Raw genomic sequence first — 144,179 nt, 5'->3', positions numbered from 1 at the left:
ATTAACTAAGCAATCAATAATAATAAACATATTCAAAACAAGAGATTGAAATAAAAATACTTGAAATAAAAACCTGAAATTATTCGGAACACGAGCCTTCGAATCAAAGTTTCGAAGGTTTAAGTCTTCAAATAAAACTAAGGACTAAAACGAAATTGACCTAAGATAAATTGTTTGTAGAATAGAAAATAATGAAAAACTAGATGAATTACATAATCTTAAGATGTCTTTATATAGTGGAGGAGTCCTTGAAGTATTGCAAGAGTTGTAATCGAAATCGAGTCCAAAACCGCAAAGGAAAAGGAAAATCAGCTTTTTTATCTCGTAGTGCAAAAGTGCCGGATTCCTCAATAGAGTCGGGTTTGGGAATCCGGCACTTCCTTGGAACTCGGCAGGGTTGCAGTTCAGTATGCAATCCTGCCGAGTTCTCCAATGTTGCTGAGTTCCATGGAACTCGGAAATAATGGGGAATTCGGAGTCCCCTGCTGAATTCTTCAAAACTTCTGAAACTTCGGCAATTTCGCTCTGCGATGCTCCGCTTTACTCCAAATGCATATATCTGCAAAACAAACATCTTTCCAAGCATAATATCCTTAAATATATGCATTTATACTCTCTTAATTACTTGGAAAAACCTATAAATAATACAGTATCATAATGTTCGTTATTTTTTTTGACATTAACCCATATTTTATTCATGCTTAAATACCTCAAATGAAAAAGTGTTTTTTATATAAATTATATTAAACATCCATATTTTTCCAATGCATCAAGAAACAAATTATTAATTCGAAGGTGTCTAACTCAATTTATTATGTTGTAAATACTGGCTCAGCGCATCACACTTGCTTAATTACAGATTCGCTCTTTTCATTAAGTGAATTTATTGGAATAATTAGACTTTTGATGAATTTATTTGCTTGTATGGTATTATCCAAGTTTATGTGTTTGTTGATTTCTATTCAATTGGATCGAAAGCCGGGGTCTAGTACAGAAGTCTAATGATTTTTGATTTCAAAGATAATGATCATCTTTCACAACCGAGGTTTTTTTAGAATCTGAGTTCAGGATTACAATATGGAATCTTTTGCTAAGTGAGACCAGTTTCAAACTTGTAATTTCCCAAATACCTGATAACCTATTTTTGTGATCAATCAATTTCTAGCTAGAGAGTTTCTCCTTTTGCAAGAATGATATAATGGCAATCAACGCATGCTGACGTATCGATATTTTTTTATCAATCTTTTATTTTGGTAATTTCATGAGGTGTTCTGAACAGATTTCAACTATTAAATGACAATTTTAAACTTTTCACATTTAGAATAATTCCCACTCGAGCCGGATAAGTCTATTGCGGGAGAAAAAAGTTATCATGACCCAATTTCATGGATCACGATCGGCGCTAAGGTATGGGTATGGTTGTACAGAAACCCGTAGCTAGCCTCGCAGATAAACATACAACATATAAACCTGCAAAGAAAACCACTGCTTGGGGGCAACTGAGATTCCAACCTAATTTTAGCAGTTTATATAACAACTTAAATATCTGAAATGCTCGGCTAAATCTTGAGACTCAACAGCATGCCATATATATAACAATATATACCATAGTATAACATGTCAAAGTTAATAATTAAACAATCGGACCAATCCGACAAACTAACATAAGATATCTGATATAAATAAACTAGCTCTACTGCTGTCTAAGAGTATAAAATAGGTGACTAGTTTATAATGAAACAAGAACCTCTGAGGAATTAAAGAATCAGAGATTGCCCAATGCTCTCAAATCATAAACTTGAAAATTTTGGAAAAACAACGGGGTCATATATACTGAGATGTGTTCATGATGCTATTTACATTTATTAAGTTAAAAACTCTTAAAACCTGAAATCCTTTCATACTAACATATATTCGATTATGGAAATACGGCATTGAAATGAAATCCAAAGTATAATTCAAAGTAGATGAGAACATATCCTCATCAATTCCTAAAATAGGCCAGACATTGGTCAACCAATCCCAAAGGACTTACCGGTGCACACAGTCTCGATACAAGCCTATCGAGTAGCTCATTCCAATCAAGATCCATAAACGCTTAAAACAGTTCGAAAAAATTTATAATCCTAAAATATAATACATTACTTAATTAAGCGGTAAATAGCACTACAAACTCACTACTTGCGAATCCACGTGATAACAACTAAATCTGGTTCGACTCTGAATCATGAGCAGTCAACGGGTCTAAAAAAATAAAGCATAAGTTAAAATCAATTTAAACTCCTAACTCTACGAATACTAGACACTACATAGGACTAGCATCTCAAACCACAACAAAAAACAAGCCAAAGTATTCATACAATCAACATTAAACAAATAAGGCAAGTTAAGTTTAGATGAGTTCTCACTTGAAATCAAATCCGAAATTCTTAAATAATTAAATAGCCTATTCAAAACAATTGAAGTTCCCAAAGTAGTGTGTTGGCCTAAACAGTTTATAGCTCAACACAACATGTCGGAGACATAAGTCTAATCCAACCCAAAGTATGCCAAAGCAAAACCCAAAATAATAATCCTTCAATTCAAAACAAAAGTTTATTTGAAAACGGGAATTCAACTTAAAGCTTAACAAAAACCAAAGTACCAACAACAATAATCCAAATGATTTTCAACACATAGCAACCTCACCCCAAAGTATATACAACAATATGGATCGCTTATAAAGAAATCAACCACTAAACAAGGTAACATCTTACATAGCTTATATACCAAATACCCAAGTGGTTACCAAGCAACCTAAAATAACCAACACCTTTTATATGCCAAACACAATATTATATAACTCATTTCCAGCCCTTAATCCATTAAAAGAAATCACCCAAAGTAAGTCGTAACACTTAGGCAAAACAACCATGAAATCATCGATTAAACCATCAAATCAATTAAGCACCAAAGTACTCATTTAGATCATTTAAAACAGCCTTTTAATAATATTTTTCAGCCACTTAAAAAAACCTTTAAAACAACGATTTCTCTTTTATAAAAGCCTCCATTAACACCATTTTTTAAATATAACCAAAGATTAACAAACTACCCAAAGTATTTACAAGATTTTAAAGCCAAAGTCAATGCAAGAGATTATTTCCAGATTTTACTTTTGATCAAAACATAATTTTAAAATAAAAGGACATCACCATTCGATAAACCTTTCAATTAAACCAATAAATCCAATCCACCCAAAGTATAAACGACATACACAAGCCAATTACAAAACCAATTAACTATTTCCAGATTCTTAAATCAATCAAAACAGTAAATACAAGTCAATCACCCAAGGTATTGAATTAAACCAATATCTAACAATCTTTGCAAAGCAAAACAAAGGATTGGAGCCACTAATCTCTTGATAAGCTAACATAATCAAAAACCCGGAAAAACAATAGATCCAAATCAGCCTACAAACAATCAATACGATGGCTAAAGAATCTACAATTGCTAGAAAACCTAATATAATGATTAACTAAAGGAAAGAATGATTAAAAGACTTACATGTGATCAAAATATGATGAGGAATCAATAGAAGATGATATTCAAAGAGTGGTAGTCGAATTAGGGTTTTTAGAAAAGTGTAAAAGTGATTAGGGTCGAGTTAAGGTGGTATTTATAGAAAATCAGCGAGCTGAACAGTTATGAGTCGCGCCCGCGACACAAGAAGATCGCGCCTGCGAAATCCTTCAGCTTCCGAAAAATAATTAAATTTTTGAAATCAAAATCGAGACCGCTCCAAACCCCGAGGCCACACCCAAGACATCTTAAAACATATACTGAGAGGTTTGGAACTCAAAAATCACAGTTCTAAGAAGTCGAGCTACTCAAATGAACCTTAAAGTGAACGGTAAGTTTAACGGAACTAGTCGGAAAAATACGGGGTGTTACAGAAAGCACTGACTCCAAATTTTAAACTGTTGTATAAATAAATACGGTTCGAACCTGCAACCTCACTTGTCAGGAAAGCGCCTTACCAACTCACCTGCGTGTTAGGGTTATTTGTTATCAATTTTAATGTTTGAGGGATATGGGTTGTAGAGAATTCGCGGAAAGAAATATGGGTTGTAGAGAATTTGTCAAATTTAAAATGTTTGAGGGATATGGGTTGTAGATCATGACCAGCTTTTCAAATTATAAATCAGAGAAATTTTTAGATAGACTTAGTCCACCACGTCATCCGTGGAACAAGCCAATCATATCATAACACCTCATTAAAATGAGGATATTCTTATAATATCATTATTTAAAAATGTATGCAAATAACAAACAAAATTACAAGAATACCCTCATTTTAATGAGGTGTTATGATATGATTGGCTTGGTCCACGGATAACGTGGTGGACTGAGTCTACCTAAGAATTTCTCTATAAATCAACTAAAAACATATATTTTTGTTAATAATACGCACTCCATTTTGATACAATTTTCTATTTTGTCGTCTCTTATACTTATCCATATCTAAATAAATCAAACTTTTTAAAATTAACTATTCTATTATTTTATTTAAAGTCCACTATTAATTACCATAATTATACAACAATGAATTAGTTATAGTATAAAATAGAGAAAAGTACTATGAGTTCTCATTTATAATATAAAGACTAAATCCATCTAGAGACTCTTATACTATACTATTTTTATTCAAGAAGTTCTTGTACTATTTTTTTCTTCCGATATCTCTACTTACATAATTTTTGATTTTCAGGTTTTTTTTTAGTTTTTCCAGTCCCTCTATTTATAATATTTTTGTTTCTACAGTCCCTCAAAAGGACCTGAAAATCAGAATTTTGTCAAGTACAAAGACCCAAACGAAAACAATTTTGGGGTAGGGGCCTCTCGAATAAAACTAGTAAAATAAAAGGGCCTCCGTATGAATTTTGCCTAATATAAATTCATACTTTATCATCTTTTATTGGAAAATCAAACGCTAAATTCTTCCACTTTCATTTTCGTTAGACATTTTGTGTTTTGATTAATTCTTTTATTTTTAATATTAGTCAACCAAATCAAATAACTATTTTAATAAATATTTAAATTCATTTAGTCCTTAAGCCTATATTATAACATGTATAAGTAAATATTATATGATAATGACATTTAATGACTTCCATTAAATATTTTAATATTTTTTAATATTTTAATTCTTGAAAAAATTATTTATTTTTATGTTTCAGTCTTAAAAAGTAATTTCATAGATGGTCCACACAAATGGTCCTATCTATTTGTCCAACAACTAACTCTGAATCACAGTGGATCTTTAAATTCTCGGTTCTTAATTCAACCGCTAATGCCACCCAGCTATTAGTGCTTCGTGTTCCGCTACGTTATTTGTTGCTATTAAATTTAGGTGGACTCCATACTCAATCCGCACTTTATGTGGGTCTTTGAATATGACTCCCGCCCTTCTTGTTACTTGCCCCGTCAATGTAGAATTCCCATTATTTCTTTACTTCTGGCTCTATTGCGGAACATCTAGTCAGTTATACTACAAAGTCAGCTAACGCTTGAGCTTTCATTATTTGCCTGGGTTCATAGCTGATGTTGTGTTCTCCTACCTGTATCGACAATTTGACCATTCATCCCGAGAGCTCTCGCTTATATAGCGCTTGTTTTAGGAGTTGATCGGTTCGTACCACTATCGGATGTGCTTAGAAATATGGTCGCAACTTTTTTGCCGTTGTTGTCAATGCTAGCGCCATCTTTTCGATTTCCGGAGACTTATGCTCCGCATCCTTTAGGGTTCGGCTTACATAGTACACCGGTAGTTGTTGGTCTGCCTCCTCTCTCACCAGTTTCGTTGCAGTTGCGTCTTTGCATATCGAAACTTACATATAAAGAATTTATGCGTCTTTGGACCGGTTTAACAGCGACAGTTTCATTAGGAACGTTTTTAGTTCGTCAAAGGCTTGGTCGCACTCTTCTCCCCTATTTGAATGTCTTTGTTTTCAGCGTGTTGTAGAACGGGAGGCATCTTTTTGCTGATGACGAGATAAATCGTCCCAAGGCCGTTACTCTTCCGTTGAGGATCTGTACTTCCTGTTGGTTTTTTGGTCAGGTCATTTTCAAGATAGCCTTGGTTTTTGCTGGGTTTTCTTCCACTCCTCTCTGTGACACCATATATCCTAGAAACTTCCCTCCTTCCACTCCAAACGTGCATTTTTCCGGATTCATCTTCATGTTGAATTTTTCGAGTATCTCCATCATCGTTCGTAGGTCCTTGGGATGACCTTCTTCGCTTTTGCTTTTTCACGATCACATCGTCAACATACACTTCCATTGTATTTCCGATATGCTCCTTGAATATATGTTTCATCAGTCACTGGTATGTTGCCCATGCGTTTTTCAGTCCGAATGGCATCATTGTGTAGCAGTAGGTTCCTTCGTCTATGACAAAGCTTGTTTTTGTTTGGTCTTTTTCCTTCATCAGGATTTGGTTGTATCCTTGCGCCATATCCTCCAGGCTATACATCACATATCCCGCGGTAGAGTTGACTAGTTGATCAATATTGGGTAGGGAAAACAGTCCTTCGGGCATGCTTTGTTCAGGTCCGTGAAGTCGACGCAAATGCGATTCCTCCTGTTTGTCTTCTTCACCAGTAACACGTTGCTTAACTAATCTGGGTATTTGACCTCCTTAATAAACCCTGCCCTTGGTAGCTTCTCTACCTCTTCTGCTATTATTTTTTGTCACTCTTTTGAGTGTCGTCTATTCTTCTGTCGTGGCGAATGTTCCTTCAAACTCGTTGAGTAATTTCCGGATCTCCATTTATGTCGATTCTTTCATACCGGTGCCCATTATCACGCTTTTCCCGGCGTGGATTCCCCAAGGCTTCGTCTCTTCCACTGGTTCGGCGGTTGATCCCTCGCACGACAATTCTAGTATTTCGTCTATATGGAGCAGCTCAGCCATGGTTAGGAAGTGACAGGCTTCCCCTTCTTCTTGACTCCCTTCAATTATCATTGTTACTTCTTCGGTGGGAATCATCATCCTCATGTTTCTCGTGTCAATAGTTGCTCCTGATTCATAGAGGAACGGTCGCCCTAATATGAGGTCGTATGGGAGGTTCCTCGTACGATTTGGGAAGGAGAACTGATCGTCGTCCTTCGTCCTCCCAGATCTTCGACAATCACCCGTATCTCCTCTACTCCGATAGTCGGGAGTCGTCCGCCTCCTACTCCTTGTACATATCCAGATTTCTTCATTATCCAGATCTGACTTCCTCCCGTGGCTCGGTAGGCTTTCTCCGTGCTGACATTTGTGTGCGCTCCGGGATCTATCAATATACTCCGGAGAGTGTGGCCTCCCACCTTCGCAAACACCACCAACGGTTCCTCCGAATTTCTCTGTTGATGGTTCGGAACCACATCACATTCGACTATAGTGTTCCGTTTGTAGCCTCTTAGTGGGTCCTTGTTGTTCGTGGCTCTCTTTCTCTTGGCAGATGGATTTCTTTCGGTTGTGTCCATCTTAGCTTGGCTATACGCGATGTTGTGGGTATGTGTGGCTCTTAATGCTTCCCGCTTCTATCACTAGATTTTTGTTTGAGAAAAAGTTCTCAGAAACGGTGACAAATGATAAATTAGGGATATAAGATTAGACTTCTATAGATTCGGATTTAAAGGGACACATTTGGTTTTACAATATATGAGTGTACAGTCAGGATAATCCGATCCTTGTGAGAGTTTAGGATCGATCTATGTATAGACGAGCGTGTATTCTTTGTTTTTCTTATTTGTGGGATTTGTGTGGACCATCTGTTTTATGGGTTATTCCATCAGTAATTAAATTAAGAAATTTAAAAAATTTTAAATATTAAAAAATTAAATAAATTTCTTCATCCATAAAATATCATAAAACTATAATTTGTGTTTATATTTGTGTTAAAAATAAACTAAAATTGAATTTTATTTATTTGAGTCATTTAATTTAATTAACACTAAAATTAAAATGTTAATAAAAATAAAAATGAAGGTTTTCACCATTTAAATTTAGTCATTTTAGTCCATGATAAATAATATAAATCTGATTTAATGAGTAATAAATAATTTAATTTAACAAAAGTGATAGATAAAAGTGAAAACCCATATAAATAAATATTTGATGATTGATAAATTAATTAATTTTAACACGTCATAAATAAAAATGGCCATATAGTTTTACTATTTTAGACATTTATTCATTACTAGTTTTACATTACGTGCTATGCACGTGGCTCGTAACGTAACTCGTCAATGAACATATTAGTAAATTTATTATAATTATATCAATTTTTTATTTATAATTAATATTAAATTAGTTAAGAATTTTAATAAAAGTAAATATAATGTATTCGGCTATTAAATTTTTTTCCATACTGAATTTATTCTTCTTTTGGTTTTATAATAACCATTATTAAATAATTAACTTAATTTTATTACTAATATCTTTAAAAATAATAAGATAGAAATTTAAATAATATTATATTGACCAAATCCAGTATTTTAATTTTATAGTTCAATCAAACTAAAAGATAGGTATTCCTACTAATTTGGAGACAATTTAGTTATTTTTTATATACTAAAACTAAATTGGAGATAATTTAACTACCTATTTTAATTAGGACTTTAATGACAATAGTGATTAATTAAATAACTAATTAGTTAATGACTATAAAACCTTTATTTAGTAGTAAACTGAAAAGGATTATTCAGTAAATTTACTTGTCCCCCCATCCGTGCTTTTATATATAGTATAGATTTATCTACATTTATTCTTTGTCAATAAAATTGCCAACATTTATGGAAGTTGGATAATAAACATACTTTTGTGAAATAAATATTTAAAATCTCCTAATTATAACAAAGTAAATCATATTTCTCGTTGACTTTATTCTAATCCACTTATCATCGAAAACATTTGCCCAAAAATTTGAGGTTACAAATTAAATTCCTTATGTAGTGCAACACTTGAATGTATAAATAGGTATAAGTCTGGAAAATGTATTTTCACAAACGAAATTTGAAGAAGAAATAAAAAAATGGCTCATTTTTTTAGGTCAGTTTTTTTAATTACCATTTTTACGGCGTTATTTTTCATTCTAACACAAGCTGATGATGATTTAATCATCAAAATCTGCGAAAGAACTGAAGATAAAAATTTCTGCATTGTATTTCTTAGCCAGCCAAGAGGAGACGTGGAGAAAAATCTTTATGGATTATTATTTCGACCATTTGAAGCATGTTGGAAAATAGCAAAAAGTACAAGGCTTCAAATGAATGAGCTAATGCGAGATGCTGGAAAAAATCCTATAGCACTAATGGTAGTTGAACGCTGCAAATCTATGTATACGGAAGCAGAACAATCGTTTTATACGGCGAAGGAACTTGTAAAATCTCATGAGTCTAACAATGGGATGGCTACCCTCCAGGGTGCGCTCTTCAAAATTGATGAATGCGATCAAATTCAAAATACTACTCTTTTGTTTCGTAGTAACGAAGAAATACTTAAATTCGCATATATTTCTTTTAAAGTTTTTGAGTTCATCCCACAAAAATAGATTTGCATATTCATATCCTATGCTTTTTTATTGTTGTTGTTGTTATTATTACTATTATTATTGTTAATGTTTCTTTGACAACTTTAAGTGTTATACATGCCATTTAATTTCAGCGGAATCAGTAGGGATATTAACTAAATTTTGAAAAGAAAATTACATCATATGTAACAAAAAAATGAAAACTTTATATGTTAACAATCTATAGTTTTTTTTTTGGTTGCAATAGTCACTTATTTTTTTAAAACTTCTTTGCATGTGCACCTAAGAAATTATTGTATTCTTTTTATAGCTCCATTTTAGGATTAGAGATAAATGTGAGATTAGTTTGGTCAGTTTGTTATGGTCGGGCAATTGAGTTCGGACGGCTGGTGGTCAGTGGTGTTGGTATACGAAAAAAAATTTGGTTCCCAAAGCCAACAAATTGGGGGTCACTGATGCGGATGTGAGAAGAAATGCCAAGGGTGAACATAGATCGCCGCCTCTGCCAGATAATCATCACTTCTACTGCCGAGAAACTCGTCACTGTTGGTGGCCAGTGGAATTCGCACCAGCGTCATTACTGTTGATAGAGAAGTTGTAGAAAATAAATAATAAAAAAGAAAAGATTGGGAAAGGCTTTTTAGGTCCGATAAATTCTGTATTATTTATTTTCAAATAAATAATATAGTTTCACATCATATAATTTCATTTTCCGACAATTTATTTTGACAATTTTGCAAAGATACTCAGTTTCAATTTCAGCCAAAATGCATTTTTTCACTTTTTCATCCAAATTTTATTTTAATAATTACCGACATCCGATTTATCGATATTATTTTTATAAATACTAATTCCCGTCAATAATATATTTAAATTATATTTTTCGAGATTTAAAAACTTATTTTTCAATATTGGGCGTGTACTTTCAGCTATTTTCTCATATTTTTCCTTTTTAAATCAAATTCCATTTCCTTTTATGGAATATTGATATTGAAATTTTTGGGTCCTCTTTTATTTGATTATTCCGTTTAATTTCTATTTTTTTCATTTGAACAATTTAAAATAAAATACACCGCTTATTTTTAAAATACTCAAATTTCAGAGTATTACACATTCAGACCTGGGAATTTCTATTCTCAATCGTATATGAAAGTCTTGTTCACCTCTAAGATGTCAGTTTTTTGCTTGGCTACCCTTTCAAGATAGGATTGCATCAAATTGGTTTCTTCATCAACAAAATATCTTATCTGAATCTGCCTTGTTTTCCCTAGCTTGTTCGGCAGAAATACAGACAAGGGTACACATTATTATACATTGCAAATCATCTTGGATTTTCTAGTGTACGTTTCTTCAAAGGATAAAATTGAAGGCTTGGATTTTTGCATTCGATATCAGGAGTTTCTATATCCAATGGGTATTACTAGAAAAATGCTAATATATGAAGTTTTGGAAAATAATATGGTTCATTAGCGTATGGGAGATCTCGGAAGCGAGAAATAAAAGGATTTGCAACAACAAATTAATGGACTACTCGAGTAAGTTTTTCTTTGTATTAGAAGTGTGGACGGGAACAAATTCTCGTCATATATATATATACCAGCGTAAGCAAGACTTTAGTCTGCCGTTTCCCAGAGTACTTACCGGTGCACACAGTCTCGATACAAGCCTATCGAGTAGCTCGTTTCAATCCAAATCCACAATCGCTTAAAACAGTTCAAAAACATTTATAATATTAAAATAAATTGCGGTACTTAATAAAGCGGTAAATAGCACTACAAACTCACTGCTTACTTATCCACGTGAAACTTCGGCAAACAACTAACCCTGGTTCGACTCCGGAGCGCGAGTAGTCGAAGAGTCTAAAAATAAATCATACGTTAAAATCGCTCCAACCTCTAACTCTAAGAATACTAGGCACCACGTAGGACTAGCACATATAATAAGCCAGATAAAATCGCTAAGAAATACAATCTCAATTAAATTATAATGTCGTAATTAATTCAAGACTATTGAGTTCGCACTTAAATCCAATCCGAAAATATTATTAAAATAATATTTAAATGATAAATAAAATTAATTCCTCAAATAATGGGTTAGCCGAATTTTTTTAAAACTACCAAGCTAAACCCACATGTCGGTGACCCAAGTCCAAACCGACCCAACTAGTATTCCAGAATTATAAACCACAGTTTATAATTTAATATTTAATAAAAATATTAATCAATATCAAAATAGAACTCAATAGCTTGAAACTCAAGTAATTAAATATTACCGGCAAATATCTCAAATAATTAAATAACAAAATAAAGCAAAAATATAGCTTTAATCACAAAGACATTCTAAGCCAAAAATATCAAATTATCAATTAAATAAAAAAAAATAAAAAAAATAAAAAAAATTATTAACTTAATTTTTAAATACTCAAATATTATTTTTAGGTCTTAAAAATAATACAATGAATTTGATAAATTTTTCAAATTAAATAAAATTCCCAATTCTTATTTAATATAGTCAATATATAAAATCTCATATAACCATAATAAAATTAATATTAATTTAAATTTAAAATATTAGTACCCAAAGCAATTTTAAAATCATAATTAATAATTAAATCTCCGATTAATAGTCGAGACAAATTTTAAAAATTAAAATTCAAAATCAATTATAAAACAGTTAATAATTAAGTTAAGGAATCAATATGTTTTAAGCATAAATAATCAATGACCTAAAAGAATCTTTAACTAATAAGAATTCCAAAACAGCAAATGAACACAAGACACATCATTGTCTTCTACCTATTCAATGCAATCTCAAAACTCAAGTTACAACAACATTACGAACTCAACTTCTAGCCAAGAACAAAACCAAATCATCAAGTCTTTACATTTACAAATCCTTATAACTTCTTAACAAATCAATTAATACAATTAACTAACTTCACCAAACAAGAAAAGAATCATAAACAAAGGAATTAAGTAACACGGCAGTAAACTCAATAATAAACAGAAAACCATAACTCTAACACGCGAAGAAACGACGGCAGCGATACGAGGTGAATTACATGCCGATTGGTGAGAGACGAAAAGCAAAGTTGTAGAGTAATGAGTCTACTTCCACGGGAACTAAACGAAACTGATTTCGATCGAGAAACGGCTACGAACGAATCAAAATACGGAGAGATCGATTTAGAAATCAAAACAGAAAATTATACAAACGCGGTAAAACGGCGGCGATTGATACGGAAAAGATAACGTACCGTTTCACAAAAACGAAGCTCGGTCTCGAAGATTAATGAGTCATCTATCACGGGAAATAAACGAAACTGATTTTGATCTCTGAACGATTGCAAAACGGATTGAAAAACAAAAATATCGTTTTATAGCCAAAACAGAAAATAACTTAAAAATGATAAAACGGCGGCGACTGATGCCGGATATATAACGTACCGTTCTTCGAGAATAATATGTCAGATCATAGAGGACTGAGTCTACAATCTCAGGGATCAAACGGAAGTGAATTTGGTTTTGAAACGAGTGAGATATCAGTTATAAACGGAAGTGCCGTTTATAAACGTCAAAACAGAATTCAAAAGCTTGAAGTTGAAGAACTCCACAGAAAAAATGGCGATGATTATCAGGAGGATTTTGAGAAGAAAAAGGAGCGGCTAAGGTTTGTGAATATCAGGAACAATAGGGTTTGGATCGTTAGAGATTTTATGGTGAAGATTTGCGAGAAAAGGGGGGCTTCAGAATCGTGCCTCACCACGATTCTGAAGAGGTCTCGAACGAGACTTAGGTCTCGTTCGGGAATGAATATAACCAGGTCTCGTTTGAGACTTTTGGTTCAAACGAGACATGGTTCAACCCAAAACTGGTTGAACCACATTCAACCCAGACTTAAATCAAACCAAACTTCGAATCAAACCACCAAACGAATTTCAATTACGTAAATGACTCAATTATATTCTGAAACTCGCAAATGAAATTTCAAAATTTTACAGGTTATTACATTCTTCCCAACTTATTAAAAATTCGTCCTCGAATTTAACCTAATAAACACATAGCACCATAAATAACACAAAAACACAACTGAAACTCTAAAAAAAAAATCAAATAACAATCAATTTTCTTACCTCAAGGAAATAGAAAAGGATAGCGACTCCGCATATCCGACTCAGTCTCCCAAGTGCACTCCTCAACAGAATGGTTCCGCCAAAGAACATTGACCATCAGAATCTCCTTACTCCATAACTTACGAACCTGCGTATCAACTATCTCTACAGGCTGCTCCTCGTAAGATAGCTCATGGTCAATCTCAACACTTTGCGGTACTATCACGTGAGAAGGATCAGAAATACACTTCCGTAACATGAAAATGTGAAACACTGGGTGAACCAACGACATATCTGGTGGCAACGCTAATTTGTACGCCACTGCTCCAATACGCTCAATGATCTCATACGGACCAACATACCTCGGTGCTAATTTCCCCTTAACACCAAAACGCACAACGCCCTTCATATGCGAAACCCGAAGAAACACAAAATCTCCAACCCGGAACTCCATGTCTTTTCTCTTCGGATCAGCATAACTCTTGTGTCGACTAAAAGCTTCACCAATCTCCGCTTGATCAATGGTACCTTCTCTGAGGTAATTTGAATAATCTCTGCTCCCAAGAGCTTGCGCTCGCCAACCTCCTCCCAACAAATAGGAGATTGACACTTGCGCCCGTACAAAGCCTCATAAGGTGCCATCTCGTTACTAGCATGGTAACTGTTGTTGTAGGAAAACTCAATCAAAGGTAAATGAGTATCCCAGCTACCCTAAAAATCCAAAACACACATCCTGATCAGCATGTCCTCCAAAGTCTGAATAGTCCTCTCAGACTGACCATCAGTCTGAGGATGGAAAGCAGTACTGAAATCCAATCTCGTACCCAAAGATTCCTGCATTGCCTTCCAAAACCGAGAAGTTAAATTTGAACCTCTGTCCGAAACTATCGACACGGATACACCATGGAGACTCACAATCCGATCGATGTACAACTGTGTCAACTTCGAAGTCTGATAAGTAACCTTGATCGGTAAGAAGTGAGCTAACTTGGTCAAACAGTCAACTATCACCCAAATCGAATCATACCCCTGTCGGGTACGTGGAAAACCAACCACGAAATCCATAGCGATCCGCTCCCATTTCCACTCTGGAATAGGTAGCGGTTGCAGATATCCAAACGGTCTCTGATGCTCTAACTTTACCTGCTTGCAAGTCAAACGCTTAGACACAAAATCTGCAACATCCTTTTTCATTCCGCTCCACCAGTATGTACCCTTGAGATCATGATACATCTTGGTAGAACCCGGATGAACACTGTAAGCTGACTTGTGCGCTTCCTCCAGAATCTGGTCTCTCAAACCATCCGAATCCGGAACACACAGTCTAGAACCGTACCTGAGAACTCCATCCGCCAGAACAAACTCAGAATTCCCATCCAAATGGATCTCATCCATAATCCGTTTCAATTGTGGATCCTCAGCTTGTGATGCTTTGATCCTATCAACCAAAACTGGTTGCACCTTCAACTGTGCCAACAAACAACCTCTCTGTGAAACCTGAAATCTGTATCCCGAAGCTAACAAACTATGCCACTCACGAACCATGGGTCTCCGCCCAACCTCAGAAATATGGGCCGAACTGTCCGAAGACTTGCGACTCAACGCATCGGCTACCACATTAGCCTTACCCTGATGGTACTGAATAGTACAATCGTAGTCTTTCAGTAACTCCAACCATCTCCGCTGCCTCAGATTCAGCTCACGCTGATCAAAAATGTACTTCAGAGTCTTATGATCAGTGAAGATCTCGCAAGTCGCACCGTACAATTAGTGCCTCCAAATCTTGAGAGCAAAAACCACAGTTGCTAACTCCAGATCATGAGTAGGATAATTCACCTCATGCTTCTTCAGCTGGCGAGAAGCATAGGCAATCACCTTACCATGCTGCATCAGAACGCAATCCAAACCGATACGGGAAGCATCACAATACACAGTGAACCCCTCGATGCCAGATGGCAAAGCAACACAGGAGCTGTAGTCAAAATATCTTTGAGCTTCTCAAAGCTCGCCTCACAATTGTCAGTCCACTCAAACTTAACACCCTTCTGTGTCAGTTTAGTCATCGGTGCAGATATTCTGGAGAAATCCTGCACGAACAGACGAAAGTAGCCAGCTAACCCTAGAAAACTTCTGATCTCGGTAACTGACCTCAGCCTCTGCCAATCCATAACCGCCTCAATCTTCGTCGGATCAACCTTGATCCCATCCTTTGACACCACATGTCCTAAGAAAATAACTTGATCCAGCCAGAATTCGCACTTCGAGAACTTAGCATACAGCTGATGCTCACGCAAAGTCTGTAGTATCGTCCTCAAGTGGAAAGCATGTTCCTCCTTACTCCGGGAATCAATCAGTATATCTTCAATAAACACAATAACAAACTGATCCAGAAACAGCTTGAACACCCGGTTCATCATATCCATAAACGCTGCGGGTGCGTTAGTTAACCCAAAAGACATGACCAGAAACTCGAAATGCCCGTACCGCGTTCTGAAAGCAGTCTTAGGCACATCGACGTCTCGAATCTGAAGTTGATAATACCCGGATCTCAAGTCAATCTTCGAAAATCACTTAGCACCCTCCAACTGGTCGAACAAATCATCAATGCGAGGAAGAGGATACCGGTTCTTGATAGTCACCTTGTTCAGCTGTTTGTAATCAATACAAAGCCGAAATGACCCATCCTTCTTCTTGACAAACAACACAGGAGCACCTCACGGAGAAGTACTCGGTCTGATAAAACCACTATCAAGCAATTCCTGTAACTGTTCCTTCAACTCTTTCAGCTTTGCAAGAGCCATTCGATACGGAGGTAACGAAATAGGAGCTGTTCCAGGAGCAACATCGATACATAACTCAATGTCACGATCAGGTGGTAATCCAGGCAACTCCTCTAGAAACACATCAGTGAACTCATTCACTATCGGAACACTATGCACATCACCACTGTCACCCTCTAAATCGCGAACCATCGCTAAGAAAGCCTGACAACCCTTGCCCATCATACGCTAGGCATAAATCGCCGAAATTAGATTCTTAGGTGCTTCTGTCTTCTCCCCTTGAAAGGAAAAAGGCATATCACCAGGAATCCCAAACAATACCGACTTCCCTCGACAGTCGATAGAAGCAAAATGGTGTGAAAGCCAATCCATCCCCAAGATGACATCAAAAGATAACATGTCAAGAATAATCAAATCAGCACTAAGATCCCTACCATGTATAACCACAGAACAAGACGGATAGACCACGTCCACCACAATATAATCAGACAAAGGCGTAGATACAGATAAAGGCTCTAACAACCTAGATGGTGTCACACCCAACTTAGCAGCAAAACTCGAAGAAACAAAAGAGTGTGTTGCACCCGCATCAAATAAGACCAAGGCATCTACAAATGAAATGGGAATAGTACCCTGCACCACGACGTTTGATGCACGAGCATCCTGAGGAGTCAAAGCAAATACTCTGGTCTGACCCTGTCCCTGCTGCGGTGCCTGAGAAGAACTGTAACTACTGGAGCCTCTACCACCGTTCCCACGGCCACCAAAACCACGCCCTCCTGAACCACGGCCCCGCTGGCCACCAAACAAAGCGGCAGGTTGAGAATACCCTGCCGAAGGAGTAAAAACGGGTCTCTGCTGCTGAAAGAACGGCTGAGCAACACTAGCCGACGACATCTGCTGTCCAGATGCCGGACACTCCCTAGCAAAGTGACCCTGCTGGCCACAAGCATAGCAACTACCTGGTTCCACTATGCACTGTCCCGAATGTCTGCGCTTGCAGTTCTGACAAAAAGGAACACTAGAAGTACCACTGTAACCGCGACCAAATCCACAACTACTCCCGCTGTAACCAGAACTGTGAGAATATGGCTGATAACTTTTTTGAGCACCCCCTTTCTGACTCTTGTACTGGGAAGGCTTGAACTGATAGCTGCTGCTACCACCCTGCTGCCCACTACTCTGAACAACACTGCTCGCCTTCCTTGTCTCAGTCATTTTCCCAAAATGCAGTAAATTTGTCTCCATCCGACGGGCACTGTCCACTACAACAGAAAATTCCTTGCTCGTCTCAGTCAGAAGACTAATAAAGTCAGCACCTAGACCCTTCACGTACCTATCGTTCACCCTCTGTTGTTCAGTCTGCAGATCTGAGGCAAAGCGACTCAGTCTCACGAACTCAGTAGTATACTCATGTACCAGTTTGTGTCCTCTCTTCAGAATCAGCACTCTGTCTCTGAAATCCTCTATCACTGAAAAAGGTAGATAAAATTCCTTGAATTGAGTCATAAAATCCGCCCAAGTAATAGTAGCCATCACCGCGCGAATCTCTCTGCGAAACCAGTCACTTGCAGCACCCTTCAAGGACATCTCCACTAGCATAACGGTCTGTCTCTCAGAAGCCTGTAGTCTCTGAGCATTCCGCTTAACCTCCTGCAGAAAGTCTAGGGCGTCGCCGTCGCCCGCAAACTCAGCCGGCTTCAGCCTTGAATAAGCCAACACTAAGTCCCTGTCAGTGATTCCAGCACCACCAACCGCAACACCACCAGCATGTAGTACCTGTTGCTGCACAATTTGTCCCAGCATAGCATACTGGTTCTGCATGGCGATCTATCCCGCCTGCAGTTGCACTTGATTATTCTGAAGTGCAGTGATCCCAGCCAGAAACGTCGTGAAGTCAAATGGATCGATAGGAGCTTGTGGTACGCCTGGTGCCTGAACGCCTACACTACCACGTCCCCTACCCCTGCCTCCAGCAGCCTGACCTCTGCCACCCCGTCCTCTGCCAGCTCGGCCTCTACCAGCCGGAACTCCACCTGCACGTCCCCTGCCAACTTGAACCTCTAGTTCATGCTGGTCAACCTCAATCGACATAGCGTCATCAGCTTCAGCCTCAGCCTGAGCTGCAGCACGCCTACGAGTATTCATTCCTAAGAATGAAACAGATAAATCTCAAACAATGCCCCCATGGCAACACCCAGAGTAAATTTAAATAGCTCAAAAATTAACAGTTTAACCTAAGTAATAACAATAACATTCCAAAGTAAGCATAAACTTCGCAAAGTAAAACATTAGTAACACATATGATCGACTCAAACATCCCTAAAGGTGAAGGTAGAAAGTTTTGAAAACAAATGATGACGTTTCAAAGGACAAAACTTGTATCATAATTCCGCAGTAGATCCTATACAACAATAACACTTAACATGCCTTGAAGCAATAAACACATAACATGCAAAACAAATTTGGCCTTAGTTCGAAACTAAAGCTCTGATACCAACTTTGTCACGACCCAATTTCATGAATCATGACTGGCGCTAGGGTATGGGTATGGTCGTACCAAAACCCGTAGCAAGCCTTGCGGAAAACACTTAAACATTTAAACCTGCAGAAAACTGCTCGAGGGCAACCGAGACTCCAACCTAGGTCTAGCAATTTATATTACAGTTCTAATATAAATAACTTAAATATCTTAAATGTTCAACAGCATGCCTTATATATAACAATACCGTAATCCAGAGTAATCATGCAAAATATAAATAATCGAATATATCGACAATCCCAAAGTGTAATATCAAATGTAATAAATAAACTAGTTCTACCGCGGTCTAAGAGTTTGAAAACAGTAACTAGTTTAAATAACATAAAAACCTCCGAAGAATCAAAAGAATCGGAGTGGACCAGCTTTCAAATCATAAACCTGAAAATTTGGGAAAACAACGGGGTCAGATATACTGAGATGAGTTCGCAATACTATTTACATTCATTAAGTTTAAAACCCTTAAATCAAAACAGTTTATACTAATATAGTATGATTATGGAAAACAGTATTGAAATGATCCCAGCGTAAGTATGACATAGCATACTGATAAACCCAGAGTGGACGGGAACAAATCCTCGTTATATATATATATATATATATATACCAGCGTAAGCAAGACTTTAGTCTGCCGTTTCCCAGAGTACTTACCGGTGCACACAGTCTCGATACAAGCCTATCGAGTAGCTCGTTTCAATCCAGATCCATAATCGCTTAAAACAGTTCAAAAGCATTTATAATATTAAAATAAATTGCGGTACTTAATAAAGCGGTAAATAGCACTACAAACTCACTGCTTGCTTATCCACGTGAAACTTCGGCAAACAGCTAATCCTGGTTCGACTCCGGAGCGCGAGTAGTCGAAGAGTCTTAAAATAAATCATACGTTAAAATCGCTCCAACCCCTAACTCTAAGAATACTAGGCACCACGTAGGACTAGCACAAATAATAAGCCAGATAAAATCACTGAGAAATACAATCTCAATTAAATTATAATGCTGTAATTAATTCAAGACTATTGAGTTCGCACTTAAATCCAATCCTAAAATATTATTAAAATAATATTTAAATGATAAATAAAATCAATTCTTCAAATAATGGGTTAGCCGAATTTTTTTAAAACTACCAAGCTAAACCCACATGTCGGTGACCCAAGTCCAAACCGACCCAACTAATATTCCAGAATTATAAAGCACAGTTTATAATTTAATATTTAATGAAAATATTAATCAATATCAAAATAGAACTCAATAGCTTGAAACCCAAGTAATTAAATATTACCGGCAAATATCTCAAATAATTAAATAACAAAATAAAGCAAAAATATAACTTTAATCACAAAGACATTCTAAGCCAAAAATATCAAATTATCAATTAAATAAAATAAAATAAATAAAATAAAATAAAAATTATTAACTTTATTTTTAAATACTCAAATATTATTTTTTGGTCTTAAAAATAATATAATGAATTTGACAAATTTTTCAAATTAAGTAAAATTCCCAATTCTTATTTAATATAGTCAATATATAAAATCTCATATAACCATAATAAAATTAATATTAATTTAAATTTAAAATATTAGTACCCAAAGCAATTTTAAAATCATAATTAATAATTAAATCTCCGATTAATAGTCGAGACAAATTTTAAAAATTAAAATTTAAAATCAATTATAAAACAGTTAATAATTAAGTTAAGGAATCAATATGTTTTAAGCATAAATAATCAATGAACTAAAAGAACCTTTAACTAATAAGAATTCTAAAACAGCAAATGAACACAAGACACATCATTGTCTTCTATCTATTCAATGCAATCTCAAAACTCAAGTTACAGCAACATTACGAACTCAACTTCTAGCCAAGAACATAACCAAATCATCAAGTCTTTACATTTACAAATCCTTATAACTTCTTAACAAATCAATTAATACAATTAACTAACTTCACCAAACAAGAAAAGAATCATAAACAAAGGAATTAAGTAACACGGCAGTAAACTCAATAATAAACAGAAACCCATAACTCTAACATGTGAAGAAACGACGGCAGCGATACGAGGTGAATTACATACCGATTGGCGAGAGACGAAAAGCAAAGTTGTAGAGTAATGAGTCTACTTCCACGGGAACTAAACGGAACTGATTTCGATCGAGAAACGGCTATGAACGAATCAAAATATGGAGAGATCGATTTAGAACTCAAAACAGAAAATTATACAAACGCGGTAAAACGGCGGCGATTGATACGGAAAAGATAACGTACCGTTTCACAAAAACGAAGCTCGGTCTTGAAGATTAATGAATCTACTATCACGGAAAATAAACGAAACTGATTTTGATCTCTGAACGGCTGCGAAACGGATTGAAAAACAAAAATATCGTTTTATAGCCAAAACAGAAAATAACTGAAAAACGATAAAACGGCGGCGACTGATGCCGGATATATAACGTACCGTTCTTCGAGAATAATATGTCGGATCGTAGAGGACTGAGTCTACAATCTCAGGGATCAAACGGAAGTGAATTTGGTTCTGAAACGAGTGAGATATCAGTTACAAACGGAAGTGCCATTTATAAACGTCAAAATAGAATTCAAAAGCTTGAAGTTGAAGAACTCCACAGCAAAAATGGCGATGATTATCAGGAGGATTTTGAGAAGAAAAAGGAGCGGCTAGGGTTTGTGAATATCAGGAACAATAGCGTTTGGATCGTTAGAGATTTTATGGTGAAGATTTGCGAGAAAAGGGGGCTTCAGAATCGTGCCTCACCACGATTCTGAAGAGGTCTCGAACGAGACTTAGGTCTCGTTCGGGACTGAATATAACCAGGTCTCGTTTGAGACCTTTGGTTCAAACGAGACCTGATTCAACCCGAAACTGGTTGAACCATATTCAACCCAGACTTAAATCAAACCAAACTTCGAATCAAACCACCAAACGAATTTCAATTACGTAAATGACTCAATTAAATTCCGAAACTCGCAAATCAAATTTCAAAATTTTACGGGTTATTACAGGGATCCTAACATTTCGCCAATTTGCAAAAACTTCTTGTTGGACCAAGTCCTTTTTCATCTTTAATTTTGTCTTTGACAATCAATTTAAAGGTTCTAATATTGGTTTTAATATGTAAAAACCTATTAAAACCATCGTGGGGTGATTTAGAGTCCTCTAGTGAGAATCAAAGATTTGGAATTTCTAAAGTTCTAGAAGGATTTTTGCGCCCGTGACAAACATGTTTCGATGGCATGACACATGACTAGAGGGCGCGGCATACAGAGTAGAGGGCACGACATACACAGTAGAGGGCGCGACATATGGGTAGACCAAAACTTAGAAAATTTAACTTTGTGTAGAGGGTGTGACAGATAAGTAGAGGGCATGACAATTGTTACCGTTGGAGGTCCAACGACTATTTTTGAAAACCTCAATTAATGTGTGACACATGGCAATGTCTTACTTTTTTTTGCCAATGGCAATGTCTTACTGGCTAAATTAAAAAGGTGCAAATGTCGCAGGCGCGACATGCTTGTAGCGGGCGCGACACAACTAGTCTCAACAAAAGTTTCGTCTTCTTTTAGAAGACTTGAAGGAAGGTTGTTAGAGTTTTAAATTCCCCTCATCTACTACATTTATGTGGTTAGACAATCTAAGAACAAAAACAACTACAAGCAATTAAATTAAACTCTTACTTCATTTATTGTGCATCAATCATTTGATTGCTTTTTCTTTGTTGTTGATAATCAATCCTTTGATTTATCATTTAGTGTTTGTGGGTTTGTGATTAACTTTGAAAAATCACTCAGTGAATTTGTGTTTAACTCTAGAAAAACACTCTTTGCAATTAATTAGATGTTAACCTTAAAATACCCCCATTAGTGGATTAATTGCAAATCTCAATCTTCAATTGAGTAGAGGCGTAGAATCAGTGGGTGATTCGAATCACTCTAAATCTCTTGTGTTCTTTCTTCTCTCTCTCTCAAACACTTAATTAAACACTAATCAATTTTAAATCTCTAAAATAACCTTATTCATCCTCCCTCTAAGATAGTATTTGGAATTTCACTCCTGAGTTTAACCTCTATATGTAGTAAAAGAGCAAAGTTAGAGAAAGCCTATTATTGTCAAAAACTAAGTTGTTTCGATCGTTCAAAATAACCCATAAACTCGTTACAAATAGCTGAACTTCATCATTTCTAAACACGTTAAACTGATTCATTAACTAGTCCCGCATATTATGGCTGGACATGTTCTTTACTCTCATCTTCAATGGCGATATTAGCAAAAGGTCACGAGCTTCTGGGAAATCCCTAAGACAATGAATCAACGTTTCTTATTCAGACTGACAACGTGGGAAACAAGTTATCTGATTTCATTTGCAGGGGGAGCTGTGCCATGGCGGTTGAGACTATAAAAATATGTTGCGCTCTCAACAACGGAAGCAAAGTTTATTGCAGCAACTGAAGCTTGTAACAAGTTGCTATGGATGAAGAAGTTCATAAGTGAACTTGGTTTCCACCAGACGAAGTACGTGATAGTCGAAGTGCTATTCACCTCGGGAAGAATTTCTCATTTCCTTCAAGATCTAAACATATCGATGGGAGATATCACTGAATTCGAGATGTAGTATGGATGAAGCTGCTACAGCTGGAAAAGATCCATACTGATGATGGATCTGATATGTTAACCAAAGTTCTTCCGCGAGGAAAGTTTGACTATCAACAAGCAACTGGAATAGTGGTGTCTCCCATGTAGTTGGGAGGGGGAGATTTATTGGTGGTCCTTTGTTTATGTATGTATGTATGTATATATGTATGTATGTATGTATGATAAAAAAATACACAGGAAAATATTACATATGTTTATTAACCAAAAAAACCTTCGCAGCCTGTGCTAATATATGAGCTTCCCTGTTGAACTTTCTGCTAATATGACGGATAGAGAATTCTTGAAAGGTTGAATGAAACGCCAAATATCCTGACAGATTTCCCAAACTTGATGCGTTTGAATACAATGAGAATTAATAGTTTGCGAAACCTGCAGACCGTCACTTTTAAAAATTACTCGAACCCAATTTTGTGATACTGCCCATTCATAGTTTCTAGTAATGCTAAAAATTCCAAAATACCTGGATCCCAAATCCTACTAAAATATATTGAAAACCTACATTTATTGGTGGTCCCTTCACAATCCCAAATCCTACATTTATTCTTCGTGGAATTTGTATCTCTTCCTTCAAACTCCCCCACAAATACACCGATCTCAAAAGGTATTTATGCCCGTTTTTTGAATCATATCTTCGTTTTTCGTCTCTTGGGCCATTTTCGTTCTTCCTTTTATTGCGTTGATAGGGGTGAGCACTTCAGTTTCACGTCGTCCAGGTCGAGTTCTTCAGTTTTGATGTTCTTTAGTGTCTTGACTATATTTTCTTCCATAACTTCTTCCGCTATATATGTTGTTTTGCTCCGATGTGCAAATTCAGATAATTCGCCTTTGTCTTCCTAATTTTTCTTTTTGGATTGACTCTATGGGGCTCTTTTTACATTTGCTTTTTCCTGTCTTTTGCTTTTTTTTTTAAATTTGGTTCGCTCATGGTTTCGTTTTAGTTTTCACTGCTTCAGATGATATCTTTGTCTCCTCATGTTTTCCTCGCTTGCTTCGTTGTTTTTAGGGTATTACACTCTTCTTTATTTTTCCAGTGATGTTTCCTCTATTGATTTCCTGTTTTTTTTTTCCTACACCCTGTAAGTTTTTCGCTTCTCTTGCTTTGTTGATTAGATCTTGTTTGTCTTTATTTTTCTTGGCGAAGGTTTCTTGACTTTGCAATTTTTGCAATTTTTTCTCCTCTTTCGCTTTTGATCGGAACTCCTTCTTCATCAATATGTTTGATTTGCCTTCGTTTTTTTTTCTTTTGGATCATCCCTCTCTTTACTTTTTGGGCTACTTCGCTTTTCGCCTTTTAGGCGCTGCTCGTCTGGTTTTTGCTATTTTTTCCTTTTATTTTTCTTGGCGTTTCCTTTTAATTTATTTTTTTTCTCAACATCTTCGCTATTTTTTCTTCTAGGTCGCCATTCGTTGCGTATGTGATTTTGCTTCGGGATGGGGATTCGGGGGACTCTCCTTCTTCTTTATGATAGTTTTCTTTTGCTTCGGACCGGAACTTCTTCCTCATCTACATGTTTGTGTCGCTTTTAATTTTGATTTTTGCCTTTAGGGCGATTTCTTCCATCGCCTTCTGAGATATCTTGTCTTTTGGTCCTTGAGTCATTTTTGCGGTTTTTATTTTTGCCTTTAGGGCGGTTTGTTTTGTTGTCTTCTGGAACATCTCGTCTTTCAGTCCTTTGACCATTTCTCTCATTGTTTCTTCTGGGTGTGTTCGCTTAATTTTCGTATTTTTTATTCTCTCCTTACTTTGATTCTTTGGTCTTCGTCTCCTTGCCTTATAGGCTCTTTTCTCCTTAAATTATTATTGAGTAGTTTGTAGTTTATCGAGTCCAGTCTCTTCTTTTATTTCAGTTCGTCTAGATTTGGCTCTTTATTCTTTTTAACCGAGCCTTTCTAGGCCCAATTTCTTCTTAATTAGGCTATATTTAGCTTATTATATATTCTCTCTATATATAGAAGTGTATATATATAAATATATTCTAGCCAGAAAAACATCTTAGCATATAGTATATTTATTGAATTTTAATCAAAGACATAATATACTTGAAGTCATATAAAAGTGTGAGTTAAACAAAAATAATAGTTTATTATATATTTTTCTTTGATTTTAAAACCAAAATTAATAACCAAATTTTAATATATAGTATGCGAAATTTCAGGATATATGAAAGAGTTCATCATGCATTATTCCAACGAACATAAAAAGCATTGAACCTAATATAATATAAGATAAAGTATATGAAAACTTATCGTTATTTAACTCCCGTTGATAATAAGATAATATCTCCAATTCGTCATTCCCGGATGTGGTCTCGGTAATTCCAGAAGGTCATCTGCCGGAATATAGTGTTGTTTGTTGGAGCTTTTTTTCAATTTTTCGAATTTAGCAAGAGCTGCTTCCTTTAAAAATAATTTAATCTTTTCTCTATTTTTTTAATTTTGTGTCTTGAACGGAACTATAATATTGCTTCCGAAATAAATTGAATTAATTTAGCCAACATTTAATGAAACCAGGTGGTCATTGAAATAACCAAATCACCTGCTTCGCCAACAATTCAATATGCCTGCTTCTCTATCTCTTTTTGACCTGTTAGCTTCTTTATCTCTTTTTTAAATCCCTAAATAAACCGTGACCTGCTTTCTATGCTTAATCACCCTTTTTTTCTTTTTGAATTTGGCTAATAATTAGATAAAGAGACATGCCTTTTTTAGATTTATGAAATCCATTTATTCACCTGCTTAGATGATTCATGGCCCGCCAATTTACATGTCTGCTTTTTCTTTCCTTTTCTTTTTAACCTGCTCGATTATCTTGCCAACTAATTAATCAATAATGATGCTTGATCCTTTAAACTCTTTTAATTTGTTAGATCCGTTAAATATGTTTATTGTTTCTTTGGATTAGTTTCGTTGGATGCCATCCTTCAATGAGGTTTTATTTAGTTCGCAAAAAAGTTCCTTCAATTCGAAGTTGTTAAGTCTTTCCCACAGACGGCGCCAATTGATGGATTCCGACATCTCGACAGCGTTAATCCTGCAAAACAGTATAGATGGCTAATCAAACGGTTTGTCCAATTAGCTCTCCGATGCTTAAGTCAGTTTAGACTTAAGAGAGAATAATTGTATTTGTTATAAGTTGTGTGTTTAGGCATACCTCAAACTCCTTTTATAGTAGTCGAATGTATACCTTACAGAGTTGTAGTAGGAAAGTGATTCCTACTTTGTAGGGTTTGACCCTGATTAGGAGTAATTTTTCTTATTCAGACATGAGTCCTATTAGGAAGATATTCCTAAATAGTCTCGTCTTTCTAAGTTGGAGGTTATCTTTTTAAGTTGGAGTTTGTATTCAAATAGTACAGATACTCCGTAGATCTTGGTGATCTTATCTGAATCCCGGGATCGACGCGCTTTGTCCGAGTCCTCAGGGATTCCGTCTTTATGATGTCGAATGATGTATTTTAGTCAAGGCGGATCTGATGGATTCGGCCGCTGGTGTATCTTGATTCGGCCTTTTGGGCGGGAGTCTGGTGTCGTCTGAGAATAGATCTCATGCGACTCGGCTCCATTATAAGTAAAATAGGATTCGGTATCCATCAGTTAGAACTGTAAATACTATAAAACTTATATTATTGGCTATTCTTTTTCTTTCTTAATTGTTATATTTTGAGTGTCACAATTTAGACCAATTAATGTTAGTTTAGTTGTATTTCTCTTATTCCTTTATATGCTGCACATATAAAAAATATTATGTTTCAGAAAAGGATGGGGTCCATGGACCCCACCCTCCAAAGGGTGCATCCGCCTCTGAATGTAACCTAATATTAAGGGTGAAACACGTTAAGATTTTCGATGCCATTTATTACTTTATTTATACCGTCCTTCGACAAAATAATTCCGCTATATTGAACACGAAAAGTGCTTTACCACACGAAATGGTACAGCACGAATTACACGATTTGTGTTATTAATATCAGTTACATTTATATCAATGAATGTACATATATATTCTAATCTTCTTCTTTTTTACTCATTAATTATAAACGTCTATTTTAATTTTAATTTTTTTTATTTAAATCAAAATTCTAAATACTAAATTTTAAATTTTATACTTTAAATACTAAACTATAAAATAAAATCTAGTGCTTCTTACATAAATACTTTTTTCTTAACATCTGTTTGCCTTTATACGGCACACAAAAATTAATTGCAAATATACTCTTTTTTCCCTAAACTTTCGACACTTATACGCTCTATTGTCAAAGTAATAAACATGTGTTATAGTTTTTAGAAGTCAAACTCCATCTGTACACATAAGAGAAGATCATGTATTATTGTCTTTTTATATTGTTATTATTACAATGAAGATATTTAGTTTTTAAATTAAAATTTTAAAAAGTATACTTATATTATCAAGACATTTGTTTGTCTTTAAATATTCAATTTTTTTTATACGTTAACACTTGTCTTATACATAACACACTTTTATCAATTTTTTTAACATTTCTTTATTTAATTTTATATTATTATTTTACCAAGTCACTATATATTAATATTTTGACCCGATTTTGTCAAGTTCAGAACAAAAGTGATCCTTTTTTGCTAATTTTGACGTTTTTGATAGTTTGTGTCAAATTAAGATGGTAAAGTGATCTTTTGTTTGTTTGTTTTAATTATATTACTTTTATAATGTCATATATAAATTTTAATAAAAAAATATCAAAATATATATTTTTCCATTTTATAGAAATTTTTATGTTATCAAACATTATTTATAATAAAAATTATTAAGTATAAATGTAATTTTAAAGGTTTAAAATTTAGGATATCAAGATTTTAAATTTAGAATTTAGGATTTATAATTTAAAATTTAGGGTTTAGAGTTTTTTTTATAAATGAGTTTAGAGTTTAATGTTTAGGGTTTAGATTTTAGAGGAAATGACATGTTATACGCTTAAATCTATTATTTTTGCAATTATACGAGACCAAAAATCACAACTGCAAGCGTGCTCCTTCTTAACTTTTCATTTGCAAAATTATGCCCTTTTTTATATATGACTTTTGTTTTGCTTTTTTGACAGGTGCACTTATATACATATTTTTATCTGTATTGCTTGATAGACACAATGTTATACTATGTTTCCACTATGTAAATATATTGTCCTATTCATATTTTTATTTATTATATTTTTTTCCTTATTAATATTAATAATTTTGTTATTTTTTTATTCAATCCTATTTATTTGATACTCCTTTAGTTTATTGTTTATTTTATTTCATATTCAAATTTTTATAATTTAATTAATCTATTTTTTATTAAGATAATAAATATAAGAATAAATAATATTAGTAATTTTTATATGATTAATACCAGTAATTAAATTTTTTTATCATACACATGTTTTGTTTTTCAATTAAATATTTAATATGTTTTTATTTAGTTTTTGTTTACTTGAAAATTTATTATCTAATTTTAAACACTTATTTTTAATGATTAAACACTTATTTTTCAATTTTTCTTAATTTACACATTTATCTTCTATAATTAAAGTTGTTATCTTTTTCTTTTGATTGTTTTAAGCTTAGACATTTATCTTTTATATTTATAAACTTGATATTTTCTATAATTCCTATTCATATTTTTATTTATCATACTAATCTGTTCTTGTTTTATCTAGTGCTCTCGTTAATTGCTTTTTGTTGCTTGCTGGTTGCTATTTTGATGTTTGTTGGTTGCTCTTTGATTGTTTGTTGGTTGCTTTTTTGGTGCTCGGTTGTTGTTTTTTTGTGATTGTCGGTTGCCTATTGTATAACGTATTGTTTACTCTATCTTATTATTTGCTATTAACAACTAACTTAATAAATCCATTTGCATAATAGAAGATTTTTATAACTTCTCTACACCTAAATTAGATTAAAATGAAATAAGATGAATAACTATATAAAGTTGGGTTAGAAGTCACATTGGCACTCACCTGTCTTTTAATTATTATTATGCGATGCATTTTTATTTCATATAAAAAAGGCAATGCTAAATAAAATTATCACGGTCTAATATCAATATGTAAGGTGACTTCGTCATTATTGTTGACATCTTTAGTTGCAACAATCTGTAATATTTAATATCTTTAATTAAATTAGATTACAACTTATTTATTAGTTAAAAAAATGAGAATTATAAAGGGATATAAAAATAATTCTATACTCCAACTTAAAATGATTCTCATAATTAGAATTTTTTTCTTTTATGAACATAAATAAAAATGTGACTATTAGTCCATTTTGACTAATTAACTGAGGGGGTAAATTGTCAAAATGGAATAAATTGCCATAATCACCAAGTTCGTGTATTAATTTATCCCCTGGAAAGCGCATCACTCCTGTAACTAATCCTTTTGTAGGTGATGGGGCATATCGTACTCAGGTCTTTTTTCTTTTGTGAACATAAATAAAAATGTAACTATTAATCCATTTTGACAAATTAATTGACTATTAATTTACAAATTGAGGGAGTAAATTGCCGAAATACGATAAATTGTTCATAATCACCAAATTCATGTATTGATTGCCCACAAAATTAATTCATATGCCAATTATCCATTGTTTACAAATTGAGCGGCATATTGCCATTTAAATCCTTAAAAAATATATACACAATCACTTTTTTTTAAGTCATATTGTACATACACACAATCACTTAATATGTGAAGATTTGGCAAAAAAAAAAAAAACTTAATATGTGAAGCGACCGTGGTAAGAAATAATATTAATATTTGTAAAGAATTGAATAAGAAAATAAACATTGCTCCTAAGCTGAAGAGAATTGAATGTTTGTAAGGAATTCATTAACAAAGATAATCATTTATGATTTTGGTTGAAAAAGTTTAAATTAGTGTAATGGCTGGAGTAACAGATATCAATTCAGCAGCAACCCAATGTTTACAGGTAATTCTTTGTTTATTTAATGGAATTTTTGGTGATTGATGTTGAAATTCGCGTTCTTTATGCTTTGTTTTTTCATATGGTTTCTGGGTTCTAATTGTTTTTGAGTTTTGGTAATTGGGTTCTTATTATTTTGATTTTGGTTGCAGGGTTCATATGGGCAAGTTCTGTTTTTACAGAAAGATTCAATTTTTAATAGGCGAAATCAGTTACTATGGGGTACAGTCTAAGTTGATTGAATTGCCTGCTCAAAAGATTGTCCATTTTTATCGCTTGCCATTGATTCAAGAGAGTGCTACAGCTGAATTGCTCAAAGCAGTTCAGTCAAAAGTTTCTAGTGAGATTGTTGGGTTGCAGACAGAGCAGTGTTTTAATGTTGGGCTGCAATCTGAGATTTCCAGTGAGAAGCATGGAGTTCTTAGGTGGCTACTATCTGAAACTTATGAACCCGAGAATTTCGGAACAGAGAGCTTTCTTGTTAAGAAGAAGAAGGAAGGTTTGAATACTGTCATTGTTGAGGTTGGCCCTCGATTGTCTTTTACAACAGCTTGGTCTGCAAATGCTGTTTCCATTTGTCGCGCTTGTGGATTGACAGAAGTGATGTGAATGGAGCGTTCCCGGAGGTACTTGCTGTATACCAAGGGAGTTTTGCAAGAAGATCAGATCAATGCTTTTTCTGCCATGGTTCATGACCGGATGATTGAGTGTGCTTATACTCAGAAGCTGACGTCTTTTGAGACGAGTGTGGTTCCTGAGGAAGTATGGTTTGTGCCCGTTATGGAGAAGGGGAGGAAGGCTTTGGAAGAGATTAATCAAGAGATGGGATTGGCTTTTGATGAGCAAGATTTACAGTACTACACTAGGCTGTTTAAAGAAGATATCAAAAGGAATCCAACAACTGTGGAATTGTTTGACATTGCACAATCCAACAGTGAACACAGCAGGCACTGGTTTTTTTACTGGAAACATTGTCATTGATGGTCGGCCCATTGATAGAACACTTATGCAGATTGTGAAGAGCACTTTGCAGGCAAATCCAAACAATTCAGTTATTGGCTTTAATGATAACTCCAGTGCAATCAAGGGCTTCTCTGCTAAGCAGTTGCAGCCAGTTCAGCCCGGTTTGACATGTCCACTAGATGTCGCTACTCGTGACCTCGATATCTTATTTACGGCTGAGACACATAATTTCCCTTGTGCTGTGGCACCTTATCCTGGGGCTGAAACAGGTGCAGGAGGCAGAATTAGGGATACCCATGCAACAGGTAGGGGTTCATTTGTCGGTGGAGCAACAGCTGGTTATTGTGTTGGGAATTTGAATATAGAAGGATCTTATGCTCCATGGGAAGATTATTCTTTCACATATCCATCAAACTTGGCATCACCTCTGCAGATTCTTATTGATGCTAGCAACGGTGCATCAGATTATGGAAACAAATTTGGGGAGCCCTTGATTCAGGGTTATACTAGAACATTTGGAATGAGATTGGCGAGTGGGGAGAGGCGAGAATGGCTGAAGCCAATTATGTTCAGTGGGGGTATTGGGCAGATTGATCACACCCACATAACAAAAGGAGAGCCTGACATTGGTATGCTGGTTGTGAAGATTGGGGGTCCTGCATATCGTATTGGAATGGGAGGTGGGGCTGCCTCTAGTATGGTGAGTGGGCAGAATGATGCAGAACTTGATTTTAATGCTGTACAGCGTGGTGATGCAGAGATGGCTCAGAAACTTTATCGTGTTGTCCGTGCCTGCGTTGAGATGGGGGAGAATAATCCAATTATTAGCATCCATGATCAGGGAGCTGGTGGGAATTGTAATGTGGTCAAGGAAATTATTTATCCAAAGGGCGCTGTGATTGACATCCGAGCAATCGTGGTTCGTGATCATACCTTGTCTGTTCTAGAGATATGGGGTGCAGAATATCAGGAGCAAGATGCAATCTTGGTGAAACCTGAGAGTCGTGATCTTCTAAAATCAATTTGTGAAAGAGAAAGGTATCAATGGCCATTATTGGTATAATTAATGGCGAGGGATGTGCTGTCCTGGTTGACAGCTCAGCTATTGAGAAATGCAGTTCAAATGGACTGCCTCCTCCTCCTCCTGCTGTAGATCTTGAGCTTGAGAAAGTATAGCCAATTTCTTCTGTATTTTATAATGGTTGGATATCATGAAAAGGTATAGCCAATTTCTTCTCATGTCATTCCATTGATTTCAGTGACCTATAAGCCATAATTTTTGTGTTTAACAAGTGCGGTATGTGTAAATTCATGTGCACAGTCCATGGTTCATGTAAAACTTAGTCGGAGTTGTCAAAGGACTTCCGTCTACTGACTATTGAATACTTTTGATCTTCACAGAATAAGTGGAGATAATTTCACTAAATACAGTTGTCAGAATATTTACTTATTTGCAACGTTAACCCCTGTATTTTTCATGTTCATGTTCAAGTGATTTAGATTTTTCTAACTATAGCATATTATTGGAGACCTTTTTCTGAAGGTTTATGTTTAAAAGTTCCAGTTAGCAATTATAATTGGTGATATTATTATAACTGGAATAATATAAGAATTGCAAAGGTCTGTTAGTTCAATTTGTCACATCATGCATGCATTCAATCAGCATAGAATATGTTCCATTCCCAATTGTTTATATGTTTACCCTGCACATTAATGTTATAGGTTACTTTTATGGCTGTAAGATATAGTTATTATCTCTTCATACTCATTTTTTTTTCTACCTGTAGATAATCAAAATTCTATAGAACACTTCATCAAGTTACTTAACTGTTTGTCTATCGTGGCTATCCCATTAAGTTATATTTGGCCTTTGTAAAAGTTTTGTATTTTTGGATATGTGATCTGTGGTTTTAGTGCAGGTGCAACATGTAATATTTTTGAAGACAACAGAAGCTTATTTGGTGGTTCAAACTGGGCTGAGCCTGCACCCTTAACTTGAAATGGTATCTATATAGATAGAATTACAGATGTAAAAACAAAATTGCCCTCAGATGGAGCGAAAAAACATCTGCTGCACAAGCTACGGTAAAACTATGTTTCTTGGTTCTGGTTGGATTCATCAGGTTGTATTTTTTCCGCTGTCTAATGGTAAATAATATGGGAAGATCTCTTGGTCACTTGCTAGGAGGCTGTCTAAAGAATTTGGGCTGAAGTCACAGAAAGGGACTTGGTCTTCCAATTCATATAATGGAGGCAGTTCTATGTTCATTTGGTTGTCGAAAGCTTGATTTTCAGCTGTATATGCTGAAATATTATTCTGATAATATTCAGCGATCATGGCATCTTGAAGTGAAGAAACCTGTATGTCAGAATTGGAGTTCATAGCTGTTTGCGAACTTCCATGACTAGCAATACCGACTGTGAGATTAGCTATTTGGTGCCCGAGAAATTCTATCTCCTCTTGTAAGCCTGCTATCTGCAAGACAACTTACAAAAGTTAAAACAAGCGCTGAAACTGTTAAGAGAACTAAGATAGAGACCTGTTGTTGCAGCGCAAAAATATGAGCCACGCAACCGTATACAGGATCCCGCATCCGGGCTAGTGCTTCGTATGATATGGTGATAGCAGCGTCGCTTCGATTCTCCACTGGTATGTGCAATAATAGCTTTGAAACATTGCTGGCACCAAATACCTTGTGCACTGCTGCAAAATGTGTTGCAGCCTGGTCATAACAGAAGTAAGGTGCAAATACACATTCACTCAAGCACTTTCTTCGGAGGAACTTGCATGCTCCACATGAAGAGCTCAGTCCCGTCATTGTCCTCTGCTTCTTTTTTTTACTTATCTGCGTCGAGGTGATTTTGCCTGTGCTATGGCTTGTTGTTTGGAGCCAATGCTGATATTTTCTCTTTATAATCATCATATACAAGTGTCAGAAGCCTTTTTTTAGTTATGGCCAAGAGACATTCTTCACTTTTCCCAAAAGTAAATTCTTTTGGGGTCTCCCTTGTGGGCTACAAGTGTCATTCTCAAATTGGGTAAGCTTTCCTATTTTATGCCCTTCAATGGTTTTTTATATTGATTAATGTAGACCTAATCATCATTATCATTAGTTGGGCTCTAAAAATGAGATATAATTGCTTTAAATGGGAACTTTTTTGTCAATAGTGTCATTACTTAGGCTAGTATAGCAGTTATTAGACCCCTCTATTTGGCAATCATGATGATACAATTTCTGCTTACAACATGGACATAAAATTTAATCTATGTATAATTAGAATCCACAAGCTAACTTTGCCTTTATCTCTTTAGCTGGTTGTGTAGTTTCTGCAGACCATTTCATTTCTTTTCTGTTATGAAGTTCTATTTTCGGGAGGGGGAGTTTTTAGCGGTAGACCTTAGCGGAATGCTTCCCAGTGTTTATTTGAGCTCTTATATCAAGACTATTTCGACTGTTTACTTAGCAGAATTCAATGACTTTGGATGAACAAAAAGGAAAATTAAGCAAGTAGAATTTTTAATAGTTGCTAAATGGAATGATATGTTTGAAACTGTTTTAGCTTTTCAGTCAAAATCATGCTATAGCAGTTGGTATATTGCGGCTTTAAACATGTTGTTTTTATATGCTAAGTTCATAGCTTAGGCATTGGATATAGAGTCCATGAGTCATGACAGTTTTTTTGTCTGATTGCAGTACTTAATTCCCTTAATTATGCTGCTTCTATTCATGCATTATGCGTTATTTCTCCATTATTAATTTGGTCAGTTCGGTTAATAAGTTTTTTTGTTCGGTTACGGTTAAGAGTTTTACGAATTCGGTTAACAGAATTAACCGAATTTTGTTTATTTTGCTTTTGCTTTTTACTTTTTTACATAATCATTCCATAATTTTCTATTAGTTTAACCGTGTTAACTAAGTAATTTGATCGGTTCAGTTTCATATTTAGAAGATTTTGGTTAATTCGGTTGGTTTGCTTAAAGAGAGAATTATTCGGTTAATTTGGTTTTAGTTGAATCGTCGGTTTTTAACCGACGAATTCTGTCGGTTCGGTTTTATATTTATAAGATTGTGATCAAGTCAATTGGTTCGGTTAAAGAGATAAAGTAATTCTATTAATTTGGTATTGGTCAAATTGGTCGGTTTTTGACCGATCTGACCGTTTGCTCACCCTTAATTATTATGCTTATTTTGTTGCTTACACATTATCAGGTTTTGCTGTTGGCCACTTAATAATAATGGGTCGGTGGCTGGCTGAAGAGCTGAACAGTAGTCATCTGTTTTCAGCCCAAGCCAGTAGAGGAACTCACATGGTTATCAGCAACAGTAGCAACTTGTAAGCAGGGGCGGAACCACCCTTAAGGCTTGGGTACGCTCGATCCCGGGCTGCCGACGGGAAGGGAAAGGACCGGGGCAAGTTGTAAGTGCAGAAACTCTTTTCTTTTTCTTTTCTCTCTTGAATTGTTTTGATAATTGGGAAGGGGTAGTGCTTATAGGGATAGTTAAACCCACGATTTTAGCAGTTAGCGTTTTAGCGGTTATACCATTTGAGGTATATCTCGTTGGTTCTTTAATTTCTTCTTGTTATGCTTCAAAGCTCTAGAAATAAAGCAAATGAGAGTATGAAAAAGCTAGATGCATGGGGGACAAAATGCCATTTTCTGTGACCTTTCTTGTCTTTTCAAAACTGTGTAGTTTTTTTGGTTTTGCATGAAAATTTTAGTGAATGACAAATAGAGAAAGTTATTTAGAGTGGTGGAACGAGTGAGCATGGTTTGTTTTTGTTTAGTAGAATCTAATCATAAATGGTAGGGCTAATTGCAAAAAATAGTCTCACCTTTTATATTTTTAGCGATTTAAACTCGTCTTTTTAAATTTATCACTCCATCTCCCAATTTTTTATTTTCTTTTGCATTTTACAGTCCAAGGTCACATTTCATTGATTAAAAACAGCCAAAAGCACATCATTAGGAGAAAGAAAACTTCGTTTGGGCTAGAAATGTCACAAAATAATAAGTTGGGTTATGAGGCGCCAAAGTTTTAAAAGATGTGCTTAAATTGCTAACGAAAGTGCCAAAGGAAAGTCTTTTTTGCAAATTCTCTAATATGCGGAATCGATATTTAGATTTGTCTTATTTCGATCTATTTTTTGCTTATATCTTGGGTTGTTTGTTAGTATTTTAGATCAAATATTAAAACATCATATATTATTCTTGTTATATGACTTTCTATTTGTAAGTTACTCTTCATCAATTCTCCTTCTGAAAAAAAAAACACACTTTTCGATCGGTTTGTTTAACCATGGTAACAATTAAACCAAAATAAAAAATTGAACTTTGTAATTATTCATATCCAACCCAATCTTTTTAAACCATTTAAACCAAACTAAATATATTTTGGTATGATTTATATGAATAGTTTGGTTCGGTTTTTGCTCTTTCCTAGGTGGAAGGGAACTTTTCGACGTTGAGTTTAATGATGAAAGTGTCTTTCTCTATCATGGAAGAATGATCAAATTTTATCAATTTCAAAAATTGCTAGGCTTGCATGCTAGTTTTTGCCTTTTGCCAAGTTTCATCATTCCATATGCATAAATTTAAGGTTCATAGGATATTGGCAAAAAAGTTTAAATTCCTTTCTTAGTTAATTTTTCAGTATTTTCAGCTGTCATCAACTCCAAAACCATACAAGAATGTCGCACTTATTATGAACATGATTTTTTTTTTCTGTTTCTTTTGATCATTTTCCATCTGAAAATTGCATTATGAGTACTTATGAAAATCAGAACTGATATTTCAGTCTTTCTTCAAACTCCAGGATAAATATATTCTCCCTCCGTCCCAAATTGATAAACAGTTTAGGACAAATACAAGTATTAAGGAATTTAGTAAATCTATGTAAAATGAGTAATTTCATAAAAACATATTACACTTGCTCTTATTTAATGGGATGTTAACTTTATCTTTTAATGGTATTTGCTCTCTTTTTCATGTAATATAGTATAATTAATGAGGGTATTCATGCCCTTTGATCATTTAAGCAATAAATGACTTGCCTATAATTTGGAACAAAAAATCCAGAATAGTGTCTATCAATTTGGAACAGAGGGAGTATAGGTTTTTCAGGATGAAACTTCATCTAAGGATGTAGTTTTCAGATGCTTTACTAAGGCTGCTTGGCTTTTTAAGATTTGTAATAGGGGTTTTTGTTTTTTAGGAATGACTTCTTTAGAAATCTATTTTATATTTTATTTTCGGACCGTTAATTTTGTTTGTTATGTTGCACTTAACCTAAGTTTTTAGTGTGCCACTTTGAGTGAGTCACTTTTTGTGCAAAAGTTTAGTGTAGCTGTTTTTCCACTTCTTTTGGCTTTTAATACATATTTATTCATCATATATATATATATATATATATATATATATATATATATATATATATATATATATATATTTGAATTTTGCAATTTAAACAAATTTCCATTAAAAACTACTGATGTGGATGCCGAAATTTGTATATTCTGGTGTTTTTACCATCGTTTGTTTATCGGAAAATTGCTTGGTGTTCTCAAAAAAATGACAGTTTATGTTTTAAATTGCTAAAATGGAAAGTTAGTGTTTAAATTGTAAAACACATTAAAGTTCGTTATTTTTAAAGCAATAAAGCCTATATAAAATGCATTTTTATGAAAGAAAATTTGGTGTTTCAACTGGTTCTGATATAATAAATTATGATTTTTCCGTAGCTAATGTTATAGTGTAAGTTTTTGAAAATTATTGGTATGAAAGTGTTCGAGTTGTATGGTGGATAAAGGCAGCAGAAATAGCAAACAAGAAGAATAAGGGATAAAAAATTCTTAAATATTGCCATTGATAAACTAAACTATATTAACTTTTAAAGTTTAAGCAATAACATTGGAGACGATAAGAAAATTTTAAAAAAAATTGAATCTAAAACATAAAAGAAAAATCTCAATAAAATTAAATAAATAGCCCAAAAAAAGAATTTGAAGATGAAAATCAGCTGACTGTTGGTAACTTCAGTAATTCATGTAGATTTTTGAATCAATTTTGATTTTATTTTTTAGGTTAATTAATTTCGATTTGATATATTTTTATTTGAACAAAGGGTCAACGCTAGGGGTGAGCACGGTTCGGGGGAGTCTGGGGATTGACAAATCTCCGGAACCAAACCAAAAGTCGGGGATATCAAAAATCGGATATCCGGATCCGTACCAATAATCGGTTCGGTTCGGAGATTTTATTTTTCGGTACGGTTCGGTACGGGGATTCGGTCCTAATGGTTCGGTACGGTTCGGTACGAATATCACTAAAACCACGGATATTATTTTATTAAAAATGTGATCTCTACTATATTATAATATATTATTTTGACTTTTAAAATTAACTAGTTTCGCATTACGTGCTATGCACGTGGCTCGTAACGTAACTCGTCAATGTACATATTAGTAAATTTATTATAATTATATTAATTTTTTATTTATAATTAATATTAGATTAGTTAAGAATTTTTGTAAAAGTAAATATAATATATTCGGCTATGAAATTTTTTTTCATGTTGAATTTATTCTTCTTTTGGTTTTATAATAACCATAATTAAATAATTAATTTAATTATATTAATAATATCTTTAAAAATAATAAGATAGAAATTTAAATAATAATTTATTAACCAAATATAGTATTTTAATTTTGTAGTTAAATCAAACTAAAAGATAGGTATTGCTACTAATTTGGAGACAATTTAGTTATTTTTTACATACTAAAAGGTAAATTTAGTATAATTATATCAATTTTTTATTTACAATTAATATTAAATTAGTTAAGAATTTTTGTAAAAGTAAATATAATATATTCGGTTATAAAAAAATTTTCCATACTGAATTTATTCTTCATTTGGTTTTATAATAACCATAATTAAATAATGGGTTAATGTTAAAAAAAATTACGAACTTTACATGTTTTCTCATTTTAATCACGTAGGTCATTTTACACCAATGAATGAGTGGCACCTCAGCATCGTGGATGAATTTGAGAAAAAGTGGTAGTTCGTGTATGAAAATGAGAAAATTTAAACTGTGTGATTAAAATGAGAAAACGTATAAAAGTTGTGAATTTTTATGACATTAACCCTTAAATAATTAACTTAATTTTATTAATTTCTATTTTATTAATTTTTATCTTTAAAAATAATAAAATAGAAATTTAAATAATAATATATTGACCAAATACAACATTTTAATTTTATAGTACAATCAAATTAAAAGATAGGTATTCCTACTAATTTGGAGACAATTTAGTTATTTTTTACATACTAAAAATTAAATTGGAGATAATATAGCTACCTATTCTAATTAGGATTTTAATTATAATAGTGATTAATTAAATAACTAATTAGTTAATGACTATAAAACCTTTATTTAGTAGTAAACTGAAAAGGATAATACAGTAAATTTTCCTGTCCCCCCCCATCCGTGCTTTTATATATAGTATAGATTAGCTACTCATTCATTTATTTTTTTTATATTGTAAATAATCGTTAATAAAATAAAAAGGCACAACATGTATATTATCGTTCGATTTAATATTAATTTTTTGATTATTTGATAAGGGTACTTTTAAATATTCTCAAGTCTAAAATTATATCGTTTTTGTTAAAACTATGTAATTTGATAAATGATAGAAAATAATGAATATGTGTTGTTCATATTAATTTATAAAAAATACTTTTAATAATTATTAAATATTTGATAAATTCATATAAATTTCATTGAAATATATAAGTATTTTGTTTTTATGTAAATTAATAAATTGTTTTATATATATAGACTAATATTTTTAATATATATTATTTAATTTTATAAAACAATTTTAATTTTTAGTAATTCAAAGTTAATACAAATATAATAATCAAATGAAAATTAGAATAATATATATATATAATTTCGGTTTTTCGGGTATAAGTTCGGTACTTCGGTTCGGTACGGTTCGGTGCGGTTCTCGGTACGGTTATTTATAGAAGATCCAGAACCGTACCAATAAAATTTTTGGTACGGTTCGGTTCGGGAAAAGTCAATGGTCAACAGATATTCGGTCCTGGATATTTTCGGTCCAGTTTTTGGTTCGGTTTTGAAGATATCCAGAATCCGTGCTCACCCCTAGTCAACGCGCCCCCTGAACTTGTAACACGGGGTCATCCAACCCATACTTTTTTGAACAACTAATCCCAAAACTCTTCATTTTTGGGTCAAGTAACCCCATAATTTATATTTTTATTTTAAAAAATAGATTTAGAATAATTATATCGCAACAATTAGGGAAATATCTAATTACCTTTTTGCATCTATCGTCTCCGATTTATATTTTACACATTTTAAAAAATATAATTATGGGTTATTTGATCCGAAATTGAAGAGTTTTGGGGTTAGTTGCTCAAAAAAGTATAAATTGGGTTAGATGATCCCGTGTTATAAGTTTAGGGGGCGTGTTGACCCTCTGTTCATTTTTATTTTCATAATGTATGAAGTAATTATGAAAACCTAGAAAGTAAAATCGAAGGTACTAGTGTAGGTTCCTCTGTTTATGCATTGAGCACTGAGATCGGAACAAAGTAACCAAATAAGGTAAACAATTTTAGGTTTGTGTGTTTTTGGATAAATAGTGTCTGGGTTGTGTGTTTTTGTAAAGTATCATCTGATTTTTATTTTACCTAGATTGGATATATACGGAGCAACAAAACGAAGGGGCAGGATGGACGGATGATTTGTTGTCGACACCGCCCACATCTTCCGCCAATCGACTTCTCTAAGAAATATGGTTGGTGGATAAGCAGTTAGCGACTGTCACGCGCCGCCACCAGTTTAGAAACAAGAAGACATTCTTATGTCAGAGGAAGTATGTGTTTGACTTACTATATGAACCATTGCTCCAATAATGTATACTCTACAGCTTATAAATAATGGTGAATTGTTTGAAGATCACAAGAAAATATAGACATATGGTCGGAAAGTGAATTTACTCGAAACATTGCCATCTTTAACTACTATTGATCTCTGGTTATCACCAGAGCATACGTTTTACTATTTAGAAGGAGCACCAAGACGTGGAATCTTGTATGTTATCGTGGTCATAACTAAATTAAGCTCTTTTTATTTGTTGATTACATATGATCTGAATAAAATCAAAGATCCGCTATATGATATAGTTATTCTTTCGGAGGTAATTTAATTATTTGAAAAAGCAAAAGACAATACGTAATCTCAAAATGCGGACATCCAGTTTTTAGTGAAATGGTAAGCCAGCTAAGTTATGGTGTGACAATCATGTTGCGCTTCAAATTGCTTGTAATGCAATGTTCTATGAGCGATTAAACATATTTGGATTAATTGTCACTTTATTCAAGGAAAAATTCAATAAGTTTTGATCGCTATAGAATATGTTAAGAACAGAGAACAGTTGATAGAAATCCTTACAACAACTTTGGATGCAATTCCGGTTGGCTATTTTTGTAACAAGTTAGGCATATGATTAATATTTATGCTCCAACTTAACGGAGGTATTAATGTCTATTATAAATAGTATTAATCAATCGATCAATTAATAGCTAAACTGTTGACTAATTAATTTTAAATTTACAGTGATTAATTTGAACGTGTACATAATATGTTATTTTCATTCATTTCGTATCACTTTTATTAATATTCAAGAAAAAACATAATTGAAAAAAAATTGAAAATTGTAAAAAGTTCTTTTGAAGTGTTAAGCCCTAAATATGATTAATTGTTTTTGGATATATTTGATTAATCATTTCTAAATCTCTTTGAAAAGAAATTAAACCATGAATCTCCATGAATAAATATATCTAATATGAGGGCAACATAACAATCCGATCACTACACAAGAAAGAATTATTCAATCCAATCATTATGACATGTCATTCGTGTAACAAAACAATTGTGCGTTAGTTATGTGGAACTTTTAATGATAAAAAAATAAACAATAATTAATTTTTTTATCGCAAATACTCATCGACTTGTTGTAAATATGACATGACACAACCATTGTATGAATAAATACTCTTTCACAAGCTTCCATTTGATTAAAACCATAAAAATTATGAAAGCTTCCATTTGATTAAAACCATAAAAATTATGAATCTGGCTTCTTAAAGTTACAATAAGAAACAAGTAAGAACAGAATACAGAATGAAAACCCACCTCTAATAATGTACTAAAAGGGACAAAAATCTGAAAACAATTGCTTATCACAAACATTTCAATCTCCTTTTTGTTTTAAATTTTCTTTTTTTGTTTCCATAATTTTAAATATATATATATATATATATTAGACATATCTAATTTAATGGTAAGAATAATATAATAAAGAGATTTCATATTAAACTAAATATAAAAATTAAAAACAATTTTTTTACAATAATAAAATTTATGAATTAGTTTTAATTTTTGCCACATCATGCACGACATATCGTTTTCTGAAATTTCATGCATTATCATTCAATTTTTCATGCATTATCATTCATATGATCAAATTATCTAGAGTTCATGCAGTTTCAGATGACCATTTCGAATGAAATTATAAAAACTTAAAAGGTCATATAAAACATTGTAAAATTTAGAAACTATAATTAAATTATATAAATTTTGATAAAGATCATATATATTTTTAATAGTTATCCCTAATTTTATTAGTTTCTATCAAAAATCTATCCATTTAGCAAGGTCCTGATTACGACGAGATTTATATTCCAATTTTCTTTCATATAAATATATTATATATTTTATATATATACAAAAGAAATTTCTAGACATAGCAACAAAACAAAAACTATTTAGCTTACAATTCTTTGTGTGGCAATAACAGTATGAGAAGAACAGATAATTTTAGTGGTAAAGACTAAAGAAACCACATAAAATGCATACCTCCAAACACGCCACGTGTCAATCAAGTAATCTTGATTGTGTGGCCGTTAAGAATTTAAAAGCCAATCCCCCAAAAATGAATTTGTGTTCACTCAAAATATTTTAGCTATAACTATAAGTCTCACACACTTCACTCTACACTTCAGAAAAATTCTCTTTAAAATCTTTAAAATCTTTTGTTATTTTTCTCTGCTTGATCATCAGCTATGGCTGCTACCATCTCCACCGTCGGAGTTGTCAACAGAGCTCCGGTACACTTTTACGTCCTTCCCGCCATTTTCTTGATTATAAATCTTTAATTTATTTTGTTTTTTTAGTTTCGAGTTTTCTTTAGATAGTGTGGAAAACAGTTTTTTTGACGTTTTACTATGTGTTGATAATGTATGCTTATTCATTGAATTGGACTATTGATTGATTGAAATTGGATTTGATTTGAATTCGACTATATTTATGTGTTATACGAAATATTCTTATTTAGATCGTGCTCATGTTTTATACATGAATTCAAACTAATTAGATGTTAGGAAATGATATATTATAAAAGAATATATGTATAGTTTCAGAGGGTTATTTTTGCAGTTACAGAACTATATAGCCTTTTTATATACTAGTTATCAAATTATAATACAATTACGAAATTATATTATTTTTGCTATTGACTTACTGTCTTACTTAGTAACCATTTTATAAAAAATTATAGTTATTGTTAGTAACCTTTTATAACTCCGTACCGCATTTTATCTCTTACTGGCTATGGTAACTAAAAATAGTCAATTGTTTGTTTTATTGAGTCTAAAATAGTTGAATATTTGATGATGTAGCTGGCCTTGAATGGCTCCGGAGCTGGATCCTCTGTCCCAACTTCAGCTTTCTTCGGCAACAGCCTGAAGAAAGTGAACTCAGCAAGGTTCTCCAAGATTTCAGGAAGCAGCTTTAAGGTTGTTGCGGAGGCCGATGAGGAAAAACAAACTTCTAAAGACAGATGGGGCGGTCTTGTCACCGACATGTCCGATGATCAGCAAGATATCACCAGAGGAAAGGGTATGGTTGACTCTCTCTTCCAAGCTCCCCAAGATGCTGGAACTCACTATGCTGTCATGAGTTCTTACGAATACATGAGTACCGGTCAACGCAAGTAAGTGGTTATTTCGAATTCGAATTTTCAAAGTGGAATGTTTGTTAACTATTACTATGTTATACGGAAACTGAAACAGAAACGGAAACAAAACCTGCGACGGAAACAAAGACGAAAACTATTAAACGGCTTTTTCTGAAGTATAGGAAAGAAATGTAGGGAAACATACAAATAATAAAAATAAATTTATAAAAAATTAAAAATAAAAATTATAGTTTTTTTATATATTAAAAAAAATATTTTTATAAAAATAAATAACCATTGTAATGAATGAAATATGGCATTTGAATATAAGTCTAATTATAATTTTTCAAAAAGAAGAGTTTTTGTTTGTATATCGCGAGTAATTTTTTTTATTTGTAGGCAACTCTATAAGAATGGTTTTCAGGAAACGGATATCTAATTATTTATAATTACGAAAACGGCCTTGAAGTGTTTGCTAAAAGTTTTCAAGAGTTTTGAAAACTTAAATGTTTTCGAAACAGCTTCTTTAAAGTTTTCGTGCGTCATAAACTACATATATGGATTTTGATGAATGTTTCTTATAGTTACTTGGACAACAACATGGATGGTTTCTACATTGCTCCTGCTTTTATGGACAAGCTTGTTGTTCACATCACCAAGAACTTCATGACCCTGCCTAACATCAAGGTACGATTCAAACGCGGAGTTCTCTTTTGGTTCTGAACTATGTTGTATGAAAACTTTTCGAGATTTATGTATTGACATTTCGTTAATGTTTCTAGAAACATATCCGAAAACATTTATGAAACTTCAAAACTATATATTTATACTATTTTTATTAAAGTCCATTATTTTGCCGTTTTCTATTTTGACATTTATCGTTTGTGTATTTCTGTTTCCGTGCTACATAAATAGTCTACAAAACTCTGTTGAATCTTGTGCAATAACTTTTCAGGTTCCTCTTATTTTGGGTGTCTGGGGAGGCAAAGGACAAGGAAAATCCTTCCAATGTGAGCTTGTCTTTGCCAAGATGGGAATCAAGTGAGTTCCATGTTCTTATCAACTATATGGAAGAAAATAGAGAGACATGTCTACATTTCGACTTAAATAATAATTTGCCGCCTTAAGTTATATGCGATGAGCAATTTACATTAAAATCATTTTTTTATCGATTAGTCTTTTGAATTTGTTAATTTTATCAATTAGTTCAAATTTAGATCAACTAATCTAAGTATTTGGTCAATTAGTTCCCTACCTCTGTTTTCAAATCGATTAATTCAAAGGTTTAATTGACAAAAACGTATTTTTTTGGTGTTAATTGTCTATCGTGTGCAAGTTCAAGAGGCAAACTGATACTTAAGTCTCCGCGATTACCTAACTTTTGATTTGTATTGTACATTTCAGCCCAATCATGATGAGTGCCGGAGAATTAGAAAGTGGAAACGCTGGTGAACCCGCGAAGCTCATCAGGCAAAGGTACCGTGAGGCAGCGGATATTATCAAAAAGGGAAAAATGTGCTGCCTATTCATCAACGATCTCGATGCTGGAGCTGGTAGAATGGGAGGAACTACACAATATACTGTCAACAACCAGATGGTCAATGCTACACTCATGAACATTGCTGATAACCCGACCAATGTTCAACTTCCCGGTATGTACAACAAGGAAGAGAACCCTCGTGTTCCCATCATCGTTACCGGTAACGATTTCTCTACATTGTATGCTCCTCTTATCCGTGATGGTCGTATGGAGAAATTCTATTGGGCACCTACTAGGGATGACAGAATTGGTGTGTGCACTGGAATCTTCAAAACTGATAATGTTCCTCAAGAGGGCATTATCAAGGTTGTTGATACCTTCCCCGGTCAATCCATCGGTAAGTACTAGCTAGATTCGAGTTTTCTAGGATAGTTATATAGTAATCCCCGTACGAGAAAAAAATAATACTTTTTCTTTTAATAATTTTGATGTGATCAATCGACACTATAAGAGTTTATGCACTTTTATTCTCTTGTGGAGAACAAAGGAGTATTTATGTCGCACGGAAATTTTTTAAATCATATGTTTCGGCATTTCGTTTCCATTTCTGAAAATGCTTGTAAAATTTCAAAACTATATATTTAGGACTTATTTTTATGAAAAATAGTGGTTTGTAGTCGGACATTTTCCATTTCAGTATTTATGTTTTCGTGTCGTATAAAGTATTATATTTCTAGACTAGGATAAAACGTATATGAGTTTGTAACATTGATCAAAGAAAAAATTTGTGCACATGTGCAGATTTCTTCGGTGCGTTGAGGGCGAGAGTTTACGACGATGAGGTGAGGAAGTGGATCGGGGGAGTCGGAGTGGAGAAAATTGGAAAAAGCCTTGTGAACTCGAAGGAAGGACCGCCGACATTCGAGCAACCAAAGATTACCGTTGAGAAGCTCCTTGAGTATGGAAACATGCTTGTTCAAGAACAAGATAATGTGAAGAGAGTCCAATTGGCTGAAAAATACTTGAACGAGGCTGCTCTTGGTTCAGCCAACCAAGATGCCATTGATAGTGGAAATTTCTACGGTTAGACCTCTCAATCCTATTAAAGGCCTTGATGTGGAGGTTTGCATGCTAGCTTATTACATGATTATTTTTCGCTTACGTTTTATCTATGTTGCACGGAAATTTATTGAGCATTACATTTTCATCTCTGAAAAATCTTCCTTTAACTCCGAAATAAGAGTAAGCGAAAACTCAGCCTAAAGCTAATTAACAGAATTAACTGATCTATTTTGGTTAATTCGATTAAAGGTCTCAGTTAGTTTAAAATATTTTGATTAATAAGTTAATTCAGTCAATTCATTTAAAGAGAGATAGTAATTTGATTAATTCGGTTTTAGTCAAAGCTAGGTTTATATTTTTGTTAATTTGGTTGGTTCGGTTAAAGAGATAAAATAATTTGACTAATTCGGTTTTAGTTAAATAGGTCGGTTTGGTTTTCTACTTTTGGTTTATTCAATTAAATAGTTATTTGATCAGTTTGGTTAAAGATATAAAATAATTTATCTAACCGGGTCAGTTTTATATATGAAAGTTTTTATTTAATTTGGTAAATTCAGTAAAAGAGACAACGTAATTCGGTTTTGTTTAAATCGGGTTTTTTTAAAACCAAACCTACCATTTGCTCACCTCTATTCCGAAACTTTAAGTTTATGTTCTATTACATATATAAAAATAACGTATGTGTTTCGTTATTTTCCGTTCCAGTTATTTTCCGTTCAGCATTTTTCGTTTCCGTGCAATATAGTTTTGAATCAATCTCAACTACAGTTATTTTAAACATAGAGACTGTTGGTTTCTTGTAATGCAGGTAACGCTGCTCAGCAAGTACATATACCAGTTCCTGAAGGCTGTACCGACCCGAATGCTAAGAACTTTGACCCGACTGCTAGAAGTGATGATGGAAGCTGCAGTTATTCATTGTGAGGCCTTTTTATTAGGATTTCCAAAATATTTGTCTGTGGAAGGATAATTCCTTTCCAATTCGATGTGGGATAATCAACTTTATTTTTGTTTGCCCTGTGTCTTTTGCATGGATTAATGTTGTCCTCTAATTTTGTGTAATATTTACATTTTTCAATTTTAATTAAATGTGCTTTGTTTTCTGTTTTCACCTTTAAATTGTTATTTTCTCTATATATCATTACATTATGTCGAAAAATATGTGTTTATTTTCTTTCATAAAAGAAATTATGCTTAGAGAATGAGAACTAATTTCTCATTAGGATTGAGCATTGGATTTGAATCAAATCAAATTAAAATTTATTTTTTCTTTCTCAAAAACATATACCAGCCTAAAAACTTATAAGGATCTATAATTTTTTCGAACGAATAGAGATAAACAAGTCGTTTGATTATTTCGGTTCAGTTTATATAGTTCAACTTTTGTATGTTTGTATTTCTCATAAGATTGTATCTGTCGAAAATTACAATGCCCCAAAGCGTCATTTCTATTTGTAGAAGTATTTAATCATTAATTTTTTTTCTTGAGAAGCATCTTGAGCAATAACTGCCACCACTTCAAAGGAATGTTGTTTGAATGTTAAAACCTGCTACATTGGAGTCCATATAGAAATCAGGAGCCAATCTTGTAAGAGGAGTGTGATGAATATCAACTAGATCATGAACTTGCTGTAAAACATATTCATAATAAGCTTCTATTGCAAAAATTTCGTAAATTTAATTGACTTTTTGTATGGGTAATGTAAGAAAATAAATATTACTAGTGGAATAACTACCACTTGTATACATAATGGATCCAAGAATTTTGTGTATAAAGCACAAATTCAGCAATGAAATCATTTAATTGTATGGTTTCAAGAGTGGGTATAAAGTATCATAAGTAAATACATGTATGTTCTATGTCTAAAATCATGAAATTAAAGGCTTCATTCTAAGCTTTTTGTACATGCAATAGTTCTTATTTCATTTAGTTTTAGATAGGTATTTTACATTTATGTAGTCTATTATTAACTATTTATTTTGTACATATATAATAATTTTTTGCATGAAATTATGTCGTTTTGATAGACAAAAGACGACGGCGTTTTTTTGTAATTATGTCTACAAAAGTACCCCATGTGTAGAAAATAAATAATTAAAGAATGAATTAAATATAAAATATTTATTATATAAGAATCAAATGATATAGAGGAAATTTCCTAAAATACAATGTTTTACACTTTATTTATCTCCCTACCCAGTTTTTGATATGTTTACAACTTATACAATTTTTATTTACAAAAAATATCTTTTTAAATTTTTTAATTATAAAAATACCTTTTCTTACTTTGTACCTTTAACGTCTTCTTTTTATCGATTTTATTATATTTTTGGTGGTTTATTTTATATGGTGTTTTATAGTGTATTTAAGGAGTTTTAGTGTAAATACACTGGCACTTGCTTGGTGTATCTATGATACAATTTTTCTACGAAAATCATAAATCAATCCGTTGACTACAAAATCAATAGCATAAAAAAATTGAAATATTAGATAATAACATGAGATCTTAGATTTATATGAATAAGAGAATAATTATATGAATAAGATAACCAGAGATTTAAAATAATATGTGTATATAAAATAGATTATAATTTTTTTTTTAATAATTTGAAAAGGAGAACGTCTGTGGAAGGAATTGAACCACGATCTTGACAGTTTACAGTCCAATGCTTATAATTTGAAAAAAATAAGGAGACGGTAGTTGTGTTTGAAGAAAAAAATTATTTTTTAAATTACTTCATAAAAGCAGGTACCGGATATAATTAAAAAATCATGATAACAAGTCTTATAATTACTTTTTAGAACTAGGATAGTTTAGAAAACCACCCAATCATGATGGGTCTGACTTTAATCTTATTAGAATATAGCAAGACATGTTCAACACTTAAAAAGGTGGGATGAATAAGGAATATTAACATATTTTATCTAATATTCGATGTGAAAATAAATTCTTCTATTATATTCAAAATTTTATTTTTACATGTAATTTTAAAGCATGCACATATATTTTATATAAATTTTTGGATGAAATAAAGTATTATTCTTACAATCCTAAATATACATTTAAACTTATAATTTTATATATAAAAATCATAAACATAATACATAAAAATTTAACCAGTATTTTGACACAAAACAAAAAAGATTTAGCTGGTCTTACGCTAATCGTCTATTGGTTTTTGACCGGTTTTGACTGATGTTTTTTTTCTTACATTTTTTATTATTGATTTGATCTAAATAAATTTAAAATCAAAGAAAAAAACTATTGAAAGGTTCTTTTTGAGATCAACCCATGCACCCTATATATTGCTTGGTAAACGTATAAGTTTGTAATTTTTATAACTACTTGATTTTTTTAGTTTAGGCTTTGAGTTTAAAAAATCTATAATTTAGTGTTTTTCAAAAATGAAAAAATTGAATTAAAAAAATAAAAAACATAATTTCAATTATAAATATTTTAATTATTTTTAAAAGTAATTTCCAAAAAAGTTTCAAAACTAATTAATTTATAGATATATTTTCGTTTAATTTATAAAACCTGCCGTAACTGATTACGAGCATTGATTTGTACAAAATTTATAAATTCAAACACTTAAATGAACAAAATAAAAAAATAGATATTTAAATTATTTTAAAAAAAGAAGACGCCACCATTGTGGTGCTTTATTTGCTTAAAAGAACTTAACGAATCCAAATAAATAATGAGAAAACTTAATAAGTACCCTATATGACTATAATTAATTAGATTTTTACTGTTGACCAAAAAAAAGTTGATGACATACTTTTTAAATTTTCAAATTGCACAAATAACTTTATGATATTTGAGGATTACTGTCAACTATAAAAAAGGAAGAAAGTGGTTATAAGAATCAAAATCTCCTACAAAATCTCAAAGCATAAATATATAGCAATTAATATTCAAAAATCTTTAATAATCCTTAATTATAGCAACTGATAATTTGAATTATATGCCATAAACGGCAAAAGGGAAACCAAAAAAAATAAAATGATTAAAAAAATGAAAACAACAAGCATTTGAGAAACAAAAAAATCCAGTAAAACAAGAAATTCATCAACTCATCATAAACAATCAACAAATATGAATACATAATATAAATTCATTTCTTTGTAAAAAAAACTGATATACTAGTTTACATGTAGTTAACCATTAATAAATTAAATTTAATAAAAAAACTATTAACATCATAAAATCATTTTTAGATAAATCTAACAATAATATATCCTAAAATTAACAGTACACCAAATTAGTTAACTGTCAGTTAACCAGTAGTCACTTATTAGTTAACTTTAACTAATAAAAAAAATTAACATTATGTATTCATGTTTTTAGATAACCAACACAAGTATAGTTAACTAATAGTTAACTGTTAGGAAACATATAATTACCCCGTAGTTATTTTCAAAATTCTTCAAATATAACAAAAAAACAACTGAACATCAAATTTCAATTATTTTAAAAATAATCATACGTATAAAAATAACTGTTAGTTAACTGTTAGTCACATATTAGTTAACTGTAATTAAAAAAAAGTAATTAGCAATATATATTCATGTTTTATAAAAAATCATACAAAGTTAGTTAACTATTAATTAACTATTAGAAAACATATAGTTAACCTTAATTATTTTTACATCATTGCTAATATTCTAATTACAATAAAAAAAGACAACAGCTGTCAGCCACCGCGCCTTCGTTCATCGTTCGCCTATCTTCGTCCCACTCCAACGACTGATTTCTTCGTTCAACTCAAACCGCCTTCGTTTATCGTTTTTTCATCAGTTTGACAGAAAAAAACTGCAATAAAAAAAATAACAAAGACGATTCAAAAACTTTAGAAATGCTTGCAGAATTAAAGTTTCTGTTATAAGTTAACTAATAGTATACTAATAGTTACCTAATGGTTAACTAACATGGATACTGACAGTAATTATTTTTAAAAAATGCAGCAGTGACAACATTGAAGGTTGTTGTTTATTATAAGATCAAAGGAATTTTAATTAAAGACAATGCGGAATTCTGAACTCTAAAAGCAATAACATAAAAGGAATTTTTAGAACAATTACCTTGATATCAACGGGCGGAGAAGCAATCGGTTTGTTCTTTTTCATGACATTGACAGTGAAATTTTCGAAATTACTGTCACTCCCTTCTTCTTTTACATGAACTTCAATATAAAAAAATAAAGACGATCCAAAAACTTTAAAAATAAATTGTAGAAGAAGAAAAATAACCCACCACCGCCACGACCTCCCGCCGACCGCCACGACCGGCATCATCTTTGTCTTCATAGAGATTTCGTTGAGTTGGTTGGGCTCCAGCGGCGGCGGCTTCAGATGTGGTTGAGGTAGAAAAAGGAAAGAAAATGATAAATAAAAAGGACAAGCAAATTTAAATTCAAACAAAAATGGAAAAATATTTGGTTAATGAGAGAATAATTAAAGTCAGCAAGAATCTTGGTGAAATCTAAAAGAAATAGAAAAGTGTTTGATGATTGTGGGTGTTACCAAATTAATATGTTGTCAATTTCAAAAGTTTATTTGTGTAAAACATAAAGTTATAATTCAAAATTAAAAGTTTTCAACCGTATAAGTCAAATTTAATTTTTGTCACAGTAAAAATCTAAATATTTTAACCCAACACAGTATCTGAGCTAATTTTCTCATAAATAATTACTTAATATTCTGTAATTTTTAAAATTTTAATGTTTAAAAAAGATTAAACCATGATTGAACCCAAATGACACAATACCAATTGTAAAAAAGAAGGTCAACTACAAAACAATATAAATTGACCAAGGATACGAATTTTTGAGAACATCAATCCCCATTTTACTAGAATATCAAGAAACAAATCCCATCCCAAGTTTTAAGAATAAATTATTTCCTTCCATAAAAAAGTATGAATTATTTGAAAAAAACAGGATTTTTCTATGATTTAGCTGCATTCGTACCCAAAGAAAAGAGTTATACAATAAAATTTAGAATAAATTATTCTAAAACCCCTCATATTTGTCATAATTTACAGTTTGATACTCTTTATTTGTAAATCAAACAATTTGATGTTTCAGTTTTTATTCTGTAAACTATAAGACCCTTCTGTTAAATATAGGTATTAGATCGTTAACGGAATGATATATGAGTTACCAAATCGTTTACATAATTGAAAATGAGGTATCAAATCGTTTATATAATTAAAATTGAGGTACCAAATAGTTTGAAAGTAAATTCCAAATTACTAACAAGACTAATAGAAGGGTTTTATAATTTACAAAATCAAACCTGAGGTATCAAATTGTTTGATTTTCAAATAAAGGATACTAAACTGTAAAATATGATAAACGAGAAGAATTTAAAATAATTTGTTCTAAAATTTATGGTGGCCACGTTCGAATGCTTGACCATATACTCTACTTCATATATAAATATATGTAGTATACTTGTTATGTTATTAGAAGAGATAGACTTTGACCAAATAAATTAATTTAGTAAGCAAAATGTTATTGACCAAATCTTTTTCTTTTAGAAGCATATAGTTTCTAAAGGAGGCTATTATTTATTTAATATTTAGTTTAATATTTGATAGTATGTCATTTTAATTGTAGCATATATTATGTAATAAGTTGATCTATTAAAAAATCAAATAAATATTGGAAATTTCCATCCACAATGCGTAATGGTACAACCTGTGATGAATAATAAAAATTATTTATATACATATTATTCATACTATAAATATGTATTTCAATTTTCATCAGCCAGACTGAAAAAATAATTAAAATATATCCATGGATGCATAAAAAGTATTTCACTCGGTAGTTTTACTTAACCACATCTAGACTTGTTTATGAATCGGATTTGGACTTTAACTGGGCTTACCAAACTTTTTTTTTACTTTTTTACATAATCCGAACTTGGCCCGAATCTGGTCTAGTTTTTATTTTTGGAAAAAAATTAAAAACCATTGAATAAGAAAAAAATAATCACAAAAATACTAGAGTGGAAGCAAGGGTAGCTTGGTCATGAAGGATGGCCTTCAAATCATTATTAGCTGTCTTCAGAGACGTAATCTCCTCCCCTTTCCTATGAGAACACTCCCAAATTCTCTCCAGAACCTTAGACATCTCCTCAAGCTAGGCGTTAAGGTCTGAATGACCTTCAATCCACTGGGACAGCTAGGCACGCTCACCCTCCAACCGAAGGATACCATCTAGGACACGAAGGATCTGCATGCGCAAAGACGGAAGGGCCAACATCCCACCCCGGCATATTATCATAAGGCGACGCTCGACTTTGACCCCCGAGGAAGTGAACCAAGGAGGTACGCACAGGGCCAGCGTCCAAAGAAGACCCCTTAGGTAAAACGTATCCATATCCATAGCATTCCCCTTGAGAACCAAGAGGGTTCAGGAAGTGTCTCGTCTAGCACTTTGCTTAGGCGTTTCATCATCGGGAGAAAAAGTAGATGGGCGCTTTCTATTGGAAAGTAACGCCGAAGAAGTAGCAGTAGCGGCAGAAAAAACGATAGAAATGGCAACTGAATCAGTGACCACTGAGGGCAAAGCATAAGTGGGGAGCAAACAAGCATAATGGCAGGAAGAGAAGCAAAAGAAGCAGTATCGGTGGAGGAGGAAGTAACTACAGGAGGGGCAGTAAAAGCAGCAGCAGTGAAAGAGGAAGTAACCACCAGAGGAGCAGTATAGGGAGTAGAAAGGCGCTCCTCCAGCGGAAGAAACATTATGACAATGTCATCATCGCTGATCAAACCATCGTCCATAGCGTCAAATATATTCTTTGCCATTTTAATGAAAAGAAAATACAGAAAAGAGGAAAATAGAGAAGAAACAAGGAGAAAATAGTCAAGGTTTGTGAAAAGGAAAAACAAAATAACACTCAAGTGCTATTTATAAGAAGAGAGAAAAAGAAGGGGCAAATCAAAAGACAACAGTTCAAAAATCAAGAGTACAAAACAACAAAGTGAAGAGAGAAAGACAGAAGATGATAATATAAATAATTAAAATAGATGAAAGAGGAAGAAAGGTGAAAAAACACACTTTAATACGCCACAAAGAGAATCCTAGTAAACGAGGTGGCGTGAGAAAGTAACCGTCAAAACAAGGAAAGAGAAACATGTGCCCAATCTCCAAGAAAGCTGAAACACGATAAAAAGAAAACAGTTGTATAGCAATAAAAGACAGAGTTAAATACCACCATGAGAAAACCATATCAGAGAAATAACAACTAAAAAAAAAGAAGGGTTAATTACATATAAAATCATGACCTTTGCGCCAAGTTTCAAAAATAACATAACCTTTAAAACGTGTCAATTATAGACACCACCTTTCATTTTTTTTCAAAAATAACATCGGCGATTTTTAGTGGCATTTTTGCTGACGTGACATGACACGTGGCAGACCTATTGGCTGTCCAAGTCAGCAAAATTTCACCAAAAAATGTGCCCATGATGAAATTGAAAAAAATGAAAGGTGGTGTCTATAATTGACATGTTTTAAAAGTAATGTTATTTTTGAAACTTGGTGCAAAGGTCATGATTTTATATGTAATTAATCCAAAAAAGAAGCAGGAAAACACCCAAACATTAAGTTGAGTCAAAAAGAACGTTCCACACAAACGCACGAAAGAATCTGATTTATTTTCACTATTCTCAGAGATAACCAAGGAGCAGAATGAAACTTTGACAAATTTGTTACCTCTGAGAACAGTGAAAGTAACCTGATTCCTAACATACCAACGGTGCTCCAACGCCCAAGAATGTACCAAACAGTAGGCAAAAGGGGAAAGAAAAAGGAAGATAGCGCTTGAAACACTTACGGAAGCTCAACAATACTCAAGGAACGAGCATATATCCGGAAAAACAAACAATCGATGAAGCCAGGAAAGAACCATATGCTATGACCCCAAAAATTTGCAACAAGAAGAAATTTAGGCATAAATACCTAACAGATATGAAATCGAAAGGTGGTGGGGGGATTAATAATGGAACACCATGAAAACCAAACGTCCCACATCGCCAGAAAGAGAAAGGCCACGCGGAGAGGTCTACAAAAGGGTAATAGTTTATTAATTTACACACGCGTTAATTACTACTTAACCAATATTCAACTGATTTAGCATCAGAGTGGATTCGGGGCCCAAAGCCCAAGTTCAGCTCTTTACCATTTCTGTGTTTATTTTATATAAGAGGATCGACATAGTCTCAAGCCCAACACACAGATCCACCCACACCGATCTCACCTCATCTTCGGATTCATCATTTAGCATTCAATTTTACACATGGCTAACACACAATTGGTTTGTTGTACGAATGACATAGCGCAACAGTTGTGTTGTATAAATTTTCCTCATTTATGATATAATTAAAAATTAATGTCTACAACGTGGTAATCATCCAAAATTGAATTGCGATGAGTACCTAATTTATATTTTTTCTAGCAACCGCATTTGCCTAGAATTTTGATCGTTCCCTTTTAGGATTCCAAATAACCATTGAACACCATCAATTGTATGAATAAAATATGTGATCCATCACAAATAATACTTTCAATAATCTCTGTTGTTGAAACAGTATCTGTGATAACAACCGATGTAGTTTTAATAAGACTCAAATGCACCAAAATTCACAAACTTTTGTGTGTTTTTGGTATTTAACATAATTTTTTAATTTTAGTAAAAAAGTACATGAACTTTTAATTTTGCAATTAAAGACACCGACAACGTTTTGAATGTAAAACGACACCATTTTAGATTAAAACGGCGCCTTTTTGGATGTAAACTGACACTTATTTTCAAAGGAAACACACACGTGGTCTTAATTGTAAAAAATTGAAAAGTTCATATTAAATATACCAAAATTAAAAGATTATGTTAAATACGAAAAAATGCAAAAATTGGTGATTTGTGGTGCATTTAAGCCTTTTAATAATAGCAGCGTTGGAGAATTTTGATCAGTAACGGAGACGGAGCAACCAAAATCGAACCAAAATTTTATATCGTATGTGATTTAATTTTAGATAAAGACAACTATGTTTTTTTAAATAACTCCCTCAAATCCAAAATTTCCTCAATTTCTCTGAAGTCCACTTAGGTAAATGACACATAAGCAAAGTGATAAAAATATTATAACATTGAATTAAAATTTATTTATGTGTCATTCATCTAAATAGAGTTGAAAAAAATAGAGGGGGCACTCCCATTGTTTTTAGTCTAATTTAAGGACTATTATTTATAGTTCCCACAGACTCTAGTGAATGAACCCACATCCACAAAAATCAAAAACCTACTAGTTTACTTATGTTTTGAACCTATAAATTGCAGATGCTCATTTTTCTAATTTTTTTCATCGGCTTGTTCTTGTTTTTACTGTCTCAAATTTATACACCTTGTATACTAAACAAATGTTATTTAATTTGTTTTCTTTAAATCAACATAAATTTATATTAGCTAAAAATAAAGCCGGTACAAGCTTAATATTTCTAAAATTTAAAAATAGGTACTTAACTTAATATTACTACCCCTCTTACATTATCAAGTAAATGTTTAAATAAACATTTACTTGATAATTTATTTAAACATTTACTTGATAATGTAAGAGGGGTAGTAATATTAAGTTAAGTACCTATTTTTAAATTTTAGAAATATTAAGCTTGTACCGGCTAATAATACATAGTCAAGCTCCAATGGTATTACCAAAGTTATTGTACTTTTCCATTCTTTAACCTCAAATTAGAAAAATGGCAACTAATTTAGATCAAATGGTAAGTATGCGCCGCGCAAAATTCATTAAAATTATAAGATTAGTTTTTTCTACAAACGTTAATTTTTTTTTTTTGCAATCCAACAATAAAAAATAATAGTGCAACTAAAAATTAAAATACTGTTGTCAAATTTTCTAGTCAAGCTAAATGCTTCATTAAGCAGCCAACATATTAATATTGCATAGTTTATCGTCTTCTATGTTTCCGAAATGGTGGGGTGGGGTGTCTAAAATATGAATTTATAATGCATAGTTGCCTGCCTATTCATAATGTCACTATCTTCAAATCCCATGTGAAATAAATAAAACCTCAAGATCTTCTCTTTCACCATCCTAGAACCCACCTCACAATTTCCTCTTTCTTTTGAAAAATAAATTACCTTTATTAAAATTAATTTGCTATATTTTATGAATATATTGATATACTGGGAATTTAAATTATAATTATTAATTTTTTTATTTTTAATATTCATTCAATCATTTACTCACTGAAATAAATAAATAAATAATTAATTGATCACCAATTTATATTTTAAAAAACTAATTATTATTTGAAATAGACAAATCGCCGAATTACATATTCAAAAAGCTATAATAGTATAATCAAAAAATATACATATTTATTATTATTTAATTTTTTTTAAAGAATGAGTGTATCTTTTTATTTGAGTTTTTATTAACTTGTATTATCTTTTTATTTGAGTTTTTATTAACTTGTATTATTCATCATTATAAGTTGAAAAAAAGCTAATCTTCAACATTTTTTCTTTTAATTAACAGTAAAATATTTTGAACTTTCTATTGTATTTTACCATTGTAATACCAGAATTAAATAAGGCAAAATCAATCACAATTTTTTATTTAGCGATTTGAAGTACTAATTAATGTTTGTTTTGAAAGAATACTGCTGTCGTATACACATTTTCATGTCTATATTATAATATTTTTAAAAAATATTATTTAATATTCCGATTTATCAAAACATAAAAACTAATCACCAATTTTATAAAATTTTAAAGCTTTGTATTTATTTGTAAATTATATGATTGAATTTGTATTTATTAATCCAAGAAAATATGCTTGAATAATTAGATAAACAGAATTCCTCAAAAAAAAAAAAAAAAACGGAGCAGAGCATATCCTCTGTATCAAGAACCTCAATTCTCTCCTACAAAAATATTTCAATTTTCTTGGAAAAACACAAAAAACAATTTTCATTCCCACCCAATTTCACAAAATCCTCAAATTTCTCAGTCAGAAGCATCAAATTTTCACTATGATAATGCCCAAGAATAAATTTTATTTCTTGCTAATGATTTTTTCCCTTACAAACCCAGTTTTTTCCCAGCTAGAAGAGATTTTTTCAGAGGGATTCAATGAAGCCAAGAAGAACATGAGTGTTTATGATGGAGCTGAGGTTGAAGAGAATGGAATTCTGAAATTAACCAACAATACGGCGCGTTTAAAAGGGCATGCTTTTTACTCTAATAAGATCAAATTCAAGAACTCAAGCACCGGTAAAATGTTCTCATTTTCAACCAGTTTTGCATTTGCTATAGTTCCTGAGTATTTAAAGCTTGGTGGGCATGGGTTTGCTTTTACCATTTCACCCTCGAAGCAGCTGAGTGACTCTCTTCCGAGTCAGTTTCTTGGCCTACTGAATGCTACCGACAATGGTAATTTCTCAAATCATATAGTTGGTGTTGAGTTTGATACAGTTCAAGATTTTGAATTTGGTGATATAAATGATAATCATATTGGTGTTGATATAAACAGTTTGGTGTCAAATAAATCTGTTGCTGCTGCTTATTTTCTTGATAATTCTACTAGGGTTAATCTCACTCTTCAAAGTGGTAAGGTTATTCAAGCTTGGATTGACTATGATTCAGTGAAGAGTGTTTTACAAGTTAGGGTTTCACCTTTTTCAGTTAAACCAAGAATGCCCATTTTATCATTTGAGGTGGATCTGTCTCCTTTCTTGAAAGAGTTTATGTATGTTGGGTTTTCTTCATCTACTGGTTTGTTAGCAAGTACACATTATGTTCTTGGATGGAGTTTTAGTGTTAATGGAGTTGCAAAGTCTTTATCTTTATCTGCATTGCCTAATCTTCCTGGTCCGAAAAAGGATCGTACTTTGTTGATTGCGGTAGTCGCAGTTTCGTTAGTTGTTGTTGCGGTTTTGGTCGTGGTTGGATCGGTTTTCTTGATTAGAAAGATGAAAGATGGTGATGTGATTGAGGATTGGGAATTTGATGTTGGTCCTCATAGATTTTCTTATCAGGAACTGAAAAAAGCAACCCGGGGTTTCAGAGATAAGGAGCTTCTCGGATTTGGTGGGTTCGGCAAAGTTTATAAAGGAACTTTGGTCAATTCTACTGAAGTTGCTGTTAAGAGAATCTCTCATGAATCGAAGCAAGGCGTGAGAGAATTTGCTTCCGAAATTGCTAGCATTGGTCGTCTTAGACATAGAAACTTGGTTCAGTTGATGGGTTGGTGTCGCCGAAGAGTTGACTTACTACTCGTCTACGATTTCATGCCTAATGGTAGCTTAGATAAGTACTTGTTCGATGAGGCCGACACAATTCTCAGTTGGGAACATAGGTTCAATATTATCAAAGGTGTTGCGTCGGGTCTTCTCTATTTGCATGAAGAATGGGAACAGACTGTGATTCATAGAGACATAAAGGCGGGCAATGTATTATTAGATTCCGAGATGAATGGGAGACTTGGAGACTTCGGCCTCGCCAAGCTATACGAGCGTGGTAGTAATCCTAGCACCACTAGAGTCGTGGGAACATTAGGGTACTTAGCACCAGAGCTGACAAGAACAGGCAAACCTAGTACTAGTTCAGATGTGTTTGCCTTTGGTGCCCTTTTGCTAGAAGTTGTATGTGGAAGGAGACCTATTGAGCCCAAGGCATTGCCTGAAGAGCTCATTTTGGTGGATTGGGTATGGGATAAATGGCAAAATGGTGCAATTCTTGATGTAGTTGATTCAAGATTGCACGGCGAGTTCAACGAGCTTGAAGCTATTGTTGTGCTGAAACTCGGGTTGATTTGTTCTAATAATTCACCCAACGCGAGGCCTACAATGAGGCAGATTGTGAGCTATTTACAAGGAGAAGTAGCATTGCCTGACGTAGTTACACCCCCCGACGCATATGACGCCAGAAAAGGTGATAGTAGTAGTACTTATGTCGAGTTTGAAGATTATGTGCATTCTTATCCTTTATCATCAAATTTTGAGAAGGTTAGCACATGGTCATCAGGTGGTGATTTCGGAGACGACGTCGAAGCTAGTTTAACATCACCTCTTTCACATTCTGATAGAAATGATGGTAGATAATCCTGGTAAAAAAAGTTGATTGGTAACCTTTATTTTATTTTATTTTCCTGTCTAAAGATTAATTTTCTGTATAATTGTGATAACTGGGTTCAAAATGTATATGAATCTATCATTATATGGCTTGTAGTTGTAAATCACTCAGTAAGAATTGCTCATTTTTCATTGTTCATAAGAAATTAAGCAAAATGCGTATTTATGTCTATGCACTTGTTCACTTTTTAGTATTGATTATGAGTGCCTAGTTATACTTTAATTTGTCAATATTGAGTCTTTATAATATCTCATATTTTATAGACATTAGTTCACTCTGTCACGGTGCGAGAATTTCACACGCCATTAGTGTGATTGAGATTGGCATAGTTAACGGTTTTTATGACGAAGGGATTCGATGTTTATATAATTAAAAGCGTAAGTATTCATTCTTGACAAATAGAAGTGGAGGGACCTAATGCTAAAAATAAAACAAGTAAATGGACCCAAAAATGTGTGATGCCAAAAAATTAAGAATATTCATATACTAATGCCTGTATACTTATTGCTCTGTGACTATGACTGAAGATGACATATTCCAATAATAAAATCTGGCATGCTTACAACTTGCCGATTGACTAATCTTTTTCTTTCATTTATTTTTTCAATTGTTTTAAGGTTAGTTGAAACCGGCCAGCAATTATCTTAGTTTTATAATTCAGACAGCATAAAAAAAAAAGTTATGTTTATAGCTTTAGAGAAAAAAAAACACCATAAATTTTGCAGTTTTTTTAGGCTTAGTGGCAAAAATAATCCAAATCTTTACAACTTGATGCAATTTAAACTAAAACTTTTAATTTTTTACAATAATAGCCAAATTGCATTTTTTTTATAATAATAGCCAAATTGCACTTTTTATATGATTTTTTTTTTGAGTTTTTTGCCACTTCTTGTGACTTCTAATATATTATTATATATCAAAAAATAATTATAGTCTAATATCTTAATTTAAAACAATAAGTTTGACCATCATTTTGACTATTATCTATATATCTATATCTATATCTATATATATTATAATTGAGAGGACCAACGGAGAGCTTTCATTGATTCTCACCAAATAGAGCATTCTCATCAGTTCCCATTCTTTTAAAAACACTTATTTTTATTTAATTATTTTAATATTTATTTAATCTAATTAATCTAATTTAAATTTAGATAAGTATTTAGTTGTTGAGAAAGTGATAACTTTCAAGTAAAACACAATCTATTTCAATTTAATTTCTATTAATATAAATTGTACTTATATAATTGAGAGAATAAAAGGAGTCTTTTCGTTAGTTCCACTTTTTTAAAATATTTATTTTATTTTAATTAAATTATTATCAAATTTAAGTAATTCAGTTTTAATTTACGTTAACTGTCTAATTGATAGAATCAAACAACAAGATAATAGCCAATAGTTAAGCTTTCTAATTGAAACTAACTTCTTAAATTTAAAAGAAAACAGAACCTGGAATATTCTATTGTTTTGTTCAATTATGCAATTTATAAAACTGTGTACACTACTGTTTTTGTTCTATGATCTCTGCCAATTTATTTTGGCCGAGAAATAAAATCTAGAAAATAAAAACTCTCCAACAAATATTTAAAATTCTGAAATTAGAGAGTGGCTATACGTAATCTCTTGTGAAGAAGCAAAATTTTTCATTGTTGTTAAGGTATTAAATCAGAATTATGTTATTAAATCAATCGGCAAAAGCTTGATCAGTTTTGCTGCTTTTGCTATTGCTCTCCCTTGCTAGAAAGTATGCATATGTTAGTTAATTTTCCTGACCATTAGATTAGTAAATGTACGCGTGTATAATTATTAAAAACCTTCATTAATTAGTTGAACACAATTAAGATTAGGACTAAGAATAATTACTTTAAAATTGGTAGGTACAGGATCATACCTCCAGATATTGTGCTAAATCGTCACGCGTTTTTTTATTTCACTTAAGAGCTAATTAACGATCTATTAGATAATTTTTCTTTTACGACGAGACTCATAATTATAGCTAATTTAAAGTGTTATATTTTCCTGAATCTACATCACGAACTACAGTGAGTAAATCTTACTAATAAATTCATACTTCATAATAATAGCAAAAATATTATAAACTGTTAAATTGAAAGGAATAACCTACAGTTTGAGTTCCATTGTGTTTGAAGAATAGGCTTTCGATTTATTGAAAATTATCATTCCAATTAAATATTAATTAGATTTCGCGCAGATGCGCGAGTTTACGACTAGTATTATATAATTGAGAGGACCAACGGAGCCCTCTCATTGATTCTCACCAAATAAAGCATTCTCATAGTTTCCAATTTTTTAAAACTACTTATTTTAATTATATTTTTCTAATTAGCTTTTTAAGTTATATTTATCCAACTCCTAAATAATCTATTACTTAATTAAAAAAATTATATAATTGAGAGAACCAACGGAGCCCTCTCATAGATTCTCATCAAATAAAGCATTCTCATAGTTTCCAATTTTTTAAAACTACTTATTTTAATTATATTTTTCTAATTAGCTTTTTAAGTTATATTTATCCAACTCCTAAATAATCTATTACTTAACTAAAAAATTTACGGAAGTGAAAACTATAAAGTGACAGCTAACTAAATTTATCAAAATTACCAAATTCTATTACTATACAAACTCTCTCCTAAATAATCTATTACTTAACTAAAAAATTTACGAAAGTGAAAATTATAAAATGACAGCTAACTAAATTAATTAACATGTTTTCATTATTTGTAATTAAGAATCTCTTGGTGTCGTATGTAAAACACAAATTTTCCAATAGTCAAAATAATAAACAAGTCTTAAAATCAATTGAGTAAAGACATTTTACTATGGATAGACCACTAAACAAAATATCCAAATATATGAACAAAAATTATTTTAATACATAATCAAGTAATTAGTAAATAAATTGACAACTCATGACATATGTAGTGACATAACTTATTTCTACATATGAAAAAAAAACCATAAGAGCTTTTAAAATAGGTAAAAATAGAGTTTTAGAAACAATAATTTTCAAAATAGAAGCAAATAAATAAACAAAATTTAAATATATAGTTTATATAAATTGGGTCCTAATAAATACTTTTTGAATTTTTTTTTTGAATTTTTTTTTAAATTGTCAAATTTATTTCATTTTTCAGTTTCTAATTTAATTGTATCCTTTTTTCAGATGGGTGTTTTTCCACTTACAAAAAAATCAAATATGTTCATATTTGATATATAATTTCAATTTTTAGTACTTTTTAAAATAGTAAGGGCCTACTTAGACTACGTGTTAAATAAGAATAACATATTTGAACTTTTTTTAGAAATATAAAATTGTTATTTTAAAAAATAGGTGCAATTAACATTAAAAATTAGAAAATTAAATAAAATTAACAATTTTAAAAATTTGAAATATAAGTGAAAAAGCAAAAAAGTGATATCTTTTTGGATGATTATGCCATTGATATATATACTTATTAGAAATAAATGATAATAACTATAACAAGACATTTCATCATTCTTAAAATTTGTCTAAATAAATTTTTAGTATTAAAAATATATAGTTTGAAAATTGATTAATTAATCAATGAATTAGGGATTATATTCATTCAGAGTACATGCTCTCTCAAAATTATTAATGAAGAAAAAAGTTCACAAGCCAAACATTAAAAATGTATATAAATACAAAATGCAAAAAACAAAGATAGTAGATATTATATATTTTAAATCAATCAACTATTAAAACTAAATATTCATAAAAAAAGGCTTAATTGCACCACAAATCACCAACTTTCGCGTATTTTTGGTATTTAACATAATCTTTTTTCTTGGCATATTTAACATTAACTTTCAGTTTTTGACATATTTGTCCACGGTTACTTTTCCTTTGAAAAATTGTGCTGGTTTGGATCCAAAACGGCGTCGTTTTACATCCAAAACGACGTCGTTTTCATCCAAAATGGTCCTGTGGATAAATATGCCAAAAAATAAAATTAAGTTAATGTTAAATATGTCAAGAAATAAAGATTATGTTAATACCAACAACACGCGAAAGTTGGTGATTTTTGGCGCAATTAAACCTAAAAAAAACTATTAAAATTAAACTACTTCAGAATTAAATAGAATTAAAATTAATTTCAAAAATTTAAATTTGTCATTTGTTTAGATCACGGTACATATTATTTTCTTATGTATATCAAATTTTGTCTAATAATTTTTTTGTTAGTACTGTGTATCAAAACAATTAATATTATTTATATGAAAATTCAAATGTGTGTTGAATATAATATAATATAATTTTAATTTAAATATAACAATAATTATAATAAAAATAATATTATAGTATTTCTGCGCAATTGCGCGGGCATACGACTAGTACTTATATAATTGAGAGGAGCAACGGAGCTCTCTGTAATATCCCGTAAAATTTTAATTTATTTTTCGATAAATTCCGACATTTTTCCCGGTCGTTTTGAAGTAATTTCGATATTAGTGGCTTGGTTCGAGTTGTTTGGTTTGGGTGTGATTTATTGGTTTAACCAATTATTTTTTTAAATCAAAAATAAAAAAAAAATAGAATTCTTTCATTCCCGTTCGGGAATTGGAATTCCCGAACGGGAATCTCATTTTTTGGGCCTGGTCTCGTTCGAGACCAGGCATTCCCGAACGGGAATCATGGCCTGAAAGGCCATTCCCGTTCGGGAATCACATCAGCTTTTGGACCCATTTGTTTGGCCCTTTTCGACCTCGTTTACGGCCCGCTTCCACTCGTTATTTAAAAGCGACTTCTAAACAGAAAACCTAGATCACGCTGCAAGCTAGCCCTAGCCGTTTTCCGTTTGTCCATTCGCTGAGAAACGAAGCCGAAATCATCATCCAAACTCTGCTGTTCCGGTTAGTTTTATAATTCCTCAATCTCAGATTTCTGCCTTGAAACGGCATTACGTAATTTGATTCGTTCTTGCTCGTTTCTAGATCGAAATCAAAACCGTTTGATCTCAGACGTTCTAGACTCAATTCCCTACGTCTCCCTATCTCAGTTTCGCTGAACGGTACGCCGTCGATCTCGTTTCAATCACCACCGTTTCATTGTTTTTGAATGCTATTATACTCTGTTTTGATTTTAAGTTTCTGCCGATTATCCTTGCTCTTTTGTCCATGTCTTTTCATTGTTTAATGATTATCCCTTGGCATGATTGGTGGTTAATAGTTTAAGCTTTCGGATTGAGTTTATTCCATCGTTCCGCTCCTCGATTCGTTGTTGTCGTTCTGTATAATTGTTACTTTCAATTATGGTTTGGTAAATTCTTAAGTTTCTGTTTCCTTTTTCATGGCTTAAAAACTTATGATTATTGATGATTGAGGGATGAAGTCTTGGCATGCTCAGTTTCATGATTGGATTCATTGATATTGCATTGTTTTTCTTTGATTTTGAGCTTCTGTGAATGAATTTCAAATTTGAAATGTTAAGGTTGGCTTGGTATGGGGAAGATGATGTTGTGTCTTAATTTGGTTGGCTATTGTGAGTTTTGTTTGGTTAAGAGTTCCTCTAGGTTATCAAATTGTTTTGTTTAAAACTTTTTGATTCCTTAAGATAAATTTTACTTATTGATTAATTGTTTTGATTTCTAATTTGAGGATTTTATTTAAATTGAAAGGTTGTCAATTGGGAAATATTATTTTGATAAATCTAAAAATATTATTATTTGAGCTAATTAGATTAATAATAATTAATGTTTTAGAATTTTGGCTAAATTGCAATTTAGCCTTGAAACGTTTTTATAATGTATTTAAGTAAGTTTGTGATTAATAACTTCGTATTTTGTTTTAAATATTAAACAAAAGCAATTAATTTGATTTCGGATATCAAATTGACTAAAGTACAATTTAGTCCCTATTTGGCAAAAGTACAATTTAGCCCCTAATTGGTTAAAGTACAATTTAGTCCCTAAATTTTTATTAACTTAAAATGATTAAGTTTTTGATTTGTAACTTGGGTTACTTAGAATTGAAGTTATTGAGTTCCGCTTTTAAAATGGATTATTATTTTGTTAATTTATTTTATAAAAATAAACTTGGGTTTATATTGAAAATTGTTTTGAGTCGGGTTAGACTTGGGTCACCCGACCAGTGAGGTTAGCTTGGTAGTTATTGGTAACTCGGCTAACCCACTATTTGGAAATTATTTATTATTTATAGTTATTAAATAATATTTATAAATTGGATTTTAAGCGAGAACTCAATAGACTTATTTAAATTGGGCTTTATTACCTAATGGGTATTATTTGTGTGTGCTTTGGATTGTTTATTCCGACATGTTAATTGTGCTAGTCCTATGTGGTGTCTAGTACTCCCTAGAGTTAGGGTCTGTTTTTAATAATTATTTTATTTGTCTAGACCCGTCTATTGTCCGTGCTCCAGAGGCGAACAAGGATTAGTTGCTTGCCGGTATTCACGTGGATTAGCAAGCAGTGAGTTTGTACTTACTATTTACCGCTTTATTAAGTAAATCGTTATTTTAATATTAAATATATATACTGTACGTATATTTCGAATTGTTTTTATATTATGACTTCTAGTTGGAACATGCTACCTAATGGGCATCATTAGGACTGCGTGCGCACCGGTAAAGATCTGGAAAAGGTAATTATGGTAATGTGGTAACTCGGTGTGAGCATAGCTCTCGGGACCAAGTAGAGTAACTCGGTGTAGCTCGGCTCTCGGGACTCTGGTATAAGTGTGGTCAGTGGTAACTCGGTGTAGCTCAGCTCTCGGGACCAGACCTAATGGATTATGTTATTTATGTAGAATTGTGGATTAGGGTTCCAACTATTATTCGTAATATTGTTATTAAATGCTTTAAACGTTTTAAAGGTTTTTCACTTAATAAATGTAGATAGTGGTATGAACTCATCTCAGTATATCTGACCCCGTTGTTTTCCCAATTTTCCCCAGGGTTATGATCTGAGAGAGTCTGGTGATCTCCGCATTTACTTTCCTCGGAGGTTCCATTTATTTTAGTAGAACTGTAGAACTGTTTTTACTCTTAGACCGCAGTAGTAACTAGACGTCTTTATTATTATTATTTATTTTGTCGGATTGGTTCGACTGGTTATATTGCTCTGGCATGCTGTATTATTTACATTAATTCATGATGAATCTATTTTAAACTCGGAGTTGATTAAGCATGTTATTTTAACTGTTGATTATTATAACTGCTAGTTTAGGCTGAAGTCTCGGTTGCCCCCGAGCATTGGTTTTCTGCAGGTTTATGTGTTTATGAATTAAATGAAAGGCTAGCTATGGGTTTCGGTACTACATTACCCATACCCTAGCGCCGGTCGCGATTCATGAAAATGGGTCGTGACAAACTTGGTATCAGAGCTTTGGTTTCAAACCAAGGCCATTTGCGTGCTATGTGTTTACTCTGTTAAGTATGGTTGTGTCTTAGGAACTACTGCGGAATTAGGATTCGTGTCTTGTCTTTTAAACGTCATCATTTGTTTTTCAAACCTTCAGCCTACATCCTATAGGTGATGTCTGTCAGTCCTTAATTGGTATTGATGCTTTGATTGACAATTTATTTCACTTGGATGTTAATTGCTGTGTTTTATCATGTTGAGATTATTTTACTTGGGTGATTATAATTGCTTTTGATTTCTCGGGAAATCATAGGTTGGTAAATTTTCCTAAAGACTCATACTTGGGTATGATGTTTGCTAAAATTTATGGTAATGTTACAGTTATTTTACGTGATGCGTTGAACTGCTTTTGCTTTGTTAATAAAGTACGTCTTGGCTTTGGCCTCAATTGTTGATGTTAAATGTGATCGTATGTTGGACGTTAGCCTTATTTTTCAATTAAAGAGATTTTGGGTTAAACCTTAAAACGTGTTTGATGGTCATGCATTGTTTGACCACATGTTGATTTGAAGATTTTTATCGAGAATATTGTTTTATCCGATTTGTATTTCGACATAGATTTATAAGAGAAGTTTAATTTTAAATTCTTATAAGATGGTTTTGGTTGAGTTGCTAGTAAATATTTCGAAATATTATGTTTGGTCTGGTGTTAACAAGCGATGGTTTCAAATGATGTTTTATGAGATAAGTCATTGTTTTAAGAATTTAACGTTGAAGTTATTTTATCATGCTGTAGTATGCCAGCATTTTGAATTTTTGGGATTTACAGAATAGATGTTTGAAATCAAAGATTTCTCACTTGAGTTTTAAATTACCGTTTAGCGGTTGGTTTAAATTGAGCTCCCAAAAATTTGAAGGGATGAAAATTTTATTAAAATACTTTTCCGGATTTATAAATATTTTAAATACGTTTTATAAACGATTGTTTTGGGTTCGACTTGGGTCACCCAATTTTAGGAGTTGAGCTTGGTAGTTGTAATGACTCGGCTAGCTCGATAATTTTATTGTCTGAGATACTTGGGTATCCATTTTAAAGCAACTGATTAATAAGAAGAGATTTTTACAAAATGTGATTTTGTTTTAACCTTGGGGCTCAGCAAAATTTGAAAATTTTCGTATTTAATTTTTAATTTTAAAACGAATTTTGAAGCGTACTATTAAAGGACGATATAATTACATGGTAAATTTGAAATGAGATTTCAAGGAAATGTTGTGGCATATCCTGATTTGTTTTAAGTATGCTTGAGTTAATTGTGTTCAATGGCATGGTTACGTGGTTTGCGATTTACAGATTTGTTATCTTGTGAACAGAATTTGTGTTTTATAACTCGCTTGTCTGTTGGACTAAGTTGATTGTGTTAGTTTTGTCTCTTCGTGCAGTATAGCACGTGAGATGATCTAATCATGTGGTTATGGTTGGCTTACCTTGATGTATAGTTTTGACCTTTGAGTAAGATTTTTTTTAATCTTGTTTCCCTTTTGTTTCGGTTTTGGGTTGCGCGGGGCTTCACTATTTCTGTTTTGTGGATCGAAACCCTTGGGTTTCGATATCAAGGAATACAAGGGAGGTACTTCCTTTGGATTGGTTGATGATTTCTGATTATCCTAGGATGGGTATTGCGAACTCTGAACCGAAAAGATAGATCGATGTACTAATACACTGGTGTTTCCATCAAGTCTGATGATGCGATGCGGGAGCTGGCGGTAAATTTTATAAGAACATATTTTATGTGCTATTTTCTTTGGTTATATGCTCAGTCTGGATTGAGGTTAGTTAGTTACTTTTTATAATAGAGTTGTAATGAAGTTATTATGAGGAATTGTTGTATAGCATCGAATGTTGCTAGGTGCAAGTAAGGAAATTTTGAGAAATATTTTGAGGTCATCGAGTGCATCTCGCAGAGTGTAACGTCTAACAAGTGTTTATTGAGAAATGGATTTCAAAGATTGATTTGCTGAAATATTTGAAATATTTTCAACACGTAATTGTGCCCAGACATATCATGAACATGCATTTTGAATGTCACGAATAGGTTTGCATTGAACACAGAGTATGTTCACTAAATATAAGATAAAATAATAATTGATACATGCATAATAGTACATGCATCACGTGCATAGAAATTATTAGGGTTGGATGCAACTCTTTGGGGATGAGAGATGCCATCACCCTGGCGCACAATTATGTAAAATAAATTTTATCGACAAAGTGTTTTTAGAAAGATGTCTTAGAACAAACTCGCGAGCCCCTTTGGGGTAAATGTATTTATAAAGTTGTGGAATTTCAAATGATTTTGAAACTGTTACCGGAAGGTAGCTAGACAAATACTCTGTGATGATGATGATGGTTATTAGATATTTTTGCTGTGAGATTATGGTCTGTAGAATCAGAATCTTGTGGTGGTGAGTAAGAATGATTTTGAGGTTGCGCTCGAGATATAGTTGTGCTAAGTGCGGTATAGTGTATTTTAGAATAGTAAGCTTCATGATAATTAAGGATTTGTGGATTAAGAATGTTGGTTATGCTCCATGTGTGTTTATACACTATATTTTTGTTTTAAACGAAACTTTATCTTTTCAGATTTGAAATTGTCCAAAGAATTTTGGTGTATTGATATAAGGAATGTTTATAAACAAGAAATTTACATTGCTGATTTTATCTTTCTGAGGAAATGGAGAATTTTTGTCAAAATTGATTCAAAAGGGATAATAAATTTTTCGCTTGAGCGATTTCTTCAATTTTGTTTTGTTTGAAAAAAAAATTTAGAAGCGACTTAAAAATTTTGGGATGCTTGAAACATCAATGTGTATTTTGAATACGGAAAATTCGGCCACAGTTGTTTTTTTTTTTTTAAGTATAAATTATTAAAAAGTGTATTAGCAAGTTTGAATTAAAAAGAACATAAATCTTTGTCAATTGAACTGTTTTATAGATTTGCAAAATGTATTGGAAAGTAAGAGAAAATTTCGGATTTACATGTGGAGGTCTTGAAATTTTTCAAGGGTTTGCAAAACCGATGGTTTTTTCAACGGTAAGGGTATTTTGATTTCGAATGAAAAGGAGGTGTAAGACGTAGAGTCTTTTAATCAAAGTGGAAATTCTTTTGTGTGTAAAATATTTGATATTAAAAGATTTTATACCCACAGGAGTTGGTTTTGAGCATAACTAACAATCTGATCGTATTGATCTCTCGTTGTATACGAGGCTGTAGTCAATTGATTGAATAATTTTGAGAATTTGAATTCGATTTTGTTATATGAGGTAGTTGATTTAAAAATCGAAAACGCGGTTAATAGGTTTCGACAACTAAAATAGGTTGATTGATTCTGTTAGAGGGTATTATCGTAATAATGGATATCGTTGGGTCATTTGTTGAACCCTTGGTAAGGGTGACAAATTTTATGTTGTCAGATACAGTCAATGTGCAGAGTAGTCATGGCGTTATGTTTCTGAGTGATTGGAAGAATCATTATGATGGATATTATTATAATTGATATAGAAATTTATTTTGTATTCATGAGAGATGTTCGCTTTTCTTTGAATTGCGTTATGAGTTTTTGTGTTGTGGATTCACAAGTTAACAGTATTATCGAGCTGGTACCAATCGTTAGGATTAGATGATTATTATCATGTTTGTTTTGGAACCGAAATATTTTCTGAAGTTATTGGGTTTGTTATCGGTCATTTTGAAGTAGAGATGCTAAGTAAAAGGAAGTAAGGGTTTAGGAATGATAAATTTTATCAACTATATTGCAAGGTTATTGTTTTGTTTAAGGCAAAAGAGTTTGGAGTTGTAGAGCTATAGTTGAGCTTAACGCTTAACCATGTATTGATATGGAGGATTTTGTAATAGATGAGTTTCGAGCTGGCTTTGGAAACCACTCCGGTATAGGAAAATGGTGACTCTCAGTTGAATAAATTGTGTTATTATGAGTTGGAGCATCTACTGCTAGAAACAGGATTTGGTGCATAAGTGTGTTGTGATCGCTTATATTGCGAGCCAGTGTCGGTTATGCGATTGGAGATTGGATCTTAATTATCCTAGTATATTAGCCGAGTGTTGGGTAGTAGATCTTGTTGTATCTTAGTTGAACTGCCCTAGAGTTATGTTATCGTTATGCCTAGTGGAAGTTGTGTTAGTACTTTGGTGACCTTTGAGTGTGTTCAGTTTTTGCAACTGAAGGTTTTGAAGTGTTTGAGGGACAACCTGTTAAATTTTGCTTACGCGCGTGCGTATGCCGTTGGACATGGAATACCATCAACGACAGTGGGTTGGTTTCTTGGTTTTGATCTGTTATTTAATGACAGAGGTCGTGTGCAGTTTCGTTATATTTTGTTGTCCTAATTTACGATAGGTATCTTGTGGATATGTTTTCTTATCGGCTTTGTACATTTTGTTTAACTGGATGTGTAACTTTATATTATGTGGTATGTCGATAGTTTTATTTAAATTCGAGGACGAATTTTTAATTAGTTGGGGAGAATGTAATATCCCGTAAAATTTTAATTTATTTTTCGATAAATTCCGACATTTTTCCCGGTCGTTTTGAAGTAATTTCGATATTAGTGGCTTGGTTCGAGTTGTTTGGTTTGGGTGTGATTTATTGGTTTAACCAATTATTTTTTTAAATCAAAAATAAAAAAAAATAGAATTCTTTCATTCCCGTTCGGGAATTGGAATTCCCGAACGGGAATCTCATTTTTTGGGCCTGGTCTCGTTCGAGACCAGGCATTCCCGAACGGGAATCATGGCCTGAAAGGCCATTCCCGTTCGGGAATCACATCAGCTTTTGGACCCATTTGTTTGGCCCTTTTCGACCTCGTTTACGGCCCGCTTCCACTCGTTATTTAAAAGCGACTTCTAAACAGAAAACCTAGATCACGCTGCAAGCTAGCCCTAGCCGTTTTCCGTTTGTCCATTCGCTGAGAAACGAAGCCGAAATCATCATCCAAACTCTGCTGTTCCGGTTAGTTTTATAATTTCTCAATCTCAGATTTCTGCCTTGAAACGGCATTACGTAATTTGATTCGTTCTTGCTCGTTTCTAGATCGAAATCAAAACCGTTTGATCTCAGACGTTCTAGACTCAATTCCCTACGTCTCCCTATCTCAGTTTCGCTGAACGGTACGCCGTCGATCTCGTTTCAATCACCACCGTTTCATTGTTTTTGAATGCTATTATACTCTGTTTTGATTTTAAGTTTCTGCCGATTATCCTTGCTCTTTTGTCCATGTCTTTTCATTGTTTAATGATTATGAATCCCTTGGCATGATTGGTGGTTAATAGTTTAAGCTTTCGGATTGAGTTTATTCCATCGTTCCGCTCCTCGATTCGTTGTTGTCGTTCTGTATAATTGTTACTTTCAATTATGGTTTGGTAAATTCTTAAGTTTCTGTTTCCTTTTTCATGGCTTAAAAACTTATGATTATTGATGATTGAGGGATGAAGTCTTGGCATGCTCAGTTTCATGATTGGATTCATTGATATTGCATTGTTTTTCTTTGATTTTGAGCTTCTGTGAATGAATTTCAAATTTGAAATGTTAAGGTTGGCTTGGTATGGGGAAGATGATGTTGTGTCTTAATTTGGTTGGCTATTGTGAGTTTTGTTTGGTTAAGAGTTCCTCTAGGTTATCAAATTGTTTTGTTTAAAACTTTTTGATTCCTTAAGATAAATTTTACTTATTGATTAATTGTTTTGATTTCTAATTTGAGGATTTTATTTAAATTGAAAGGTTGTCAATTGGGAAATATTATTTTGGTAAATCTAAAAATATTATTATTTGAGCTAATTAGATTAATAATAATTGCTATTAATAATAATTAATGTTTTAGAATTTTGGCTAAATTGCAATTTAGCCTTGAAACGTTTTTATAATGTATTTAAGTAAGTTTGTGATTAATAACTTCGTATTTTGTTTTAAATATTAAACAAAAGCAATTAATTTGATTTCGGATATCAAATTGACTAAAGTACAATTTAGTCCCTATTTGGCAAAAGTACAATTTAGCCCCTAATTGGTTAAAGTACAATTTAGTCCCTAAATTTTTATTAACTTAAAATGATTAAGTTTTTGATTTGTAACTTGGGTTACTTAGAATTGAAGTTATTGAGTTCCGCTTTTAAAATGGATTATTATTTTGTTAATTTATTTTATAAAAATAAACTTGGGTTTATATTGAAAATTGTTTTGAGTCGGGTTAGACTTCGGTCACCCGACCAGTGAGGTTAGCTTGGTAGTTATTGGTAACTCGGCTAACCCACTATTTGGAAATTATTTATTATTTATAGTTATTAAATAATATTTATAAATTGGATTTTAAGCGAGAACTCAATAGACTTATTTAAATTGGGCTTTATTACCTAATGGGTATTATTTGTGTGTGCTTTGGATTGTTTATTCCGACATGTTAATTGTGCTAGTCCTATGTGGTGTCTAGTACTCCCTAGAGTTAGGGTCTGTTTTTAATAATTATTTTATTTGTCTAGACCCGTCTATTGTCCGTGCTCCAGAGGCGAACAAGGATTAGTTGCTTGCCGGTATTCACGTGGATTAGCAAGCAGTGAGTTTGTACTTACTATTTACCGCTTTATTAAGTAAATCGTTATTTTAATATTAAATATATATACTGTACGTATATTTCGAATTGTTTTTATATTATGGCTTCTAGTTGGAACATGCTACCTAATGGGCATCATTAGGACTGCGTGCGCACCGGTAAAGATCTGGAAAAGGTAATTATGGTAATGTGGTAACTCGGTGTGAGCATAGCTCTCGGGACCAAGTAGAGTAACTCGGTGTAGCTCGGCTCTCGGGACTCTGGTATAAGTGTGGTCAGTGGTAATTCGGTGTAGCTCAGCTCTCGGGACCAGACCTAATGGATTATGTTATTTATGTAGAATTGTGGATTAGGGTTCCAACTATTATTCGTAATATTGTTATTAAATGCTTTAAACGTTTTAAAGGTTTTTCACTTAATAAATGTAGATAGTGGTATGAACTCATCTCAGTATATCTGACCCCGTTGTTTTCCCAATTTTCCCCAGGGTTATGATCTGAGAGAGTCTGGTGATCTCCGCATTTACTTTCCTCGGAGGTTCCATTTATTTTAGTAGAACTGTAGAACTGTTTTTACTCTTAGACCGCAGTAGTAACTAGACGTCTTTATTATTATTATTTATTTTGTCGGATTGGTTCGACTGCTTATATTGCTCTGGCATGCTGTATTATTTACATTAATTCATGATGAATCTATTTTAAACTCGGAGTTGATTAAGCATGTTATTTTAACTGTTGATTATTATAACTGCTAGTTTAGGCTGAAGTCTCGGTTGCCCCCGAGCATTGGTTTTCTGCAGGTTTATGTGTTTATGAATTAAATGAAAGGCTAGCTACGGGTTTCGGTACTACATTACCCATACCCTAGCGCCGGTCGCGATTCATGAAAATGGGTCGTGACACTCTCACATTGATTCTAATTAAATGGAGCATTTTCGTAGTCTCCAACTTTATTAAAATACTTATTTTATTTTTATTGTTTTTAAAGAGTCTTCGACAAACTACTTATCTTTAATAATTAAACCTATTTTAATTTTTATTCATTATCTTTATTTTAGTTAGGATTACTACGTTTGCAGTATTTGTATTTATTCAAAACATCTAATTTTATCAATATACAAACTCTCTTTCGGTGTGTACTTTATATAATTCCAAACTTTTTTAATTTGGTTACTACTAATTCCCCTAAACCAAGTAAATGGTTGGAATTAGGGCCGGCCACCACTTTCAAATTATAAAATCTACTCCCTCCGTTCTTTTTTAGTTGTCCATTTAGCCAAATGAATTTGTCTATATTTAGTTGTCCATCTAGAATTTCAAGATAACATTAGCTATTATCTTCCAAATTTAACCCTCATAAATGACTCTATAACTCAATTTACAAAGCATTTATTATATAGTAGGGTTATATTAGTATTTACTTCTATTATTTAAGACAAAAATCCCACTATCTTAATATGTGCAATTTTGGCTAAATGGACAACTAAAAAAGAACGGAGGTAGTATAATTTTAGTTTAATGCATATTTGATTGTATATTGTGGTATACATTAATTAACATTGTAAATTTGATGATTTATTTTATAACAGCATAAAGAAACTGTTTATTTTAAGAGTTCGACGACCTTCTATTACGGCATGGAGAAACTCTTAATTTTGAGAGTTCGACCTTTTATTGCGAAGCAAATGGATCGTTAATTGTGTGAAAATTCTAGCTCAAAAGATCAATCACTGAATTCATTTTTTATAGTAAGATTATTATTTGTTCATTCATTTGCATTTTATTAATAATATTTTGATATTTGTATAAACACTTTATAATCATTGTGATTTTTTTCTTTGTTTTTGCTTTTATGCAGTATAGAGACAATGGATCAACAACCTTCTTTTGGTATTTGTAACTTTCTCTATTTGATTTTGTAATATTTGAAAATTTATATCATTATTATTTTAATTAAACTGGCCACTGTTATGCTAATACTACTATTTTGAACTGTCTAGATTTTGTTCATTTAAATCCAATCGACTCAGAGATTTAAACCGATAAATTGATCTATGAGTTTTAATCTTTATTTGTTTTAATATATAATATTAGTTTTGAGACACACTTAACTATGAGATAAGAATTTTGTTTGTTCTTTTATTAGGTAAAATGCAAATTACAGTATATCAAAACTGTGGAAAAATCCAGCATTATCTTTAGTATCCGTTTAATAAATTATTCATAGTTAAAACTAATTAACATGTCACTAGAATAATATGCTACTATTCAAAATTTAAAAGCACATAGTTTAAAATGAAAATTAAGCTTCGTTATTAGTCGTAGTCTGTTAAAAAAAATCAATTAGAAAAGACAAACATGTTTAAAAAGTATCAAGAATACTATTTCTCCCTTCTAATATGGCATTCATCTTTTTTTTACGAACATTTAAATTCTATCTTACAATTAATTCAAAATTCAAAAAGCTTACCTTATATAATGATTATTGAATTTTGTTATCAATTATAGAGAAGACAGATAATTCACGGTTCACAACAAGAAGAAATTACAACAAATTACTGAGAAATACAAAAAGGTTTTTTAGAGATAAATCAAACATTCAAAAAAGATTTTTCTGTAGAATTGAATAATAAAAATATATATTATAGATGTATAATGTTATAAAAAGAACAGTTACTTTGAACTAATCTAAATTAGGATTGAAGAATATATTAAGTTTAAGAGTTTATATTATATATTTTTGTCAGTTTTATGATTATTTAAAACTTTATTTATTTTGTACCAAAATTTATCTATAATTCTTTTATTACGTCAATATCATCTATAATATTTAAATTTAAAATAATATATAAAATGATAAAATATTTTGTTTAGATAAAATTACTATAAAATAATTTTTTATATAATTATTAAAATATAATAATATTATATTTATTGAGCGCAATTGCACGAGTATTCGACTACTCTATATCTATATATTTATTTAACTGAAAGGAACAACGAAACCCTCTCATTGCTTCCCAAAAAAAAACATTTTCATAAGTTTACTTTCGCAAAGCTACCTATTTCACAAAATTAAAATAATTTATACAGTTTTATAACTTCAAGAATAGTATTATAAAGACTATATGTGATTAGTATTTTTATTAATGTGAACCACTCAACATTGTTAGCTATATGTATTTTAGAAAAATTAATAGTCTGAAGTTGGTTGCTTTTGTTTGAGTGTCCTTACTTTCACTTATTATCGGTTTTGTAAAAAAATGATGAAATTGTAAGAACAGAATATTTAGAGTACTAAAAATTCAATTTATCATATACTCCGCGTATGGTTACTCAATATTATGAAAAACATAATATGTATAAAGAAAGCAAGTAACTGATACAATTTGAAATTATGTATAAATATAAATATAATTACGATTTAGTTTTTACTTTTAAAATAAATATTAGCATTTATTATATATATTTTAAATTAATGCTTGATGATATATTTAGTATGTTCTAATTTTAATCCAAACGTGACGATTAATATGAACTTAATAGTTATTTCTACAATATTATAACTCACAATAACTCGACTCTAATTCAAATGATATGAATTAAAGTGAACCAAATTTAAAATTAGTCAATTCACATTTATCTAACTAACAATGAGAGATAATTTTATTATCCTCATGAAATTCCATCTGAAATATTACTTCTTGCATAAGTTTAAAAAAACGACTATTTCCTCCTTTGTATTTGAGTTTTTTTTTTAAACTAGAACCTCCTTCATAAGGGAGATGTCATTTTTTAAAATTCATGAAAAGAGTAGTATTTTGGATGAAATCTTATGGGGGTAAAGATAATTAATCTTAAAATTAATTGCCATTTTTAATTATCTATATTATTTATAATATGAAAACTCAAAATAAGATCTAATTTATCATTTTTAAAATTTTAACAAAATAAATATAAAACAAAAAATAGTTTTTAAAATAATATTAAATTGATTCGCGCAATTGCGCGGGTCATACGACTAGTCTATATCTATATACTTATATAATTGAGAGGACCAACAGAGTGCTCTCATTGATTCTCACAAAATAGAGCATTCTGGTAGTCTCCAATTTTTTTAAACTATCTATTTTACTTTAATTAATTAATTTAAATGTACATTTAATAATCAATTAAGCTTCCTAATTTAAGTCCAACTCATGAACCCAAAAGAAACACAAAATATGAATAAGAACAAGTGATTTAAAAGAAATCAAAGTCATCGAGCAAGGGCTGGAGGAGGTTAGTTATAAACGGTGATTTCATATATTGTTGTTAATTAAATACGTTAAAAACATTTTTGATATTCATATAAGCATTGTTGGTTCTTATAATGGATGTGTTTGTTTTTTCTTGCATCATTGGAGCCATTTTTTTTTAGAGTCTGATAGCTTATTATTTATATTTGCATATATATTGATTTAATTTTTAAAATCTAAATGAATAAATTTTTGTTGTTGGCATTAGAAAGTTTTCTAATTAGTTCTTACTTTCATATCTTTTAATTAATACTTATGTGTAAACAGTGTATTGGAATCGAAATACGGTGACAACACAATTCTAAAAGTATAAATAGTGTTCGAAAATTTCAACACTTGAACATCAAAATATTGGCGATGTCAAAATTTTATCCTTTATTTCTATTATATTATTCCATTTTTAATAGATCAGTTGTTCAGTTCTAATTTAATTTTTTATTTTTACAATAGTTGATTTATGATATTTTTTTAATATTATTATCAATATACATTCTACGTTTGATAACAAAAACATTCATAGGTGCGCAAGTTAAATTTTTCTTAAATCCATTGCAGATATTGGGCTAATATTATTCATCAAAAATTGTCTCTTTTTCTTAATTTTTTTTTTAAAGAGATGATCGATATATATTGCTTATTAATAATAACATTTAGTATCAGAGAATTGCTTATCTAGACACAAAAACTCTATTATTTGTCAAAATCGGGTCTATATATAATTGTTTTAACTAATAATTAATGGAATTTCTCATAGTATCGCTATAAATTAATCTACAAATAATATCAAAACTATGGAAAATCGAACATTGCCTTTTATAAGAACAAATTATTTATAGTTAAAAACATATGTGTGCCTTTTATAATGGAAAAAAATATAATATAGAAGTTATTATTAAAACAATGTTAATTATTACAAATAGTCAATATGTTTAAATTACTTATTTAAATTATATTTATATTAATTTATAATCTAATTTTTAATATCTACAAATTATTTATTTTATTGAATATTAATCTTTAAAAGATAATATTAATCTAGAATTTTGACAAGTTCACATTTTCTATTAAATATTTATAATTATTTTAACGTTATAGTTTATTTAATTTTTATCTAATAAAACTTCTTATTAAAAGAATATAAATATTAAAAATAATTAATACTTTTAAAATATTATTATTAACATTAAATTAGATTTTTATTTTATTAGTTTGTATGTAATATTTTTTTTGCATTTTTTTATATATATTTAATAAATTTATTTTCTAAATAAATATTAATTTGTTTCCGCGTAAATACGCGGGGCTTACGACTAGTATTATATAATTGAGAGGACCAACGGAGCTCTTTCATTCATTCTCACCAAATAGTGCATTCTTATTAGTTCCCACTTCTTTTAAAACACTTATTTTAATTTAATTATTTTAGTCCTAATTTAATAGTAGATAAGTATTCAATAGTTTGTTAAGAGTTTTAGGCTAAACACAATTTATTTACTTTCAATTTCAATATATATAAACTCCACCAATCTATTTCTAATTCACATGAATAACAATTCTATTCTATCTTTTTTAGAAGAAATAGTATATTTTTCTGAAGCAAAACTTATAACTGCATTGATAGAGGTAACACTACACCAAAATAATGTTTTAGCGGCAAATTGTTAGAGATGGTTAAAAATAGTGCCGCTGATTTATAAAATACAGGAGTTAACGGCGTTAACTAGAGGCGGGTGTTAATTTCGTAGGTATTTAGCGGCGATTTAAACCGTCTCTACATATATGAAGGGTGAAAAAGGAAATTTGTAAATCTCTTTCACGATGTCTTTTTCTTCGATCTCATTTTATGCTTTTCACAGCGATTCAACGATGTTATCTCTTCAATCCTTTTTGTTCCTTTTCTATTCGATTCATTGATGATTCAGACATATTGAAACGTTTTAATTGATTCAACGATGCACAATCTTCTTCTTTACTGACTTTTTCATCGATTCAACGATGCTTTCTCAAAGTTCAAATTACTGTCTTCGATTGTGAGGTCAGTAGCGAGATTAAAATTGATTTCATCTGTTTTAGGTTTTAATCCATTGATTTTGATTTTATTTTAGGTTTTAATCCATTGATTTTGATTTTGTTTTTAGGATCCAGGGAGCTCTTTTTTCTGTATCTTAAGAAAAACCCTAGCGTTTTTGATAGATCATAGTTTAAATCCTTGAATTTGTACTTTTCAATTTGATCTGAGACATTCATTTGAAACTAATTTGATAATCTACTGCTTAGATGATGTTGTAAGATCTTTTAATTGAAATATTTAGTAATTTATTTTAGGTTTTAATTGTTTAATTAAGCTTTTTTCATTTCAATTACTATTTGTTTTAGGTTTAAATTGTTTAATTTTGATTTTGTTTCAGGTTTCTATTTTTATTTTTATTTTGAGCAATCCTTGGGCCTATTGTGCTATTAAATTTGTCTCTCTACTGCTGCGTTTTCTTCTCGGCTTCACAACAAATTACTACTGCTGCATTGGTAAGTGATTGAATTTCATTTCCCCAACAAACTCTTTCATTTGTTGTTGTTGTCCCTGTGATGCTAGAATTTGTGGTGTTGGCATAAATTATCAACAAATTAATTTGTTTAATTTGGCAGACTGCATATAATATTTCTTCAGTTGCAGGTAAATACATTTCTGTTTTATTCACTGATGCTATTGGGATTGGTATTATTCATGAATTTTGTTTTATCCATTACTGTTGTTGTATTGTACTTATTTAAGAGGGAATCACATCATTATTAATGATGTACGTAAGTATAAGTAAAACTAATTTATTCATTGAATTTTTGGACACTCTATTATTATTCCGACTTTCATTATTTTTAGCCAAGTTTGCAGATATAATCACTGCCAATCCAGTAAAGAAGCTATTAAGCTTCTTCAAATCTAATGAGTTCTCTAAAGAGAGGAACTAGGTGGTAGCAACATTACTAGGCTTTAAATTTTTAAGGTGTTTCTCACATCTTTTCTCGCTGACGTATTGGTTGAACCTAAGGTTAGTTTATCACATTCAAATATACCTACGATTTCCTTTATATTTCCCGAAATAGAACTTTGAAACTCTATTAAATCTTTATATTATCTATAGGCAAGGTTGCTAGTTTTAATGGATAAAAGTTGGATGATCCAGCCAAGGCATAGTGATGAATATAGAAGAGGGGTTAAGAATTTTCTTGATTTTGCTTTTCATAATGCATCTGAAGATGGAAGAATTATGTGCCCGTGTAGAAATTGTGTTAGCCGTTATCTGCGAACATACGATGAGGCTGAAATACACTTAGTATGTGATGGTTTCATGAAGGGGTATACACGATGGGTATTTCATGGGGAGGCGTATTTCACCAGTAGTACATCATCAGCTGGTATGCACACTTCTACTGACATAATGGAATCTGTTCAAGATTGCACTATGGCCAAATCGAATCCATGGATGTTAGATGATGTAACTGGGTTGCTACATGATGCTTTCAATGTAGTTCGGAAAACGAATGAGGTTCCATTAGATACTGATAGGATTTCTAATCCTGGAGAAAATGAGGTGGAAATAGAAAATGGTAGTATAGAAATGGAATCAGAAGGAATGCATCATGAAGCTTCTAGCAAGGAAAATGTTGATTTTGTGAAATTATTGAAAGCTGCAGATGAAGAATTATATCCAGGATGTAAGACATTTTCTAGTTTGTCCTTTTTCCTGCATTTGTATCATTTAAAATGCTTACATCGGTGGACTGAAAAATCATTTACTATGCTACTTGAGTTGTTACTTGATGCATTTCCTGGGGGCGTGTCATTGCCGAAGTCTTTTTATCAAGCTAAAAAAATCATTCAAGCGTTAGGACTGGATTACAAAAAGATTCATGCTTGTCCTAATCACTGCATGTTGTATTGGGGTGAGACTGAGAACCAAGAGTTATGTCGTATTTGTGGGTCTTCTAGATGGGCAGTTTCTAGAGGAAGTAATCAAAATGATTGTCACGGCAAATTTAGTTCTATTGATTGGTTTTGTATATCTGCGTGCTGATTAGGTTGAGGGATCGATGACGGTTTCAACTACAAGAAAAACTAGAGATCCTTATATGATTGTCAAATCTAATGATGCGCTCTCTGTTTTTGAATGTTTGGTTTTCTAAAGAAAGAAGCTAATATTACTTCTTGTTGTAATATGCAGAGTTTGAGAGCTCACTGATATTGATATTTGATATTTCTTCGGCGAGTGCAAGTTTCAGGTAATGGTCAATTTTCACCATTATGTTTGTGACAAAGTGTTAATATTACTAGAATCCTACATTAATATGCTTCTTATATTTGATAATTCTGATCTCAAAGTTAGTCCGAAATGGTTTTTCTCTGTTGTTGCCTCGTGCCGTCTTTGCAATAAATTATCAGCTCATTTTTCGTGTGCATTTGTTAATTTATGCTTCATACAATATTTAATTTGATGTATCATGTTATGTTTACATTCTGCACAACATATTTGCTTCAATTGGTTTATATCTATCTATGTTTGTGTCTTCTATCTTACTGCAGGGTTTTATTGTTTCACTCCAGTTGTCTAAATGTCTAAAAATGCAAACGTAATGGTGAAATTCAGAATTCGGGAATGTGGTTTGATACCTTGGAAAACCTTGACTTTTAAATTTTACAATGCTCTTCTATGGTCTAGTGGCTTATGCATACCTTTTCTTCTTTCAGATTCTACAATGCTCTTCTATGGCCTACTAACTTTTGAACTCTCCTTATCAACTTCCGAGCTCACCTTATCGACCAAGGGTATAAGCAGGTAAAACTCACTGTATGTTAGCTAATCTGCTCATCCATGATTTCTTGAAAGACTTGATCTTAATTTTTGATTTTAATTGCAGTGAGATAATGATTTGAAGGTCTAGACTTTAAAGTGGATTAAAGATAATTCCCCAAGCAACTTTTCATATGAGAATCAAGTCCAGCAACAAGAACATTCTGAAGCATACGGAGACATTTAGTTGTTTTGTTGAATTAAGATATACCCTGGGATTAAAAAAGAGAGGATATACATGTGTAATTTATAAATATTGTTGTTCATTTAATTAAAAAAGAGAGGATATCATTTTTTTTATCAAAAACATTGCTAGTGCTGCAATTTTATATTATTAATTATAGAATAATAATAATCAGAGTAGTAATTAAATTTTTGCAAATAAAAATGTGCTAAAAATAAATAAAATTTGGGTCCAAAAAAAATTTGTAGAGACGGTTCTAAATGACTCTACAGGAAGAACTGACATAATGTAAATATTCCATAGAGACGGTTTAAACCGTCCCTAGAAACCGCCTTACCTACCCCGGCGGTTGCTTTAACCGTCTCTATTTTGTAGAGGCGGCTAAAAAAACGACACATTTGAGGCGGTCTGGAAAAGTGTCTCAGAACTCTGTAGGGGCGGTTTAAACCGCCCCTACACTTGATTTAAACCGCCTCTATAGGCACAATTTGTTGTAGTGTAATTATTATATTGTGTCGTTTTGTTCATGATGCATGTGTTATACTGTGTTGTTTTGTTCATCATGCATGTGTTATATCTAAACTTCTCGCAATAATTAGTTTTTTGCCAAAGCATATAAATGTTAGCTTAATTTCTTAGCAGCAAATTAATAAAAATACGTGAGTAAGGTAAGCATAATTATAAATCTTATTTTTTTTATAAATAGAAACCTTAATTATTTATTTGAACAAAATTCAGGTTAGAGACTGTGAATAAATATTTCAAATCTGGTAGGTAGGGGTTCATGATAGGAGCTAATTAATCATCCATTAGTTAACTATTTTCTTACGATGAAACTCATAATTTGGCTAATATAAAAGTGTTATATACCGGTTGTAAATTAATAAATTATAAAATTATTTGTATAGGGATATTGATAGTTAGGTACTTTAAGATTAATATAAATTTTATTTTACTTAAGAAAAATCCAGCATCTTATCGTAAAGTACTGAGAATTAGAATACTCCGTCCATATTTTATTCCAAAAAGTAGCATCATGCACGAAAATCTAACACAAAAAATTATAACAATATAAATTAAATTTTGTTATTAATTCTAATCAAATAGAATTTTGTCATTAATTCTCATTAAATAAAAAATTTTCATGAGTTCCCATCCTTTTTAAACTACTCATAAGTTTTTACTTTTCTTAAATTACTACTGATTTTACTATACAGTAGTTCTATTTTACATAAATGCTACTTTTTTATTTATTTATTTTTTTAAAAAGCCTAAGTATATTATCTATACAATTTTTTTTATTATTGTTGTCAAAGATAGCCTACTCTAATTGTTAGTGGGGGTTAGCGGAAGTTAATCTTAGACATTTTTTAAATAGACACACTGTCCGTGAGTATTGGGGGTCGAACCCTCAATCTCATACACATATCATTAGAATTTAGCGAATTGGGCCAAGCCTTCAAGTGTTATTATCTATACCATTAACTAAAAAAGTCTTATAAACTGGAAGTGTTGGCAAAATGTTAGCTACGGTTGTGTCTCTGTGAAAAGTTGTAATTTCTGAGACCAATGTAGAATGTTATAGTGGGTCAGAATTAAAACTAATTAATAGAATTGTTATGTATAGAGAAATTACACATATGAAGTTAAATTACTATATATAATATAATTAAACATTAAACTGAAATTACATGTATACAGTTAAAAGAAATATTAAAAACTGGATATGAATTATATCAAAAACATATTAATTATTTCATTCTCATTTAAACAGAAAATTCAATTTGTATTTTTTTCTAATGTCATATTTGAACTGGAATTTTTTTATAAATGTCCAAATTAAACAAAATACAATGTGTATGTCATGTGTCAACGTTGTCATGAAATAACGGTAAAATTAAAATTAATCATTGAAAGTGATATAAATAAAAAAAATAGTAATTTTATTTTATTTACTTTAACCCATTTGATCTCGGATTAGTATTGCATCTAAAATTAAAATTTAAAAAATAAATATAAAATTACTGAAAAGTACATAAAATTATAGTATTGCGGTCTTTGCATGTACGAATGAACATATATTTCATAATAGAAAATGAATATGAATTTTATTAAAAATTATAGAAAAATAAATTACACAAGTATATTTAATAAATATTATATAATATTAAAAATTATGATGCTCGATCAACATTTTATTAGAATAAGAGATGCATGTAAATTTGCAAGTAAACTTAAAAAAATTATGGAAGAAAATAAATAAATTCCAACATAATAAATATATAAATATATACAATATAAACATTGTATCATATATATCATATAAAAAATCCATTGCTATTATATTAGAATATATATTTGTTTTATTTTATTTTATTAGTTTGCTAAAAATGTTGTTGTGAATTAGTTTTCTAAATAAATTATTATTTAAATTAAATATTAATTTGATTCCGCGCAACTGCGCGGGTTTACGACTAGTACTTATATAATTGAGAGGACCAACGGAGCTCTCTCATTGATCCTCACAAAATAGATTTTTCTCATTAATTCTCATTAAATAGAAAATCCTCATGACTTCCCATTTTCTTTAAACTACTTAACTAATTATGAGTTTTTACTTTTTTTAAATTACAATTATACTAGATAGGAGTTTTATTTTAAATGAGCTCTATTTTGATTTAATTAATACAAAACTATCTATATTAAAAAAATTTCAAGAGTTTCCACTTTTCTTAAACTACTCATTTATTTTAATTAATTTTCTATTTCTATAAACTTCACAATTTATATAAATTCTTTATTTTTTAATTAATTTATAGATAATTATTATTAAAATGCTTGGTTTACCACTTCTTTAAGACTTCTAGAACTTTTTAACTACCAAATTTCGTAATTAAGTTTTCTAATTTGTATAAATTCATCAATCAGTTTATTTACTTTTACCATCTCTTTGTTCGTCTTTTAGTCTGTTGGTTTTCAAAGATATTTCATATAATTAAGGTCTTGACAATCAACAAAAGGTAATGTTGCATGTGGTGGAAAACAAAAAGTTATTCACATGTTCAAACTTGTAATAGTTCTAAGAATAACAATCTAATATCATTAGTAGTTGTAGCCGGTTTACATGATTATTATTTTTTTTTTATAATTTTATCTTATTTGTTTTTTATTTTGTTCTCATAGTTATAACTTAAATTTTAATTGCAGACATACCAACTTAAATCAAAATTTAGGATATTCTAGAATTACTGCAAATTAAGTTGAAATTTTTTATATAAACAAGGAACAGTGAAGAAGAATTAGCAGAGGTGAAATAGTCTTAAAATTTTAAAAGCTAAAAGTTACATAAATTGCAGCAGGAAAAAAGATTAAAATTAAGTTAGTAAAATTAAATTTGATTGTCAGTAATAAAAGAATTTATAAACCCTAATATACTATAGATAGTATCGTTTATTATGAGGTTTTTCTGAAAGCAAACATATATTCAATTTAATTTTTTTATTGTTTATCCGGTTTGATTTGTTATATTTTTTACATATATTACTATTAGTAGTTTAATATAATTTTCTGTTTAATTTAAACTTTTCAAACTGAACCTAATTTCAAATACAAATTAACTATTGTTGAAAGCAAACATGAGGCTTTACTTAAACTTATTATATCATAATATTTTTACTATTAAATAAAATTATTCAATTATCTCTAATTTATTATTATAAATGACATAAAATATGACTATCTATTCAAATATAATCTTTATGCAAATTTTATTAGTTAATTTTAATAAAATATTTTTTATATAAATATTCTTTTTCATTTTCTCATAATTTTTGTTTATATAAATTTCATAATCTATTTAATTTCTAAAAAGTGAAATAATAATATCATTATCATATATATGTATCGTTCCTCTTAATATGATAAGAAAAATACGACAAAAAAGGAAAAGAAAAAGTTTTGCGGAATAGCTTTTTTCATTAAAAAAGTAGTAATTAAATTTCTATTTTATAAATAAATTTATTGAAACTCAAGCTAATTATAATCCTACAATGGAATTTAGATGGCGAGTTTAAGTCAACATTCACATAAATAAAATATGAATATAAGTTTAAGTAATATAAGTTTTTAAACTATTAAAATTTATTTAAGTTAGAATCCAATAAAATAAAATAAACATTAATTTTAAAAATTTAATTGTATTAGTTTATAGATTATGGAAATTATTAAAACAAGGATAATAAAGAGAAAGACCTAAAAAGCTTGGACAAAAATAATTCAAAATGACGTAATAATTATATATCTTTTTAAATAGATTGTGAAAAATCATATTATATAGAAAAAGGAAATCTATTTCAATTAATTTGGAATTAAGGTAATGTCATGTTGTTGTTGATGTTGTATATATCATGAAAAATTATATTTATTTTTTTATTGAATTTCATCTAATAAATATTTTAATTATTAATAAATAGAAAATTAATAAATAATGTCAATTATAATATTTTTAAAATTTCTAATGAAATAAACTTTTAAAAATTATTATAATAAAAAAATTAAATTTAAATTGATCCCGCACAATTGTGCGGACATGCGACTAGTACTCATATAATTGAGAGAACCAACGGAGTCCTCTCATTCATTCTCACCAAATAGAACTTTTTGGTGAATTCCCACTTTTTTAAAAACATCTATTTAAATTTAATTTTTAAATGACTATTTAACTTACACTAAACTTCTTAATATATATCAAAATCTATTTAAATTTAACTATTTAACTTACTCTTAAATTCTTCATATTAATTCATATAAATGTTTGTCGGTCGGCCTTTCTTTGTAGTTTCATAAAACAAAAGATCTTTTATTAGCTGAATTACTAAATACCGCTCCTTTTTACTACCCACCGCCCCTACACTTTACCTTTTTGTCCTTTTCCTTATTTCTATACAAAACTAAAACCTCTCAATCCATTCAAACTAAAACGTATTCTACGTTGTAGCCGGTTTTTTTTTTTAAAGTATATAATTTATTTTTTTGTAATTTTAGTTATTTTAAAAACTTAATCGATTTAATATTTACTGAATATTAGTAGTATGACTTAATATTTTTCGTACGGCTGAATCAGAATCTGTTACCGAACCTTTGTAACGCTCATCCCGAGCACATATCAAAATTTTTCGTTTTCTCCCGTTCTTATGAGACGAAATGACTAACTCAAACCCTATTCCTATAGCAATATTCTTAGTCCAACTAATTGCTACAACATCAGTATCAAACTCATGTTCTGAAGAAAAAAAACCGATCGATGTAATCAATTACGTTTAACAATTTATAAAATTACGTTTAACATAACTAATTACGTTTAACAATTTATAAAATTATATTTAATACAAATAATTATGTTTAACAATTTATAAATTACATTTAACATAAATAATTACGTTTAACAATTTATAATATTATTTTTTTTAAAAATATAACCGGCAAAAAACGGGATGTCCCGATAGTTAAAATTAAGCAAACAAATACCCCATGAACTCAAAAGCCTTGCATTCACTGTTTAAAAAAAAGAAGCCGCTATGTACTCCTTTCCTCTCTTGTACGATCATACATTTACTTGATTTAATTTTAATACAATTATATATTTGGTTGTTAATCAAAATTTTCAACCATTGCAAGCTTGCAGACTTCTCCCAATTGCAGCAACATATACACCTTTATTGGCAAGAACTAGTCACTGCTCGGAACTTGACCTTTATAATAATCCACAATCACCATTCTGATCAAACACAATCACCTGCAACGAATACTCACACGACAAACTCTAACAACTATAAAAGAAAACATTTCAACATTACAACTATAAAAGAAGGATTCACTACAAATTTGGTGGAACAACTGAAAAAAACATTGTAGTTCAGACCTTCAAGGAAGGATTAAACAATGTCAACTCCCAAGCCTAGTAAGGCGAACGCTCTTAGGCGGCCACTGCCCAAGTTTTGAGAAACAAACCTTGAATTTAGCATCATCAACAATGATACTAAATTATCAAGTTGCACAGAACAAAGAAGAAACCATAAACATCAGAACTACAATGCAAACAGAAGACACAAGTTTATATAAGAATCCTCATGTTAGTATATCTACACGTTTGTAGCACCAGACATGAATAAGAATTAAAAAATCAAAATTAGGCAACGAACTTCTCAAACATGTTACCTCTAACTCTCTAAGATATCTTCCATATAATCAATCGAATAGAACTTCGCAGAACTGTTAAGAAGAAATCAAATTCAGAAACCCCAAATTAAAAAGGAATTAAAAATTACATAAACCTAAATTATGTAATTTTAGCTAAATGACTACTAGAACCCTAAATTAAGAAGAAATCAAAAATCTCAAATATAATAATTAAACTATAGAATCAACAAATTACATTAACCTTAAATAGAAAGTAATCGAACTATATTTGAAATCGTTCGCTCCACTGAGTTCTCAATCATCGGAACACTGCATTAAGCAACAGCAACAAATGGAAAATTTACTATCGCCAGGAGCAGCCGTAGCACCGATGACGACGGTGTTGCCTTCCTCTTGCTTCAGACGGTGTTGCCTTCCTAATGCTTCTGATGATGTTGTCTTGTTGATATTACCAGCATTCGTCGGAGGACCATTAGCAGCAGATGGAATATAAACAGAAACAATTGAAAAGAAAGGAAGAGTAAAAAAGAAAAGGTCAAAAAGTTATAGGCACTGTTTGGATTGATGGATTCTAAACGACGGATTCTAAACAATCCATGGATTTGGATAAAATCTATCGTTTGCCTAGAAAAAAAATTAATAGAATCCATGGATTTACAAATTCCCACATTTTCTACAATCCATCATTTTTGAGGGTTTTGATTTCCCACCTATTAGGTGGGAAAGTCCAAATCCACCATTTTTTATAGATGATGGATTGTTATACTATTTATTATTTTCCATAAATAATATTAAAAATCCATTGATTTTATATTCAATCCAAACGATGGAATTTTAAAATTTATGGATTTAAATTCCATTGATTTAAAATCCATCGATTTTGCTAAAATTCATGGATTTTAAAAACCCTTAATCCAAACGGTGCCATAGAGTATTTTACAGAGTAAATAAATCAATAATAAATTTATTTGAGTAAAAATATAAGATCTCTAAAAACGGAGAGTATTTCCTTTAAGTTTTTTTTTTGATGAGGTAGGATTTATAAATATTTTGGAAATTGGAGTGTTTTTGCTAATTTTCTCCAAAATTTTCGGGCTATTTATCAACGCCCATATATAAACTAATTGTGAAATTGAACTATAATACAAACTTTTAAATTTCTCCTATTATAATGAGAACTATCGGTCAATTAGTCATTTACTCAACTAATATTACTTTACGCAACTAAATCATATTTTAGGAATAATTACGTTTTATAAATATTTACACTGCAATTTAACAAAAGCTTTAAAGCAATCAATAATCTTAAATTGGTGCAATAAAGATATATGGTTATATGTTTTTAGCACGTCAACTCTAAATATCTGCTCATATAAATTGCATTTTCTGGTTGCCCATTATTAACTAATTTAAATTCTCCTATTATAGTTAAAACTAATTACTATTAGGAATCTACACAACCAACATATTTACGATTCCATAAATTACACTACAAATTACCAAAAGAACCGTGTAACAGTAAATTTTTTAGATCAAATTATTATGAGGTCCTATATTTATTGTAATTAGACTTTAGTCATTTCTATTTAAACTCAAACGATATAAGTTTTTTTTTCAATTTTGTCAACGATGTAATCATTCTGTTCATTTTTAGTGGTATTATATACATATAATATATATCCAAATAATTATAATTAATATAATAAATTATAAACAAATATTATCGATGTCAGTTAATTTTAAAAATTAATAAATAAAATTGTATTCATTTCTAATAAAAATTCTAACTAATTTAATACTGATTATAAATAAAATAAATTGGTATAATAATAATAAATTTACTTAATATATAAATTTGACAAATTAAATTACGAGCCAGTGCGTAGCACGTAATGCGAAACTAGTATATTAAAAAATCAATTAAACAAAAATCCACTAGTACATAATATCACAACAAACAATAAAATTATAGAAAACTGATGGATTAGATATGCATCACAATTCATATAAATTACTAAAAGACCCCTACTGAATTTACATCTGATAATTTTATCTAGAGTTGAATGTATGTTTAGACAGTTACTGCTACTGGTTTTCTTCATCCTTTACAGCCTCGGGGCCTTTCACTTTATAGAATACCTCATAATCATCAAACCCTGCATATTTTGATCAAACAACTTAATTGGCAAAAATGATTATGCAGTCACGATTCACTCGAAAGCATATTTCTACATCGAAAAATATACGAAACTACAATTCGTTAATTGCTTAGTACCTCCACCCAATTCGTCAACTTCATCTTGCAAAGATTCTACGAGCCTTGTGTTCGAAGAAATCGGATCAAGTGCCATCCAATCTGAGTTCATGTAATCTTCGGGGCTCAAGTCTTTCTCCTTGATCCAATCCGCGAAAATGAGAATGTTTTCCAGTGATATGGGATCCATTGAGTCGCGTTCTTTATCCTTACTGATCCTGTACATAAATTATTACAGTTCACAGATACATTTAGTTTTTGTTATATAGAAATTCAGACATGTCATTTATGATTCATAAGCATTTCAGTTACGACGATAACCTTACCGTTGTTTCAGTCGCAAATTGTACTGAACAAACACAAGATCACTGAGTCTTCGACGTTCCAGGCAATTGTCAGTGTCATGCATTCGCTCAACAGGAATGTGGTTTTGCTTATAACCAACTGAACTGCAAGTTTGACTGAGAATACGGATTGCCAACCGTACCAAATTCGGGCAACTTCCTCCATAAGTCGACCACCATTCAGCTGCAACAACAGAATATAGAACTTAAATAAGTAGCACGGAAACGGAAATAGGACGAAAACAACATGAAACAGACACCGAAAAACAACATGCTATAATTTTATTATCCTACAATAAAGAGGCTAAAAATGTCATATAGAGGCTGAAACAGCAGTTCAATCAGCAGAAATCGGGCTCACCAGGAAGCAGAGTTTCTCGAGCTCTAACGGCCATCTTCCGTCCGAAATCTCCGGAAGCATTCTTATAAGAAATTATCTCTTTGGAGATTTTATCTTGGACTTTAACATCAGGAACCAACTTCTCTATGCAATCAAACATCTGTGACAAGATATCGTTGCGGAGATCTTCTTCGATACTGTAAAAGAACTTCGGATTAAGGAAAAAACCAGCGGCTTGAAGAGGGAGATTTTTTTGTTGCTCCCACCAATGATCAATAATATTCCAGTAGACCATATAATCTTCCTTCTTCAGAAGTTCCTTCTTAATTGCTTCTTTCGCTCTGTAGATTCCTGCATAAACGTACCCCATTGCCGCCCTCTTAATGCTACTAGCTATTCTCAAAAGTCTCAAGAGAGGATTTGTCAGATTGGTTATCAGAATACAAGATGACCAAAATGATTGATTACTTAACAGGTCTAACATTTCAAGACCCCTCGGATTCTTCGAATATGGACTATCCATCCACTCTTGTGAAGTGACCATAGCCTGTAAGGTATGCTTAAGTTCAACTATTCGTTTTAACGTTTCAAAATTTGTGGTGTTACGAGTTAGCGCTGCACCTACTATTTCATTGCCAAACGTATATCGTCTTACCATATTCAAAACTGCATTGTGGTTGTATACAAATCTTGTAATAGACCTAGCTTGTTGAATTACTGTATCTATCCACTCGAGTTTTGCAAAATCTCCGAGTATCAAATCTATACAATGAGCTGCACAAGGAGCCCAATATAAAGTCGGAAAAGCATTAGATAACCTTCTTCCTGCAATTATAAATTGCTCATCCATACAAGTTATCACTTGTAAAATGTGTCCAACTCCGATTTCTTCAACCACTAGTTTAAGCAATTCATAAAGAGAGTCGGATGAGTTTATAATATCAGATGCATCCACAGACTTCAAAAACACTACTCCTTCGGGACAATAAACCAAAAAACATAACAGAGTTCTACCAATCAATGTTTTCCGCTGATCAACCAAAAGAGAACAGCCGGTCCTCACCCACGTTTCAACGTGCTTATTAACGTCAGTCTTCACCTCTTCAACCGAATTCTTCAATACCCAACCGCGGAGATCATGGTATGTAGGCATTCCAACATCCGATCCTCCCAAAGCGATTGCCTCAACCATATGCTGGAAATAAACTGAATTCACAGCGTCCAAAGGCGCCCCAATATCATACAAAAACCTTGCAACGGCCATATGAACTTGATTATTCACCTTTTTAACACCTAATACGTTTCTATTATTCACAGCAACAATAGCATTAGCATTATTTGTAGCGACACCTTTACATCTTCCCCTCTTTTTCCTCTCTGAAACATTATCAATCTTCCCTTCTTCGCCACTAATTAACAAGCTCGAACTAGGGTCAATCACATTCGAAACGCCAACGAACTCCATCCCGGCACTAATCTCAACTTGACCATTTCCAAAAACTTCCGTTTCGCCAACGACAACGGAGCTTAAATTCGAAATCTCCTCCGCAATTTTTTGCTTCTTCCTCTTCTTAACCACAACCCCATCTAAACTTTGTTGCATTACAACCCTAACATCATTCGGAACCCGTAAACAAGTCGAAGCATTACCCTTATGGCCTGCTAAATGTTCCTTAATCCTATGAATACCACCCCCCTTAAAGAATTTCCCACAATATATACATTTTAACTGAACTCTCTCCCCATTCCTAAACATTTGACAATGCCTCCAAGCTGGGTCATGTTTTTGTGATGTTATTGGTACTAATTCCAAATCCATATTTGAATCCATCTAACCAAAAAACTTAACAAATCAAACACAAATCACTCAAACTATAACCAGTGACGGATTCAGATATTTTATATAAGGTGAGCAATTAAACTGACAAAATTTAAATTTTAAGATGGACAAATTATATATTTTAAGTTGGTAAAATCATATTTTTTTTATGTTTATATTAACATTTTTTAAAGAAATTTAAAATTATAAAGTGGGCAATTCTTTATAATACGTTCTTTCTAAATCCGCCTGACTATAGCTAAACTCATCAACTTTAAACAACTTAATTATCAAAATAACAGCAAATTTCACTCTAATTTCTTTAATTAAGTCATAAGCAGAAACTCATTTAAACAAACTAAGATTATACAATCAAATTAGCCAAAATAAACAAATGGGTAGCTGAAAAACTTACTCGATTCTTTGTTTTTTTTTTCAGAGACGATTGTTCGAAAGAAACCCGAGTCGAGGAAGTTAAGGATATGGAAAACCAAATTAGGGTTTCATGACCGGGCCGGCCGGTTAGGGTTCGAGGGGGAGAGGCGGTTTGGGATTTATTTTAACTGTGAGTTTTGGTTTTACCGAGTCAGCGTGTTGTAAAGAACCGGTTTAAATAATGGTTGCGATTAAAAACTGGATATTCCGGTTGTCTAGCGGAAGAACCGGAAACGGTTGGAACTGAAATTAGTGGACAGACTGGACCAGCCGGTTGCCAGCAATTCTGATATGAACCGGCCTCTGACTCTGGGTTCATGACAGGTATAAATTATGCACTTGTCTTTGCACGCATTTCTTTTATCATTGTACTCAATTTGAAAAATTATTGCAATTATATATAAATTTTTATTTTTAAAGTCAAGTTTTTATATTATTTATCAATTACGATTAAATTTTAAAAATATTATTTACCATCTAAAAAATTATTATGAAAGTCTAATCGAAATTGATAAAAGAAACACAATTGAATGAAAAATCAAATTGAAAAAAACTAAAAAAATTTGGTTATAATTAATACTCCCTCCGGTCCATAATATTTATCGCATTTGAGAAATTTTCTTGGTCCATAATATTAGTCATGTTATAATATCAAGAGAGCATTAATTGCTATTTTTTCAAGTTTGCCCCTCATTAATTTATTGAAAGAATAAAATAAACAAATGAAAACAAATTTTAATGTAGGGTTAATTTAGTAAAAGTGTTTACAAATTAAGACATATTAATTGTTTTCTTAGTTCTTGTGCCAAAGCCAAATGCGACAAATATTATGGACCGGAGGGAGTAAATGAGTTAAAAATGAGAAATTCTTAATAAAGCTAGTCCACACCGTAGGAATATAAACCATCCACAAATGATGTGTCATGTGATATGATTATAATAAATAATCCAATTATTTCATAACACATTATTTATTGTAAATAAATTTAAATGCACATTAATTATAATGATGTGTTATAAAATGATTGGATTATTTATTGTTAAGATGAGGCATCGCAAAAATGGCAAAATGAAATTTTTAAAACGGGATAAAAAGAGTATATTTTTTTCGTCTCATAAAAACATATATAAAAAAAGGTTACTGTCAAAAAAACTTACGAATTACATGTTTTTTCATTTTAATCGCGTAATTTAAATTTTCTCATTTTCATGCTCGAATATCACTTTTTCTCAAACTCATGCACGGTGCTGAGGTGGCACTCATTCATTGGTATAAAATGACCTCCACTTCAGCAAATTACACCAATGGAGCCGTGACACTTCAGCATTGTGCATGAATTTGAAAAAAAATGATAGTTCATGCATGAAAATGAGAAAATTTAAACTGCGTGATTAAAATAAGAAAATGTGTAAAGTTGGTGAATTTTTATAACATTAACCCAAAAAAAAAAATTGTCTCATAAAGATAGAGTTAATAGTGTTAGTTGAGTACAAAATTATTTAAAATATTTCCAAATTTTTAAATGTATATTTTAATTTTATAAATTATTATTTAATAACAATTTATTTCAAAATATTAAAAAGATTTTTAATAATATTATCTACAAAACTAATTTAAACCTTTAAAATTTATATTTTCTACTAGACTATTTAAATAATTCTAACTAATATTTAGTTTTTATTTACAAAAACATTAAATTTAAAAAAATTACATTTAACATATATATCGCCAGAGTCTGGTGACCGTTGGCTAGAATTTTGGTCGCAAAATTGTCCGGCCGATGGGGAGGTCACTAATGACTTTTTTGAAATTTTCTACAATTATTTTCTTCTTTTTTTAACTAAGGTTTATTTTTCTCATTTTCACCACTAGATAATTTATTATCACTTTCATCCAACAGTAAAATTAACCATGTTAAACATAAAGTAATTCTAGACAATCCTACAAGTTTGAGGATTTAAATCACACAAAAAATATTAAAATATATTTGTTTGATCAAAATACAAATTTAAGAGCCGGATTGTCCCTTTATTCATACAAGAAAGTAACTAAACACAGGCTTTACACCTTATCAAACCGTTTTTATCACAAGCAATTCTTCATTATATACTTAAAAAAGACACTCAAATAAATCACCAAATTCACATCTCCACAATCCAAAATGCCATCTCCATCTCAACTCTTCTTCTTCATCATCTTCCATCCCATATTTATTTCTATCTACTTCGCAGGTTCTTGTTCTTGATTTTTATTTTTTATTTTGACATATTTTACTCATGATCTTATGTATTTTTCTCAAATTTTCTTGCAGATGGAGTTCAACTGATCATAGCAAACAACTGCCAAGTAAGCATTTGGCCAGGACTTCTCGGAACCGCAGGCCACGAAACGCCAAGCGAAGGCGGTTTTCATCTCCCCTCGGGCCAACAAACACTTCTCAACTTACCCGACAAATGGTCGGGCAGAATCTGGCCGAGACAAGGCTGTTGTTTCGACGAAATAACCGGAAAAGGCTCGTGTCAAACTGGGGATTGCGCCGGTTTACTACAATGCAGAGGCATCGGGGGTGTTCCTCCGGCTTCAATAGTAGAAATGACACTCGGAACTTCAAATTCCGACTTACATTACTATGACGTTAGTCTAGTCGACGGATTCAACATTCCGGTCTCTATGGTGCCCTTAGGCGGTGATGCCGCCTGTGGAGTGGCCGCCTGCGAGGCGGATTTGAATGTTTGTTGCCCTGAAGCATTGATTATGAAGAGAGGAGGGAAAATTGTAGGGTGTAAAAGTGCTTGTTTGGCTGCTAAAAGTGATAGGTATTGTTGTAGAGGGCAATTTGCTGATCCTAAAAGTTGTAAACCTAATATTTTTGGTCATCTTTTTAAGGCTATATGCCCTAAAGCATATAGTTTTGCTTATGATGATGCTTCTGGTCTTAAAACTTGTAGGGCTCCTAGGTATGTTATTACCTTTTGCCCTCCTATTTGATGATCTATAGAAATTCTCGTTTAGATCGAGTTTATGTATGGTCGATTGTCCCGATAAAAGCTTTTGATTCGTAAGTTGATGATTTATTGTATTTGTCGTATCATTTAGTAATTGAATATTGGTTGACGTGAAATGTTATTGTTAATGTTATACTCCTAATTGATCTATGAAAATTCTTGTTTAGGTCGGGTTTATGAATGATAATATGTTGATCGTTTTATGATTGAGTATATTTGTCTTGTTCGTTAGTAATTGAATTGTGGTTGACAAGAAAAGTTATTGTAATTATGCTTCTAATTGATCTACGAGAATTCTTTTTAGATCGAGTTTATTTATGGTAGACTTGGTCTCGAATCTCGTTAAAGGTTTTTGATAGTATAGTGATAGTTGTTTTAGGGATGATTATTGTTTCTCTAGTAATTTATTTTAGTAGACGTGAAATGTTAATGATATTATATTCGGAAATTCTTGTTTGTACGATTTTATCCCGACAAAAATTTATGACCGTATGTATGTTGATGATTATTTTATGATATCTACGGAAAATCTTCTTTAGATCGAGTTTATAAATGACGGACTCGGTCTTGACAAAAATATTCTTATAGCATAGTGATGATCGTTTTATTGTTAATCATATTTGTCTAATAAGATTACTATTGTTTACTCATCGAATTTTGGTTGACATTACTTGATTTACGATCGAGTTTAGGTATGACGGATTAATCTCAACAAAAACTGATGATAGTACGTTAATGACTTTTTTAGTGTTTAATCTAATGATAAATTTTGTGCTTTTCGTGTCATCCAATAAAATTGGAACAATACAGAGAAAAGTAGCGCGACCCTTGTACGACAAGAGTTGTCTAAATCGAAAAATGGTCCAAATTTTTTTATACGGAAAAAATGATATTGAAAGTGTTCATATCGTATTGTATCACTATCTTTTTATTATAATTAAATAGTCTGGAATACCATATACTATTAAGTAAAAAACCATCAAAATTACCTTTTTTTAAATTGTATTCTAACTCTTTTCTATACTAAGTACATCAAAATTATCAAATATAAAGTGGTAGATCTAGCATGTGATACTGTCTCCACTTTTACTTTCAACACTACCATAAAAGTGAATAAGATCTTTAATCTGAAAAAAAAATGGTGGCTAAGATCTAAAAGAATATAATCTTTAATTGCAGAGCTGTTTTGCAAGAATGATAAGTATTTTCTTGAGTTGCTCGAGCAGTTGAATCTAACCCATTCCATAATATATAACCGAATCATAATAAATCGCGAACCATTCAAAAAAATCAAAATCAACTCAAATGTTAATCAGGTTATGTTACTAGACTCATAAACCTAATCAATTTTTTTTTTATATTTTGTAATAATTTACATTCCAATAATATTTTAACTTTTATACTAAAGTTTAGATTTTAAAATGTTTACACGTAATTGAATTGAAGCGAACCGAAAAATAATGAGCTCATGCTCAAACTCCTAAAATAGTCAAGTTCAACTCTAGTTTTGAACTTGAAGATGAATTTGCTCTTCCGAACTCATCTCAAATTCAAACTTCTAAAATATAACTCGGTCGAGTTTAAATCGAGTTTCAAGCTATTCAACTTCGATGTATTTCGACTCGGCTGAACTCAATTTCACCTGAAAGCAATCATTTATGCATCTAAGAACAACAACAATTGTTGTTAGCCTGCATCTCAAGAGAACATGAAACTAACTAAACAAAGAATAATTACATAAAACACTAAAAGAAAAAAAGAAAAAAACGAATAAACCAATCAAGAACTACATTCAAGCCACAACCATATGATAAGGGGAAAAAAGTTCTTTAAATAACAAAAAACTAAAAAGATTCCACACAAGCGAAAAATTGCAGACTCTCCTAAGCACGGAACCCATCGATGCCTAGATAACATATTTGTACAGTCACGACTCACCATCACGAAATCTACTACCTCCTTTTTTTTCTTTTTTACACCCTTAAAACTTGTACAGTAAAATTTATCTCCTCTGCAACGGCATCAGCATGTTCACCATCTGAGCCTCGGGGCTAGCCTGAATCTAGGTATATCCTCGAAAACTACAATGTACAGTTTTAAGTACAACCGACAATTTATTTTCCGTTAAGCTCTCCTATCTATTCAAGTAAATAGACAGGGCTATTCGTTACATGTGACAAGAAAACGAGAAACACAAGAGCGAGCTCATACTATCTTCAGTTAGCTGTACAACTTCTCCTATGCCATCATCTAAGCAGCAGTGTGCAGGGTAAGGAAGCTGATCCTCCTCTCTGCAAAACGAAAAACGCCACTTGTTAGTTAAGCAACTAACATACCGATCCCAAGCTAATGGAAGATCTTACTAAAAACTTGAAGATTTTTCACAAAAAAATGCACGTATGTTGTTACTCTTATATAAAAGGATTAAGGAACAAAGGAATCTAAGCGGGAAAAGTTCAATTTTCACAACCCGCTTAATTACAAGTTTTGCATGCATTTTTTGTTCAACTGTACAATATACGCTTTTAAGCAGCAATCATAGGGAAAAATTTAACATACTGTACTAATAACAACAAAAGCAGCATATCAAATTAAGCTGCAGTAAAAAAAGGTTAAATTGCAAAATAAGTCATGAATTTTAGCGTGTTTTGCAATTTTAACACTAACTTCCAATTTTGGCCATCTAAAACGCGAACTAGTATTTTTTGCAATTTGGAACACCAGAGAATTTTTCAACAAAAACATGCTGATGTGGACACCGAAATATACATTGTTCCGGCATCCACATCAGCATTTTTAACCCAAAAAATTGTCCAGTGTTTCGAATTGCAAAAAAATGATAGTTCGTATTTTAAATTACCGAAGTTAAAAATTCATGTGCAAAATGCAAAACAAGCTAATTTCATTTATTTTGCAAATTGCCCCCTGATAAAATGCTCATCTAATATTACTAGTCAAACAATGAATGATCTAAGAGATCAAGCATTCAAAACTTCGTATATGATTCTTCTAAATGCATATAAGTAAAAAAAAAAATCAACTCCTTAAGCAAGGAAAAAAATACCTCCAGCTGCGACAAGTTTCTCTACACGTGCAACTATATGCTTCCCGTAAGTATACTTCTTCAGAGCATTTAAGTGAACCTTTATTCGATTAAGGATTAGTTCAAGTTGCTGGTCATCACAAGTTTCCAGCACTTTCTGTACAACGTAATTAGCAAACTGATCTTTCATCATAGCCTGCATACAGCAAGAAACAGAAACGCTAAATAAGATAATCAAACTCCCGAAACATGTTTTAGGACAACACTGAAATAATAGTTTAATGGAAAAACAAAAGGAATGTGCACTGTGAGAATCCAATAAAACAGCTGCAGTTGCTTTAATCTAATTGAATAATTAAATGCAACACGTAAAAGCAACAAGCTTTAAGTAATTATCAGCCTATTAAAAAATTGCTGGGAGCAAATAAATAGGTCATAAACCTGAAGGGGCTCATTTTCATCAGTGGTACCGAGCATCTCATTCACCAAGGCCTGGCGTTCTTCAGGACTGCCGAATGTTAAGCACTTCTCTATAACATTGGAGGCAAACTTCTGCTGGCTCATTTGAACTATCTGCCCAGTTAATTTCTTAATAATTGATGACCGTTCGTCGGATTTACCATGTTCCAGCACATGCTGTAATATTACAGAGTCAATTAGAACAATATAGTTAGGATAACAGCAAAAGGGAATATGCTCAGAAGGTGTTCAGCTTCATACGAGGTAAAATATATTAGTAACTGATGGGTGACAAAAAAATATGTTTGATATTACATTTACATGAAAATGCGCCACTTATCTATAAAATACAAGCATACCTTATTCACCTAATAGAATGGCAGAAAATTGTATTACCTGGTGAGTAAGTAGGAAAAAATAATAATATTCATGCCATTCAGAAGAAAAAACAGGGGGTGACTTAAAACCAGGCTTTCTATATTCTTCAGGCACATCAACTCTCCATTAAAATATTGATTTACAGTATGTTTTTTCATCAACAGGACCAACTAGAGAGATCAAGCGATCATTGCTATGCAATTGGTTGATCTTTACACCAACATAACAGCTCCAACATGTAACAAGAAACGTAAAGTTTCACACGTAATTAATATTATGATGCGCTCTCTCATCACTTTAATGGAAGAGTAATAAGATGTTCTCATGGCAAAAGGTGGATTTAACCATCAACATGGTACTAAAAAGGGAATGAATTTCTTGCCGGAAATTTAGAAAGGGGAAGTGATTTAGAAAGTGAACTCCTTAGACACTCTCGACTGGTGTATGTTTTCTTTATATGAAGCTGATGTATTTGGACTATCCGAACTTAGACAGAAATACCTTATGAATTGTACTGTCAATAATGTATACCTTATATCACATACATAATTCCCAGATAAGAATTCTATGCAGCAGCATCAAATATGGACATCATACAACAAACCTGTACAACATAGTTTCCATACTGATCTTGAGCCAGCATAAGAACAGATTTCAAAATCTCATCCATCATTATATGCTGGGTTGTTGCATCATGGCAATGTTCCAGGACTCTCTGTCAGAAATTAAACCAAATGAAAATCCGAATAAAACTTCCATAGAAAGAAAAAAAATTTATATGTGCAACTATTTAGAAATGTATGAATTTCTATCTAAATGCAAATGAATATTTAAGAAAGACTAAGTGAAGATAGGTATGTAAACCTGAATGACTCGACAACCATATGGATGAGTGGAAAGTGTCACAACTTGATCATAGAATGTTGAAACAATAAACTGTATCGCATCTTCAGGAACACATTCAATACACTTCTGGATGACATGGTTCCCATTCTGATCGCGCACACAACGCATTATATGGCCATCAAGCTCTGCCACCATTTTTGTCTGCTGGTCCAGCTCAACCACTTCTATGGCCTGGTTATCAAGATCAAAGATCATTAAATCCAACTTGGATTATAAAAAAATCCATAAATGATAGCAAATATTTAATAAAGTTTAAGAGAATACTTCCTAAAAATGTTTTTCCTAAAAAGAAAATAGATATCTTGATTAGCTTTTTTCTTATCAACCCTGAACAAGTCAAGTCATTTAAGAGTTTGGAAATTGACATCCATCTGAGGAGGAGGCATAGCTAACCATTCCGAGGTTTTCCATTTATTAATCCAAAACATAAGATATGATATCCGGCAATACTACAAGGAATGGTCCAGCTCAAAATTAAGGTGATCAAAATTCAAGAGGTGCAACAGAAACCCCGTAAATTTTGCTGGCTAACGAAATTTTAATCTAACTTGTAACAGTCGAAAGTTGTCAACTTAGGATGAAATCATGAAATTCCCAAATTCTGCAGGATGATTTAGAATCTTTCATAAGGGATTCTTAATTAATATTCCTGAGGACCACTTTTTAGATGATTTTCCCCATCTCATCAGATAAAGTTCAGAGATAATCTGGCTATCCCTCTTTCAGTGGATTCCTCACATCAGCCAGGTAAGCATATTACAGAATAACCTTATTGGTCCCTTATATGTTATTGAAAAACTTGACAGTGACTCCAACACAATTTAATTGATAGCACAATGAAAGCAAATAGTATCAAATATCAATGGAAAAGCTTGTTCAAATGCAAGTATCTTTAAAGGGGTTACCAAATAATCATACCTTTTGGATCACTCGGCAGCCATACATCTGAAGGCTAAGAGTCAATACATGCCCGGTTAGCTGATCAGCCAATTCTCTGACTTGGGCGGCAGATCCATGCTCAAAAAACTGAAGACAAACAACCATGCTTCAGTCATATTTTGTGCATCCATGAGTTAGTTATGAATTGCAGCACATTAGAGCATATGAAAAACACTACTATCTAAGATTCAACATATCATAAGAAAATTTTGTAATGAGAAATAAATAGTGAAAATACCTTTTGAATCACATAATTACCAAAAACATCTGTCATTAAAGATAGGGCTTGGGGCATAATTTCATTGAAGACCATGTTTTTCTCGTCCATAGTAGCAGTTTCAAGTTTTTGCTGAATAAAGCGACTCCCATATTGATCAGCACTGTTCATCAATAACATGATACAATAAAAGAGTTAAACTTCTGAAGCCCCAGGGAAAAAGGACAAAAGAGTAACAATGAAGTGTATACCTGAATTCAACAACATGACTCGCAATTTCTGAGAGTTCGAAACATCTAGTTTTATTGCTTTTGAACTCATCCAACAAAGAGGAAGGAAAATTTTCATCAAGGTTGCTACCAGTTTCTGAATGCCAAGGTCCCATGACACCACCAGACAGATTCCTCATCCCAGTAGCAAAACGCATGTTTCTTTCACCGTGCCTGACAGGACTGCCCGACCCAATAGGAGAATTCGGAAGAAGAGGACCCCCTATGGGACTTCCAGGATAGGACATACCAAGACCAAATGCTGGATTACCATAGTAATTATGATTCATACTACCAGATTTGCCGAGATACGGTACACCAAATTGTGATTTTTGAGGCGAAAGCACTGCTCCTAAGTAAGCTTTCTGGAGCAGATCCATGTATGAATTTCCAAGATACTCCCTATCCATTGTCGGATCACTAAGAGCTGCAAGCTGTGCAGCAGCATATTCATTTGACCTCAGATACTGAAGATACAAGGGGTCCATCAGGGGCATCTGAAGAGCATTACCTGCATTCTGATTTCCAACTCTGCTGAGATTCTGTAATTCTGCTGCAGCAGCCATTAGGTTTGGTCCTAAAGCACCCAGCGCTCTAGAATCCAATCCAGTTCCTCCCATTGCAGATGCAGCAGCATTTTCGAATAACGGTGGAAAATTCCCACTTCCAAGTTGGCTAGTAACCATAGATGGAGATGAAGGGTTCATAGGATACCCACTCAAGCCATAGTTTGCAAATGAAGAATTCATATTATCGACATTCTGATGGTTAGAAGGAGACCCTCCTCTGCCATTGAAAGTTGGTGTTGAGGGGCCTTTTAGATAAGAGTTAGCAGATGAAACAGACTTATTCAAAAATGGCTGTTGCTTTATATGGTTCTGGTCATCTTGCAAATGGAAGAGATTATGATGATCATCAGCACTATGTTGACTGTGTGAATGCGGGTGGTTCTCTTCATCAAGAGTTGACAGATTCAATCCAGACAAAGCAGCTGCTAGCTCAGCGGATTCATTCAAGCTTGATGAAACACCCTTAAATGAGTGTGAACTGCTCACATCTCTTTTATCAGTAGAATTGGGTCTACCTCCTCCAATAGGTGGAATGCGAGGACTAGGAGCCCTAGCCGCAAGTTGCGGATCAGGTGTAGTGCTTCTTGACAGAGAGGCACCTAATGCAGAAGCATAGGAATGAGAAGCTGTAGCACCAACATTTGTAACTACAGAAACACCATGTTTATTTGCCGCAGCACGCAAAGCATCAGCTGTCGTTAAATTGTGCAGCTGAGCAAACTGGGCATCAGAATTATCTACATCGTCATCAAATGCATTGCGACTAGCTGGACGTGAAGGATGCCTTGAGGTGGGATTTGCATGACCCATGTCATCCTGCATTCTCAACAAAACAATTTAGCAGGAAGCATATATTACAGTTTCATTTGTTTAAAGCAAAACTGCAAATTAAATGTTTGTTCTTCTCGGTTAGAAGAGCTTGTAACAGACGCTATTTTGTCATAATCATTCTTTTACTGTATAGGCAGTTTCAATAACAGACCTAATATACTATCAAAGAAAAGCTTGCATATATGGTTTAATATGTTAAAGATCAGATGCTGTTGGAACTCGGATAGAAATGAAGCAAACTAAAATTTAGAACCTAAAAGATGAAACATTAGTTCATCACTAGGAAAACAATAGAAATACCTACATTAAGTCGTGGAAGATATAGACACGTGCATTATAAACAAATATGAAGGATACATAATAGCAAGAGGGAACAAACCAAAGATTCATATCGACCATCATGGAGCAATTAATAGATGCTCATAAGTGAAACTCCAAATGAATTAACTTTCATTATCATATGCAAATCAATGATATTGCTATAGATTCTTACCCAAAAAAAGCATATCAGAACATATTCATATAATGAAATAAGATTATCATATCCCAATCTAATTTGGCATACCCTACTAAACGTAAAACTCGCAGGCTTCATTATCACCACAGCTATCACTATAGATTAAAAAATAGACCTCGCCATTATTTCACATACCATTAGCATCAATCAAGCTAAAATAGCATATCACCTCCGCTTATTACATTGCATCCAATGTATTAAACAACCACACCAAAAATACTAAAAAAAGACATCCATCCATCATATGGAATACCCCAAACCAATATCAAAAACAACATCCTAGCTACACATTTCGAGCATAAGCAAACAATCTTTCGCAAGAAAAAACATAACATACTAACAAAAAGAATCAAAAAGTTCAAGTTCTTCACCTGAAAGATTTCAGCAATGCTTTTCTGCCTACCTCCTAGGCCCAACCCTGGCAACCCAATCAAACCATCTCCACCCCACTCAACGCCCCCGCCGTCTCCATTCCCATTCTCGTCAATTCCTCCACCAAACCCCGGCTGCACAGCAAAAAGTGACCTATTCCCTTCATTTTCACCACCTCTACCACCACCACCTCCTCCTCCTCCTTTCCTCCTATCTCCAACAGCAGAATTAACACTACCACCTCCGTGTAACCGCTGCGAAAACCTCCAATCCTCCTTAGACAACAAAGGAGGGGGCAACCTAGGATTTAAATTAACATTGGAATAGTAATAATTTACGTAACTCGGATCCGACCTTATCTCTTCCTCACTCAAGAATCCACCTTTAATAGAATTACCACTAGCTTTTAACCCTCCAATGGAGTTCAAAGAACCTTCAACTGTAGGTGGAGCAGAGCCACTTCTGTAAATATTAAGTTCCTTCTCTCTTTCACTTACTAACTCCTGTTGTAGCCTCTGTTCTCTTATCAGTTTGCTCAAATCCTCGTTTTTGAGCATTGATCGCATTGAAATTTCAGGTAAAATCTTTGAATATGTATCTGTGATCATCACTCAATCCAAACAAAAATTAAAAAAACTCCCACCTTTATGCTAAAATTTAACTACAAACCAACTGAGTTTTGTGTTTATAGTTCAAAATCAGTAGCTTTTGCTGATCAAATTCAAAAACACTCACAGCCCATGAATTAAAAACACAATCTTTCTAAACCAAAATCAAAAAAAGCTTACACTTATAAGCTAAATTTTAACTAAAAACCAACTGGGTTTTGTGTTTTAAGTTCAAAATCAGTAATTTCAACTGATCAAATTCAAAAACAATCACAGCCCATAAATTAAAACACAATCTTTATAAACCTAAACCAAAAAAAACTAGAAAAAGCTCACAGCTTTATGCTAAATTTCAGTTAAAAATCAACTGGGTTTTGTATTTTAAGTTCAAAATCAGTAACTTTTTCTGATCAAATACAAAAATACTCGCAACCCATGAATTAAAAACACAATCTTTATCAACCAAAATAAAAAAAAAACTGATTAAAAGACAGAAAAAACTTCTGATTAATTGTAAAACTTGTGATCAAATGATGATGGTAATGGGTTTATTAGCCATGTTTGTAATTTCTTGACAGAGACTGATAAGAGGGGAAAAAAGGGAAGAGAGTGAAGTGATGAAAGAAGAGAGTGATAAGCACAAGCAATAGTGATCTGTGAACCGTTGGATTAAGGAAGTGACGGTCGAGATTGATTCTGTTAGGATTTGTTCTTACAAGAGGTCTTTAGGGTTTTATTTCTCCTGCTTTAAGACCTATTTAATGGCTTTTTTTTCTTTTAATTTTAGCTTTTCATTCATTTGCGTTTTTTTTTATCTTCTATATTGAGCTTACTAATTTTAAAAATATAATAACAATAAATTAATTACATAAAAATAACTATAATGAGTCAATAATAGATTTATAAATAATGTTTAATTATTTTATAGATTGAAATAAAATTCTTATAATTAAGAAAGTGAAAGTGAGAGAAGATACAATTTTTAGTTTTGAAAGTATTGATTTGATTTATTTTTAGTTAAAATGTTAACTTATTTTGGTATTATTGTTAAAATTTGGTTAAATTTCATATTTTAAATTCTAATTCACTATAAACCTTTAAATTTATAAAATCGGTGTAAATAGACTTTTTATCAATTGAAGGAAAAATTTAAAACAAGTTTTAGAATTTAAAGTTTACTAGTGTCGTTTTACGCATTTTACACATGGCTACTAACATGGCTTGTCGATTTTATTTTGTTACCTATTAGTTGTTTATATAAAAAAAAATATAACAATAAACAGTGTATTATTATCTATTACTAAAATAACTTCTACTTTAATATACTCAACCACTATAAAAATAATACTAATATAACTTCTAAAATATTATATAATAATTAGAATAATAATTTATTAGAAACAATTTATTTTATTTAATAGTTTAGAATATTATTTTAATAGTTTAATTTTTTAATTAATATTACTTTTATAATTATATGTGATATCAATGAAAAATATTTAATATAATATTTAAAATAATAAAATCAAACAATTAGAAAACCAGAGGAAAAGAAATACGGCATCGTTTCGTACATCAGAACATCAATGGTGGAGATTTGGCCAATATAAACACATAGTTATGAGTGTAGATACGCAATATAGACAACCAAGTTTGTTGAGCCACGTCATGATTTTTAGAACTGATTAAGTCAAAGATGTACGGAAGCGCGTGACAAGTATATTAGACACAAGTGCCTTTTGCTAAGTGAGTGGAAATATACATAATTGGTGTCTAAACTTTTTTAAACAAACAATTAAGTGTCTCAAGTATGTTTTTTGTTCAATCAACTACATGAACAACTTAAGACATTTTCAATTAAGTACTCATAATCCATTTTGGTCTACTAGAGTTGTAACTAGGGGTGTATTCGAGTCAAAATACTGTCAAATTTAAACTTTATTCGACTTTAAAATTTAAATTTAGTATTATTCTAGAATAATCACTAGTATTATGATATTTAATCACTTAAATAATAAATTAACTTTGTGGATAAATCAATCATGAACTTGGTGATTATGGGCAATTAATCTCATTTTGTCTATTAATTTACAAGTTGAGAGGGGCAAATTGCCAATTGAAGGGACAATTATCTTGCAAGTTGAGGGGGCAAATTGTCAAAATAGAGTTAATTGCCCATAATCACCAAGTTCGTGGCTGATTTGTCCATAAAGTTAATTTATTTGTTAATTGACCATAGTTTACAAGTTGATAGGACAAATTGCTATTTAAGTTATTTGTTTTATACTTATATAAATGTACTATTAGAGTTGGAATAAAATAGTAGTGAAAAATCAAAATGTGCATTTTATCTTAAAGTTGTAAGATAATGTTATTCTTAATTTTTTTTAATAAAAATTAGGATAAATCTATTTATTTGTATTGAAACATCACAAAATAAACTTTAAGAGATAATAATTTATTTTTATATTATTTTTTTAAATAGTGCTCTTATCTCTTTTTTTTACAATTTCTTTTGGTTTTATAAACTGGGAGAGGATAATTTTTCGATTTTATTCAAACTACTTTATCTATGCCCTTTTGTCTGTGTGTATACATAAGAGTTTTATTTGTTTTTCTTTTCAAAAAACTTCTCTAGAAGGGTGATTGGCTTGTTTTTATATAGTTTTTTTTTACGATTATTTGTTCTTCCAATGTGTTTGATCCTTGGTTTTTTCAAATATAAATTGACATTTGTTTAAATATAAAATTTTTGATTTTTTATTGTTTAAGAATTTTTGCAGCTTGATTGAAGTGTATCCAATAATCCAATGCATGAAGCAACCTATGAAAGTTATAAGAGTGTAAATAGTGCGTGAAACTTTCTCAATTTGTTGTACTGTAAACTTTTCATTTTAGAATTTTTATTATGTTCTTTGCTTATTTGAAAAAAATAAACTAGTATTAAATTTAGTTTGTTGTGTTGAATCTTGTTAGCATTTAATTTTTGGGACATATTTTTTTTGGCTTAAATGCATAAAAAATCATGAATTTTCGCGTTTTTCTTGTATTTGACACGAACTTTTAATTTTAGCGTAAATATACACCAACTATCCAATTTTTGCAATAATGACACCGGTCTGGATTCCGGCTTGTATGCGCCTATGTGGCACCGGTCTTTGCCACGTTGTTCCAACGTGCGCCCGCTACATTATCCATTCGTTCCTAGTCAGCAAAACCAAGTTGTTTGCCTAATTGCTTCCTGAAAACAAAACGGTGCGTTTTGTAACCCTAATTTATAATACCTTCATTTCCTTTCAATTAGGTCTTCTCCCTTCTTTTTCTCGCTCGTCATTTTACACTTACCAACCACAAAAACGATGAAACTAACCAGGAAAAAAAACGTAAACACTAACCCTAATCAGAAAATGAAAGGTCCTTCTCTTTCGCTGCTGTAATTAGGGCTTAGTTTTGTCGCAATAATTAGGGCTTAGTTTTACCTCTAAAATTAGGGATTAATTTCAACCTCCTTCTTTGCTGGTGTTTTTCTGGAGTTATTTGCTTCAACCTTGCTCAAATTAGTGGTCTGTACTAACAGGTAACTTATTGTTGCTTAATTTGCTACCTGATATGGATTCGCCCATATTTGTTGTGTATTACAACTACAATGGGAGTTTTCTTACTTTTGGCGATGAAAAGCTGTATTTTAAGGGTGAAACTATGTACTAGGTATTTAGCGTCGATAATATTGGGTATTCTATGTTTGAAATCGATATTTTGAAGTTAGGGTATTCTAAGTTCAAACTGTCTTATGTTGTGCCTGGACTCCCAATAATTTATGGTTTGAGAGCTCTAGAGAATGACCGTGATGTGGCTGATATGTTCTTGTTAAGAGGGACAAAGGGTTGGCCTGGGTTTTTTAAGTTGTTTGTTGAAGTTGAAAAGACACTAGAAAATATTGAACCCTTTGTTGTTGACACTGAAAGACCAAAGGGTAAGGGCAAAAAAGAAAAGGGCAGTTCAAGTGTTGTAGTTAAAGATGAAACTCCTATAACTGCTAATGAAACCCCTATAGTTCATCAGGAAACCCTTGCAGATGATCATGAAATCCATGTAGTTGCCATTGAATCTGTGGATAGGGATGCTAATGGTGTTGATGTAAACATTACAGAGGCTGTCGATAGGGATTTTGGGGATGATAATGTTGTTGATGTAAACATTTTAGAGGTTATGGATAGGGATTTAGGGGGATGCTAATGTTCGTTCTGACAATAATGAAAGAGGGTGATTCTGACTATATTCCAGTTGTGGAAAGTGATACCGACGATGGCCTTGATGACGATGAACTTTCGGATGATAAAGAATACATTGTGGCTAGGCGAGATATGGCTAAGTACAAGAAAAAAGGAGGCTTGCTTTTCAGAGAAACGAGTTCAAGGCTTCATGAGGGGGCACGGAGGAGTAATCCACCTGATGATAGCAACGATGTTGCACCCGAGGATGAAGGACCTTATATTAGTGACTATGAAGCATCTGACTGTGATGTGAACTCAGTAGGGAGTGATGATGACCTTGATGAGGAGGGAAATCCTATTACTCAAAGGAAGGTTCTATATGATTCCAAGTGTGATATAAAGGATTTTGAGCTGTTTTTGGGCATGAGGTTTGAGAGTGTACCTCAGTGTAGAGAGGTTGTACAGAGATGGGCAGTATTGAATGGCTTCTATCTCAAAACATGCAGGACTAACAAGTATCAACTTGGAATGAAATGCTCAGTTGGCTGCCCTTGGTACTTCTTTAGAAGTGCAGACAGAAAAGATGCCACATTTAAAATCAAAAGATTTGTCAGTGACCATTCATGTACTCGACAGGTTGAGAATAGGCAAGTGACATAATTCTGGATTGCTGATGAATATAAGAGCAAGATTAGAAGAAATCTTAACTTTCAGCCTAAAAAATACAGGCAGAGTTGCTTGAGAGGTACTACTTTAAAGTGAGTAAATGGAAGTATTATCGAGGAAAAGATCACGCCCTGGAGCTTCTTTGTGGGCCAGTGGTTGAACACTGCGCATCAATAAGATCTTATATGGCTGAGTTGATGAGGGTTGATCCAGAAGGGAGATTTGAGTTTCTCCTAGGCGAGGGTGCTGTTTTTCAAGGGTTTTTTTTGTAGGCCTGAGTGCCTTGAAGAAAGGATTTCTGTCTGGATGCCGACCAATAATTGGATTTGACGGATGCCTTTTGAAGACTAACTAGGAGGGGCTATACTAACTGTCGTTGCAAAGGATGGTAATAATCAAATGTACCCTATTTGCTGGGCAGTGGTGGAGACTGAAAATGAGCATGACTGAACTTAGTTTTTGAACATTTTATGTCAACAGCTGGGCTTTAGAGAAGTATATGGGTGGAGCTTTATGAGTGACCAGTAGAAGGTAAACTATTATTAATGTTGTCTGTGTAGTTTGTTAGTGCTTTGTAGTATGTTGGTGAAATTAGGTTGTTTGTGTTCGTATAATATGTTGCTGAAATTAGGTTGTTTGTGTAGTATGTTGCTGAAATTAGGTTTTTTGTGTAGTATGTTGCTGAAATTAGGTTGCTGGTTTATGTGGTGATGTTGCTGAAATTAGATTGCTAGTTTGTGTGTTTATGTTGCTGAAATTAAGTTGATGGTTAGTATGTTGATGTTGCTGAAATTAGGTTGCTAGTTTGTGTGTTTATGTTGCTGAAATTAGGTTATTGGTTAGTGTTTTTATGTTACTGCTTTGTGTATTATGTTGGTGGGTTTAATATGCTAATTGTGATTATCATTGCAATAGGGCCTGATCAATGCCATTGCAACCCTTACTCCACATGCTGAGCACAAAAACTGTGTTAGGCACGTCTATTGCAACTGGAAAAAGGAGCATAAAGGGCAAGCACTGAAGAACTTATTCTAGAGAGCAGCTAGAAGTACATACGAGGCTGAATTAACAGAATCCCTCAAGATACTAAAGGCAGAATCCCCAAACCCTACCAAAAATCCTACCCCTAATTCCATAACCATTGGAATTACATAAACCTTCAGCAAGCCTTTCTAAAGTTTGGAGTCGCATGAAGAGTTTCTTTAGCTCAAAAAAGAAACGTAAGGAATAAAAGATTTGGTTTTTTCATACCTAATCCACAAGAGGATTTCAAATCTATTCGTGCAAGGCTTAATTCAGTCAGTATCGGGTATTACAAGATCAGGGCGTTCGACGCAAGATATCCCTATAGGGCCTCGCAGGATCCACTCCCTCTGTCTAGTCGTCCTCCTCGCAATTCAAAGTAGCAGAAACCATTGAGAAACCATCGATTTGTGATGACATGTCATATGTCCAAGCAGTACGTAATGATCCAATTGTTTTACCGCTGCAGGAAACCACAGCTGAGGACTACTCGGATTCGCTGATTGTGGTTGTCAAAATACTCAGTTCAAAAAATAATTTGATCTCCTTTGTACATAATCTTAGTATAATTTCTCGACCTCCAAAGGAAGATACGTTTGGATTAATGTTATGGGAATCTCAATTGGTGCATGACAAGAGGGGCTTTTCATGCAAATTTCCAAAAGATTTAGAGACCCTATCACGGTGCATCCAATGGTCCTTTCGAAAGAGAGACTAGATACAGGTTCGATTCTGATTTCAACTACAAATGAGCTCATTCATGATTATATTCCCTTGATGTTAGATGGAAGGGAGTTTATTTTAACATTTAAAGAATCAGATCTTCCAATTTTTTTGGCGGAATGGGAAACCCAATCTTTTTCAGATTCTTGTGACGATTCGGGCAGCTCTACGGACTCCTTTTCAGTTAAAGATTTTTCCACAGTTTCAGCAACCATGCATTCACGTGATGCTAAAACAGTAGGTCCATCTCCAGCCTTCCATCCGAGTCAGTCATTAAACAATAATTTTGATACTTCAGCTGGGATGCAAACATCAGGTTCAGAAACAAAGGTTTGTGTTTTTTTGGATCAGACTCCAGTGGCCTTCAAAGAATTTATTGAACAGAGGCGCAAATCAAAACTCATAGACCAAACTGGTCTTGTGTGTTATACGGTATCAGATACAGGCAGCCCCGATTCATCTTTCTCGGATAGTATTATCATAAATAGGAACAAACTGAATTCAGCAGCGGCTATAATTCAGAGGAAGGAGTTAGAAGCAAGAAACACATGGAACATTGGATTAGAGTTGGGTTTATTTTCGACAGAGAAGGAAGAAGGAATTGTCCAGTTGCTTTCTCAGAGGATTTCGTTGGAGGCTTAATTGCAACCTGCTGTTTCTTATTAACCAGGTTTTTATCCTTTTTTAATTTAATGTCATACAACTTTAACTTCGTGTCATGGAATTGTCGAGGAGGTCTGTCATTTTCTCGCAAACAGCGTTTTGTTCGTTCTTTGGTGTTTGCTAATAATCTCCCGCTGTTAAGACTTGGGGAAACAAAAAAAAGAGGTGTTCGATGATTTTAGTATTCAATTTTTATGGCCTAATTTGGATTTCGATTACAGTTTTGTTCCTTCAATTGGTGCTTCGGGTGGTTTATTATGTATTTGGAATTCGAATTTTATTTCTCCTTCTAGGATTGTCAAAGCCAATAGATGGATTAGTATGGATTTTATTTGGGGCGGTTTGAATATCAGATTTATTTTGGTTTATGCTAGCAATTGTCCAAAAGAGCGGGCTTCTTTGTGGGATGATATTATGCCAGAACTTTGCTCGGATTTTGCTTGTATTCTTGTGGGTGATTTCAATAAGATATTGGATCCTTCAGAGCGCTTAAATTGCACTGCTTTCTCTTCTTCTATGCTTGAGTTTTCAGCTTTTGTTTCCGCTTCTAACTCAATCAAAGCTACTCTTCAAGGTAGGTTCTTTACATGGCAGAATAATATTGTTTGATCAAAAATTGACATATGCTTTCTATCTTCCTCTGCTCTTTGCTCTTGGTCGAATTATATTTTGAAAGCTTTGCCTAGGTCGTACTCGGATCATGTTCCTATTCTTTTCAGTTCATAGGTGCTTACTGATTGGGGTCCAAAACCTTTTAAGTCCATTAATGCTTGGTGGAGTCATAAGGATTTTAATTCTTTTATTATGGATTATTGGTCGTCTATTTCCCTTAGGCTGCCAAATACGAACTTGGTGATAAAATTGAGGGAGCTGCGGAAATTGATAAAAGTCTGGAATCATGACGTTTTTGGTAATTTGGATAATAGGTTGGGTGTGGTTCAGGCAGATATATCGGCTCTAGAGGCAGCTGCCGATTTGAGCAACTTGAGTGATGCTGACGCGTCAAGGAGATCTTCGGTCTGAGTTTGATCATCTATCGAAGCATCTGGAGTCTCTTTGGTACCAAAATCGAGGCTTAATTGGAATTTAAACGGAGATAGAAACACTAAATATTTTCATACAGTAGCTTGTATTCACTCTAAGAGTAATATGATTTCTGAGTTTCTTATTGATGGTGTCCGTTACACTTCTCTTGCAGATATTAAGCAAAGGATGCATTCTTTTTACAAGAATTTGTTTCAAAGGAATTCTATAGTCAACTTATCTTTGGAGGATCTTCCCATTAAGTCGCTCTCTGATATTTAAGCTGCATTGCTTTCAGTTCCTTTCTCTGAAGAGGAGACCACTCTTATAAGTTGTGATGATAATAAAGCGCCGGGCCCGGATGGCTTTAATTATTTTTTCTACAAAAAGGCTTGGAAGACTATTAAGAATGATTTGCTCTCCCTTTTTTATGATTGTTTCAGATCTGCTTCCTTTCCAATTGGATTGAATACTGCATTTTTGGTTTTGATTACTGAATTTTCAGGGAGCTTCAGATATTAAGGACTTTAGACCGATCAATTTGATCAATGGATTATTTAAGATAATCACCAAGGCTCTAGCAAATAGATTATCTCCGGTTCTTTTTTTGGTTATCTCAGAGAACCAATTTGGTTTCATTAAAGAGAGGTCCAGAAAAATTGAAATTCCATAACCATTGGAATTACATAAACCTTCAGCAAGCCTTTCTAAAATTTAGAGTCGCATGAAGAGTTTCTTAAGCTCGAAAAAGAAACGTAAGGAATAAAAGATTTGATTTTTTCATACCTAATCCACAAGAGGATTTCAAATCTATTCGTGCAAGGCTTAATTCAGTCAGTATCGGGTATTACAAGATCAGGGCGTTCGACGCAAGATATCCCTCTAGGGCCTCGTAGGATCCACTCCCTTCGTCTAGTCGTCCTCTTCGCAATTCAAAACAGCAGAAACCTATTGAGAAACCATCGATTCATGATGGCAGGTCATACGTCCAAGTTGTACGTAATGATCCAATTGTTTTACCGCTGCAGGATACCACAACTGAGGATTACTCAGATTCGCTGATTGTGGTTGTCAAAAACTTGTCTCTACTGCTACAGGTTATGTCGTTTTTAAAACGAAAAGGAGTAGAGTATGAATCTCTATCTTTCCTGGGAGGTCCAGAAATTATACTAAGATTTCGTACAAAGGATCTCAAATTGTTTTTTGAACTGAGTATTTGCTAAAAAAATTTGATTCATTCAAGAGGTTTGATTCCTTTTTGGTGAGCAAAGGCAGATACGTTTGGATCAATGTTATGGGAATCCCAATTGGTGCATGGCAAAAGGGGCTTTTCATGAAAATTGCCAAAAGATTTAGAGACCTTATCACAGTGCATCCAATGGTCCTTTCGAAAGAGAGACTAGATACGGGTTCGATCCTGATTTCAACTACAAATGAGCTCATTCATGATTATATTCCCTTGATGTTAGATGGAAGGGAGTTTATTTTAACATTTAAAGAATCAGATCTTCCAATTTTTTTGGCGGAATGGGAAACCCAATCTTTTTCAGATTCTTGTGACGATTCGGGCAGCTCTACGGACTCCTTTTCAGTTAAAGATTTTTCCACAGTTTCAGCAACCATGCATTCACGTGATGCTAAAACAGCAGGTCCATCTCCAGCCTTCCATCCGAGTCAGTCATTAAACAACAATTTTGATACTTCAGCTGGGATGCAAACATCAGGTTCAGAAATAAAGGTTTGTGTTTTTTTGGATCAGACTCTGGTGGCCTTCAAAGAATTTATTGAACAGAGGCGCAAATCAAAACTCATAGACCAAACTGGTTTTGTATATTACACGGTATTAGATACAGGCAGCCCCGAGTCATCTTTCTCGGATAGTATTATCATAAATAGGAACAAACTGAATTCAGCAGTGGCTAAAATTTAGAGGAAGGAGTTAGAAGCAAGAAACACATGGAACGTTGGATTAGAGTTGAGTTTATTCTCGACAGAGAAGGAAGAAGGAATTGTCCAGTTGCTTTCTCAAAGGATTTCGTTGGAGGCTTAATTGCAACCTGCTGTTTCTTATTATCCAGGTTTTTTTATCCTTTTTTAATGTCATACAACTTTAACTTCGTGTCATGGAATTGTCGAGGAGGTCTGTCATTTCCTCGCAAACAGCATTTTGTTTGTTTTTTGGTGTCTGCTAATAATCTCTCGCTGTTGGGACTTGGAGAAACAAAAAAAAGAGGTGTTCGATGATTTTAGTATTCGCTTTGTATGGCCTAACTTGTATTTCGATTATAGTTTTGTTCCTTCAATTGGTGCTTCGGGTGGTTTATTATGTATTTGGAATTCGAATTTTATTTCTCCTTCTAGGATTGTCAAAGCCAATAGATGTATTAGTATGGATTTTATTTGGGGCAGTTTGAATATCAGATTTATTTTGGTTTATGCTAGCAATTGTCCAAAAGAGCGGGCTTCTTTGTGGGATGATAATATTGCAGAACTTTGCTCGGATTTTACTTGTATTCTTGTGGGTGATTTCAATGAGATATTGGATTATTCAGAGCGCTTAAATTGCACTGCTCTCTCTTCTTCTATGCTTGAGTTTTCAGCTTTTGTTTCCGCTTCTAACTTAATCGAAGCTACTCTTCAAGGTAGGTTCTTTACATGGCAGAACAATACTGTTAGATCAAAAATTGACATATGCTTTCTATCTTCCTCTGCTCTTTGTTCTTGCCCGAATTATATTTTGAAAGCTTTGCCTAAGTCGTACTCGAATCACGTTCCTATTCTTTTCAGTTCAGAGGTGCTTACTGATTGGGGTCCGAAACCTTTTAAGTCCATTAATGCTTGGTGGAGTCATAAGGATTTTAATTCTTTTATTATGGATTCTTGGTCGTCTATTTCCCTTAGGCTGCAAAATGCGAACTTGGTGATAAAATCGAGGGAGCTGCAGAAATTGATAAATGTCTAGAATCATGACGTTTTTGGTAATTTGGATAATAGGTTGGGTGTGGTTTCGGCAGATATATCGACTCTGGAGGCAGCTACCGATTTGAGCAACTTGAGTGATGCTGACGCGTCAAGGCTTGGAGATCTTCGGTCCGAGTTTGATCATCTATCGAAGCATTTGGAATCTCTTTGGCACAAAAAATCGAGGCTTAATTGGAATTTAAACGGAGATAGAAACACTAAATATTTTCATACAGTAGCTTCTATTTACTCTAGGAGTAATATGATTTCTGAGTTTCTTATTGATGGTGTCTGTTACACTTCTCTTGCAGATATTAAGCAAAGGGTGCATTCTTTTTACAAGAATTTGTTTCAAAGGAATTCTAGAGTTAACTTCTCTTTGGAGGATCTTCCCATTAAGTTGTTCTCTGATATTCAAGCTGCATTGCTTTCATTTCCTTTCTCTGAAGAGGAGATTTTTTCCACTCTTATAAGTTGTGATGATAATAAAGCGCCGGGTCGGATGGCTTTAATTATTTTTTCTACAGAAAGGCTTGGAAGACTATCAAGAATGATTTGCTCTCCCTTTTTGACGATTTTTTTAGATCTGCTTCCTTTCCAATTAGGTTGAATACTGCATTTTTGGTTTTGATTCCTAAATTTTCAGGGAGCTTCAGATATTAAGGACTTTAGACCGATCAACTTGATCAACGGAGTCTTTAAGATAATCACCAAGGCTCTAGCAAATACATTATCTCTGGTTCTTCCTTTGGTTATCTCAGAGAACCAATTTGGTTTCATTAAAGGGAGGAGTACATATGATTGTCATATGATTGCCTCTGAGATTATTCATCTTATTAAACGGTGCAAGGAAAAAGTCTTTCTTTTCAAGCTTGATTTCAGAAAGGCTTTTGATACTATTTCTTGGCAATTTATTTTGCAGATGCTTCAGAGAATGAACTTTGATAGTAAATGGATTATTTGGATCTCGGCGTGTTTTGAATCTGCTCAGTTATATGTTCTTCTTAATGGCTTCCCATCAGATAATTTTTTTATGGAGAATGGAGTTCGCCAAGGGGATCCCATTTCTCCTATGCTTTTTGTTTTGGCTGTGGAGAGTCTGATAGCTATTTTTGCCAAAGCCTGTGCCTTGGGCCTGTTTCTGGCGTTCGAGTAGATGGTTTGGTGGAGGACCTATCCATCCTTCAATTTGCATATGATATGCTTTTGTTCGTTCCTTATGACTTTGCGATGGTTGAGAATCTTCTCTGTATCATGCGCTGCTTTGAGTTGATTTCTGGGGTCCAAATTAACTACCAAAAGTCATCTATTATTGGTATTAATGTGGACTCGGATTCTCTTTCTAAAGCTTCTACAATCTTGAATTGTAAAATTGAAGAGCTTCCTATTACCTATCTTGGGCTTTCGCTTTCTGATAGAGCGGTAGGTGCGAAACTGTGGGATCCTGTCATTTTGAATTTTTCGGTTCAGCTGTCCACTTGCAGAGTTAATCTTTTATCGACTGTTGGGAGGTTAATCCTTATTAAATCTATCTTATGTAGTTTGCCTCTACTTTTTATGCTCCTTTCGCATTCCTCAGTCTGTGGTTGTTTCTCTTGAACGAATTATGAGAAGATTCTTGTGGAGTGGAAATTCTAATACCAAAGGTTTCAGTAAATTAGCTTGGCCGGATGTGTGCGTTCCTTATTCTTCTAGCGGTCTTAGTATTACTCTTTTGCGTACTAAGAACATTTGTTTATTATGGAAGTGGATATGGAAATTAATGGTGTCTGAAAAGAACTCGATTTGGCTTACTGTGATTTCGAGTAGTTTCTCCATCGATTCCTGGTATGATCTAGAATCTTTACATGTCTTACAACTTTCTCACATCTGGAAAGGTATCTTGTATTCTTGTGTTAGAAACAAAGAAATTTGGAGTTACTTTAAGGATTCAATAACTATGGCTTTAGGGAATGGCAATGACACTCAGTTTTGGTTTAATAATTGGTCTTCAGTTCCGCTCATTCAATCTTTCCCTGTTTTTTTCTCCTTTCTCACAACAAGGAGGACAAGGTTTCTGCTCTTTTTGATCCTGAAGTTCAACAGTTTACTCGTTTTTCTTGGGCTCGCCGTCTTCGTCTCGGAGAGCAGCAACAACTTCACAGTCTGATCCAGCAGCTGCCGCAGATTGCAGGTCTTCAGTCATCGCCGGATAAACCAGTTTGGAGAAGGGAGAAGCAGAATTCTTCGGCTTCTATGGCTGATATGCTGCACGTGAAATCTGGGTACCTGCAAACTTCCTTTTATCGCAGCAAATATGGAAGGAAGTTCTTCCACCTCAGATTCAATTCTATGTTTGGCTTTTATCTAGAGATCGTATATCTTCTAAAGCGGGTTTGGTAAGGAGAGGGATTCTACTGTCACGACCCGATTCCCGGATCGAGACAGGCGCTAGGGAATGGGAGTGGTTGCTCCGAAACCCGTAGCAAGCCTTAAAATAAAATTCATTTTTCTCATTAAAAACAAATTAACTTTTCTTTAAAAAGTTTTCTCTTATAATTTTTGTTTCGAAATCCACTATAAATTTTTCGCGGAATAAAATCATACACTTTAAATTCCGAAACGTAAATACTAGGTCAACCATTTCACGGGACCTCTTTTCCATTTTCACAACATGTCAATTTTTATAACCCTTTTTCAAAACGTTTTTAGGGTAAGACATGCAAATCACATATATGCCACGTCGGGCCCACATACACATTTTTGTCTCGATGCCAACAGTTTCATTTACTGTTTTCCACATTTATCTCGGTATCTCAAATACTCGAGAGGCATCACAAAATACCATAATAAGCATGCATATATAAATATAATAATAACAAAGCGATGATAATTAAACAGAGTATTATCGTGGCAGTTCATCGCAAAATAAAGCATGCTAAAGAGTTCCGTCTATCTAGACATTACTACTGCAGCGCTAAGATAGGAAAAATATTCACAAAATACCACATCGCCCAAAACAGAGACTTCATGAGCAAGAATATGAAGCCTCACCAAAAATGACAGTCTACGTACCTGAAAAATTGGTACAACAACGGGGTCAGATTAACTGGTGAGTTGACATCTTACAAACACACATTAAATAATTTATCCCGTTATAAAATAGATATATTCAAATATTTACTACCGGTTCAATCACAGAAACGTAAAGCTTATGAAATGAAATGCTGTTTCTAATCCATATTCCTCTAAGTCTCCTTTCAGACTTAGATTAATAAACTAGTCGGCTGAACCCGTAAATTCACTCGACTCTAGTTTATTTTCCACTATCCTTTACAGTTCTAAACTTTTGTTTAGACTGTTCCCAACTTTTCTTATGAACTCAACGACCGATAACATTAAGTGTTCCATGACGCCGTTAGTTCTTAAATCAATCGGCCGAACTCTAACGTTCCGTCACCGTTAACTTGTTCGGGGTTCTAGACCGTCGTCTTAGAAGCTCTCCCGCTATGTCTGGACCGTCGTCTCAGACTTCTAGACCGTCGTCTAGATTCACACAGTACATTCCACTTAACATAAAAATAAATATGCATGCAATAACTAGTGATCACATAGTCCTATTATAGCCCAAATAGGATGGCACGTTTCGTAGACTCATTCCATAATAATTTTATTTACTCAAAATAAATATACGATATATTTAAAATGCTTTACGATATTAATTTTCCACATTAAAGTAATAATAGTAATTTTATTACTTTAATGTATGCATGTAATAATGCAAACTCACAGACTGTCGTTCCACAATTATTTACGCACGCTAATCCACATTTAGCTCCTCGGCAATTATTGCCCCGTGAATGCCTCGCATTCCGAGATTGACCTTTCGTCAATTCTAAACGTTTGTTAATCAAAACGTTTCCCACTAATCATCACGATCGACATCGTGGCCCGTACATACACTACGTATCGGGTTCAATCTTAGGAATCCAATTAAATTTCATAATTTGGTCCATTCTAAATCTTAGGTAAATTTTACCATTTTACCCTTTCGGAAAAATTCCCATATTTTAGAAAATACTATTCGGCCCTTCTAAATTTTTATATTCCAAAATACCCTTATTCCAAAATCCTCTTTTATAAAATACAATATACATATATACATCTTTTAATTAAAATTTTCCAATTTTAATTAAATAAAACATTAATTAGTTTATATCTAACTAATTAATTCTTACCCATTAAAAATATAACTCTTTTGGGTCCAAGCCCAAATTAAAATTTTAAAACTTGAAAACTTTTAATTTAATAAATCCAAGGTTCCACTTACCTTTGAAGTCCACCAAAAACCCATTTAGGACATATTAGTCCTTATACTTTCAAATCTTGCATTTTAGTCCTTTTACCAAATTTTAATTAATTACTTACCTTTTTAACTTTTTAACTTTGGGTCCAAATTATTTAGTCAAGTCTAAATAAAAGTCCAAAGTTCTAAGTCCGGGATCTAATTACGGTTTCGGCCCCACTTGGCCCCGGTCCATTTTGGTTCGGTTTCAACCCGACCAAATCTTGGTTCGGTTAAACAGAGACACCGTGCTCCGTTTACCGGCCGGTAGTGGTTCGCCGACCACCACCCCACTCTCTAAACCACCTATACCAAAATTAGCCAATCAATTTCAAATTGAATGAATTAAACTCTACTAAAATATTTAATCACACTTGATTAAATATTACAACACTAACCACATCATAAACAATTAAACAATCACACCATATAGCCATCTATTCGGCCAACATACCAAAATTACCATATATCACAATTTTTTAACAATTAAACATTTTCATGGCATGCTTATTAACTCAACAATTAATCAAGAAATTTAAAAGTAAAATTTCTTTTAAATCGTAGATTTATTCGGCTTCAAGCCACAATTAAGCATTTGAACATTTAAATCCACATAACCATTTAAACATAATCTCAAACTCATTTAATCACCAAGAATCATACCAACTAAACAATAAAATCATTTATTTGCATTTTCATATATTCGGCTAACAACTATTTATCATCCAAAATTAACATGTAAATCCAATACATATAATTTCAACAAATACCCATAATCAAATTTCCACAAATTAAACATGCAATTCTAAAGACATATTCGGCCAACCAAAAATTTTACAAACAAAATTTATAAATTCCTACTATCAACATATAACATGGAAATTCCCATAAATCATTTTACAATAATCACATAAATCACACATATATACATTTCGGCATACCCATTAAATAACTTTCATAATTTATTCATGCCAAAATAAAATTATATTCGGTCACATTAAAAATTTCACTAACACATTTTTTTTTATCAAAAATTCTATCATGCATCACATTTAAATTGATCTTTAAAACAATCTAAATAATCATGCAAACATTATAATAAACACAACAAATTATCAAGGAGTAGAAAATCATAACACCATTCGGCAATCACAAACAAAATTACCCACAAATCTTTATTTCAAAATTTTAAACACATAACACACATATTTACCCATTTAACAATTTTTTTAACCCAAAACAATTTATCTCATAAATATTTCTTTTAATCCCATTATTTTCGGTTTTAAGGAAAAATTATTAAAATTCTTACACTTTGATCTTTGAAACCCCCAAATTTTCTTAATTAATTTAAAACGTTTTAAATCATAAGATTTTAAACCTTATTTCATGAAAAATCTTGAAAATATTCGGCTCATTAAACCATAAACTTAACCCTTTAAATTTTTCTTTTAAAAACCTTTAAGTTTCCTCAAGAATCAAGCTTTAACACTAGAAATATAAATTTCCAGCTTTTTAAGCTTAGTTCAAAACACTTGTTCAAGTTAAAAATAAAATTTAAACACATAACTACTTTAAAAATTTTGAATCTTTTAAAACCAACTCTTACCCATGTTTTATCTTACTCATTAAAGCCACAATCCATGATTGCATGTAGGTTTTAAACCCTTGAACCAAAATTTTTATTAAAACCGAAATTTTCAAAAATGAACAACACCCAAATATTTAATCCTCTTAAGAAAACACATTTTGAAAGAAAGATCACATTTTTAAAACTTTAAGTAAACCTTCCATTAAAGCATAAAACCCAAGAAGAAGAAGAAGAATGATCACCCACAAAAATCATCACATAAAACTCATTTACAAAAGCTTTTAATCTTACCTTTTCAAAAAGCTTGAGTTAAAAAGTTAATGGGGTTTGTTATTTTCCTAGGGTTTGGTTCGGTCAAGACAAGAAAAAGAAGAGAGTGACTTTTGGTTTCTCTACAATCTTATTTGCTCCTAAGAAAATGGAGAAAAGACAAAGATTTCCACTTATAGCATTTTTTATTGAAAAATTGTGGGGTCTAATTTACCTTTTTTCATCTCAATCATTAACTCCACTCTTAGGCTACATGCATGTTGACAAGTGTCCAACATGTGTCACCTCATATTCACTTGCTTTCTCCCCAAGTTAAGCTAATCTTAGCTTATTTACTTATTTTTACGGTTTTCGAAGTTCCGTAAAAATCTTTCTCGAAAAACGTTTCCGAACTAAATTAATCTCTTACATGATCAAATCTTGAGCAATTATATTTATAATTTATTTTTTTAACGTTTTAATTATTTAAATCGGTTTTATCATTTAATGGCCGAAAATTACAAAAATGCCACCCATGCACAATAATTCAATTTACGTAGCCATGCACACGTAAACATTTAAATAATCAATCAAACATCGCAAATAAATCAATCACATGCATTTAAACACCGAAAAAAAATAATTTCTAAGCCGGTACTCTACCGCCGCTAATTTCCGATTCACCGCATTTTCAAAAATTCCATATTTTGAAAATTAGGGGTATTACATCTACAATCCGATTATTCTTCTTGTGACGTTTGCACGGAGGTTGAAACAAATATTCATATTGTTTTGCATTGTCAATTTGCATGGAAATTTTTGTTGTCTTTGATTTTGAAGTGCAGCGTTAGTTGGGTTATCCCGGGGACTTTGGATGATTTTTTCACCCAATGGGTTTCTCTTTCAGATGGCAGACATCGCAAGTTTTGGAAGCTTCTTTAGTTCTATAGAGTTTGGCACTTTTGGAAGGTTAGAAACAAACGGGTATTTGATGAGGAGTCAGCAGATATTATCTCTCTACTTTTCTTGACTGTCTGCAAAGCAGTTGAGTTTCACAGGACGCACAACAAGGAATTTACTTACTCTGGCAATGGTGTCTTTAGAAATGTTGAGTTTTTTTGCAATTATTTCTAGTTTGTTATCCTGTTTCTGACTCTTTTTGCCATCCTTGCTTTGTGGATGAGCTAATTTATTGATCATTTATAAAAAAAAATGGCACATAAAAGGCTACGACTTTAGGAGTTGGTTGAAACATATACAAACCATGGAATAAAATAAAATCAGGATTTCTAAAAAAATCTGATCTTGAATAAGAAAAATTTCTATGACAGCTTTTAAAAATAAACACTGCCCTTAAAACAAGCTATCATATTAATTTTGAAATTATGAAGAAGATAATATATAAGATAATATATAAAATAATATATTTATAAATATAAAAGGGATACCGCAATGATAAAGTAGACATCATATGAATAACTTCGCCCTGCTTACTACAGTCTTGCGCTCTGGCAAGTTGAATGTCTTGTACCGGAAGGTGACAAGTGGTGACTAATCTCTGTGTTCTAGAATTTAAGTGTCTTTTCTCCATCATTTGCTGATCCTTGTTTTCAGTGCTGCAGTTTTGCCCCCCACTTTTGTCTTGTCTCTGTTTTTGTGCCCACTTTTGCTATTTCTGATTGGTTATGCTCTTGACCAATACATGCAGTGTTATTTTTATTTTTCTTAAGCCCTATTAAGCCGAAGTTAGGGTTCTCTTTCTTTCTTCTTTCTGCTCTCCCTTTTCTTTTCTCTTTCTTTTTTCTGTTTTCATGGCTGGGTTAAATGGTGTTGGTGATCAATCAGTCCGCAATGTTTTTGAGGAGGAGGAAGACGATGGACTGGATATTTCGGGTATTGAAGAAGCGAGAAATGATGAGTATAAATGGTGTCTGGTGGGTAGGTTTTTGACTGAGAAGACGGTGAACTTAACAGCGGTAAAAACTGTCTTACCGCCCATATGGAAGCCGGTGAGAGGAGTATGTATCACAGAGGCAGGTCCGAATCTGTTTTTGTTTCAGTTCTTCCATGAAATGGATATGAAGAGGGTTCTGGAAGATGGTCCTTGGACGTTCGAGTTTCATTTATTTATTTGCCGTCAATTAGTGGTTGGAGAATCGGTTGCTAACATTCAACTATGGGATGCCGTTCTATGGGTCCATGTGAATGATATCCCACTTGGTTTGGTTACAAAGAAACTTGGTGAGAATGTGGGCAATTATCTGGGTAAGTTTATTTGCCATGATAATCGGAGAGTTAAGCCTAATGAAAGTAGTTCGTTGCGTGTTAGGGTTAGCATTGATGTGAGAAAACCCTTAAAAAAGAAAATGAAGTTCAAGCGGAGTGCTAATACTTGGAGCTGGGTAGAACTCCAATATGAGAGGATCCCTATGTTTTGTTTCTACTGTGGCATTATGGGACATTCTGAGAAGTTTTGTGATAAATATTTTGATAATCCCATCCCGAAAGAGGAATTGCCTTACGGGGCAGATATGAGATATGTCATGAAAAAATCGCCGGTTTTAATGGAGGATAGATGGTTGAGGAATGCCGATACAGCAGTGGTGGAGAGCGAGGTTGCTGATGATGAGGTGGCAGATATGGCAGATTTGAATGCGAAGATGGTAACAAATCTTAGCATTGAAAAATCAAATATGATTTCTGAATTTCAAATTGGAGGGATAAGGGGAAAGGAGGATAAAGAGAAAGGAATGTCCACTGATTTAGTGGTTAGTGCTGTGACCAAATCTTCAAAGGAATATTTGAATTCCAAAAAGGTTAACTTAGCAATTGAATCAGGTGATGAGGGAGCGATGGAATCAAAAAGGAAACGTCCAAATCTGGACTATAGCGTGGGAAATAATGTGAGTGGGCCAAGTTTTCATGCAACGGACATGATTATTGATCCAATTAGCTACAGACCGGCGGGCCTTGATAATAAGGCCGGCCCGAAGAAATGAGTTGTCTGGGCTGGAACTGCAGGGGTATGGCCAACCCGCGTGCGATTAGGTTCCTTCGTGATATGGCTAGAAGGTTGAGGCCTTCTTTGATTTTTTTATCTGAAACTATGGTTACTAAGCTAAGACTTACAGTGTTGAAGAACGTCATGGGTTATGAGAACATGTTCGTTGTTGACAGTGTTGGTCGGAAAGGAGGATTGGTGTTCTTTTGGAAGCAGGAAGTTGAGGTTTCTGTTCTGGGTTATAGCGCTAATTTTATTGATCTAGAGGTGAGGTTGAAGGAAGGATTTCGGTGGAGGCTAACTGGTTTCTATGGATGTCCGGAGAGGAATAGGAGGCGTGAGTCGTGGGATATCTTGTATAATCTGAGTTTGAATAGTTCGCTCCCGTGGTGTGTACTTGGAGATTTTAACGATATTTTATCGCATGAGGATAAGCGTGGAGGTGGTGCTCAGCCTAATTGGCTAATAAATGGTTTTCGCAACGCTGTTATCAATAGTGGCCTTCATGATATAGGGGCGTCGGGATATAAATTTACGTGGGCTAGGGGTAGAAACAGCTTGAGTAGAGTGGAAGAAAGGCTTGATCGAGTATTATGTTCTAATGATCGGGTGGAGTTATTTCCGGAGGCTGGCGTTCGTAATCAAGAAACCACAACGTCAGACCATCTTCCTATGTTTTTGTATTTAAATCAGCAGGCTACTGATCAGAGAAAACGAATTTTTAGATTTAATAATGTTTGGTTGGCAAATAAGGAGTGCGAAGGAGTAGTTAACTCGGCTTGGATGAGCTCGACAGATTCAGATATTGCTGCAAAACTAACCGCAACTCAGAAGACTCTTATTGAATGGGGAGGTAACAGGGGCCCGAATTATAAGAAGAGAGCAGCTGGGCTTCGGAATCGTATGGGACGCCTGAATGTTAACAGTGATGATAGGCGGAGAGCGGAATACAGCAGGTTAGCCATGGAGTATCACGCGTTGCTTGGGGAAGAAGAAGTTTACTGGAAACAGCGAGCTAAGAGCTTCTGGCTAGCACATGGAGATGCCAATACACGGTATTTCCACAATTTTGCAACTGCTAGGAAGAAAGGAAATCAAGTGAATAAGCTTAGAGACGAAAGTGGGATTTGGAGAACTTCTAAAGAGGAGGTTGCAGGCATAAAGCAGAGGTATTTTAGTTCTCTTTTTACTGAAAATCAATTTGGCCCTATTGAGTTTGTGGAGATTGCTTCTCGTGTATCTGAAGATGAAAATGGTTGTTTAATGAGCCCTGTCTCTGATTGGGAAGTAAAGAATGCGGTGTTTAGCATGCATAATGATAAGTCTCCGGGTCCAGACGGCTTTAATCCGGCGTTTTTTAAAAATTATTGGGGTGTGGTGGGGAAGGATGTGATTAAGCTTTGTAGAGACTTTTTTGCTACAGGTTGTTTTAAAAGTGGCTTGAATGATACTGCTTTAGTTTTGATTCCTAAAGTTAGTAATCCGGAGTATATGACTGAACTTCGGCCTATTTCTTTGTGCAATGTGTCCTATAAAATCATTTCAAAAGTGTTAGCCAATCGAATGAAGAAATTAATGCCTAATATTATCTCAGAGAACCAAAGCGCTTTTGTTGAAAACAGGCTTATTACTGATAATTTTTTAATTGCGTATGAGATTGGCCATTATTTGAGACGGAAAAGAAGAGGGAAGTTGGGTATGGCGGCGCTTAAAATTGACATGAGTAAAGCTTATGATAGAGTTCGTTGGGATTTTGTCGAGTTTATGCTTAAGAAGTTGGGGTTTTGCGACGCTTGGGTAAAATTGGTGATGTATTGTATCTCTTCGGTCACTTATTCCAGTATTGGTGACTGTGAGCTGCTCGACCCTATTATTCCTAGCAGAGGCTTGAGACAAGGCGATCCCCTCTCGCCGTATCTGTTTATTATTTGCGCGGAAGGCCTTAGCTTACTTCTTAAAAATGAAGAGAATGGAGGTAAATTGCACGGGGTAGAAGTTTGTAGGGGAGCTCCTACGATTAGCCATCTTTTCTTTGCGGATGATTGTTTTCTCTTTTTCCGAGCTTCGAAAGAGGAAATGACTACCGTAAAAGGGGTGCTTGATAATTATGAGAGTCTCTCGGGCCAAAAGGTAAATCTCCAAAAATCCAATATTATCTTTAGCACAAATGTTTTGTTGGCAGATAGAGTGGGTATTCGGTCGGTGTTGAATGTGGATGAGGCGAGTGATAGTGGGAAATATTTAGGCCTCCCATCTTTGGTTGGTAAAAATAAGACCGTTATTTTTGATTTTGTTCGGGAAAGAGTTTGGAGTAAGGTGAAAGGGTGGAACTCAAAGTTTTTATCTAGAGGGGGAAAGGAGATTCTTATTAAAACGGTTGCACAATCTATGCCAAATTATGTGATGAATGTGTTTTTAATCCCTCGCCGTCTTTGTGAGGAGCTTGAAAGGATGCTTAATTCGTTTTGGTGGGGTAGAGATAGAGAGAAGAGGAAGGGCATTAATTGGGCAAGTTGGGATAGACTTTGTATCCCGAAAAAATTTGGCGGTATGGGGTTTAAAAAGATTCGAGAGTTTAATCTAGCTATGTTGGCTCGCCAAGCTTGGCGGTTTATCACCGAGGAGAATAATTTGATGGTGAAAGTCTTCAAAGCTAGATATTTTCCGAATTCTACATTCTTAGAGGCCAAGTTAGGTGCGAATCCGAGTTACGTGTGGAGAAGTATTTTTGAGACGCAAGCAGTGATGATTATGGGTACTAGAGTGAGGCTGGGTAATGGAAGGAGAACCAAAATTTGGGGTAGTCCTTGGGTGTTGGGCGAAGGCAGTGGGGTGTTATCTACTCCTATGCCGGATAACCTAGTTGATGCAAAGGTTTGCGATTTGTTTGAGGTTGGCGGCAATAGATGGGATGTAGGTCTTGTGAGGGATATTTTTAACAGTGGTGATGCGGATAGAATTCTAAATATTCCTACGAGTACTCGTGATGTTAACGATGGTTGGTTTTGGCACTTGGACTCAAAAGGTAAATTTTCTGTCCGGAGTTGTTATCGAGCAGTGTTTGGGCATGTTATGGAGAATCCGAGTGGCCTTTGGAATCTGATTTGGCACTTATCTATTCCTCTTCACATCCGAAATTTTCTTTGGAGGGTGTGTAAGGATTTTTTGCCGACCTCGGAAGCGCTAGAAAGAAGAAAAGTCTTCGTTTTCAATCAATGTGCTGTGTGTTCAGCGGGGCTTGACAATGCTGCTCACATTTTGTATTTCTGTCCAGTTGCTCGTAGTGTTTGGCAGGTTATCAAGGTGCCTTTGTTTGTGGAGGATAGGTCGGTTGCTGATTGGTGTTTGAGGTGGTTAACTGAACTTAAGATGGAAGACAAGGCTTTGGTCGCTGTTGCTTGTTGGAATCTCTGGCTGAACAGGAATAATTCGGTCTGGAATAGTAACTCTGGCACGGCAGAGTCTATCTTGGCAGCAGTGAGTTCTCAGTCCTCTTCTTGGAGTGTGGCTCATGGAGCGGCGGTTCAGCATAGAACAGCAGCTCTTCGGCCGGAAGATGGGAAGATCAGATGGAGTCCTCCGCCTCAAGGTTTCCTTAAAGCAAACGTGGATGCTGCAGTGTTCTCCGGGAATGATGGTATAGGTATTGGCATTGTTGTGAGGGACTGGCGCGGTTGTGTTGTTCGTGCTAGACAGGTTCATTTGAGGAAAACAATGGCCCAAGATCAGCAGAAACTATTGGCATTAGAGAGGCATTAAGTTGGTTAAAAGAGTATCCAAACTTAATGATAGAGTCTGATGCGATGGATGTCGTGTTAGAGCTGAGGAACCCGAGTGCAGTGGAAGCAGACTTCTTAATTGGCGATTGTTTAGATTTAACAAAGCAGTTCAATAACGTTATTTTTGTTTTCGTGAGGCGATCTGCGAATCAGGCAGCGCACGTGTTAGCGCAATATGCCCGTTCCATTTCAGGTCATCAGGAGTGGTTGTGTCACTTCCCTGATTTTCTCACAAATGTAATTGCTTTGGATTTTTAATGAAGTCTAAGTTGATTCTCAAAAAAAAAAAGTAGACATCATATTCAACTTAAAATTTTAAATATTAAATTATCAATTTTTTACCGAACTGGGGAAAGACGGATGTAGGTGTAGAAGGGTGGGGTCCATGGATTCCACCTTTTGAAGAAAATAAAATTTATTTTTATATATATAAATCCACCAAACCATCAAATAACAATAGACACATAAATTGTTCATAAACATTAGTTATACAAGTTCAATAGATTTTTTTTATCACATTTAGTTTATAAAAAAGTTACTATCTTAACTCTATTTATCCATTTTTTAAAGGTTAGTTACATATAAAATCATGATCTTTACATCAAGTTTCAAAAATAACATTACCTTTAAAACGTGTCAATTATAGACACCACCTTTCATTTTTTTTCAATTTCATCATGGGCACATTTTTTGATGAAATTTTCCTGACTTGTACAGCCGATGGGTCTGCCACGTGTCATGCCATGTCAGCAAAAATGCCACTAAAAACCGCCGATGTTATTTTTAAAAAAAAATGAAAGGTGGTGTCGATAATTGACACGTTTCAAAGGTTATGTTATTTTTAAAATTTGATGCAAAGGTCATGATTTTATATATAAATAACCCTTTTTTTAATATATCTAAGTTTAAACAAAAAACCTTCGATTAAAAGTCTAAAGTGTCGCGTGTTTTAAATTATAATTATAATTCTTATATTAAAATGAATATGTAGTATGCGTCACTAGTACATTTTATAAATGTTGAATTTAAAAATGAAATCATGCAAATTAAAGTTTCAAAAAATAAAATAAAATTTTAAAAATCACATATTTTTATTATCTGACTCCACATTTGAACAAAATACTATATGCAACAAGATTGATAGAAAAATAAATAAATAATAAGCGGATGAGATATTAATTAGTAGTTCGTTTTTAAAAAATGATATTTTTAATAGTATGAGTAATTACTTAAAATATTTAGAAATTGAAAATTTGTCGAATATGATTTTCAAAAAAATGTTTCGTTATTTTGTTAAAAATTTTATATTTTTAATATTTTAGTATATAAAATGGATTCCATCATACCAGATCTCTGGCTCCGTCACTGAAATTGAAATTTACTCAAGTTCATTTGAACTTGAGGGGCCAAGTTCATTAAATCCGCACCGTTTATTGTCAAATAGATGGTATAGATAAAAAAATTATAATTTTAATTAATTTTATCTATATTTTTTATTTACAGTGAACTGATAAATTGTGAATTTGACCCTCTCAAGTTCATTTGAACTTTGACAATCCCACTCCTTTTTTTATCATATAATCCGAGAAAGATAAATGGACAAAAAAGTTATATGGTGTAATTAAGTTGTCTTTTAAAAGTTAATTAATACTAAGGTGTGATAAAAGCATGCATAAGATATATTTGTGTATCTTGTACGCAATTTTCTTTTGTTAATGTCGGACTTTCTTTATCATTTAAATTTAAATTTAAATTTAAATTAAACACACATGAATAAAAGATGATTTTGCATACACATGTGATTGTGAGGTCGTTCAGTCATATAAAATTCCTTAGTTATGAATTTCACGTGACATGTCAGTGCTCACTTAACTTAAAAAAAATTACATGAAACCCTAGTTGAAACATACATAATTGTCTTTGCTTGCAAAAAACAAAACCCTAACTGAAATATCCTTAATTAATTAATTGATTATTAATTAGCAATGAAATTTTGATATTTTATATTTGGCTTAATCACTTAAAAATTTCCCACCTTTAAACTTTTTTTCAATTGCACTCTGACGTTGGGAATCTCTCTCAAAATCCCATAGTATTAAATTGACCTCTTTTAACATGAAAAAAATTCAAAATAATTTTTTATTTTTAATTTATATTCTAATTAAACACTAATATTATTAATAATGTAAAAAATCATTCTTTTCAAAATTATATCCAATAACTTTTTAAAATCAAAACTATAAAAATTTTCAATTTAGGATATAATTGAAAAAAATTCTAAAAATGGGGAATTTTAAGAGGATTTTCCTACGTCAGGGTGTAATTGAAATGGAATTTAAAGGTGAGAGGGTTTTGAGAGAGTTTTCCAACGTCAGAGTGTAATTGAAAAAGAAATTAAAGATGGAAGACTTTTGAATGATTAACCCTTTATATTTTAATTGCTTTCAATTAATTTATGTTATCTTTTATCCTATGATTTCAGCATTCTAGTTTTATTTTATTTCATGAGATTCTATCTTATCTCTATCTTACTACTACAATATATATACAGAAAAAATAGATGAAAATTGAAAATTACAAAAGCAAATTAAGAGGCAGTTTTTATTTTTTTGCAATGAATGGAGAATACAATAAAAAGGCATGAAAAAAGTGGCAAAATTTCACAATAATGGCTTATGCGAACTCGAATTAAGTACATGTTTGAAGGAGATACAAAATCAGACATATAAGAGTAATCTAAAGTAAAAATCCATTATTATAAAATTTAAAATAAAATCCAACATTCAGAAAATAATTGGAGATAATATCTTCTGCAATCAAATGCTTTTATTGGAAAAAATTCCGTCCGAACTTTTCAAATCTCCAAATAAGAGTAATCTAAAGTGTAACCCAAAAATCAATATACCTCTGAAGATTAGTCTAATTCATTGCTCGAAAAAATCATATAAATAACAAATTGATCTTGCAATATTACAATACATAAGTTAATGACTCTAATATATGGGTGCCCATATTTTTTTTTTGTCCCATTCTATTTTTTTTAAATGTCTTATTTTATTAATAATTTTTATTTATATTATATTTTTTTCTCTTTTATCAACTTTTAAGATGAATTTTTATAAATATTTAATATGATAGAATTACATAAAGTAAAATTAAATTATAGTTATTAAATTACTTAAAAATATATAGAACCAACGGGTGTTGGTTCAAGTGGTAATCGGCTTTATATCGCTTAAATAAGGTTTCGGATTCGAGTCTTGTGAATGCAAAAAATTCCTGCAAGCAGACTCACCCACCATGCCAAGTGCGCGAAGCGGGTCGGATCCAAATGAGTCAAAATAAAACTCTAAAAACCAAATAGGCAATACCAAAATAAAAATAAAAATATATAAAAGATTCTTATCAAAATGAGATTTTATATAGAATAACTTATGGTATTTTTCTAATGAGATTGTCATCCTTACAGCCAACAAACTAATTACAGAAATCGTGTGGGCACTTGGTAAGAACTTGAGTGGAATTTAATTGCTTGTCTGCTAACTTCACTCTTATAAATATATACACATATAAAATTCAATTACCTCACCCAGAAGGAAATGTTCTATTTCTTTTTATCTGATCATGAGATGTCTTGAACGGATTTCAAATATAAAACAGCAACTTTAAGCTTTCTATATTCAGAGTAATCCTTACACAAGCTGGATATAGGTCCTTTACGAGAGGCAAAGCTCTGCCCTCAAATTTTAAACGGCTGCATACATGAGTACGGTTCGAATCCGCGACCTCACTTAAACTAGAAAAGCGCCTTACCAACTCATTTACGTCTTGGGGTTAGAAAATGTTCTACTTTGTTGAATCCTTTTGTTACTGTTGTCCTAATTCTTTTCCAAGTTAATTAGCAACATTTGTGAAGGCCATTTTTAGTATAATTGAAGAGAGGGAGTGTTTGTGAAATTTTTAAAATTTATGACCTAATAATTTGCTATCCAGCATTTATATTATTTGAGCTATAACTTATTGATTTGTTGAAGTCATTTAGTTCGTCAACAAAAATCCATATTAACAAAAATCCAAAAATAATGAGCTTTATATTTGGAATTTATTTATTAAGGTAGTTTTTAGTAATATAAACAAATGTTATATGAAATAACTAAGAGAAGTTATATACAGTAATAATTGTTAGGAATATGTCTAAAATTTTATTTTAAAATGTTTGTATTTGGATTGTGTTGTCCATGACGGATTGATCTAAATCTATTTGACTGTATAAGTTTGCATGAAAATTCTCCGATATTTTTCATGAAAGGTTATAATTCAAGAAAATGTGATAACTTAACAAAAATTATACTTATTCATGACATATTTAGTTGCTTTTATATATAACTAACCGAATAACTATTTCAATCTCTATTAATACATATACAATTAAAGGGTGTATTAAATGGTAAAACATAAATATGTTTATAGTAAAAATACTTGAAATTCAATAATCAATCAAATTTGCGTTGTGACATTTAGTCATTTGAAAATTACATAAAATCACTTTAGATGTTTACCTCTTAACTCCGAAACCCGTAGCAAGCCTAAGACTACTAAACAAATTTCACAATTAAAAACATAATATCATATACTCCCTCCGTCTCAATAGAGTTGTTCATTTTACCTTTATCACACAGTTTAAGAAAAACAATTATTGTTTATAGATTTTATAAAATTTTACTTATTTTTCTTATCATACCCCTATTTAATATAGGGTCCAATTACAATTTACTTTCAATTTACTCATTAGTGGATTTTAAATAGGGCTATTATAGGAAAATTGAGTGTAAAGTTAGTTACTTTTTGAAAGTGGACAAGAGTTTTGAGACAAAAAAATTTCTCAAAGTAGACAACTCTATTGGGACGGAGGGAGTATAAAACATTTTTTTTAGAAAACTCTTTTAGATAATACAATTATAGATATTAAAATATTATATCAGAGTTCATAATCAAAATAAATCATTTTCACAACCCTTATACTGACACCTACTGAGTACTGCAGCTCTAGTAACTCGTACTCTGTGTAAGTCAATCGACTTCTGGCACAACGAACACGGTTTGTCGAATCCGACTGTGACAACCTGAAAACATCAATAGTGAGGGGTCGGTATTTGGAAAAATACCGAGTGAGCTTGCAAATTACTAATGGTACTATCAAAATATAACATCGCATATTTAATACGTATGTAAATCTATACATGAAATAAGCAAACAACATAACATTCTCAAGTAATAGATCCGATCGAAACTCTAACCCTTGACATGCCAAATATATATAATCAAATCAAATTGATCCAAATGGTCCGGCCCGGGAGTAACTCAACCACGTCAGCCGCGACCAATCTCTTAATCCCAAGTGGTGGGTCCAACCCGCTAGATACGGGGCTCAGGTTACTTTAACCGAGTTCACTCTCCTATCACATTCATATCATATGCACATTTCATAATCTCAATGACAATCTAGACACGCTAGACTGAGTCAATTACTGGTGATCACACAGCCTATTGGCACCCAATAGGTAGTCAGTTTCTTCGGATCGTATACTAGATTCATGTATTCAAAGCGATGAATAAAACATCATTCATATAATCAACTCAATCAAACATAGCTGTATCTTATACGAGCAAGTCATGTAAATGCGATGTGCTTGATAATAATATTCGCAATATAAGAAATTAGCTTATATAATAATACGCAAAAGTAAATTGCAACTCACTGAAACCGCTATCCAAAATTGCATTATCATTATTTGATCACGTAGGTTCTGTGTATTGCTTGATCACGTAGCTACTCTAACTCGTCGGTCCGGTAGCTTGTCGATACGTCAGTCACCTATTCAAGTTATACGTACGTTTAATTTATAAACGTAGACTTAGTACCAAAACCCTAAGTTATATACTTAAGTTAACACGATCTTACTCTAAGTACGTCTTTTAATTTTGATCATGTTCTAATACTCAATCGAGATACTTATTATATCTCTTGTTCATCGATTTCCAATTATAGGTTCCCTATACCTCGAAACCCTAATCGAACGCGTTATGTTCGACATTCAAATTTTTCGTTTTCGGGGTCCGTGTTTCCTTTTTAACATCTGAAACTCTTAAAGTCGGGAACTAGGTCGTAAAGGGCAAAAATGTCCAAATGGACATGTTGTTGGTTGTGCGAGCGCACAAAAAGCATTGTGCGTTCGCACACTTGTGCTTTCGCACGGTCCCAGAATTCTTTTTCCGGGCCGCTTCGACGTGCTCGATATTCCTAAAACAAGCTATGCACCGTTTCTAACAATACTCACTTTAAAACTTTTCAAAAACGATTTTAGAAACGCGATTACGATCCGTTTAATTCATTTAAAACGAAACATCCCTAATCTATCATTTTAATATCAAAAACGATCAAATTACCTTAATTTGATGCTCGTGGTAGATAGAGAATTGAATTCTGAACAAATCAATATAAAGAATGCGTGATTTGGACGAGAAACGGCGAAACCGCGGCGAATCGAAATCGATCGCCGTTTTTCCTTCGTCTGATACCTTCTCTCATCTTCCGGATCATTTCCGTCTTTCCTTATTCATAAGGAAATATTATATACATCTTGGTTAAATTTTCACTTTAATCCTTCATTTCTTTAACTTAAACCATTTCTCTTTTAAACTTTCTATTTTAATCAAACAGCTAATTATCCGCTTTAACTCAATTATTTACATATTATTTATATCCATATAAATAATACTAATCCAAAAATTATTATTTTTCGATAATAATATTTTAATTACTATTCTCAAGGCTTAATTGGCTAATTTACATTTTGGTCCTTGAACTTTTCAAAAGTTGCAATTTAGCCCAAAACATATCCGCGTCCAAATTTTAAACAGTCTCCGATTGACATGAAAATTTTACCATAGATACTTTAAAATATTTCGCGGACATTGGCGAAATAATTTTCAACTTGGGATTTATAATTTATTTTATATGAATTTTCTCAGCTATTTCCTTAAATCCCGTTAAATAGCTTAATATAAATTATTCTGAATTCCTGATATATTAAATTAAATATATCTTGATTTAATTCGTCGGAATTTACGACACGTGACACGATAAAAACATTCGGGGTGTTACACTAAAAAAGGTCAAATCTTTCATGAAAGTATCACAAAAGAAACCTTTCAATTTTATCCAATTTGTCCTGAAACGCATGATTTCGTTTCAATTTTATCCAACTACACAATTTTTCTTATGTGGCGCTAATATGTGGCATTGCCACATCAGCGCCACGTAGGCGCCACATGAGTAAAATTACATAATTGAACAAAATTGAAACGAAATCATGCGTTTCATGACAAATTGGATAAAATTAAAAAATTTGCATTTTTGTGAAACTTTTATGGAAGATTTAATCTTTTTTGATCATTTAGCCTTTTGATTATTCGTAAAATCATTGAAATTCTTTAGTGTCAATTTTACAATTTTTATAAAATCTAATCAAATGATATTATTTTATTTGAAAATATGTTGACTTATGACGTGCTGTCTGACTGAAATATTGACGCGATAAAAACGCAATTTGATGGCGCCGACAAAATTGATCATTTTTTTTATTTCAAAATGGAATTTAAAATTTTGTCATCAACTAAAAATTGAATTAAAATTTAGTAATCAAAGTACAATAGATGAAAGTTCTGAAGTATTTAATACCCATAAAAGTTTTGGCTGCAAAATTATATTGCTAAACATAAGCTAGGTGGGTCATTAATTTATACATGGACTGCATATTATTTTCTAACAAATTTTATTTATTCATTTCAAACCAACCTTACCTAACATACCGGTCGTAAAATTGTATCAAAAATAGTCTTAGCCAAATAGTTGAGCAAATTAACGATATTTTCTAACCTACTCTTAAACTCTTTTTGCAAAAGCTAACATATTTTTATACAACCAAATTTCAGCTCAATTCGGAATATGATTGGAATTAAAATTAGGCCAATTTACCTTACAAATTGGATAGGCAAGATGGTTTTTCATATTCATAATTTTGACTATTTTGTCAAATATATGTATAAAAAACAATTTGATTATTCTGACACGTCAATTTTATAAAGGGTTAATGTCAAAAAAAATCACGAACTTTACACGTTTTTTCATTTTAATCACACAATTTAAATTTTCTCATTTTCACACACGAACTATCACTTTTTCTCAAATTCATACACGGTGCTAAGGTGTCACTCATTCATTGGTGTAAAATGACCTACACCTCAGCAAATTATACCAATGGAGCCGTGACACCTCAGCACCGTGTATGAATTTGAGAAAAAGTGGTAGTTCGTGCATGAAAATGAGAAAATTTAAACTTCGTGATTAAAATGAGAAAACATGTAAAGTTGGTGAATTTTTATGACAATAGAGACAAATAAACTCATCTCTCCATTTAAACTTAATTCCGGACACAAAATTCTCATTCTATACCCAAATAACCCTTCTTAAACTAAAAATATTCAATTGAGATGGGATAAATTAGTTTGCAAAATTGACGAATCACAATGTCAAATTGCATTTTAAAGATATATTTGACAAAAATAACTAAAATTGTAGATATAAAAAATTCTTTTGTCTATTGAATACAAATTCTATCGAGTTGATTAAACAAACATTTTCAATCAACTATACTTTTATTATAAAATAAATATTTTTATATTGAAATAATATAAATTAGATTTAGCTAATTTATACATTTATTTAATAATGTAGAATTTAGATTTATTGAGTATATATGATATGGAGTTTATATTTCACTATGATTGTGTCACGTCATTCTTGCAATAAGTCAATGATTTTTTTTTATATTTGAATGTTTAATCATATATTGTTTATTATTTCTATCATTAAATATCCTAGCATTGTAAACGTTTCATTAATTTGTTACATAAATAACGTGGCATAATTTTTACGGCGTTGAATCGATATAGAGAAAAAAAAGGACATGAAACAACATGCATACATACACGAAAATGGCAACACAGTTTATCTGTTTAGGTTAGTGACCTAATTAAAGGTTTTAACACAGAAACAGCTTGTAATACACACGTAGCTAGAGAATTTAAAATAAGTGTGTAAATAAACATATAAATATAAAAAATTATTGATATAGTTTGTTGGGTTAAGTTAACAATATTTGTATTTAAACGTGGCGTAATATCTTAATGTCTTTGTAGATATATCAACCTAAAAAGGCTAGAAAAAATAGAGAAATAAAACAAGTATATAAACATGGTAGTTGTAAACTGATAAACTACCTAATTCCTTCATTAGATAACAGTCAATCCAAACCCTAACCCTAAAAATTATCTTCAAAAACCAAAAAAAAAAACCAACATATTATTTTCAGAATAATAAAGATTCAATTAGAAAAAATATTAATCCTAGAAATGGATTCAGTTATTTCAGAGCTTGAAGGAACTCTTTTAAAAAATTCCGATCCTTTTTCTTACTTCATGTTAGTAGCATTCGAAGCTTCGGGTTTGTGTCGTTTCGCATTGTTGTTGATTCTATGGCCGGTGATACGATGTCTCAACACGTTAGGAATGGAAGATTATGGTTTAAAGCTAATGATCTTCGTTGCTACTGCCGGTGTTCGTGAATCGGGGATCGAGGTGGTGGCAAGAGCGGTTTTACCAAAGTTTTTTATGGATGATATTGAAATGGAAGCATGGAATGTTTTTAGTTGTTATGATAAAAGAGTTATTGTGAGTAAAATGCCTAGGGTTATGGTTGAGAGATTTGCCAAGGAGCATTTGAGAGCCGATGAAGTTGTGGGAAGTGAACTGATAGTAAACCGATTTGGCTTCGCCACCGGTTTTGTTAAAGGAGATTCTTTCGCCTCTAGTCGAGTCGCTACGGTGTTTACGGATAAAAAGGCGGATTTAGGATTGGGAAGAATTGCTTCAAGTTCTTCATTCATGTCCTTGTGCGAGGTGAGCATTCGTTCGAACAAAAAGAAGAATTATATCAAAATGATTCAAGAAACAAGAGTGGTATTCTTTTGGCAATTCTATCTAGGGTTAATTACTATAACTCCCGAGTATTAGTTGAAATTACTGTTTTTTCTTTTTCCTTTTTTTTATACAAAACTGTTTTTCTTATATTCAAAATTTAGAAAGGAAATAGTATTTAAACTAAATTTTGAGAGTGATAGTATGATTAACACTTTTATTTATTACTAGACAAATTGAATTATTACATCCACATTTAATTAGGACTAAATTGATACATATAGCATGAATAAAAATATTGACCATTAGTTCAGTAATTTCATAATTTTTGTATATTAACAATATGAATGTTTTTTAATTGATTGTGAGTTTTTAAAAAATCATGAGTTTTTCCTTTAATTGCAGACTAATTTATCATATAAATAAGCTAAATGATTAAAATAAGTCAAATGGCTAAAATTATTGGATCAAATTGTTAATATTTTTGCCAAAAATATATTTAGTAAATGGTCTATGATTTTGGATATATCAATTAATGAACCAAAACTCATTGATCTACTTAATTTATGTTATGTTTACAGGAACATAAGAACCCACCATTTGTTGCCAAGCACAAGCAACATGACCACCAGCAAATCCGCCCTCTCCCGGTGATCTTCCACGACGGCCGCCTCGTCAAGCGACCAACGCCACTCACATCACTTTTGATCATTTTATGGATTCCTTTAGGCATCATACTCGCAATAATCAGAATTGTGGTCGGAATATTATTACCAATGTGGGCTAAACCCTACTTAGCTCCATTATTTGGCGGTAAAGTCATAGTCAAAGGCAAACCACCACCGCCACCGGCCAATGGAAACTCCGGCGTGTTATTCGTTTGCAGTCACCGTACTCTAATGGACCCCGTAGTCCTATCCACGGTTCTTAAACGTAAAATCCCAGCTGTCACATACTCGATTTCGAGGTTATCGGAAATTTTATCACCAATTCCAACCGTACGATTAACGCGAAGCCGTGAAATAGACTCGGAAAAAATCAAACGTGAACTAGCTAAAGGCGATCTAGTGGTTTGTCCGGAAGGAACAACATGTAGAGAGCCATTTCTATTAAGGTTTAGTGCACTATTCGCAGAATTGACGGATCAGATTGTTCCGGTGGCTATGAATTATCGAGTCGGAGTTTTTCATGCAACTACGGCTAGAGGATGGAAAGGGTTAGATCCGATCTTCTTTTTTATGAACCCTAGACCCGTATACGAGGTGACATTCTTGAACCAACTTCCGGTAGAGGCTACGTGCTCGTCCGGTAAGAGTCCGCATGATGTTGCGAATTATGTGCAGAGAATCTTAGCGGCTACGTTAGGGTTTGAGTGTACAAATTTTACAAGAAAAGATAAATACAGAGTTTTAGCTGGGAATGATGGAACTGTGTCTTACATTTCATTTCTTGATCAGATCAAGAAAATTGTGAGCACTTTCAAGCCCTTCTTTCACTAATTAATTAAAGATGTGATTAATTATATGAGAATAAAATTGTATTGTTGTTAATACACTATATTTTATTAATGTAATTTTGGTTACTTTATATGTAAAGTAATGGCACGATTTGTATTTTTTTGAAGCATTAATTATATGTGGATTTCTTTAATAAAAAAAATACGATGATGACTAATGTTAAATAATTATTATTATTGTAAACTATCCAATTTCTATACAGAATACTTAATCAAGATAATTAATTAATATCACTAGCAATTTGCATTAGAAAAATTGAAACCGGA

General features: G+C 32.5%; 10 protein-coding genes, 2 long non-coding RNA genes, 1 other non-coding gene and 1 pseudogene across 14 annotated transcripts; 10 read left to right on the top strand and 4 right to left on the bottom strand.

The window, feature by feature from the left end:
• Positions 1-30,382: 30,382 nt before the first annotated feature.
• Positions 30,383-32,869, top strand: LOC126659626 (probable phosphoribosylformylglycinamidine synthase, chloroplastic/mitochondrial; annotated as a pseudogene).
• Positions 32,870-33,538: 669 nt separating this feature from the next.
• LOC130014895 (LOB domain-containing protein 29-like) lies at positions 33,539-34,485 on the bottom strand. The gene is made up of 2 exons (XM_056103896.1): positions 34,102-34,485; positions 33,539-34,037 (listed from the first exon to the last, which is right to left on the bottom strand). The coding sequence occupies exons 1-2, from the start codon at positions 34,483-34,485 to the stop codon at positions 33,681-33,683; spliced, it is 741 nt and encodes a 246-aa protein (XP_055959871.1). The 3' UTR covers positions 33,539-33,680.
• LOC126659943 (uncharacterized) lies at positions 34,481-41,618 on the top strand. The gene is made up of 3 exons (XR_007635150.2): positions 34,481-34,600; positions 35,773-35,980; positions 41,290-41,618. It is a non-coding gene; the product is annotated as an uncharacterized LOC126659943 (long non-coding RNA).
• A 1,992-nt stretch (positions 41,619-43,610) lies between these two features.
• LOC126660135 (ribulose bisphosphate carboxylase/oxygenase activase 2, chloroplastic-like) lies at positions 43,611-48,267 on the top strand. Of its 2 annotated transcripts, none has more exons than XM_050353474.2 (7): positions 43,611-43,766; positions 44,337-44,650; positions 45,199-45,301; positions 45,570-45,655; positions 46,019-46,491; positions 46,896-47,177; positions 47,965-48,267. In XM_050353474.2, exons 1-7 carry the CDS (start codon positions 43,722-43,724, stop codon positions 48,078-48,080), a joined length of 1,419 nt encoding a protein of 472 aa, XP_050209431.1. In that variant the 5' UTR covers positions 43,611-43,721; the 3' UTR covers positions 48,081-48,267. The 2 variants fall into 2 exon arrangements, with proteins under 2 accessions (XP_050209431.1, XP_050209432.1); XM_050353475.2 differs by having other exon boundaries at positions 46,896-47,216; positions 47,965-48,085.
• Positions 48,268-59,055: 10,788 nt separating this feature from the next.
• Positions 59,056-61,471, top strand: LOC126662333 (L-type lectin-domain containing receptor kinase S.4). The gene has a single exon (XM_050356281.2). The coding sequence runs from the start codon at positions 59,226-59,228 to the stop codon at positions 61,293-61,295; it is 2,070 nt and encodes a 689-aa protein (XP_050212238.1). The 5' UTR covers positions 59,056-59,225; the 3' UTR covers positions 61,296-61,471.
• Positions 61,472-81,360: 19,889 nt separating this feature from the next.
• On the top strand, positions 81,361-83,679 carry LOC126662074 (uncharacterized). The gene is made up of 4 exons (XM_050355962.1): positions 81,361-81,644; positions 82,018-82,132; positions 82,497-82,653; positions 82,747-83,679. Exon 4 carries the CDS (start codon positions 82,765-82,767, stop codon positions 83,677-83,679), a length of 915 nt encoding a protein of 304 aa, XP_050211919.1. The 5' UTR covers positions 81,361-81,644; positions 82,018-82,132; positions 82,497-82,653; positions 82,747-82,764.
• A 6,481-nt stretch (positions 83,680-90,160) lies between these two features.
• Positions 90,161-91,626, bottom strand: LOC126659687 (uncharacterized). The gene is made up of 2 exons (XR_007635048.2): positions 91,077-91,626; positions 90,161-90,907 (listed from the first exon to the last, which is right to left on the bottom strand). It is a non-coding gene; the product is annotated as an uncharacterized LOC126659687 (long non-coding RNA).
• A 1,099-nt stretch (positions 91,627-92,725) lies between these two features.
• Positions 92,726-96,261, bottom strand: LOC126661125 (uncharacterized). The gene is made up of 5 exons (XM_050354916.2): positions 96,008-96,261; positions 93,795-95,604; positions 93,416-93,617; positions 93,111-93,307; positions 92,726-92,991 (listed from the first exon to the last, which is right to left on the bottom strand). The coding sequence occupies exons 2-5, from the start codon at positions 95,602-95,604 to the stop codon at positions 92,921-92,923; spliced, it is 2,280 nt and encodes a 759-aa protein (XP_050210873.1). The 5' UTR covers positions 96,008-96,261; the 3' UTR covers positions 92,726-92,920.
• Positions 96,262-98,077: 1,816 nt separating this feature from the next.
• LOC126660982 (thaumatin-like protein) lies at positions 98,078-99,220 on the top strand. The gene is made up of 2 exons (XM_050354719.2): positions 98,078-98,259; positions 98,340-99,220. The coding sequence occupies exons 1-2, from the start codon at positions 98,190-98,192 to the stop codon at positions 99,014-99,016; spliced, it is 747 nt and encodes a 248-aa protein (XP_050210676.1). The 5' UTR covers positions 98,078-98,189; the 3' UTR covers positions 99,017-99,220.
• Positions 99,221-99,804: 584 nt separating this feature from the next.
• LOC126662382 (U6 spliceosomal RNA) lies at positions 99,805-99,906 on the top strand. Its single transcript, XR_007635759.1, has one exon. It is a non-coding gene; the product is annotated as a U6 spliceosomal RNA (small nuclear RNA).
• Positions 99,907-100,844: 938 nt separating this feature from the next.
• On the bottom strand, positions 100,845-108,875 carry LOC126659993 (pumilio homolog 1-like). The gene is made up of 9 exons (XM_050353325.2): positions 107,533-108,875; positions 105,227-106,629; positions 104,997-105,138; positions 104,738-104,845; positions 103,778-103,990; positions 103,518-103,628; positions 102,518-102,712; positions 102,098-102,272; positions 100,845-101,324 (listed from the first exon to the last, which is right to left on the bottom strand). The coding sequence occupies exons 1-9, from the start codon at positions 108,139-108,141 to the stop codon at positions 101,284-101,286; spliced, it is 2,997 nt and encodes a 998-aa protein (XP_050209282.1). The 5' UTR covers positions 108,142-108,875; the 3' UTR covers positions 100,845-101,283.
• A 9,534-nt stretch (positions 108,876-118,409) lies between these two features.
• LOC130014981 (uncharacterized) lies at positions 118,410-120,570 on the top strand. Its single transcript, XM_056104190.1, has 5 exons — positions 118,410-118,531; positions 118,743-119,247; positions 119,355-119,409; positions 119,468-119,919; positions 120,061-120,570. Exons 1-5 carry the CDS (start codon positions 118,410-118,412, stop codon positions 120,568-120,570), a joined length of 1,644 nt encoding a protein of 547 aa, XP_055960165.1.
• Positions 120,571-127,389: 6,819 nt separating this feature from the next.
• LOC126662073 (uncharacterized) lies at positions 127,390-128,577 on the top strand. Its single transcript, XM_050355961.1, has one exon. It carries the CDS (start codon positions 127,390-127,392, stop codon positions 128,575-128,577), a length of 1,188 nt encoding a protein of 395 aa, XP_050211918.1.
• A 13,122-nt stretch (positions 128,578-141,699) lies between these two features.
• On the top strand, positions 141,700-143,991 carry LOC126659721 (glycerol-3-phosphate acyltransferase 5-like). Its single transcript, XM_050353055.2, has 2 exons — positions 141,700-142,378; positions 142,978-143,991. The coding sequence occupies exons 1-2, from the start codon at positions 141,833-141,835 to the stop codon at positions 143,893-143,895; spliced, it is 1,464 nt and encodes a 487-aa protein (XP_050209012.1). The 5' UTR covers positions 141,700-141,832; the 3' UTR covers positions 143,896-143,991.
• The last annotated feature ends 188 nt before the right edge of the window (positions 143,992-144,179 follow it).

The sequence above is a fragment of the Mercurialis annua genome, linkage group LG8 (assembly GCF_937616625.2).
Source record: "Mercurialis annua linkage group LG8, ddMerAnnu1.2, whole genome shotgun sequence".
Lineage (NCBI taxonomy): Eukaryota > Viridiplantae > Streptophyta > Magnoliopsida > Malpighiales > Euphorbiaceae > Mercurialis > Mercurialis annua.
The sequence above is the reverse complement of the archived record's forward strand: the minus strand, read 5'-3'. Positions and strand labels throughout refer to the sequence as shown.

What these genes read in the sequence shown, in the direction of transcription:
- LOC126659993 (XM_050353325.2), bottom strand. Translation starts at nt 108,141, where the DNA reads ATGATCACAGATACATATTCAAAGATTTTACCTGAAATTTCAATGCGA. An exon ending in GCTGCCGAGTGATCCAAAAG is followed by an intron (nt 103,991 to 104,737) that starts GTATGATTATTT and finishes CTTGATAACCAG; the next exon opens with GCCATAGAAGTGGTTGAGCT. An exon ending in GAAACTTGTCGCAGCTGGAG is followed by an intron (nt 101,325 to 102,097) that starts GTATTTTTTTCC and finishes TTCGTTTTGCAG; the next exon opens with AGAGGAGGATCAGCTTCCTT.
- LOC126662073 (XM_050355961.1), top strand. Translation starts at nt 127,390, where the DNA reads ATGGCTGGGTTAAATGGTGTTGGTGATCAATCAGTCCGCAATGTTTTT.
- LOC126662074 (XM_050355962.1), top strand. Translation starts at nt 82,765, where the DNA reads ATGGATAAAAGTTGGATGATCCAGCCAAGGCATAGTGATGAATATAGA.
- LOC126661125 (XM_050354916.2), bottom strand. Translation starts at nt 95,604, where the DNA reads ATGGATTCAAATATGGATTTGGAATTAGTACCAATAACATCACAAAAA. An exon ending in AATTTGCGACTGAAACAACG is followed by an intron (nt 93,308 to 93,415) that starts GTAAGGTTATCG and finishes ATTTATGTACAG; the next exon opens with GATCAGTAAGGATAAAGAAC. An exon ending in AGTTGACGAATTGGGTGGAG is followed by an intron (nt 92,992 to 93,110) that starts GTACTAAGCAAT and finishes CAAAATATGCAG; the next exon opens with GGTTTGATGATTATGAGGTA.
- LOC126659721 (XM_050353055.2), top strand. Translation starts at nt 141,833, where the DNA reads ATGGATTCAGTTATTTCAGAGCTTGAAGGAACTCTTTTAAAAAATTCC. An exon ending in CATTCATGTCCTTGTGCGAG is followed by an intron (nt 142,379 to 142,977) that starts GTGAGCATTCGT and finishes TTATGTTTACAG; the next exon opens with GAACATAAGAACCCACCATT.
- LOC126660982 (XM_050354719.2), top strand. Translation starts at nt 98,190, where the DNA reads ATGCCATCTCCATCTCAACTCTTCTTCTTCATCATCTTCCATCCCATA. An exon ending in TATTTCTATCTACTTCGCAG is followed by an intron (nt 98,260 to 98,339) that starts GTTCTTGTTCTT and finishes ATTTTCTTGCAG; the next exon opens with ATGGAGTTCAACTGATCATA.
- LOC130014895 (XM_056103896.1), bottom strand. Translation starts at nt 34,485, where the DNA reads ATGATGATTATAAAGAGAAAATATCAGCATTGGCTCCAAACAACAAGC. An exon ending in TTTTTGCGCTGCAACAACAG is followed by an intron (nt 34,038 to 34,101) that starts GTCTCTATCTTA and finishes GTTGTCTTGCAG; the next exon opens with ATAGCAGGCTTACAAGAGGA.
- LOC130014981 (XM_056104190.1), top strand. Translation starts at nt 118,410, where the DNA reads ATGGAACGTTGGATTAGAGTTGAGTTTATTCTCGACAGAGAAGGAAGA. An exon ending in TGCTGTTTCTTATTATCCAG is followed by an intron (nt 118,532 to 118,742) that starts GTTTTTTTATCC and finishes TTTCGATTATAG; the next exon opens with TTTTGTTCCTTCAATTGGTG. An exon ending in AGCTGCAGAAATTGATAAAT is followed by an intron (nt 119,410 to 119,467) that starts GTCTAGAATCAT and finishes TGGTTTCGGCAG; the next exon opens with ATATATCGACTCTGGAGGCA.
- LOC126662333 (XM_050356281.2), top strand. Translation starts at nt 59,226, where the DNA reads ATGATAATGCCCAAGAATAAATTTTATTTCTTGCTAATGATTTTTTCC.
- LOC126660135 (XM_050353474.2), top strand. Translation starts at nt 43,722, where the DNA reads ATGGCTGCTACCATCTCCACCGTCGGAGTTGTCAACAGAGCTCCG. An exon ending in GAGTTGTCAACAGAGCTCCG is followed by an intron (nt 43,767 to 44,336) that starts GTACACTTTTAC and finishes TTGATGATGTAG; the next exon opens with CTGGCCTTGAATGGCTCCGG. An exon ending in ATGAGTACCGGTCAACGCAA is followed by an intron (nt 44,651 to 45,198) that starts GTAAGTGGTTAT and finishes TGTTTCTTATAG; the next exon opens with TTACTTGGACAACAACATGG.